A 122,170-nucleotide genomic window follows, 5' to 3' on the forward strand; every position below is an offset into this window, starting at 1 on the left:
CATGTATGGAAGTGAAACGTGGACGATAACTAGTTTGGACAAGAAGAGAATAGAAGCTTTCGAAATGTGGTGCTACAGAAGAATGCTGAAGATTAGATGGGTAGATCATATAACTAATGAGGAGGTACTGAATAGAATTGGGGAGAAGAGGAGCCTGTGGCACACCTTGACTAGAAAAAGGGACCGGTTGGTAGGACATGTTCTGAGACATCGAGGGATCACGAATTTTGTATTGGAGGTCAGCGTTGAGGGTAAAAATCGTAGAGGGAGACCAAGAAATGAATAAACTAAGCAGATTCAGAAGGATGTAGGCTGCAGTAGGTATTGGGAGATGAAGAAGCTTGCACAAGATAGAGTAGCATGCAGAGCTGCATCAAGCCAGTCTCAGGACTGAAGACCACAACAACAACAACCAGAGGTGCAGACGTTGAAGTGATTTAAATGTTGAAGTGTATTAGCAGCATTAAACGTTCATGTAAGGTTCAAAATTTAATGAATAGAGCAATGAGTGGTATTATGCACGTTTCATTTACTATATGTAGTAAAGAGTTACAGTGTTTCGTTATCAGGGTAAACATTTATGTACATCTTGTATTAGCTGCTTGCACATATCTTTCGGTGCAACCAAATGCTGTATAATACTACACCATTTTAATAAAGAAACCCTTACTAAAAATACTAAAATGAAGCAAGATAAAGTGAACAGTACTCCACGAGTCGGCTGAATATGGATCCCGGCATTAGTCAGCTGAACGCGATGTTGGTTTCAATATAAGGTTATCATGACGGTATATATTGTCTATGTTCTAAGGCAGTTTCACTCGTACCAGCATTAATGTATGACATTAGATGTAATAAAGTACATTAACAGCAGATAATCGCATGCCCTTTTACTGATGAGAGATCAGTAAACCTTCATAACATATCCATTTATGAGAGCCACAATTTTGTTGGTACAGAGACTGTCCCGCCGGGCAGTACTTCGCAGTGAAACTGGCAGCAGAGTTAGACGCGGCTGGCCGCTCCCCACGCTGCCCACGTGGCTACGATGGAGCAGACGACGGCCAGCGTCTGGTAGCCTGGTGACGTCACTGACGCGGCGCCGGCTCTGGTCAGCGAATAGTTGAGGAAGTCGCCAAATTTGGACACGTCGGTGTAAACGCCAGGGTAGTCTTGCAGACCGCAGTAGTAGCCAAAGCTGACTATTCCGGCAAGTGAGCCATTACACACGAGTGGCCCACCACTGTCTCCCTGTGGAGAAGAATGAAGTCGTCAGTCAAAACCAAATATGAATAAATTCCATGAAGAAAACTACCGAATCATATTTTACCTCTAATATTGATTATTTATATGACTGTGTGACACTAACTAACCTTAAAATCGCACCGTCACATTAACTGTTATAATAATATTTTAGACGATTTTAAATAAAGCAACATCTAAAGTAACTGAGGAAGATAAAAAAAAATGATTCAAATGGCTCTGAGCACTATGGGACTTAACTTCTGAGGTCATTAGTCCCCTAGAACTTAGAACTACTTAAACTTAACTAACCTAAGGACATCACACACATCCATGCCCGAGGCAAGATTCGAACCTGCGACCGTAGCGGTCGCGCGGTTCCAGACCGTAGTGCCTAGAACCGCTCGGCCACTCCGGCCGGCGAGGAAGATAATCTGCGGCCCTACTTTCCTTAGAAAGATATCCCATAGCCACAAATTCACATAACAGCTGAACATACAGTTTCCACTCTTTGTAAACAATGCAGTGCTAACATAGTTTAATCATTTCTCATAAAAGTTTCTTAAGTGCGAATATTACTGTCAGAATAAAGTTACTTATAGTTTAATTGTTATCTTCTCATGAAGTTTAAATGTCACCCTAAGACAGAGAAGAGCGAGACACCACAAAAGAATTATCCACATAGGACGGAAATAGGTATAGTGATGTACAGGCAAACAAATGATCACATTTTCAGAAAAATTGGATGGTTTATTCAAGAGAAAGAGCTTCACAGATGGGTGAGACAGTATTCCTTAGGTCCATTTCTGGGAATTACGCAAGCAAGTATTTGGCTTGGCATTGGTTGACAGAGTTGTTGGACATCCTCCTGGGGAATATCGTGCCAAATTCTGTTGAACTGGCGCGTTAGAGCATGAAAATCCCAATTTGTTTGGAGGCCCCCGGCCATAATGCTCAAAACGTTCTCAATTAGGTAGAGATCGGGCATCCTTGCTGGCCAACGTAGTGTTTGACAAGCACGAAGAAAAGCAGTGCAAACTCTCGCCGTGTGCGGGCGGGCATTATCTTGCTGAAATGTAGGCCCACGATGGCTTGCTAAGAGATGCAACAAACCGGAGCGTAGCATATCATCAACGTATCGGTATGCTCTAAGGTTGCCACGCATAGCAACCATAGGATCCCAATACGAAAAGAAATGGCAACTCAGACCCAAACTCCATTTTGTCAGGCCGTATGAAGGGGCGACAGACAACTCTCCAGGCACGTCTTCGGCCTGGAATCTCACTGACTAGAGTAGGATTATTTTCGGTGATGAGTCCCGCTTCGAACTGAAATCTGATGACCAGATGACCAGCGAGGACATGTCTGGAGACGCCCCGGACAGCGGTGGGATACTAACCTCACTGTCGTCCACGATACGTCTCGTCAGTCAGGAGTAATGGTCTGGGGTGCCATTCCTTTTCCTAGCACAACCTCTTTGGTTGTCATCCGCGACACCCTTACAGTACAGCAGTACGTCAGCGATATTCTACGCCCCGTTATGTTGCACTTCATGGGAAGCCACCCTGAGCTTACATTTCAGCTAGATAATCCTGGCCCCCTCTCCCCCCGCACACGGCGAAAGTTTCTACTTCTTGTCTTTGTGCATGCCAAACCATACCTTGACCAGCAACGTCGCCGGATCTAGCTGCAATTGAGAAAGTTAGCAGCTTTATAGGCAGGCCTTTCCAATCATCTCGGGATTTTGACGATATAATTCGCCAATTGTACAGAATTTGGCATGATATCCCTGAAGAGGACATGCAACAACTCTATCAATCAATGCCAAGCCGAATAACTGCTTGCATTAGGGCCAGAGGTGGACTAACGCTCTATTGAGTTGGTCTATTTGTAAAGCTTGTAAGTAGGCTGTTTAGGTTCTTATATTGGTAACGCCGCCGCCACGTAGCGCTCTCTGTATGAAAATCACTGGCTGTGCTGTGTCCAGTCTGTGGCTAGTTTGCATTGTTGTCTGCCATTGTACTGTTGGGCAGCTGGATGTGAACAGCGCGTAGCGTTGCGCAGTTGGAGGTGAGCCGCCAGCAGTGGTGGATGTGGGGAGAGAGATGGTGGAGTTTTGAAATTTGTTAGACTGTATGTCATGAACTGCTATATATATTATGACTATTAAGGTAAATACATTGTTTGTTCTCTATTAAAATCTTTCATTTGCTAACTATGCCTATCAGTAGTTAGTGCCTTCTGTAGTTTGAATCTTTTATTTAGCTGGAGTAGTGGCGCTCGCTGTATTGCAGTAGTTCGAGTAATGAAGATTTTTGTGAGGTAAGTGATTTGTGAAAGATATAGTTTAATGTTAGTCAGGGCCATTCTTTTGTAGGGATTTTTGAAAGTCAGACTGCATTGCGCTAAAAATATTGTGTGTCAGTTTAAGCACAGTCGTGTACAATTTTTCAAAGGGGACATTTCAAGCTCTTTCCCTTGAATTAATCATCCAACTTTTTTCTGAAATTGTAGTCATTTGTCTATCTGTACATGTAAAGCACATCTACTCGTTTTCATCCCATTCGGATAATTTCTTCGTGGTACATCGTCTTTATGGCTTACAGTGTTTACACTGCCGGATAAAATCAGCACACCTAGAAAAATAATGTCGATTTTGATCAGATGATGGCATATGCCACCTGGAGGGTAGTAGATTTACTGATAATGGTATCAACGTCGTCCGCCAACAGGTAGCGCAATGGCAGATCTACCAGAGCGCTATCTGTGTCTGTCCTTCAATAAGGAATGTTCATAAGCAGAAGACTCAGTGTGGTGCAAATGAGTGAAGCAAGTAGCCGATCATGCCATGGAGTCGTACTCGTGCTTCCTACAGGCAACTGAACGAGCTCGAAAAGGGTGAAAATGTTGTATTTCAAGTGCCTGGATGGTCCTTTCGCAGAATCGCCACACAAGTTGGACGTGTTGCGTCAGTTATGTAGAGATGCCGGTGGACACGTGCACATCCTCACAACTGCAGACAGGGTTCTGGACTTCCACGCAGCACAGACGCTCTAATGGCACCAGTGGTAGATCTTACAGCTACCAAAGCACAAGTAAGAGGGTTTGTGCGCCCAGACGATTCAACACGAATCGGCTATTAGCAGTGGGACTGTGGGCATGCACACCTATAGACCATCTTCCGCTCAACTTTCGTTTGTGTGACACCAACTCCTTCTTGTTGTTGTTGTTGTTGTTGTTGTGGTCTTCAGTCCTGAGACTGGTTTGATGCAGCTCTCCATGCTACTCTATCCTGTGCAAGCTTCTTCATCTCCCAGTACCTACTGCAACCTACATCACTCTGTATCTGTTTAGTGTATTCATCTCTTGGTCTCCCCCTACGATTTGTACCCTCCACGCTGCCCTCCAATACCAAATTGGTCATCCCTTGATGCCTCAGAACATGTCCAACCAACCGATCCCTTCTTCTAGTCAAGTTGTGCCACAAGCTCCTCTTCTCCCCAATTCTATTCAATACCTCCTCATTAGTTATGTGATTTACCCATCTAATTTTCAGCATTCTTCTGTAGCACCACATTTCGAAAGCTTCTATTCTCTTCTTGTCCAAACTAGTTATCGTCCACGTTTCACTTCCATACATGGCTACACTCCATACAAATACTTTCAGAAACGACTTCCTGACATTTAAATCTATACTCGATGTTAACAAATTTCTCTTCTTCAGAAACGCTTTCCTTGCCATTGCCAGTCTACATTTTATATCCTCTCTACTTCGACCATCATCAGTTATTTTGCTCCCCAAATAGCAAAACTCCTTTACTACTTTAAGTGTCTCATTTCCTAATCTAATTCCCTCAGCATCACCCGAGTTAACCCGACTACATTCCATTATACTCGTTTTGCTTTTTTTTATTTTCATCTTATATCCTCCTTTCAAGACACTGTCCATTCCGTTCAGCTGCTCTTCCAATTCCTTTGATGTCTCTGACAGAATTGCAATGTCATCACCGAACCTCAAAGTTTTCATTTCTTCTCCGTGGATTTTAATACCTACTCCGAATTTTCCTTTTGTTTCCTTCACTGCCTGCTCAATATACAGATTGAATAACATAGGGGAGAGGCTACAACTCTGTCTCACTCCCTTCTTGTTATTGCGATTTTTTTCCACCAGCGTAGTATTTTCACAGATCTCAGTACATACGAGTGTTGGAACTTAAATAGTGGCAACTATTTATTCACAGCCGATACAAAAGAGTTACATGTTTGCACCTGTTACTGTCCTTCACAAGAAGTCACCAGCGTTGTGTAGAACACGTTGCTAGCGATGTGGAAGGCGTAGTATACCGTTAGCAGAGCCTGTTCTGTTGATGGTGTGAATGGAGCGGTCTACTGCCTGTCGAAACTCCGGGACAGTTCTGAAGCGAATGCATTCCTTCATCTTCGGAATCAAATCAAAGTCACAAGGACTTAAGTCCGGGGAGTATGGTGGACGGAACAGTACTTCCCAGTCCCATCGCCCGAACAGAGCAGCCACAGCTTGCGCTGTCGTGCAAAATGATGTGTGGGTTGCACAGAAAGCATCTCCGCTTCTTTCTGGTCGCAGGTGATACTCCAAAAACGAACAGTAATACTGTGCATTGACGGTCTACCGTGGACGAACGTAATGCTTTAGGATAACACCATGACAGTCGTACACGAGAATCACCATAACTTTCACCATACCATGGGACTCTGACGCACTTTCGACTTTCGCGGCTACCCATAATGACGCCATTCGTTGGATTGGCGTTTCAGTTTTGGCTCGTACGATGTGGCCCATGTGTCATCCAGTGTTACGATACGGCGTAAGAAAGCCTCTCCTTCGCGCTCATAGAGCTCCAAGTGCGTCTGAGTAGCATCGTAATGCATCCATTTCTTCATTTCCGTCAAGTCATGCGGAAACCATAGTGATGCAATTTTTCGAATGCCCAGCTGTTCCTTCAGGATGAGAAGCACAGTCGTATGCTCTAATCCGGTTTAGTGGGCGAGATCACGAATCGTATGCCGTCGATCACTGTCCACTAACGCGGCAACAGCATGCACTTCTTCTTCAGAGGCGCTAGGACGACCTGCCCGATGCATGTCTGCCACAGTTTGCTGACCTTCGTTGAGGGCTTTTATCCAACCACTGTTTTGTACTGCAATGCCGATTCCCCGCACGCCTCTTGAAGACCTTGATGACACTGTTGTGCTGTACGACGTCTGACACATTCAATCTTGATCCAACTCCGTTGTTCCTGTTTCGAAAACATAGTGACACCGTTACGTTAGACCGCTCGCTCACAAGTGACTGTGTTACCTTCGATTGAGCGCACGCCGGCGACGTGGGACGGGCGAGCCCATTTTCTCGGAGGTAAGTTAGGTATGTCAACAACGTGTGCTATCAGCGACGATAGTAGCTTCCATTGCGTAGTGTCTCCACAGCAGTGTTGCCACTATTTAAGTTCCAACCTACGTACATAGAAATAGCTCATAAATAGTCGCTAAATATACACTAAATATAGGAAAAACATTATCTACGAACGTCTGAAAATTGTGAATCACTGCATAGACCTGCACGGCGCAACTGGTGCCGTCAGAGCATGCACAATGTTGGTAGACCCGTTCTTTTGCCGTTCTCGTAAAAGAAAGGTGATGTGTTGTTCCAACAAGATAATGCTCGCCCACACATTGCCCATGATCTCAACGTGCTCTGCAAGACGTGCAGCACTATCTCTGGACTTGTCTCCAATCAATGTGTGGGATATGATTTGGTGAGAAGTGACTCGTGCGACTCCCCAGCCAACAACTCTTATAGAGCTGTGCAAACAGATCTAACAGGTGCGCGTATCGTATCCTAGGACAGTATTCACCATCTGAACGATCTACTGAACGCCAGAGTCAGCACCTGGATTGCCGCTCGTGGCGGCTACAACACGTACTAATATACGTGTTTCAGCATCGGTCGATACCTGCACCTCAGAACCGCTTTTGCTATTCATCTGTAGACGTAAACATTTCATGTACTCCATATACATTGTTGCAGCAATAAATTTTAAGTGAATTGGAAACCGCTAAAAGGGTGTAACATTTTTTTCCCAGCAGTGTATTACCTCCGCAACTTAACTAGACTCTGTTGTGTTGGCAGAAGAGCCAACACCGTGTTACAACTGGAGGCCGAAATGCACGCGTTTTAGCTCACGCAGGCTAGCGTTAGGAGAGAAGGACTATACTGGCTCAAACGGCTCTGAGCACTATGGGACTTAACTTCTAAGGTCATCAGTCCCCTAGAACTTAGAACTACTTAAATCTAACTAACCTAAGGACATCACACACATCCACGCCCGAGGCAGGATTCGAACCTGCGACCGTAGCGGCCACGCGGTTCCAGACTGCAGCGCCTAGAACCGCACGGCCACCCGGCCGGCAAGGACTATACTGACGCGAGGTCTGGAACATGACAAGGAATGAGAATTCAGAAAGCGGACGTAATTAGTTTGATACTTAACTTTAATCCATTAATGATGAACGTCGCTCTTGACGGTACATGATTCACAATATTATCTGTTCAGGATACATAGTAACTGAATATGGCGCCTTTCTAGGTCGTAGCAAATGGCGTAGCTGAAGGCTATGTTAAACTGTCGTCTCTGCAAATGAGAGCGTATGCAGGCAGTGAACCATCGCTAGCAAAGTCGGCTGTACAACTGGGGCGAGTGCTAGGGAGTCTCTCTAGACTAGACCTGCCGTGTGGCGGCGCTCGGTCTGCAATCCTGATAGTGGCGACACGCGGGTCCGACGTATACTAACGGACTGCGGCCGATTTAAAGGCTACCACCTAGCAAGTGTGGTGTCTGGTGGTGACACCACAGGCTCAAACCGTAAACTGCTTTCCAGATAATGTAATGATTGTCTTTGTTGACATAGTTATGAAGTTTTTAATAGGGACACTCAAACAAATTTTAGGAATCTGGGCAGAAATATGTTACAGGTAGCATGATTTGGATCAATGATAAACTCTATGCATCCGTAAATGAAACTATATTGGTAAAGCACCACGCAAAAGATAGTGGCCGACGTCACTTACAATACTAAAGGAAAAAATAAATTACTTTGAGATGATTTTCGAAACGCTGCATCGCCATCGGCAAGTATTATATGCCTCAGCGTTTAATGCATCACACATGGCTCTTCTCGTAATTAACTAAAACCACGAAGCACTGTCTCGGCATTCCAATTCTTTACCAGCAGTGGCAACAGTCATTCGAGACAACAGTAAGTTTCAGCCTCGAATTCAAACCGACATGCATTCACTATAATGGCTAACTGCACATCGTCGTCCGTTGGCACGCTCTCAACGCCACTTCCGCCTTCTCCATTGGCGTGCTTTTGCCTCCTTAACACAGAGAGGCTTTCCTCCAGTTTTTCAAAAAATGATTCAAATGGCTCTGAGCACTATGGGACTTAATATCTGAGGTCATCAGTCCCCTAAAACTTAGAACTGCTTAAAGCTAACTAACCTAAGGACATCACACACATCTATGCCCGAGGCAGGCTTCAAACCTGCGACCGTAGCGGCCGCGCGGTTCCAGACTGAAGCGCCTAGAACCGCTCGGCCACACCGGCCGGCTCCAGTTTTTCTTATTATAAGTTACAATTATATCGATGCTATACACGGATCAGTAACAATATACGCTGACGGAAAAAACAACGCAACATCAAGAAATAATTAATGCAGCGTAATGATCTTTCAGGAATATATTTGTCTAGGTAAAATATTCAAATGATTGACACTGCGAGATCAAAGGTTAATGCAAATTTGAAATGGTGGTACATTAATAATCAGTGTAATCGACAGCATGTTGAATGCAAAGACGCAAAGGAGCATGCATTGTGTTGTACAGGTGCCGGATGTCAGTTTGTGGGATGGAATGCCATGCCCGTTGGCAATTGGTTGGTCAATGCAAGGACGCTTAATGCTGGTTCTGTATGATGGATGATGCTAAAGTTTTCGTCTGATGATGTCCCTTATGTGCTCGATTGGATCCGGTGATTGAGCAGGCCAAGGCAATATATCGACACTCTGAAGAGCGTATTGGGTTCCAACAGCGGTATGTGGGCGTACGTTATCCTGTTGGAAAACACCCCCTGGAATGCTGTTCATGAATGGCAGCACAATGTGTTTGGATCATCAAATTGACGTACAGATTTGCAGTCAAGGTGCGTTAGATAACCACGAGAGTCTCCTGCTGTCATACAAAATCGCACCCCACACCATAACGCCAGTTGCAGGTCCAATGTGCCTAGCACTTCAGAGAAGTTGGTAGCAGGCCCTCAACTGTCCCCGTTCTTATCAACACATGGCCATTACTGGCACCGAGGCAGAACCAGCTTTCATCAGAAAACACAACAAACCCCCATCCTGCCCCCAATGTGCTCTCGCTTAGCACCACTGAAGTCATAAATGGCAGTGGTTTGGAGTCAGTGGAATACACGCTGCACGGCATCTAGCTCAGAGCTGTGCATCAAGTAACCGATTTGTAACCGTTCGTTTGTCACTGTGATGCCAACTGCGGCTCAAATTGCTGACGCAGATGCAGTGCGCTGCGGCAGAGTCATAAGCTAAACTAGATGGTCTTCCCTCTCGACAGTACCACGTTGACATCCGGAACCCGTTCTTCCCTTGATCACCGCCGCCAGCAATCATATACAGTGGCTACATTCTTGCAAAGCCTTTCTGCAGTATTGCAGAAGGAACACCCAGCTTCTCGTAGCCTTATTACACGACCTCGTTCAAACTCAATGACATACTGACAATGGCGTCTTTGTCGCCTTAAAGGCATTCTTGACTAACATCAACTAACCACGTCCAATCTCAAAGGTAAATAACGCTCACGACCCTAACAGCGCGTATTTAAACCCAACATGATTTGCATCCTCTTAATGATGCTACTAGCGGCACTCTTATGCGATTGGCGCGAAATTTGCGTAGACATCTTTCAGATGTAGAAACACGCCTTTCAACTTTTGTTTTTGTCGCACACTTACTTCTTGATGTTGCGACTTTTTCCCGCCAGTGTAGTGTTTTCATAGATTACGTTATATATATAGAAATGATTCGTAAATAGTCACTAAATGTGCACGAAATGTAGGAAAAAAACATTATCTATGAACGTCTGTAAATTATGAATGACGAAAACGTCGATGTTACAGAGTGGCAGCACGCATGCTGGGGGGTGGAATATAGTATGCAAAAACTGTTTGAAATGTATTTCATATAGGTATAGTGGACAGCAATTCCAGGTAATAGTGCAGGAGTAGTGGTAAGTACAGCTAGTTTTTTTACTGGATGCTGTCGTAATTAACAGTAGTAATCACTGTGGTATGGTAAACAGTAACATATTAGCTGTAGTAGTACATGTAGTTTCATTAGATGCCTATGCACAGAAAACAATACTAACTTTAGATAGTAGTAATGTGAAAGAGAGAGCTTAAATTGTACGTAACGGGTAAGAACTGAAGAAACAAATTATTAAATAATAAATAATCTATGGGTATTTCTGTGAGAGGTGTGCTGAAGATGAAATACATTGCGTCATCATCTACTCGAAGAAATCCATTACGCAAATGGGACACATGTCGTGATTACTATGAGAACTTAACACGTGTGAAGGAACTATTATCTAAATAAGGACAGTAGACTCACCTGGCAGGAGTCTTGGTTGTTCACTCCTCCAGCACACAGCATTCCATCCAGTACGAGCAGCTTCGTTCTGCAAATCGCTGTGTCCGTCACATTCACCGTCAGGTACTTCAGCTCATTTGAAGTTTGCCCATGCTGTAGAAATAAGATATCAAGCTTATAGCTGCACACTATAGCACACCGTACAGGAATAACACTGAGACTGTACAATTCATCGGCCTTTTCCAAGCGTAAGTCGTGCAAGAAGCGATCCACAGACCAATATGATGTTTGAAGCTTACTGGAAGATGAAAACAGTGTTCCGGGCCGGGACTCGAACCCGAAACTTTTGAATTTTTTTGCGAAAATCCTGTACCGGCAGAGCTAAACTACTGGCCATTCAAAATTGCTACACCATGAAGATGATGTGCTACACACGCGAAATTTAACCAACAGGAAGAAGTTTCTAACCGATTTCTCATACACAAACAGCAGTTGACCGGCGTTGCCTGGTGAAACGTTGTTGTGATGCTGCGTGTAAGGAGGAGAAATGCGTACCATCACGTTTCCGACTTTGATAAAGGTCAGATTGTAGCCTATCACGATTGCAGTTCATCGTATTGCGACATTGCTGCTCGCGTTGGTCGAGATCCAATGACTGTTAGCAGAATATGGAATCGGTGGATTCAGGAGGGTAATACGGAACGCCGTACTGGATCTCAACGGCCTCGTATCACTAGCAGTCGAGATGACAGGCATCTTATCAACAAGGCTGTAGCGGATCGTGCAGCCACTTCTCGATCCCTGAGTCAACAGATGGGGACGTCTGCGAGACAACAACCATCTGCACGAACAGTTCGACGACGTTTGCAGCAGCATGGACTATCAGCTCGGAGACCATGGCTGCAGTTACCCTTGACGCTGCATCACAGAGAGGAGCGCCTGCGATGGTGTACTCAACGATGAACCTGGGTGCACGAATACCACAACGTAATTTTTTCGGATGAATCCAGGTTCTGTTTACAGCACCATGATGGTCGCATCCGTGTTTGGCGAAATCGTGGTGAACGCACATTGGAAGCGTGTATTCGTCATCGCCATACTGGCGTATCACCCGGCGTGATGGTATAGGGTTTCATTGGTTACACGTCTCGGTCGCCTCTTGTTCGCATTGACGGCACTTTGAACAGTGGACGTTACATTTCAGATGTGCTACGACCCGTGATTCTACCCTTCATTCGATCTCTGCGAAACCCTACATTTCAGCAGGATAATGCACGACCGCATATTGCAGTCCTGTACGGGCCTTTCTGGATACAGAAAATGTTCTACTGCTGCCCTGGCCAGCACATTCTCCAGATCTCTCACCAATTGAAGACGTCAGGTCAATGGTGGCCGAGCATCTGGCTCGTCACAATACTCCAGTCACTATTCCTGATGAACTGTGGTATCGTGTTGAAACTGGATGGGCAGCTGTACCTGTACACGCCATCCAAGCTCTGTTTGACTCAATGCCCAGGCGTATCAAGGCCGTTATTACGGCCAGAGGTGGTTTTTCTGGGTACTGATTTGTCAGGATCTATGCACCCAAATTGCGTGAAAATGTAGTCACTTGTCAGTTCTAGTATAGTATATTTGTCCAATGAATACCTGTTTATCATCTGCATTTCTTCTTGATGTAGCAATTTTAATGGCCAGTAGTGTAGTTCTAAGTCTAGTGGACTGATGACCTCAGATGTTAAGTCCCATAGTGCTCAGAGCCATTTGAACTAACACCCTGCAGTTGGCAGCATTTCCGCCTGAGCGACTCGTAAACACATGAGTGTCTCTCCAGTCGGAACGTCCTCTTCCGTACGCCACCTGTCCGTCACTTCACATTCTTCAGATAACTTGTCGAAGAGGGCACATGACCTTTGACACAATCGCTGTCGATTGCAATACCGCCGACCATAGAAGCAGTACCTTGCGCGACTTGTAGTCCTGGGCATTCATGGAAGTGTCGAGTATGGAGTGTGTCAAGATTGGAACTTTGTACGAGCGCTGATAACTGTGCAATTGAGCGCCCCACAAACCAAATATCATCATCATCATCATCATCATCATCATCATCACCCTTGTAGTCCTGAAAGTAAAGCTGTGGGAGCGAGTCGTAAATCGTTCCTATATACACTACTGGCCATTAAAATTGCGACACCAAGAAGAAATGCAGATGATAAACGGGTATTCATTGGACAAATATATTATACTAAAACTGACATGTGATTACATTTTCACGCAATTTGGGTGCATAGATCCTGAAAAATCAGTACCCAGAACAACCACCTCTGGCCGTAATAACGGCCTTGATACACCTGGGCATTGAGTCAAACAGAGCTTGGAAGGCGTGTACAGGTACAGCTGCCCACGAGCTTCAACACGATACCACAGGACCTGCAACATGAGGTCGTGCATTATCCTGCTGAAATGTAGCGTTCTGCATGCATCGAATGAAGGGTAGAGCCACGGGTCGTAACACATCTGAAGATACACAAGGATTACAGTAGTTCATCCGAGATGATGTTCCGTATATTGCGATGCCTGTCTGGTTCAATATTATTGAACTTCTTGTTTCCTATTTGTGGCACAAAGTAAGATTGTGGTCTACGATTTTTACTGTCGTGGCTAACATACAGCTTACCAAGTAAACACGGCTTGCGTTAAGTCTGAGATTTACTCTAGATATTGGACTTTATTATGATTTTTTTGAACTATTGCGCCTCACCTTAAAACATTTTGTCATCTGTCTGGATGTCCTTGAAAAGTTACTGTCACGGAGTAAGCGCTACTGTTAGTTCTGGTATGTGTATGACCTAACGCCGTTAACCTGTATCTAAAATATGCATGTTTTAGGAAACATAATGCATTATGTTCAAAGGTATATTGTGAACCTGGGTTGTATTGTAATGAAAGAGGACGTCAATAGCTCCACTGATAGTTAAGAAATGTTTGGCATATGAGAAATGTATGACGTAAAGGGTGCTGCGACTTCGATAGATCGAATTATCTTCCACCCAGGCTGTCATTTTTTGTAACCTTGTTGTTGTTCTACTGAAAGGTTCTGTTTTTTTTATTGACATGATTAAACAGTCTTTACCTAATGTTTTTCCTTTTTTCTGTTATATTTTTGCACTGAGGAGATAAAAGTCTTGTGATAGCGATATGAACGTATGTTACGGAGGTAGTACCGCGTACGCCGCGTACGTAAAGTATAAAAGGACACTGCACTGGCGGAGCTGTTGTTTGTACTTGGATGATTCATGTGAAAGGAGTTCCGACGTGATTATGGTCGCACGATGGGAACCAACAGACACTGAACCCGGAATGGTATTGGAGCTAGCCGCATGGGACATTCCATTCGTAAATCGTTAGGGAATTCAATATTCCGAGAATCACAGTTGCATGAGTGTGCCAAGAATACCAGATTTCAGGCATTACTTCTCATCAAGGGCAACGGAGTGGCCGACGGCCTTCACTTGACGACCGAGAGCATCGGCGTTTGCGTAGGGTTGTCAGTGCTAACAGACAAGCAACACTGCGTGAATAACCATACAAATCAATGCGGGACGTACGATGAACGTATCCCTTAGGACAGTACGACGAACATGAGTGCCTTTGCTGACAGGAAAACAGCTGCAGCGCCTCTCTAACGTTAGTGACCATTTCGGTTTGAGTCTACACGACAGGAAAACTGTCACCTGGTCATATGAGTCCCGATTTCAGTCGGTAAGAGCTGATCGTAGGGTTCGTGTGTGGTGCAGACCCAACGATGCTACAGACCCAAGTTGTCAACAAGGCACTGTGCAAGCTGGTGGTAGCTCCACAATAACGTGTACTGTGTTTACATGGGATGGACTGCGTCTTCTGTCCCAATTGGACCAGCCATTGACCTGAAATGGATACGTTCGGCTAATTGGAGAACATTTGTAGCCATTCGTGGAGTTACCAAACAACATTGGAATTTTTATGGATAACAATGCGCCATGACGCCACGCCACATCTGTTTTCGATTGGTTTGAAAAACATTTTGGACAAATTGAGCGATTGATTTGGCCGACCACATCACCCGATGTGAATCCCATCAAACGTTTATGGGACGTTGTTGAGAGGTCAGTTCGTGCATAAAATCCTGTACTGGCAACACTTTCACAATTATGGACGCCTATAGAGGCAGCATGGCTCAATATTTCTGCAAGGGACTTCCAGCGACTTGTTCAGTCGTGGAGAGATGTCTACAGACGTTAAAGTAACCTCTGGCGTGCCACAGGGGAGTGTTATGGGACCATTGCTTTTCACAATATATATAAATGACCTAGTAGATAGTGTCGGAAGTTCCATGCGGCTTTTCGCGGATGATGCTGTAGTATACAGAGAAGTTGCAGCATTAGAAAATTGTAGCGAAATGCAGGAAGATCTGCAGCGGATAGGCACTTGGTGCAGGGAGTGGCAACTGACCCTTAACATAGACAAATGTAATGTATTGCGAATACATAGAAAGAAGGATCCTTTATTGTATGATTATATGATAGCGGAACAAACACTGGTAGCAGTTACTTCTGTAAAATATCTGGGAGTATGCGTGCGGAACGATTTGAAGTGGAATGATCATATAAAATTAATTGTTGGTAAGGCGGGTACCAGGTTGAGATTCATTGGGAGAGTCCTTAGAAAATGTAGTCCATCAACAAAGGAGGTGGCTTACAAAACACTCGTTCGACCTATACTTGAGTATTGCTCATCAGTGTTGGATCCGTACCAGATCGGGTTGACGGAAGAGATAGAGAAGATCCAAAGAAGAGCGGCGCGTTTCGTCACAGGGTTATTTGGTAACCGTGATAGCGTTACGGAGATGTTTAACAAACTCCAGTGGCAGACTCTGCAAGAGAGGCGCTCTGCATCGCGGTGTAGCTTGCTCGCCAGGTTTCGAGAGGGTGCGTTTCTGGATGAGGTATCGAATATATTGCTTCCCCCTATTTATACCTCCCGAGGAGATCACGAATGTAAAATTAGAGAGATTAGAGCGCGCACAGAGGCTTTCAGACAGTCGTTCTTCCCGCGAACCATACGCGACTGGAACAGGAAAGGGAGGTAATGACAGTGGCACGTAAAGTGCCCTCCGCCACACACCCTTGGGTGGCTTGCGGAGTATAAATGTAGATGTAGACACATCGAGTTGCTGCATTATGCCGGGCAAACGGAGGTCAGACACAAGATATCCCACGACTTTTGTCACCTCAGTGTATGCTTCTTGTTGTAGAACTTGTGTCTGCTGTATTTACACTAGGGGAAACTGTTTTAAAGTTGTTGAGACGTTGTGGAAATTTTTCTGAATTTTTGCAAGGTATTCACTGTTAAAGATATTGGGCAATATCTGTGAACTGCAGTGTTACATTGATGTTAAAAACTTCTTGAACTGATATTTTGTGAGTAACGATTTTCTATTCTGTAGAGCATATAAACGTTTGTTAATTTGGAGGGTTATTTATTCTTGTAATGAATAAACTATTTTGTATATATGTTGAATAAAATTGATGATGTAAGGGAGCCTCTGATTGCACTTATACTCCTATCTACCAGCTCAGTAAGATACAGTGATTTGAATAGGGTACATAGACTAATTAAGGGCACCGTATACAGGAGAACTTCTGTGAAGTTGGAAGGTAGGAGATATGGTAACGGTGGAAGTAAAGCTGTGAGTGCGTAGGCATGCCTGGATAGCTCAGGCAGATGTTCCGGATTCAAGGCCTGGTCAAGCACACAATTTTTATCGCCTCTCAAAAGAGGGTACACTCCGCTGCAGGCTGAAAATTCATTCTGGAAGATGACACTTGACTTACGTCATTGCCCAACTTAAACCCAATGTTGAATTTTATTGATAGTATCACCACATCTGTGTTAGACCGAGAACTTTCTAATTTCCTTTGTTTCGCATATATAAAGTCATATATTCAAAGTCATGTGGATGAAGTTGCGTAACAATAAGAAAATATCTGAAAGTATTATGTAGAAAAAAACTGCATATAATATATAACATTCACCCTCTTCAATGATATACTGTCGTATGTTAGGCATGGTTAATAACTTTGTTTGCGTACACAGCATGTCAATGACTGACCGGTTTCCTTTTTAGTTGCTATAAGCGATGGTTTAATACCTCTACGTTGCAAACATCAGTCTCGTTGCAATTCAAGCACCATCGCAAACCAGACGAGCTTAAAGTTGCACAGAGTACAGACAAGGGAACATGTATTTGATCTTCACTCCTGGAACCACAGGTTGACTAAGTGAGTGATATGCAGTATGTCTCTAATCGGGCACGACCATACATTAAGGCTTCACCTATAGAACCTAAGAAGACAACCGATCAGTCCTAAACCCGGTTCCGATGTAGGTAAGACGCAGCAGAGCTTGCCTCGTAGAGCATAAAGGTAGTGACTATATCAGTTGTCACAGAGCTCACAGTCCAGGCACATACCACAACTTCAGCTTCGCCACCTGAGGACGACGGCTCGGACCGGGACACCAGGCTGTTCGAATTACAGGCAGCAAGGGAACATTAGACCATGGCTCACCGAACGTGTTAATGACACCAGTCACTTGTAAAAAAATATCGAGTATGAAAATGTGATAGTCACCTCAGCTAGGTACCGGAAAAAAACCTATCGCTTATTATTCCAATTGGTGAAATTTCTGACTTTACGTTGGCATTCTTCTCAGCCGAAAAATTTGTAAATGACGGTTTCATGTTGTTTCGAGACAAACTGTAGTCTGCTCGTACCAGGCAACGTTTGAATGGCTGCTGTCGTTTTTAATGGAATGAATGCTGCATCACTAGGTTTTGTTATTCTTTCTCTGAGAGAGTGATGGGTGATGTCGATATCATGAGGTTACGTCGTGTGATACGAAGAGGACAACCAACTATTTCTCAACTTACAAGCTCGGATGTATTTGTATAACATATCTGATGATATTTTATCCATTGAAATATACTGAGAAATCCCTTACGGATCAACCAAATCTCGACCCTAACAATTTTGTAACAGCGGGTAGGGCTGTAAGGGGACAACATCAATTGCCTTAAAAGTAATTTCAGAATTACCTCAAGGAAATATTATAAGGCATTTAACATATCACATATGCTGCCGAGCTGTTCAGCCGCCTAATGTTATTGGAACCATTGAGTTGTGCACTGAGATGACAAGAGTCATCGGACAGCGATATACTGATGGCGGTAGGTATGGAGCACACAAAGTATAAAAGGGCAATGCATTGGCGGAACTGTCATTTGATTTCAGATGATTCGTATGAAAGGATTTCCGACGTTATTGTGGCCGCGCGACGAGAATTAACAGACTTTGAATGCGGAATGTTATTTGGAACTAGACGTGTGGGACATTCCATTTAAGAAATCGGTAGGGAAACCGACATTCCGGGATCCACAGTGTCAAGAGTGCGTCGAGAATACCACATTACCTCTCACCACGGACAAGCGGTGGCCGACAGCCTTCACTTAACGACCGAGCGCAGTGGCGTTCGCGTAGCTTTGTCAGTGCTAACAGACAAGCAACACTATGTTACATAACCGCAGAAATCAATGTGGGACGTTTGACTACTGTATCCGTTAGCACAGTGCGGCGAAATTTGGCTTTAATGGGCTATGACAGCAGAATACAGACGCGGGTGCGATTGTTAACACCACGACATCTCCTGCAGCGCCTTTCCTTGGGCTTGTGAACATGTCGGTTGGATCCTAGACGACTGGAAAACTGTGGCTTGGTCAAATGAGTCCCGATTCCAGTTGGTAAGACTAGTGGTAATGTTCGAGTGCGGCGCATACCCAACGAACCATGGTCCCAAGTTTTCAACAGGGCACTGTGCAAGCTGGTGGTCAGCTCTGTAATGGCGTGCGCCGTGTTTGGATGGAATTGACTGGGTCCTCTGGTCCAACTGAACCAATCATGAACTGAAAATAGTAATGTTCGGCTTTTTGGAGACCTTCTGCAGCCGTTCGTGGACTTCATTTCTCCAAACAACGATGGCATTTTATAGATAACAATGTGCCGTGTAACCGGGCTAAAATAGTTCGCAATTGGTTTGTTGAATATTCTGAATCATTCGGGGGAATGATTTTGCCACCCATCGAACATATATGGGACATAATCGGGATGTCAGTTAGTGCACAAAATCCTGCACCGGCAATAGCTTCGCACGGATGGCTATAGAGAGAGCATGGGTCGGGGGGCTTCTAAGGACTTGAGTCCACGACACATCGATTTTCTGCACTGCACTGGGCAAAAGGAGGTCCGACACGGTATTAGGAAGTATCGCATGACTTTTGTCTCCTCATTGTATGATTTAACTCCACTGAGGGGCCGAAGAGAGGCTGGGCCAGCTTCAGTAACTACGTGGCTACCGGTAGCAGACAGTCGGTCTTTTGTTGTCAAATACGGAAGGGGTGATGTGACCGTTGGCTTGAATAATAGCACGTGAAAGAAAGTCAGCACTCCCCTAAAGAAGGCACCTGTCGTAATATAGCAAACTGGAACTATTGAGAAATACGTTAAAATTAAAACAATAATTCACAATTTCGACGTACAACAAAATCAATCACATCTGAGTAATAACGACACAGAGTTTCATGTATTGCGTATCACAAGAATTGTTGACGTTATATCGTAGCGGTAAATAAATACTCTTATAAAAACGTTGTAAATTAATAACAGTTGAATGATTTATTTTATATGGACATAAAAAATATAAATTAATAGCGGTGGACACTAGCTATAATCACTAAAAGCCACACCTCTGTTTGTATTTTATTTATTGAACTATCACTCGTCTTTTATATTTTTAATTGTGTAAATGTGCACAGATCATCATAGTCTCGACACTTGCGTGGAACATGACATACCTTATACATTTCCCGTGATAATTATACATCATATGTATAACTAATTATGTGACTGCTAGTTTATATAACTGGGCTATATAAAAAAGACTCTTATTACCTGAAAGTAGCTATTTAAATGTAACTTTTCGTCCTACCATCCAACTGAAAACAAAAAGACGCTTCTGCTGAACAGGCTGCCTTTAATTTTTTTCCCATATTTTAACAACAATTTCTTCGTCATTTATTATAGGCACATGTGCGCAAATTTCATGTTTTATTGTATTGTGCATAAACTGCCTCACTCAAGACAATCTGCATAAACTGCTTCACTTAGGACAATGCGTATCGTCTGAAGGGGGACCAGAAGAGAAGGACTTTTCGTTCCACTAATATGTTGTAATTTTAACTACAATAAATTGCAATAGGGACCTGTGATTACGTAGGCTTTCCCGGCGTAATAAGTCTTGAAAGTCTCTTCGGGTTTGCTGCCGGATCCTAAAATCGACTCGATATTTCGGCGATCTAACTGGTCGCCATCTTCAGGTAAATGCTGCTTCTGCTGATGAGTCCCGCTGAGAACTGACGCCAGGTTGCAATCGACGTCCTTTATAGGTCACCGTTCAGTACACGGCGTATGCGCCACCCATCACGGTTGCTGCCCTCCAAGACAGGGAGGTGGCGCCGCCCACCCAAGAACTTGAGCATTTGATGGCTGTTTTTAAGGAAAATGGATACTCCGAGAAGCAGATTCGTCGGGCTATGGAGTTTGGACCATCTCCGGAGGTGTATGAAGAGGAACATAGATCGGTGGCCTTTCTTCCTTATGCTGGAGGCTTATCGTTTAAGATTGGACGCATTTTGAGGAATTTTAACATTAAGAGTGTGTTCCGTCCACCTTCTAAGATTAGGGCTCTGCTCGGCTCTGTGAAGGATTATTTGGGACTTAGGAAACCCGGGGTGTACAAAATTCCGTGTCAATGTGGGAAAGCTTACGTTGGCCGTTCTATTCGCACAGTGCATGACAGGTGTGTGGAACATCGCCGTCATACGAGGCTACAACAGCCGGAAAAATCGGCGGTAGCAGAACACTGCCTAAATGAGGGACACAAAATGAAATTTGAGGAAACTGTTGTTATTGCCAACATTTCCGGTTTTTGGAACAGTGTCTATAAAGAGGCGATTGAAATTAGGTTGGCTGATAATTTAATCAACAGAGACAATGGGTTTCCTCTTAGCAAAACGTGGAATCCTGTATTATCTCGCATCAAAACTGAACGTTCTTCGGTGCGGCCTTGATTGCGATATATCGTTGCCAGCAGTGTTTCACTAAGGGCGGCGCCACCTCCCTGTTTTGGAAGGCAGAAGCCGTGATGGGCGGCGCATGCGCCGTGTACTGAACGGTGGCCTATATAGGTCGTCGATTTGCAACCTGGCGTCAGTTCTCAGCGGGACTCATCAGCAGAAGCAGCATTTTCCTGAAGATGGCGACCAGTTGGATCGCCGAAATATCGAGTCAAGTTGATTTTAGGATCCGGCAGCAAACCCGAAGAGACTTTCAATAATAGGGACCTGTTCTCTATATTTTGATACATATGTTGTAATTGTAACGTATGCATTTTAAATGGTGGTCCATTTCCTACATTTGTTGTCCATAAAAAGGCTATATTAAATAGGCCACCTTTATTTTTACCGTGATTTAATAATTTCTTCATCATTTATTGTAAGTGCATGTGGACAAATTTCCTGTTTTATTAAATTCTGCATAAACTGTTAGGCTTAGGAGAATGTGTATGGTCTGAAGGAGGGCTGTAATAGAATGACCTTTTGTTGGATGTATATGTTATAACTGTAACATGTCTGTATTATAAATGCTGGCCCATTTTCTATATTTTGTGAGTGTTGTTAATTCTGACAGGGAAACTGAAGGCTTATAAGTGCAAGAACAGAAAGAAAGCCGATAGTCTGCATGCCGACTTGCTACGCTGTCCAGTGCAGCTATATGCGCTTACTGGTGCGCATAGAGAACGGTGCTTAGCCTGATAGTCAAGGTGCAGAAGTGCCATTATGGATAGAACATCACATGCACTCCATTGGTTCTGTACTCTTTCCAACACGGTTTTACAGAAATAACTCATCAAAAAAAAAAGATTTTTTGTTAATATAGCTTTATATGTCAACTTCATGGTGAAGTGTCCATCATCACGCTAACAGTCATACTTAGTGTGATATTCTCATTTCAGTAAGACGGGGCGCGAAATTCGAGAAAGTTTGCAATAAAATATATGGGCCGCTATGAGTTTGCGTTTGGTGAATATTACACCATATGTTGCTGGTAAGGAAATTTCACTAAGTCTGCAATCTCGAGAAAATAGTATTTATGTAGCGTGTTCGCTCAGAAGCGCACGCACACGAGAATGAAATATTCATAACATACCTCAGATCTTCTAAATTGTTCGAGATATCGAAACGAGAATTTGGTAAATAATAGCACACAATGAGGGGGGTATTTTTCCGTATGCCTACCATAAGGAACTTTCTTATCTACGTCGATATAATCGAAGCTACAGTTTTTATTTAATTTTTTTTCAATCCAGTTCTGCAATTTTTTAGAAAAATTCCTTGACTGCTACTGAAAAGAGAGTTTTCTAGTATAAAAATAAAAGTGAAATTTCTTATCTTTCGTTCCAGCAAGCTGACATAATGAGGTTTTCCTCTGGACGCTTATTGCTTTTATAATGAGACATTGTTTCCTGTAACAGTAGCTATTGCAAGGTGAGTTTGTGCAGTTCATACTGTTTTGGCAGAATTGCAAAATTAAGCCTGTCAACAAGAGAAATGTAGCTGTTCTTTATGACCGATGACGCCTCTTCAAATGAGAAATGTTTAACGGCTCACTCAAAAATAAATTGCGAATTCTAGGAGGAATCCTGTAACCCACCATATTTTTAATAGTGAACGCCTGGAATGGAAAACAACCATATTTTTAATAGTGAACGACTGGAATGGAAACTTACCAAAGGATTTTCTCACTGTTTTTCATCTAAGAAATATGAAGATAATTCGGAGCAAATAGTGTACAATATTTCTTTTCCAATCCACATTCTGTGTGAAGTGGTGAACTTCCACAACACAATTATCTTTCAATGTGTTAAAGATAGATTATATATATTTACAATCTATTTTAACCTTTATGAGTAGTATTAAGCGTTTTTTCAAGCGATTCATAAAGTAATACAGTGCATCTTTAATAATGAACACCTGTAACTTAAAACGTAACCGAAGGATTTTCTTTCTACGCCTCAGTTACGTTTGACATATGAAAAACTACAGCAAATAGCACACGATCTTCCCATTCCCATCCCTGTATAGAGTAAGGGAGTGAATCTTCTTACTATAAATATCTTTTGCTTCATCAGTGATACAGACTTTGACGAATAGTTGGCAAAGTTGTGCAAGTTGTCATTGTGTTCACAGCTTCAGAGATATGAAACGTTTCCATTGGGTCAGTTTTACACTGCGATAAAAATGCGGTATTGTTCAATTAGAAATAACAAATTTGGTTCCTGCGTATCTGTGGACAACAATGTTATAAAACATGATAGTCATTACTTTATGAGCCGCTTGAAAATACGCATTAAGGTTAATATATCTGTGTGTGTGTGTGTGTGTGTGTGTGTGTGTGTGTGTGTTTGTGTTGCAGGCGAAACTCAGGCAATACAGTATACAGTACAGTTGTACTACCAGAAGCCCTCTATGCATATGAAATAACCACAATCGGGGCATTAGGCATCACAGAGACAGAAAAGATAGAACGTAATATCCTTAGAAATTTTTTTGGAGCAGTACACAGAGATGGTATATGGATGAAGAGACCAACCAAAGAACTATATGAACATATAGACAGACTCACAGACATAATCACAAAACGTTGGATAACATTCTTTGGGCACATTCACAGAATGAACAACACCAGACTCACAAAGATGATTTTCGATGTGGTCAACAGCTCAATCAAAATAATAAACTGGTTTCATGAAATAGAAGAAGAGCTAAAACAGGCAGGAGTCAATAAAGAAATGATAGACGAAAGAGACAAATTCAGAAACAAAATTATGAATACGAAATTTGAAGTAAAAGAAAGGAAGAGACCGGGGAAAGTATGGACAGAGGTTCTGGGAAGAGAAAAAGAAGAAGAAAACATTAAAAAGGCGAAAATTGAATAATCATGTAATATTCAAATTCAATCACTGTCTTAAGGGACAAGCACCATTCATATATATGTAAAGCATAGGAAACCATTGGACGGTTTGGACGATAGCAAGTTCGATCCTTCCTACCATCCAGTGTCCAATTTTTGTGTCGCTCTCTAGCTCGGTTTGAGAAAACATAATGAAGAACACGCTTGGCATCTCAGTCTCTGGCAGGATAGTTCAATTTTCACGTGGAGCGACTTGACGGCTAACTTCAATGCTAATGAAATCGGAAACAGCGCAATGTATGGAATTAGTATTTAGCTCTGCAACACCCTTACAGAATTTTTTCTGACCATCCTGTATGGACACAGGGTTGTTCATTAGTACGTCTTGTGCATAAAATCTATAAGTCATGAAAGAAAATGGCACACGGTGGATACAGTATCTCTCCAAGTTTTTAACTCAAATTACAGGTGCTGAATATGAGCACCGTTTGCGACACGGCAGAAGTCAATACGATCAGATGGGCAACTCCTTGCAATTCGGTTATATCATGGAAAGGTAAACAGCAGCAGCCCGCTTTGAAAATCTGTTCGTTTGGTTGCCTATCTGCAGAGGCGAATTTATTTGGTGTGATACCCGTAGCAGACGCCTTGTCTACATCTTGTGCTCTCTTTGTCAAACTATTACGAATCAAACGCCGGACAGATGTTCTGTATCTGGCGCATTGTCAGAATAGGGAATACGTTCTACGTTTTCTCCAGAGACAGCTCTGCCGGGATACAATCAACAGGTGCATCATAGTGGGCGAGTGAAACGGCACAATACTGGAAGCGTACATCAAAGTTGAAACACGCCAGATAATACGATTTCTATGGGCAAAGCGTCTACATTGCTCGCAGATTCACAGCAAAACTCAGCTATATATGAACTAAATGCAGTGTGGCGTCTAGTCATGCAGTAATGGTGCTAACAATTTGACCAAGACGACACAGACGTGGGTGATGATGATCGGGAAGAAAAGCCATCGACATCGACCACAGACGACTACATCTAGGCACCTGAGGAAAATATTCGCAAGAATCGCAGAGTGGCTATCGTGGACATTCCTGAGCAGACTAGCATCTCGAGAGGCAGCGCTCATTCCATTGCCCCATGTCGTTTGCAGTATCGGAAATAGTCTACAAGCTTGGTTCAGCGATCACTGTTGCAAGTACTCGAAGGTGCAAGGTCTACCGTGTCTCTGGACTTAAGTTGTCAGCCCCCGTTAGCTGAGTGGTCAGCGTGGCGGAATGCCACGCCAAGGAGAACGGGTTCGATTCCCGGCTGGGGCAGGAGATTTTCTCCGCTCAGGGACTGGGTGTTGTATTGTCCTCATCATCATTTCATCCCCAACTCCGACACGCACGTCGCCCAATGTGGCGTCGAATGCAATAAGTACTTGCCGTCGGCGGCCGAACTTCCACCAATGAGGGACTCCCGGCCCACAATGCCGTACGCTTATTTCCATTGGACTTAAGTTAGGGTTACCACATGGACGGAAATAACTTCATAAGGCACATCACAATGGTTGCTGTGATATACGACCATTATTTTACTTCTGCGCCAAACAGAGCGTCTATGAAATGGAGATACATCTTAAAACGCAAAGTTGCGCCATGAGCAGGGAGGTTCAGGGCCACATTTTTCGTCATCTGTGAAGGAGATGTATACACAGAGTTTATACCAAAAGGCATAACCATTAAAGCAGATACGTAATGTGCAAAACTGCCATCACTGCGCCACGCTATAAAAAACAAGAGGCGTGGAAAACCAAGCAAAAGCTTTTTTTTCTTCATGACAATGCAACACCATGCACTGAAGCGGCATGGAGAAATGCATCAAACCAATCTTTGGACTGAAGACTGAAGTGTTGGCAGAAGAGCCAACACTGTGTTGCTAGAGGAGGCCGAAATGCACGCGTTTATTTACACGCTGACTGGCGTGAGGTCTGGAACAGTTAAGGGAATTAATAGTAGCAAATAAAGTACGTAGTTGATATAATACTTAACTTTAATCCACAATTGGTGTACATCGCTCCTGACGGTACATGTTATAATCTCAATATCAAATGCTATGGCGCCTTGCTAGGTTGTAGCAAATGACGTAGCTGAAGGCTATGCTAACTATACTCTCGGCAAATGAGGGCGTAGTTGTCAGTGATCCATCTCTGGCTAAGTCGGCTGTACAGCTGGGGCGAGTGCTAGGACGTCTCTCTAGACCTGCCGTGTGGCGGCGCTCGGTCTGCTATCACTGACAGTGGCGACACGCGGGTCCGACGTATACTAGCGGACCGCGGCCGATTTAAAAGCTACCACCTAGCAAGTGTGGTGTCTGGCTGTGACACCACAAAGACCACAACAGCACAACAATGAAGTGGCAATAGTCACGGGACACCTCCCAATATGGTGTCGGAACTCCTTTTGTCCGGCGTGGTAAAGCATCTCCACATACCATAGACTCAACAAGTTGATGGAAGTCCCTTGCAGAAATATTTAGCCATACTGTCTCTACAGTAATTGCGAAAGTATTGCCAGTGTAGCATTTTGTGCAAGAACTGACCTCTCGATTACGTCTCATAAATATTTGATTGGATTCATGTCGGGTAATCTACGAGGCCAAATCAGTCCAGCCGAATTGTCCAAGACGTTCATCAAACCAATTGCGAACTATTGTGGCCCGGTTAAACAGCGCACTGTCATCCGTAGAAGTACCTTCGTTGTCTGGGAACATCAGGTCCATTAATGGCTGAAAATCGTCTCCAAATAGCCGAACATAACCATTTCCAGTCAATGATCGGCTCAGTTGGACCAGAGGACCCAGCCTGCTCCATGTAAACACAGTAAACACCATTATGGAGCCACCAGCACCTTGCCTTATTGACAACTTGGTTCCGTGGCTTCGTGGAGTCTGTGGCAAACTCTAACCCTACGATTAGCTCTTACCAACTGAAATAGGGACTCACCCGACCAGGCCACGTCCAACCGACACGGTCACAAGCCGAAGAGAGGCGCTGTAGGCGATGTCGTGCTATTAGCAAAGGTACTCGCGTCGGTCGTCTGCTGCCATAACGCATTAACGCCAAATTTCGCCAGACTGTCTTGACGAATAGGTTCGTCATACGTCCCACACTGATTTCCGTTGTTATTCCACGCAGTGTTGCTTGTCTGTAGGCAGTGCCAACTCTACGAAAAAGCCGTTGGTCTCGGTCGTCCGTGGTGAAACGCAATGCCCGAAATTTGGTATTCTCTACAAACTCTTCATACTTTGGATCCCGGTCTATTGAATTCCCTAACGATTTCCAAAATAGGGTGTCCCATGCGTCTAGACCCAGCTACCATTCCGAGTTCACAGTCTGTTAATTTCCGTCGTGCTGCCATAATCACGTCGGACACATTTCCACATGAACCACCTGAGTACAAATGACAGCTTCAGCGATGCACCCTTTCATAGCTCGTGTACGCGATATTATCACTATCTTTATAAGTGCATAATCCTATTCCACGAATTTTGTCACACCAGTGTATATGTACTCTCACCTCAGTGTCATACATTTGTGTCACCTGGAAGTGAAGTGAGCACGTTCTATAGAAGTTACATGGTCTGCAACAGTAGTGTGGAACTTACTTTTTGAAGTCGCCTTCTATACGTATTAGCAGAGATTCAGTTAAGTTTAGTAAAATAAAAATAAAAACATTGCTCTTCCACTTAATCTGCCCTCTAGCACCTATATAAATAATAGTTAAGTTACAGACAGTTTAATATTAATATTAAGCACTTTCTTAAAGTACTTCATATTCATTTAGGAATCAACAAGTTTTGCATACAACACAGTACACATAGCATACGCATCCAAGAAAATAAAAACGACAGTCGGTAAAACCACAGTGAACTCACCAAGGTAGTGACACCCCATCCGCTCACGTTGCACGGCGTATTCGTCGTAGGAGTACTGTTCGAGAATCCGATGGGCTGCACGTTACGACCCCAGGTTAGTTTCTTCTTAGTCTGCAAATCCATCACATAATTCAATCACTAACTAGAAAACCAGCGAAGAAAAACAAGATTTCATACTTGTTGCCATTCTACACTGCAGATAAATTAAAAGGCATTAGGAAACACAAGTACAGTGACGGAACAAATCATGACGCCAAAAAATAATTAATGTAGGATAATAAAATTTCTGGAATACATTTGTCTATGTAACGTATATAAATGATTAACACTGCAATGTCACAAGTTAATGTAAGCGTGAGATAAGCTATTGCAAACGTGAACGGCCAGAATGTTGAAACCAAGCATACAAACGTGGCAGCATTTTGTTTTACAAGTGCCGGATACAAATTTGTGCGATAGAGTTCCGTGACTATTGACTTGGTCGATTAATGCAGGGACAGTCGGTGCTGTTTGTGGATGACGCTGGAGTTATCGTCCGATGATGTGCTCGACTGGATACAGATCTGGTGATCCAGCAGCCCAGGGTAACATGTTGACACTTGTAGAGCATGTTGGGTTACAACAGCGGTATGTGGGCAAGAGTCACCCTGTTGGAAAATAGCAATGGAATGCTCTTCATAAAAAGCAGAACAACGCGGAATCAACAGACTGACGCACAGTTTTCCAGTCAGGGTGCCTTGAATAACCACGAGAGAGCTCCTGCTGTCATACGAAATCGCATCCCAGACCATAACTCCAGGTGTACGTCCAGGTTGGTTGCAGGCCCTCAACGTGATACCTTCTAACCAAAACATGACCATCACTGGCACCAGCTTTCATCACAAAACACAACAGACCTCCACTCTGCCCTCCAATGAGCTCTCGCTTCACGCAACTTGTAATTAGGCTGTTTAAGTTTTTATGTTGGTGACGCCACGCAGCGCTCTGTAGCGTTGGGCAGTTGGAGGTGAGTCGCCAGCAGTGGTGGATGTGGGGAGAGAGATGCCAGAGATCTGAGATGTTAATATGAGCGGACGATCTGGACGTGTGTCTGTCAGAAAAAGGAAATTTGTTAAACTGGATGTCATAAATTTATATAGGGTGGTCCATTGATAGTAATCGGGCCAAATATCTCACGAAATAAGCATCAAACGAAAAAACTACAAAGAACGAAACTCATCTAGCTTGAAGGCGGAAACCAGATAGCGCTATGGTTGGTCCGCTAGATGGCGCTGCCATAGGTCAAACGGATACCAACTGCGTTTTTTTAAATAGGAACCCGCATTTTTATTACATATTCGTGTAGTAGGTAAAGAAATATGAATGTTAGTTGGACCACTTTCTTCGCTTTGTGATAGATGGCGCTGTAATAGTCACAAACATATGGCTCACAATTTTAGAACAGTTGGTAACAAGTAGGTTTTTTAAATTAAAATACAGAACGTCTGCCACTTGGCACAAGATAAATTACGGGACGATGACAGATTTTTTGCACCCGTTCTATTTAGCGACGAAGCATCATTCATCAACAGCGGTAACGTAAACCGGCATAATATGCGCTATTGGGCAACGGAAAATCCACGATGGCTGCGACAAGTGGAATATCAGCGACATTATGGTGCGGCATTATGGGAGGAAGGATTATTGGCCCTCATTTTATCGATGGCAGTCTAAATGGTGCAATGTATGCTGATTTCCTGCGTAATATTGTACCGATGTTACTACAAAATGTTTCACTGCGTGACAGAATCGCGATGTACTTCCAACATGATGGGTTTCCGGCACATAGCTCGCGGGCGGTTGAAGCGGTATTGAATAGCATATTTCATGACAGGTGGATTGGTCGTCGAAGCACCATACCATGGCCCGCACGTTCACCGGATCTGACGTACCAGAATTTCTTTCTGTGGGGAAAGTTGAAGGATATTTGCTATCGTGATCCATCGACAACGCCTGACAACATTCGTCAGCGCATTGTCAATGCATGTGCGAACATTACGGAAGGCGAACTACTCGCTGTTGAGAGGAATGTCGTTATACGTATTGCCAAATGCATTGAGGTTGACGGATATCATTTTGAGCATTTATTGCATTAATGTGGTATTTACAGGTAATCAGGCTGTAACAGCATGCGTTCTCAGAAATGATAAGTTCACAAAGGTACATGCATCACATTGGAACAACCGAAATAAAATGTTCAAAGGTACCTACGTTCTGTATTTTGATTTAAAGACCTACCTGTTACCAACTGTTCGTCTAAAATTGTGAGCCATATGTTTGTGACTATTACAGAGGCATCTATCACAAAGCGAAAAAAGTGGTCCAACTGAAATATTCATATTTCTTTACGTACTACACGAATATGTAGTAAAAATGTGGGTTACTATTTTAAAAAACGCTGTGGATATCCGTTTGACCTATGGCAGCGCCATCTAGCGGGCCACCCATAGCGCCATCTGGTTTCGCCCTTCAAGGCTAGAGAAGTTTCGTTCTTTGTAGTTTTTTCGTTTGACGCTTATTTCATGAGATATTTGTCCCGGTGACGATCGTTGGACACGAAAATACTACAAAGAACGAAACTTGTCTAGCTTGAAGGGGGACACCAGATAGCGCTATGGTTGGCCCGCTAGATGGCGCTGCCATAGGTCAAACGGATATCAACTGCGTTTTTTTAAATAGGAAACCCCATTTTTATTACATATTCGTGTAGTACGTAAAGAAATATGAATGTTTTAGTTGGACCACTTTCTTCGCTTTGTGATAGATGGCGCTGTAATAGTCACAAACATATGGCTCACAATTTTAGAAGAACAGTTGGTAACAAGTAGGTTTTTTAAATTAAAATACAGAACGGAGGTACGTTTATATATATATTATAACTTTTGAACATTTTTAAGGTAAATACATTGTTTGTTCTCTATCAAAGTAGGGCATAGGTTATTGTTAGTCAGGGCTATTCTTTCGTATGGATTATTGAAAGTGAGATTGCGTTGCGCTAAAATATTGTGTATCAGTTTATAAATGTTGAGAATAAGTAAAGAGAAAACAGTCTCAGTACGTTCAGTTTCACTCTGGAGTTTGAAAATCAAGTAACGTAGAAGTTTTACCAACACAGTTATTCTCTACATTGAAAGGGGACGTTTCAAACTGAAGTCGCAGATAGCGGTGACTTGGGGTCAGTGGATTTATGTGATTGCCGTGAAATTTGATTTCAAGTGTAGAAACATATCTACCAGCTTTCATTTATGGCGCACATCTCTTTCTTGGTGTTGCGACTTTTTCCCGTCACTGTTGATAGTACCCATAAACAAGAATCCAACTGCCCGCATCTCGTGGTCGTGCGGTAGCGTTCTCGCTTCCCACGCCCGGGTTCCCGGGTTCGATTCCCAGCGGGGTCAGGGATTTTCTCTGCCTCGTGATGGCTGGGTATTGTGTGATGTCCTTATGTTAGTTAGGTTTAAGTAGTTCTAAGTTCTAGGGGATTTATGACCACAGCAGTTGAGTCCCATAGTGCTCAGAGCCAAGAATCCAACAGATGCGATGTATTCATGTAAATAATGACAGAAACGAAACTTCTACAAGAGGTAACAAAATCACACTATTCGTCTCTGAAAAAATTTACTGAAACAAATTTAATCTGCATGTATGAGACTGGTCAAAGTGAAACCTTTTACTTTTATACGAAATAAATTTAAGATAGTGTTACCAAAATGGTGGAAGAAATCTAATACTGTTCATCCGATTTTGCTCAAAATCGAGATCTGAATATTCCAGGGCAGCAGATGGCTAATTCATGAGGATAAAAAACACCACATGCAGTTTCATATAATATATCGAAGGAAATTTAAACATTTTTGTGAATTCAATAAGAACAATTTTGATTTTCAATTATACGAGAGCCCCATCCCAAGCCTGCCCCTCACTGCCCTGCAGGTTTGTGGGGTGCTCTTCACGGTCTGAAGAGCGTTCACTTAATAGAAAACGTATTTCGTGTCTCCGGACAGCTTACGAAATATACTGACGGAAAAAGTCTGAACATCAATAAAGAGTTGTGCGACATAAACAAAAGTCCGTAGGCGTGTTGCTACATCTGGAAGACGATGTCATTTCAAATTTCACACCAGTCGCGTGCGAGTGGCGCTAGTAGCGGCAGTATGAGGATGCAAATCAAAAACTTTAAATACGCATCGAAACGATTTTTAGCTATAGTTACCTTTGACGATGAACGTGGTGAGTCAAGAATGGTTTTGCGGCCATGAAGACGCCATTATCAAAACGTCACTGAGTTTGTACGAGGTCGTGTAATAGTACTACGAGATGATGGATGGCCATTTTGCTATATCGCAGAAATACTTGGCAGTAATTTAGCCACTTTACATGATTGCTGACAGTGGTGGTCACGAGAGTGTACGGTCGCAAGAACACCACACTCTGGACGGCCACGTTCCACTGAAGAGAGGGAAGACCGTCTGTGTGGCATATGGCTCTGGCACATCGCACTGCATATGCAGTAGCAACTTGACCAACAGTTGGCTCCACAGTAATAGAACGAACTGTTCAAATCGGTTACTTCAAAGACAGCTGAGACAGACTCCCTGTATTGGATTGAAGAGTTCCTAGATAACAGGACGCAGCATGTTATTCTCAATGGAAAGAAGTCTTCCGAAGTAAGAGTGATTTCAGGTGTACCGCAGGGGAGTGTCATAGGACCGTTGCTATTGACAATATACATAAATGACCTGGTGGATGACATCGGAAGTTCACTGAGGCTTTTTGCAGATGATGCTGTGGTGTATCGAGAGGTTGTAACAATGGAAAATTGTACTGAAATGCAGGAGGATCTGCAGCGAATTGACGCATGGTGCAGGGAATGGCAATTGAATCTCAATGTAGACAAGTGTAATGTGCTGCGAATACACAGAAAGATAGATCCTTTATCATTTAGCTACAAAATAGCAGGTCAGCAACTGGAAGCAATTAATACCATAAATTAGCTGGGAGTACGCATTAGGACTGATTTAAAATGGAATGATCATATAATGTTGATTGTCGGTAAAGCAGATGCCAGACTGAGATTCATTGGAAGAATCCTAAGGAAATGCAATCCGAAAACAAAGGAAGTAGGTTACAGTACGCTTGTTCGCCCACTGCTTGACTACTGCTCAGCAGTGTGGGATCCGTACCAGATAGGGTTGATACAAGACATAGAGAAGATCCAACGGAGAGCAGCGCGCTTCGTTACAGGATCATTTAGTAATCGCGAAAGCGTTACGGAGATGATAGATAATCTCCAGTGGAAGACTCTGCAGGAGAGACGCTCAGTAGCTCGGTACGGGCTTTTGTCAAAGTTTCGAGAACATACCTTCACCGAAGAGTCAAGCAGTATATTGCTCCCTCCTACGTATATCTCGCGAAGAGACCATGAGTATAAAATCAGAGAGATAAGAGCCCACACAGAGGCATACCGACAATCCTTCTTTCCACGAACAATACGAGACTGGAATAGAAGGGAGAACCGATAGAGGTACTGAAGGTACCCTCCGCCACACACCGTCAGGTGGCTTGCGGAGTATGGATGTAGATGTAGATGTATCATGCATACCACCGACCGAAAACCTCCGCCGTTTGCGACTTCAGTGGTGTCAAGCGACAGCTCATTGGAGGGCACGGTGAAGGTCTGCTGTGTTTTCTAATCAAAGCTGGTTCTGCGTCTGTGCCAGTGATGACCGTGAATTGATTAGAATAAGGCCAGTTGAGGAACTGCAACCGATCTGCCTCCCTGCTAGACACGCAGGACCTCTGGGGTTCGATTTCATATGACAGCAGGAGCACTCTCGCGGTTATCCCACGTGGTCTGAAGCCAAAATTGTGCGTTAGTCTGGTGATTTAACCTGTTGTGCTCCCATTCATGAACGCATTCCAGGGGTATTTCCAACAGGATAACACTCCTCCACATACGGCTGTTGTAACCCATCATGCCCTACAGAGTGTGAGCATGCTGCCTTGGCCTGCTCGATTACCAGATCTGTCTCCTGTCGTGCACATATGTGACACCGGCGGACGACAACTCCAGCGTCTTCCACAAACAGCACTGACCGTCCCTGTATTGACAGACCAAGTCCAACAGTCATGAAATTCCATCCCACAAACTAACATCCGGCCCGGCCCTGTACAACACAATGCGTGCACGTCTGCATGCTTGCATTCAGCATGTTGGTGGTTTCACTGGTTATTGACATACCAGCTTATCTTGCGCTTGCATTCACCTATGATCTTGCGATATTAATCACTTAAATATGTGTTCTTGTTGTTGTCTTCAGTCCTGAGACTGGTTTGATGCAGCTCTCCATGCTACTCTATCCCGTACAAGCTTCTTCATCTCCCAGTACCTACTGCAACCTACATCCTTCTGAATCTACGATTTTTACCCTCCACGCTGCCCTCCAATGCTAAATTTGTGATCCCTCGATGCCTCAGAACATGTCCTACCAACCGATCCCTTCTTCTGGTCAAGTTGTGCCACAAACTTCTCTTCTCCCCAATCCTATTCAATACTTCCTCATTAGTTATGTGATCTACCCATCTAATCTTCAGCATTCTTCTGTAGCACCACATTTCAAAAGCTTCTATTCTCTTCTTGTCCAAACTATTTACCGTCCATGTTTCACTTCCATACATGGCTACACTCCATACAAATACTTTCAGAAATGACTTCCTGACACTTAAATCTATACTCGATGTTAACAAATTTCTCTTCTTCAGAAACGCTTTCCTTGCCATTGCCAGTCTACATTTTATATCCTCTCTACTTCGACCATCATCAGTTATTTTGCTCCCCAAATAGCAAACCTCCTTGACTACTTTAAGTGTCTCATTTCCTAGTCTAATACCCTCAGCATCACCCGACTTAATTCGACTACATTCCATTATCCTCGTTTTGCTTTTGTTGATGTTCATCTTATATCCTCCCTTCAAGACAGCATCCATTCCGTTCAACTGCTCTTCCAAGTCCTTTGCTGTCTCTGACAGAACTACAATGTCATCGGCGAACCTCAAAGTTTTTATTTCTTCTCCATGGATTTTAATACCTACTCCAAATTTTTCTTTTGTTTCCTTTACTGCTTGCTCAATATACAGATTGAATAACATTGGGGAGAGGCTACAACCCTGTCTCACTCCCTTCCCAACCGCTGCTTCCCTCTCATGCCCCTCGACTCTTATAACTGCCATCTGGTTTCTGTACAAATTGTAAAAAGCCTTTCGCTCCCTGTATTTTACCCCTGCCACCTTTAGAATTTGAAAGAGAGTATTCCAGTCAACATTGTCAAAAGCTTTCTCTAAGTCTACAAATGCTAGAAACGTAGGTTTGCTTTTCCTTAATCTTTCTTCTAAGATAAGTCTTAAGGTCAGTATTGCCTCACGTGTTCCAGTATTTCTACGGAATCCAAACTGATCTTCCCCGAGGTCGGCTTCTACTAGTTTTTCCATTCGTCTGTAAAGAATTCGTGTTAGTATTTTGTAGCTGTGACTTATTAAACTGATTGTTCGGTAATTTTCACATCTGTCAAAACCTGCTTTCTTTGGGATTGGAATTATTACATTCTTCTTGAAGTCTGAGGGTATTTCGCCCGTTTCATACATCTTGCTCACCAGATGGTAGAGTTTTGTCAGGACTGGCTCTCCCAAGGCCGTCAGTAGTTCTACTGGAATGTTGTCTACTCCGGGGGCCATGTTTCGACTCAGGTCTTTCAGTGGTCTGTCAAACTCTTCACGCAGTATCGTATCTCCCATTTCATCTTCATCTACATCCTCTTCCATTTCCATAATATTGTCCTCAAGTACATCGCCCTTGTATAGACCCTCTATATACTCCTGCCACCTTTCTGCCTTCCCTTCTCTGCTTAGAACTGGGTTTCCATCTGAGCTCTTGATGTTCATACAAGTGGTTCTCTTATCTCCAAAGGTCTCTTTAATTTTCCTGTAGGCAGCATCTATCTTACCCCTAGTGAGATAAGCCTCTACATCCTTACATTTGTCCTCTAGCCATCCCTGCTTAGCCATTCTGCACTTCCTGTCGATCTCATTTTTGAGACGTTTGTATTCCTTTTTGCCTGCTTGATTTACTGCATTTTTATATTTTCTCCTTTCATCAATTAAATTCAATATTTCTTCTGTTACCCAAGGATTTCTACTAGCCCTCGTCTTTTTACCTACTTGATCCTCTGCTGCCTTCACTACTTCATCCCTCAAAGCTACCCATTCTTCTTCTACTGTATTTCTTTCCCCCATTCCTGTCAATTGTTCCCTTATGCTCTCCCTGAAACTCTCTACAACCTCTGGTTCTTTCAGTTTATCCAGGTCCCATCTCCGTAAATTCCCACCTTTTTGCAGTTTCTTCAGTTTTAATCTACAGGTCATAACCAATAGATTGTGGTCAGAGTCCACATCTGCCCCTGGAAATGTCTTACAATTTAAAACCTGGTTCCTAAATCTCTGTCTTACCATTGTATAATCTATCTGATACCTTTTAGTATCTCTAGGGTTCTTCCATGTATACAACCTTCTATCATGATTCTTAAACCAAGTGTTAGCTATGATTAAGTTGTGCTCTGTGCAAAATTCTACCAGGCGGCTTCCTCTTTCATTTCTTTCCCCCAATCCATATTCACCTACTACGTTTCCTTCTCTCCCTTTTCCTACACTCGAATTCCAGTCACCCATGACTATTAAATTTTCGTCTCCCTTCACTATCTGAATAATTTCTTTTATTTCATCATACATTTCTTCAATTTCTTCGTCATCTGCAGAGCTAGTTGGCATATAAACTTGTACTACTGTAGTAGGTGTGGGCTTCGTATCTATCTTGGCCACAATAATGCGTTCACTATGCTGTTTGTAGTAGCTTACCCGCATTCCTATTTTCCTATTCATTATTAAACCTACTCCTGCATTACCCCTATTTGACTTTGTGTTTATAACCCTGTAGTCACCTGACCAGAAGTCTTGTTCCTCCTGCCACCGAACTTCACTAATTCCCACTATATCTAACTTTAACCTATCCATTTCCCTTTTTAAATTTTCTAACCTACCTGCCCGATTAAGGGATCTGACATTCCACGCTCCGATCCGTAGAACGCCAGTTTTCTTTCTCCTGATAACGACTTCCTCTTGAGTAGTCCCCGCCCGGAGATCCGAATGGGGGACTATTTTACCTCCGGAATATTTTACCCAAGAAGACGCCATCATCATTTAATCATACAGTAAAGCTGCATGCCCTCGGGAAAAATTACGGCCGTAGTTTCCCCTTGCTTTCAGCCGTTCGCAGTACCAGCACAGCATGGCCGTTTTGGTTAATGTTACAAGGCCAGATCAGTCAATCATCCAGACTGTTGCCCCTGCAACTACTGAAAAGGCTGCTGCCCCTCTTCAGGAACCACACGTTTGTCTGGCCTCTCAACAGATACCCCTCCGTTGTGGTTGTACCTACGGTACGGCTATCTGTATCGCTGAGGCACGCAAGCCTCCCCACCAACGGCAAGGTCCATGGTTCATTGGGGGGGGGGGGGGGCACTTAAATATCTCACAAGACAAATGTATTCCCGAAATTTTATTATTCTACATTAAATACTTCTTGGTGTAGTGATTTTTTTTTCCGTCTGTGTATTTTCGGTGGTCACGTTATGGAGAGCATGCTGAGCAAATGTGAACTTATTCCGAACTCACACAGGTTTCCTGAATTGTGTTTTTCGTTTAACATACCCACGATCCTCAGTGGATCATTACAACGTGATTTATTCCGCTTGTTTGCGAAGACTGTGCTACACCGAAAGCACCTGCTTTTCAGAGCATATCTGTGCTATAGCTAATATTTGTAATTTTTTGCAATCGAAACGTTTCCATTAGCTCCTGCTATTCACTGTTGACCCTTGCCGCTATTCCTCCATCTTAAAATTGCTTTAAAACCACGACAGTGATGTTAACTGAGTTCTCGTGATATTTGCCACATGCTGTCGGCACTAGAAGAGATGTCAGCACCGACAGCTGTGAAAAAGAGCTGTATTTGTATTTTTAATTTCCTGGCAATGTACACAACATTTACCGTAAAATGTTTATAAAATGAGTCACGGGAGGGTTGTTCCACTTGAAATTTGGTCATTTGTGGTAAGGTCTTAGGGGACGAAACTGTTGAGGTTATCGGACCCTAAGCTTACGAACTACTTAATCTAACTTAAACTAACTTACGCTAAGGGCAACACACACACACACACGCCCGAGGAAGGACTCGAACCTCCAACGGGGGGAGCCGCCCGGACTGTGACAATGACACCCCCTAGACCGCGCGGCTACCCCGCGCGGCTGTTCCAGTTGAACTTCTACTATGTATGATGTTCGAATGTTACAGCTAGATGCAGCATATGATGAAAACTCCTACGATGTTTAGTGAAACGTGTAGTTAACACGGCATCACGTCTCGAGTTAGTCGACTTTGGACGTGGGTTGATTATCGACGTGTGGCTCATAGCGTATTGGTGATTACGCAAGAACTAGGATTTCCCAGGTCAATAGTGTCTATTATGGTTCTTCAACATCGCACTGTCAATGTTTCCATACTCTTAAACAGAATCTTACGACGATCACAGGTGCTTGAAGAACGCGCGTCACCCTGCCTTCCCAGAACTTTCCGGCCTTCGGTATACACTGATGTGACAGAAGTCATGGGACACCATCTAATATCATTTAGGACCTCCTTTTGCCCGGCGTAGTGTAGCAGCTCGACGTGGCATGGACTCAACAAGTCGTTGGAAGTCACTTGCAGAAACAGTGAACCATGCTGCCTCCACAGCGGTCCATACCTGCGAAAGTGTTGCCGGTGCATGATTATGTGCACGAATTCATCTCTCCATTATGTCCTGTAAATGTTCGACTGGTGGCCAAATCACTCGCTCGAATTGTCCACAATCTTCTCCGAACCAATAGCGAACAATTGTCGGTCAGTGACAAGGTGCACCTTCATCCATAAAAATTCCATCGTTGTTTCGGAACATGAAGTCCATGAATCGTTGCTAATAATCTCTAAGTAGCCAAACATAACCATTTCCAGTCAACGATCACTTCAGTTTGACCAGAGGACCCAGTCCATTCCATGTAAACAGATCCCAAACCATTATGGAGCCACTACCAGCGTGCGCAGTCCCTTATTGACAACTTAGGTCATTTGTTCTGTAGGGTCTGCAGCACACTCATACCCCACCATCAGCTCTTACTAAATGAAATCAGGACTCATCTGACCAGGTCATAGTTTTCCAGCCGTCTAGGGTTCAACCGATATGGTCACGAAAAAAATGGCTCTGAGCACTATGGGGCTCAACTTCTGACGTCATTAGTCCCCTAGAATTTAGAACTAGTTAAACCTAACTAACCTAAGGACATCACACACATCCATGCCCGAGGCAGGATTCGAACCTGCGACCGTAGCGGTCTCGCGGTTCCAGACTGAAGCGCCTAGAACCCCACGGCCACTTCGGCCGGCTATGGTCACGAGCCCAGGAGAATCACCGTGGGCGATGTCGTGCTGTTAGAAAAGGCACCCGCGGCGGACGTCACAGCTCATTAACGCCAAATTTCTCCCCATTGTCCTAACGGTTACGATTGTCGTACGTCCCACATTGATTATGCGGTTATTTAACTCATTGTCGGTGTTGCTTGTCTGTTAGTACTGACAACTCTACGCAGTCGCAGCTGCTCTTAGTCGTTAAGTGAGGGCCATCGGCCACTGTGTTGTGCATGGTGACAGGTAATGCCTGAAATCTGGTATCCCCGACATATACTGAATTTCCGAAATGTAATATTGAATTTCCGAAATGGAATGTCCCATATATCTAGCTCCCACAACCGTGCTGCGTGCAATGTCTGATAATTCCCGTCGTGCTGCCAATCATGTCGGAAACCTTTTCGTAAGAATCTCCTGAGAACAAATGACAGCTCCGTCAATGCACTGCCCTTTTATACCTTGCGTATGCGATATCACCGCTGTCTGTATATGTGCAACTCGCTATCCCATGACTTTGTCACCTCAGTGTAGTGGTCTCGAGGTAAGGCTAGTGTGTGGGAGCTGATAGGTCGCATGATCGAATCCCGATCGGACGACGAAATACTTGAGTTTCCCTTTCATGTAGCCTTTACCCCTCAGGGTCGGGGAGATTCGCGATGAACAACAGGCCATTCGGATCCCACGTTAAGCCGTACGTACAGTTCCCTAGCAGAATAACTGAAGGTATGTTCGGGATATGCAGTCGATAAAATTGTGCTGATTGAAACACTAGCACCAGGCAGCTGAGTCGTACAGTATTTTATTAGTTTAGCCATAGGGGGTGATAGGTTCCTCTACAGTGAGTCAGACTGTCCACAGTTTGAATGTGAGGCTTCAGGAACCTATTTCTAACGAGACTGTATGGAGACAAATGCACTGCATAGACTTCACCACTATCGCCTAGGTGAATTCTACCAGCTCTTTGACACAGTTACACGGAACGAGATACTTTTTAACGTTACGTCACAATATACAAGAAATAAACACCAAACTAAGCGACTGCAGCAGCATCGCTGATTGCAGAAGTCAGTGCTATCCAACACGGTACAAACACTATGTGGTCAAAAGAACTATCTGGATACCACTACGTAATGCAGAGTTGACCATAAGATGTCACAGAGTCGGACCTGCCAGTATGAAAAGAAGCAGGAATCTTGTGTCACCAGTAGAAATGCGTTAACTGCAGATTGTGTTGGTTGGGAGAGCACAGTGACTTCGAAGATGGACTACTCATTGGATGCCACTCGAGTAACAAATCCATCCCTTCTAAAACTGCCCAAATCCACTGATGCGCCGCAGAAAGAGCTCCTTGGCGAATGTAAAATTTTTGAAGTCTCTCTCTGGCCAGCACCAAGCCAAGTCAGGGCAGGTTCGTGCGCAATATCTACGTCGGAATGTCAACCACGCAGGAACGCCAATACTGCACAAAGTGTGGCACACAACGGAGGCCATTATTACGCATCCCTCAAGTTAGGTGTCTGGGTCGCCATTTCAGCAGTATCACCTGAATCACAAGGGAGCATACGACATTCTGTCAACCATGGGCAGTTGAGTATCAACGTGTAAATCATATTCAAGACCGACTTTCAGCACACTGCAGTAAGTAATGAGAACGAAAGTTTGGGACACCGCAGAACGCTGAAGAGCTCTGATTGGCCCAGAAAACCAGGCCACGTTTGGTCATCCACATCAGAGAATAATGTCATTGCCTCTGACATACAGCTACTAATACCCAGGCTTGCAAGCCCCTCTTCTGTTCAGTTGCCCAGACCCATTGTGAGCTGAAGTCTCTTCCACCATTGATATGAAGACTTTCAGCCTTGTAGCACCTGCTCACCGGAGGCGAAACCGTTGATGTTTGACACATTGTCGAAATTTTGAAGTCCTGGTGACAAGCGATAGCTGCTGCCGCCCCTTGACTTGCATCTGTGCAGACAACATTCTCCACAGCCGTCATCTGGAAGAGAGCACATCATGTAACTCAACACAACTACCTAGAGCTCCTTGCAGAGCTGCTGAGTGTCCACTAGGGTATTGTATTGTATTGTATGTTAACTGGGGACCTAGAAACGACGGAGAGGCTCTGTCCCCGCCGCAGCCGCAGTGGTCCACAATCACACGACGACTACCGCAGCCCACTTCACCCCTCCGCCGCCCCACACCGAACCCAGGGTTATTGTGCGGTTCGGCCCCCGGTGGACCCCCCAGGGAAGGTTTCACACCAGACGAGTGTAACCCCTATGTTTGCGTGGTAGAGTAATGGTGGTATAGCGTACGTGGAGAACTTGTTTGCGCAGCAATCGCCGACGTAGTGTAACTGAGGCGGAATAAGGGGAACCATCCTGCATTCGCCGAGGCAGATGGAAAACCGCCTAAAAACCATCCACAGACTGGCCGGTTCACCGGACCGTGACACAAATCCGCCGGGCGGATTCGTGCCGGGGACCAGGCGCTCATTCCCGCCCGGAAAGCCGTGTGGCTTTCTAGGGTACTATCTTCTATTTCCAGTAGTACACCCTAGTAATCCTTGTTGTTGTGCTGTCAGGTGTCTTGGCTGAATTGCGATGCGTGCCAACAGTTGGGGTTGGCTATCTTGTGGACACACCTTGTGGAAACATCAGCACATCCCAGTTCCTCATGCCCGCTTCTCCTGTGGAGAAGGTGATTCAGTAGTAAAAGTCAAGACAATAAATTTGTAAATCACCAATATTGTCTCATTAGCGCCTCTGGTGCCCCATGTGTCATCTCTGGTGCCCCATGTGTCATCTCTACTGCACTCTATACTTCACCATCCTGCATCCGAACGGATCATACCTTACATACATTTTGGTGTCAGCAGTGATCACAGTCCGTGCAGACCTCTGGCGTTGCAACACCACATAACACACCCTAACTTCACCTATCATTTCATCACTAAGCAAGGCAGTGAACGACTGTTTTTCTACGTTGTCCTTTTTTTTGTTGTGCCAATGCTGGAGTATAATAGTGTTCATAGCTATGTTAGGCTTACACTTATGAGACTGCTGGAGCCTCCAGTCTTGTCACAACTTAAAGGGAGCTATAGGGAAATGTATCTAACGCCATTGCGGTGTAAATTCTGTAATTTTTCAGGGCATGGGTTGCCACGCACTAAAACAATGCCAGCCACATGTGTCATTTGTACACGGGTTGGGCATTTGGTGCAACACTTTTCTGAATCACGGTGGTCTATGTCACGAAGTAAAGAATAATTTAGTTCATTTTTGTTTTGTATTTTTAAGTGCAGATTTTCCAATTTTTTCTATTCTTCCAACGGCAATTGTGAAATATAAAAATGTCAAACGCACGTGCAGCTACTACAGGTGAGGCTATTGCCACTTTTTTGGAACAGATAACCAGGTAATTCTCTGCAGAAAGAGTGTAATGAGGAATCACATAGGCAAGTGGAAATATTACAAATCATTCAACAGCAGACACAGCCGGGACAAGCGGAAGCAATATAGTGTTGAGTGTACACCCTCCTGCCCGCATCTCGTGGTCGTGCGGTAGCGTTCTCGCTTCCCACGCCCGTGTTCCCGGGTTCGATTCCCGGCGGGGTCAGGGATTTTCTCTGCCTCGTGATGGCTGGGTGTTGTGTGCTGTCCTTAGGTTAGTTAGGTTTAAGTAGTTCTAAGTTCTAGGGGACTGATGACCATAGATGTTAAGTCCCACAGTGCTCAGATCCATTTGAACCATTTTTGTACACCCTCCTTCTGTGGAACCATTAGCAGCCAACTTAATAACGCCTTTTTGCGGGAAAACGACGTCGGATGTAACTGTTATTTACTAACGACGTGGAGACATGTCTACACATACCTAATTTACGGTTAATAGGCGAGGCTAAATCAAACATTATGTATCATGAAACACTCAGTAAGGCACAAACAGCTAACGGCCTGAACAAGCGCTTCAGAAAACAGAAAAGCACGAAATTCTTCAGGGCAAGTCTTAGTTGTTTGGCACAGAAGCCCAGTGAATCTGTGGAGTCCTACCCGACATCTTCCGAAAGACTAATTAATGCACAAACATATGAGATGATGCAGGGTGCAGCGGCTGATTGAGTCGTCCCGTGTGAAGCTGAAAATAGGGCTCTCGGCGTCTTTTTACGGGGCATCCCCACTCGCTTGTCACGCAGAGTCAGAATGGAGAATCCGTCTGATACGTGCGTGGCTATCATAATCGCCGCACAGTTGGAGGGAGCTGCTATTGCTGCTAAAGGGCGTAGCGACAATCGGGTTGTAACACTTACGTCCGGCGTTGGTTGTGCCTCTGTAATGTGACTTCAACGTTTCCTATGAAAATTGTAATATCTGTGTTATATATTTTCTTTGAACTGATACGTATGGAAATAATTGTTCTTATTTTCCCGCAAAGTCAGTGACCAGAATTGATTTGCAAATGTTGTTTTTTATATACTATTTTCCTTCCTGGTGTAAATATATTAAAATGTTAGACAGACGGAAAAGTCGCAGCATCAAAAGGTAATTAATGCAGAGCAATGAAATTTCGGAAACACATTTATCTAGGTAACATATGTAAGTGATTAACATTGCAAGATCACAGGTCAATGTAGGTAACAGATAAGCCATTGCAAATGCGAAATGCTGGTACATTAATAACCAGTGTAACCACTAATATGTTCAATGCAAACATGCAAACGTGCGTGAATTGTGTTGAACGATGGAGTTCCATGCCTGTTGTACTTCATTGGTCAATACAGGGACCGTTAAAGCTGTTTGTGAATGACGCTGGAGTTATCGTTCGATGATGTCCTATGTGCTCCCGACTGGAGACAGATCTGGTGATCGAGCTGGCCAAGGTAACATGTCGACACTGTGTAGAGCAAGTTGGGTTACGACAGCGGTATGTGGACGAGCGTGATCCCGTTGGAAAACAACCTCTGGAATGCTGTGGGGTCAGGGATTTTCTCTGCCTCGTGATGACTGGGTGTTGTGTGATGTCCTTAGGTTAGTTAGGTTTAAGTAGTTCTAAGTTCTAGGGGACTGATGACCATCGATGTTAAGTCCCATAGTGCTCAGAGCCATTTGAATGCTGCTTAAGAAAGGCAGCATAACAGGTCGTATCACCAAATTGACATTCAATTTTGCAGTCAAGAGTGTGTGGGATAACCAAGACCTGTTGTCATACGAAATCGCACCCCAGACCAGGTGTAGGTCCAGTGTGTCTAGCATGCATACGTGGTTGGTTTCAGCTTGCCTCCTTCTAACCAATACATGGTCATCGCTGGTACCAAGACAGAAACAACTTTCGTCAGAAAACGTAACATCTACATCTACATCTATACTCCGCGAGCCACCTTACGGTGTGTGGCGGAGGGTACTTATTGTACCACTATCTGATCCCCCCTTCCCTGTTCCATTCACGAATTGTGCGTGGGAAGAACGACTGCTTGTAAGTCTCCGTATTTGCTCTAATTTCTCGGATCTTTTCGTTGTGATCATTACGCGAGATATATGTGGGCGGTAGTAATATGTTGCCCATCTCTTCCCGGAATGTGCTCTCTCGTAATTTCGATAATAAACCTCTCCGTATTGCGTAACGCCTTTCTTGAAGTGTCCGCCACTGGAGCTTGTTCAGCATCTCCGTAACGCTCTCGCGCTGACTAAATGTCCCCATGACGAATCGCGCTGCTTTTCGCTGGATCATGTCTATCTCTTCTATTAATCCAACCTGGTAAGGGTCCCATACTGATGAGCAATACTCAAGAGTCGGACGAACAAGCGTTTTGTAAGCTACTTCTTTCGTCGATGAGTCACATTTTCTTAGAATTCTTCCTATGAATCTCAACCTGGCGCCTGCTTTTCCCACTATTTGTTTTATGTGATCATTCCACTTCAGATCGCTCCGGATAGTAACTCCTAAGTATTTTACGGTCGTTACCGCTTCCAATGATTTACCACCTATGGCATAATTGTACTGGAATGGATTTCTGCCCCTATGTATGCGCATTATATTACATTTATCTACGTTTAGGGAAAGCTGCCAGCTGTCGCACCATGCATTAATCCTCTGCAGGTCTTCCTGGAGTACGTACGAGTCTTCTGATGTTGCTACTGTCTTGTAGACAACCGTGTCATCTGCAAATAGCCTCACGGAGCTACCGATGTTGTCAACTAAGTCATTTATGTATATTGTAAACAATAAAGGTCCTATCACGCTTCCTTGCGGTACTCCCGAAATTACCTCTACATCTGCAGATTTTGAACCGTTAAGAATGACATGTTGTGTTCTTTCTTCTAGGAAATCCTGAATCCAATCACAAACCTGGTCCGATATTCCGTAAGCTCGTATTTTTTTCACTAAACGTAAGTGCGGAACCGTATCAAATGCCTTCCTGAAGTCCAGGAATACGGCATCAATCTGCTCGCCAGTGTCTACGGCACTGTGAATTTCTTGGGCAAATAGGGCGAGCTGAGTTTCACATGATCTCTGTTTGCGGAATCCATGTTGGTTATGATGAAGGAGATTTGTATTATCTAAGAACGTCATAATACGAGAACACAAAACATGTTCCATTATTCTACAATAGATTGACGTAAGCGAAATAGGCCTATAATTATTCGCATCTGATTTATGACCCTTCTTGAAAATGGGAACGACCTGCGCTTTCTTCCAGTCGCTAGGTACTTTACGTTCTTCCAGCGATCTACGATAAATTGCTGATAGAAAGGGGGCAAGTTCTTTAGCATAATCACTGTAGAATCTTAAGGGTATCTCGTCTGGTCCGGATGCTTTTCCGCTACTAAGTGATAGCAGTTGTTTTTCAATTCCGATATCGTTTATTTCAATATTTTCCATTTTGGCGTCCGTGCGTTGGCTGAAGTCAGGGACCGTGTTACGATTTTCCGCAGTGAAACAGTTTCGGAACACTGAATTCAGTATTTCTGCCTTTCTTCATCCGGCCCTCCAATGATCTGTCGCTTCACACCACTGAAGCTGCAAATGGTCGTGGTTAGGGATGGGTGGAATACACTCTACAGGGCGTCTGGCTCGTATCTGTCCTTGAAGTAACCGATTTGAAACAGTTTCTTGTGTCACTGTAGTGCCAGTTGCTGCTCGAATTGTTGCTGCAGATGCAGTGCGACGCGCCAGAGCTGTAAGCCGAATACGGTGGTCTTCCGTTTCAGTAGTGCCACGTGGCCACCCGGAATTGGTCTTCTTGCGATCGTGGAGTCTCGTGACCACAGCTGACGAAAATCATGTGCGGTGGCTAAATCCCTGCCAAATATTTCTGTAATATCACAGAAGCAACATCTAGCTTTTCGTAGCCCTCTTACACGACCTCGTTCAAAGTCAACAAGGTGTTGATAATGGTGTCTTTGTCACCTTAACGGCTTTCTTGATTAGCATCAAATCACCACGTCCAATTTCAAAGCTAGCTAACGCCAACGTCCGTTACTGCGTTAAGCGGTCGCTTAATATTTTCTGTGAAAGGCTTCATATGATCATCAAAGTGCATACCCAAAGTATTTCAAAAGAATGGGTGTTGAATGGGCTTAATTGGAGGTATTACTTCCAATTTTCATTAAAAGTTTTGCACAATAGTAAAACCTGCATAACAGATCAGTGACAATAAAAACCAAGTATAGGCCATAACAGTTCAAAGGCCTCCACTCTCCACTTACCTTATCTGTGCTGCTCTTTTATTTGCATTTACTTTTTTAATTTCTTATGTGTGTTTATACGTGGATTATTACTGTGTCTTGTTAGAAATGTTAGTGCAAACCCCAGCCACTAGAACAGTTTTCGGCTCCCCCACCTTATGTTAAGAAATAAGTTTAGAAAATTTTACAGTGAAAGATTTCTAAGGTTCAGTAATTATCCTAGAGACATTTGTATTATTAAAATCATAACTGGTAAGAGATTATTAAAACCAGAGCAGATTCACGGCCTGCATGCTTCATTTACGTTCTGTATAATACAATGACTCATGAAACAAATAGTGTTCGTGTTAGATAATATGAAAGTTTGATAACTATTTCCAAATTACTATCATTCAGTAGTGCAGTATTAAAGGCACCGCGTGGCCAATCTATATGTGCTTCTCCATTATACACCGAAGAGTCAAAGAAACTGGTACTCCTGCCTATTACCGTGTAGGCACCTTGCGAGCACGCAGTAGTGCCACGACACGACGTGGCATGGACTCGACTAATGTCTGAAGTAGTGCTGGAGGGAATTGACATCATGAATCCTGCAAAGCTGTCCATAAATCCGTAAGAGTAAGACGGGGTGGAGATCTCTTGCGAACAGCATGTCACAAGGCATCCCAGATATGCTCAATAATGTTCATGTCTGGGCAGTTTGGTGGCCATCGGAAGTGTTTAAACTCAGAAGGGTGTTCCTGAAGCCAGCCTGTGACAACTTTGGACGTGTGGAGTATCGCATTGTCCAGCTGGAATTGAGCAAATCCATCGGGATGCACAATGGACATGATTGGATGCAGGTGATCAGACAGAATGCTTATGTACTTGTCACCTGTCAGAGTCGTATCTAGAGCTATCAGGGGTCCCATATCACTCCAACTGCACAAAATCCACACCATTACACAGCCTCCACCATAACCATACACGTCCATCCACTCGACACAATTTGAAACGAGATTCGTCTAACCAGGCAACATGTTTCCAGCCAGTAACAGTCTAATGTAGGTGCTGACGGGCCCAGGCGAGGCGAAAAGCTATGTGTCATGCAGTCATCAAGGGTACACGAATGGGCCTTCGACTCCGAAAGCCCATATCGATGACGTTCTGTTGAATGGTTCGCACGCTGACATTTGTTGATGACGCAGAATTGAAAGCTGCATCAATTTGCGGAAGGGTTGCACTTCAGTCACGTTGAACGATTCTTTTCAGTCGTCGTTGGTCCCGTTCTTGCAAGATCTTTTTCCAGCCGCAGCGATGTCGGAGATTTGATGTTTTACCGGATTCCCGACATTCACAGTACACTCGTGAAATGGTCGTATTTGAAAATCCCTACTTCATCGCTACCTCGGAGATGCAGTGTCCCATCACTCGTGCCCCGACTGTAACACAACGTTGAAACTCATTTAAATCTTGATAAACTGTCATTGGAGCAGCAGAACAATATCGTAACCAATGTAACAACTACACCAGGCGTTGCCGACCGCAGCGCCGTATTCTGCCTTCTTACATATGTCTGTTTTTGAATACACATGCCTATCCCAGTTTCTTTGGCGCTTCAGTGTAAAGTAGTACTTTGTGATGAACATAATAGTTCACACTTCTACATATACACTACACGTTAGTGTGAAACAGTTTGCTGCTAATCAGATACATTTAAGCATGTATTTGTGTTGCTCATGGCTAGCTACTTTGCTAACACATATTCCGTGAATTGTTGTTTTCGTGTACCGTTTACCAAACAGCTTTCTGTTTCAAACAGAGTTCAAAACAGTTGTTACATTACTTCTATTAACCGTATATTTATTTGGAATAACTTTGCCAAATTAAGCTGGCGACAATATTTTGATTTAGTTTACAAATATAATACCGTTGGTTTGATTTCCACTAGAATAACAGCTGCTCCTCTTCAATAAGCAATCTTTCAGTTAACAAAACATAGTCCGATTATTTACTTTCCATTAACACATAATTTACTTTCCATTAACACATAATCAAGATGAACATCAACAAAAGTAAAACGAGGATAATGGAATGTAGTCAAATTAAGTCGGGTGATGCTGAGGGAATTAGATTAGGAAATGAGAAACTTAAAGTAGTAAAGGAGTTTTGCTATTTAGGGAGTAAAATAACCGATGATGGTCGAAGTAGAGAGGATGTAAAATGTAGACTGGCAATGGCTAGGAAAGCATTTCTCAAGAAGAGGAATTTGTTAACATCGAGTATAGATTTAAGTGTCAGGAAGTCGTTTCTGAAAGTATTTGTATGGAGTGTAGCCATGTATGGAAGTGAAACATGGACGATAACTAGTTTGGACAAGAAGAGAATAGAAGCTTTCGAAATGTGGTGCTACAGAAGAATGCTGAAGATTAGATGGGTAGATCACGTAACTAATGAGGAGGTATTGAATAGGATTGGGGAGAAGAGAAGTTTGTGGCACAACTTGACTAGAAGAAGGGATCGGTTGGTAGGACATGTTTTGAGGCATCAAGGGATCACAAATTTAGCATTGGAGGGCAGTGTGGAGGGTAAAAATCGTAGAGGGAGACCAAGAGATGAATACACTAAGCAGATTCAGAAGGATGTAGGTTGCAGTAGATACTGGGAGATGAAGAAGCTTGCACAGGATAGAGTAGCATGGAGAGCTGCATCAAACCAGTCTCAGGACTGAAGACCACAACAACAAACAACAACACATAATCGCCGTCAGTTTTAATTCCTGTCGAAGGAGTAACAATACAGGGGACTCGCTTTCATAGTGATGACCTATAGTGTTATAGGGGTCTTCGCCTTTGAAATTAAGAGTTACAGATGTGGATGTAAGAGCCATCCGCAGAAGCCGTGTCGTCAGTTGGACTGCGGCTAGTGTGGCATAAAACACAGGAGTACAGGAATAAAAAAACCGGAAGAAGAGCATCTGCAGAAGCTTCCGCTTAGCGCAGGCAGTAATGCATCGCCCGTAGGCAACCATTCCCGTAGGACACAATACTGCACAGACGTGTGCAGAGATAGAGTGCAGATTGTTAGGTGTAGTACACGGCAAGGAAAATAAATGTTTAGGAGACACGGGTCCGCACGTGTCAGTCTTTAGTCTGGACCTCTTAGTTGGGAAGACGGAAGAGACTCAAATCTTCACGTTGATGCGGTAGGTAACAGTGGTATAAAGTCGTTAGTGACCACAATGCTAAAAGTGGTTGTGCGCACACGGCAGTGTTGTCACAAGTTGGCGAATCTTGGACTTGACTACCTAGGCAAACACCACGCTAAAAAGATGTTTTACTGCATCCAAGCCAGGTCGTGAAGGTGTTGCCAACTGAAATGTGAACACACATAGTAGCATAACGTCTTTCAGTCAGCCACACGCAGCATGGTGCCACCACGTAAATCATTCACAAGAACGACCTTCAGCACTCTCACACTGAGGAAAGTTACGAGCTGAAAGCCAGCAACGAAAGACGGGGAAACTACGATGTGGCGAAGAGCGCTGACAGGAACAGAACAGGAAACCAGGCAAATTCGGTGATTCTCACCAGAGGATAATATCATTGTCTCCGAAAGACACCTACAAATGCAAGGACTTCAAAAATGGTTCAAATGGCTCTGAGCACTATGGGACTCAACTTCTCAGGTCATCAGTCCCCTAGAACTTAGAACTACTTAAACCTAACTAGCCTAAGGACATCACACACTTCCATGCCCGAGGCAGGATTCGAACCTGCGACCGCAGCGGTCGCGCGGTTCCAGACGGTAGCGCCTAGAACCGCTCGGCCACTCCGGCCGGCACAAGGACCTCCAAGTCCTTCTTCTGTTCAGTTAAAACCAAACTATACTCCGTCCGAACAGGCCTGGGAAGGCCCACCGACCGCCGTGTCATCCTTAGACCACAGGCAACACTGAATGCGGATACGAATGGGCGTGTGGTCAGCACACCGCTCTCCCGGCCGTATGTCAGTTAACGAGACCGGAGCCGCTCCTTCTCAGTCAAGTAGCTCCTCAGTTTGCCTCACAAGGGCTGAGTGCACCCCGCTTGCCAACAGCGCTCGGCAGACCGGATGGTCACCCATCCAAGTGCTAGCCGAGCCCAACAGCGCTTAACTTCGGTGATCGGACGGAAACCGATGTTATCAATGCGGCAACGCCGTTGGCTGCTTCAACTACAGCTGAGTAGCCGGCAGCGTGGGAGTGCGTCCCGGGAGCCCGCGCAATCTGTTCAGTTGCAGTTAGCCAACTCTGAGAAGGGAGATGTGACAAGCTGCCTACCATCCCCAGATGACCGCCACCTATGTGACAGCAGCCAGTCTGGCCTGCTGGACTTGGCTGCTTTGAGATACCGTCTCCTCCTCCACTGATTTGAAGACCTGGAGCCTCCTACTGCTCGCATTCGGGAGGACGTCGGTTCAATCCCGCGTCCGGCCATCCTGATTTAGGTTTTCCGTGATCTCTCTAAATCGCTCCAGGCAAATGCCGGGATGATTCCTTTGAAAGGGCACGGCCGACTTCCTTCCCCGTCCTTCCCTAATCCGATGAGACCGATGACCTCGCTGTTTGGTCTCTTCCCCCAAAACAACCCAACCCAACCTCCTACCGCCTGCTCGCTTGAGGCCAAACTGACGGTCTGTAGCACGCTGACGAACTAAGCTTCACTCGGCCGGCAGTTTCGTCACTCGCCCTCGCGCGGGCAAGCTCTAGCCAAGAGTGACCCAGCAGATGTAGTCCTGCTATACTGCTGATGCAACACAAGTTACCTACGTCACAATGAAGTGAAATAATCGTACGGCGTTGCTGGCCGGGAGGCCCCATCTGGGGATGTTTGGCCGCCGAGTTGACGCCACACTGGGCGACATTCCTGTCGATGATGATGAAATGATTACGGGAACAACACAACACGCAGACCCCAAGCGGAGAAAATCTCCAACCCAGCCGGGAATCGAACCCGGACCTGCTGCAGGGCAATCGGACGCACTGACAGCTAAGGAGGCGGACTATGTCCGGTTGCAGAGGGAGGTGTAGTAGTGAACAAAGGAAGTCATAGGCGCATCGCGCCTGTACATTCCGCAACACAGCTGAGTGAGCGCCGCATGGCTAAACACACAGAGTCCGCACTCGTATCAGTCTGAGAGGTCGTATGGGTAATCTTTGGAAACCTGCAGGAGTCTAAGAAAAATTAATTCACCCACTGTATCGCGCATCGCAGCTCAGTGAAGACATTGTGGGTCAGACATGGGTCTGCAGTTCTCTACTGCTCTACTGATTACCATGTCGGGAAGTGGGCACTAATAACTAATTTTAATCAGACTATGCGAGAGCTGATCGACAAAGCCTGCCACAGATTTTTTCCTGCGATAGTTTCATATCCGTACCATGAATATCTGAAAAGATTGGGTTTTTATATAAAAATTCCATAGGAGGATACACTCTCGTAGCGGTAGGTTGATTGGTTCAAATGGCTCTGAGCACTATGGGACTCAACTGCTGAGGTCATTAGTCCCCTAGAACTTAGAACTAATTAAACCTAACTAACCTAAGGACATTACAAACATCCATGCCCGAGGCAGGATTCGAACCTGCGACCGTAGCGGTCTTGCGGTTCCAGACTGCAGCGCCTTTAACCGCACGGCCACTTCGGCCGGCTAGGTTGATAGTAATGCCCTATTTTGTAGAGGCACTTTGGACTTCGCTTACCAAACAATGGAGGTAACGTGAGAGGAACAATACCATACAATAAAACTCTGTGTTCATTTAAGCCATACAGACCCTAAAAGTTACGAAAAGCTGCAGCAAGTGTACGGTGAAGACGCACTCCCTCGTGCAATACGAGTAGTGTATAGGTGATTCAAGGACTTCAAAGAAGATCGAATTGTTTGTGTCAAGAAAGAGGTTTCGGCTTCTGCAGTGACTGATGTCAACATCAACACAGCTGCTGTCACTGTCCGTGAGAATCGGCGAATAACATCACGTAACCTCAGTGAAGTACTGAGGATTTTATGATTATGCATGATCATTTCCATACGAGCCATGTTTGTGTCCGTTGAGTGCCATGTCTGTTGACTGCTGAACAACACGCTGTGTGAATGGAAACAAGCCGTGAGGTGCTATCTCTCTTTGCTGATGGAGGGGGTTCATTTTTGGTTCAAATGGTTCAAATGGCTCTGAGCACTATGGGACTTAACATCTTAGGTCATCAGTCCCCCAGAACTTAGAACTACTTAAACCTAACTAACCTAAGGACATCACACACATCCATGCCCGAGGCAGGATTCGAACCTGCGAACGTAGCAGTCCCGCGGTTCCTGACTGCAGCGCCTAGAACCGCACGGCCACCACGGCCGGCTGCATTTTTGGAATCGATTATCACTGGTGATGAGTCATGGTTGCATTATTATGATTCTGAAGCAAAACGAACTGGCGCAGTGTGGAATTCTACAGGCTCTCCAACATCAAAACAGGCGGCAATTGTGCCCTCTGCAGGTAAGTGATGGTGATCACATTTAATTGACTGTCAAAAAAAATAAAAATGTTCAAATGTATGTGAAATTTTATGGGACTTAACTGCTAAGGTCATCAGTCCCTAAGCTGGCACACTACTTAACCTAAATTATCCTAAGAACAAACACACACACCCATGCCCGAGGGAGGACTCGAACCTCCGCCGGGATCAGCCACACAGTCCATGACTGCAGAGCCTAAGACCGCTCGGCTAATTCCACGCGGATTTTGACTGTCATGGAACGATTTGCTAGCATGCATTTCCCCCTCACACTACTGTTACAGCAGCAAACTCCTTGTCAATATTGGCTAAATAGAGGAACCATATTGCACGGCAATGGTCAGAACATTGTCGGAAAGGGTGGCGAACCGGCCGCTGTGACGGAGCGGTTCTAGGCGCTTCAGTCCGAAACCGCGCTGCTGCTACGGTCGCAGGTTCGAATCCTGGCTCGGGCATGGATGTGTGTGATGTCCTTAGGTTAGTTAGGTTTAAGTAATTCTAAGTCTATGGGACTGATGACCTCAGATGTTAAGTTCCATAGCGCTTAGAGCCATTTGAACCATTTGAACAGAGTGGCGACTTCACAATGTGTCGCGTCATGTCGCAAATCAAGTCATGTAGTTCCTGGGTCAGTTCAACAATACCTGTGTACCGCATCCGTCTTACAGCTCCGATCCCACATCTAGTGGTTTTTGGTATCCCCATCACTAAAGACAAAGCTTCAGGGCATTCGATTTAAGAACTTGGAAGCAGTGCTCAACAAAAGTGAGGCGATTCTCAAGGAGACGACGGAGAATGGCCTACAGCATGTGTTTGAAGACTGTCAGAGATGCAATAAAAAGAGCATTCAAGTAGGAGGGGAGGACTCTGAAAAAGAGCATGCAAACATTGAAATGGAGTAATAAACATCTGCGAAAGAAATGAGTCTGAGTTATTGTTGATCAGTCCTCGTACTTACAAATTCCACTCGCTGAAGACTTACTCCGTTTACGAGTGCTAAAAATGTCCTCTCGCCTTTACTGTTAAATTATTTACATTCGTTATTGTAAGCAATTTTTCAACACCTCACCCGTCTATCCCCTACGTGACAACCATCTGGATGCTATCATTGTCATTGTATCCCCGTGAGAGCGCTTAGGTAATCTATGCACACGTAGTGAAAATATTAGTAATCTGGCCTGTAGAACAACGTTTGAAAGTATGTATTTTCCTGAAGAGCGTTTGAAAATCTAGATCATATTCTAAGCAAAGAAGGCGTACTCCATGTCAAATAATACTGACAATTTCATGTTCAGAAAACTATAAAGAACTTCAGTCCATCTAAGAGTAGATAAAATATTATCATCTCCACCTCATCCAATTGCCCAGTGCTTAAATGGGCTTTTAAACTGATGCACTTTAGCTGCTGACAACTTTGCCAATGGAATTCCGTTGATTCTAAAATGGATGTCTACACTGTTTATGTCTAATGGCTAGTCCTAGTTTGCTGCAGTTTAATACATAACGTGTTTTTGCAAAAAGTTGCTGGCGAGATAGTCGAAAAATTGACAATGATGTGACATAATAACTTTCATGATAGATGAAAACGTACATATGACTGTGATCAGACTAGGACGCATAAACTTACCCTGAGAACAGCGATATCGTTCTGGTTTGTTGTGCGGTTGTATCTGGAGTGGACAAAGACTGCGGACAGCTTCACTCTGGAGCCGGACGAGATGTGCACGCTGCCCACTGACACCCTCAGATATTTGGCGGGTATTCTGCAACATCACACGTCCACACGATGCACCATTAGTTACACTCATATCTGCGTATATAACTTGCAAAGTTATTTTTATGCAGTTTGAATAAAATTTGCTGTAATTACCATGCAGCCAGCACCATAGTAACCTGACGAAAACACAGAAGAAGTATTCTTCAAAACTCCCTATGAAAAACTAGGTACACAAGTCTCAAGATGTGGCACCGATAAGAGCCACAGAGCCGGAAGAAAAATGCCAGATACGAAAAACACCGGGCGTACCATAATATAATGAAAATCTTTTGGGGCAAAGGAGAAATTAGCATAATCAAGAGTGACCATGTACGTGAGGACCTTACATCTGACAGGATGAAAGTATAAACAGTGCAATCTCTCAGTTCTGGTTGTAGAATGTGTGGAGCAGGGATGTCGGGATAATCTTAAAGAGAGCAATGGAAAAGCATTCATTGAGTAACAATACGGAACTTAGAAGCCATTAATTTATTGCCAAATATACCGAAATGACAAAATTCGTGGGATACCTCTTAATATCGTGTCGGACATCCTTCAACCGGCGCAGTACAGCACCTCAACGTGGTACGGACTGAACAAGTCATTGGAAGTCCACTGCAGAAATATTGAACCATACCACCTCTAAAGCCGTCCATAATTGTGAATCTGTTTCCAGCGCAGGATTTTGTGCACGAACTGACTTCTCTATTATGTCCCATAAATATTCGATGGGATTCATGTAGGACGATCTGTGTGGCCAAATCATTCACTCGAACTGTCCAAAATGTTCTTGAAACCAATCACGAACAACTGTCCCCTTAGTGACGTGGCCCATTATCATCCATAAAAATTCCACCGTTGCTTGGGAACATGAAATCCATGAATGGCTCCAAATGGTCTCCAATTAGCCGAACATAATCATTTCCAGTCAATGATCTGTTTATCCATGTAAACAAAGCTCACACCATTATGGAGTTATCACCAAATTGCACAATGCCTTCTTGACAACCTGCGTCCATGGCTTCGAGGGGTTTGCACCACTCTCGAACCCTACCATCAGCTCTTACGAAATGAGATCAGAACTCATCTGACCAGGCCACTGTTTTTCAGTCGTCGAGGACCCAACCAATACAGTCAAGAGCAGAGCGTCGCTGCAGATGATGTGCCGTTAGTAAAGGCTGCCACAGCCCATTAACGCCAAATTTCGCCACATTGTCCGAAGGGATACGTTCGTCGTACGTCCCTCATTCATTTCTGCGGTTATTTCACGCAGTGTTGCCTTAGCGCTGACAACTCTACGCAAACCCCGCTGCTCTCTGTCGTTAAGTGAAGGCCTTCGGCCACAGCGTTCCCCGTGGGGAGAGGTAATGCCTGAAATTTGGTATTCGCAGCACACTCTTGACACTGTGGACTCGGAATATTAAATTCCTTAACGATTTCGGAAACATACTGTCCCATGTGTCTAACTCCAACTACTATTCCACGTTCATAGTCTGCAAATCCCCGTGGTGCGGCCATAATCAAGTAAGACACATTTCCACATGAGTCACCTGAGTACAAATGACAACTCCGCCAATTCGCTATCGTTTCATATCATGTGTACGCGATACTACCACCATCTGTATACGTTCGTATAGCTGTCCCACGACCTTTGTCATTTCAGTGTACTCATTTTATTCATTAGTGGCATAATCTCAGGCATATGCTTTCTCAGTTGCTCTTACTGTTTCCTTTATTATTATTATCTTCAGTATAATCACCCCTATATTACCATTGTCTCGCATCATCACACATTGCTCATCTTGTCGCTTAGTTTTACCAACCTCACGCAACTTAAACTTTCACGCTCTGTGCCAGACAAGTATACCTGATCTTGAACTTTCACGCTCTGTGCCACTTCCTCTGGTTTCTAGGCTATCATTACTAAAAAGTAACATGATAAAGCAAAATACCTATTTTAAGGGGTCTGAAGCGTTTTAAACCATTCCCTTAATCACATTTACAGCATTCCACAATGCTGGAAGATAGGTAAAAAATCATATCGTTTTTTACCCAGTAAATTGCTACTATTGGCCACGCACTGAATGACGCATCATAGGGAAGATGTCAAAGCGAGAAGATGGTTAAACTACTGTGGGACTAATGCACTGGCAGTCTAATTAAACAATAACTGTATTCTGCATGGAGGTATTCCTCTATCAGTTCTGTTTCTTTGACATTTCAATAATAATTCACTTCGTTGATATGCACAAGATACGACAGCACGCCTTGCTTCTTTCCTCATTGCACGCGTTTATGGGCAAGCAAACAACACACACGTAAGTTTTTTTTGCAAACGTGTACACTAAAAAAGTTGTGCATACGAGCTGAAAGCTGAAAATCTAACGAACAAGATGCAGTAACGAAACCAGTAAGCAAACAAGCATCGGTTTCGGAGTTCCAGTTTCATTTGCAATCTGTACAAATAGAGTAAAAATGAAATTCAATGGATTACGAAAGCATGCTTTTCACATCACTTCCTTCTATTTCTGGTTATCCGTAATATAGCAGCAAAAATCAAGTTACGTTAACGAGGCCAAATGTGTCGGATTACTAGAGCAAAGACGCTCTCAAGAACAGAAACACGTTCGAAATTGCCTTCCTTACAACATGTTTCCCATGTAAGCACTGTAATTTTAGTACTTAAAACAGCTGTTGCGAACACACGACAGAAATAACGAACAAGAAGCAGTCGTAAACAGCAGTCTGCTAAAGTTTTGGGCTCCTTAAAATGGCGGAAGGTATCACCCACTCTGGCTTTAAATCAACGTGCAGCGTTAAGTCTGTAGTGCCAACTTCCTTCTTTTTTTTACCTCCATGCTTCTTATATTTCTTTGAGTTTTATCTCTGGCCTATGTGTGTTTTGTTCTGCATATGGCTGTCCCTTTTCGTATTCTATCATGTCAATACGGTTTTCAAGATAGTATTTATGTTTAAAAAATGTGTGTTCATTTAGAATTTCGGGGGTCTAGTGAAGCAAGGGGGGGGGGGTCCAGTGAAGCAGGGGATTCAACGCGTGGGCTTTGACCAATGACGTCAGAATTGGCCAGAGATCATTTATTACACTGATGAAAGAGCTAACAAGAATGTTCAGAAACGAAGGAAAACGAGAGACGAAAAATATAGTTGACATATATAAAGGCCAGTAGTATTTTCAGATTAACGATATCGCGTGTTTCTCTGGACAATGAAGGGGGAAAAATGTATGGAAAATATTGGTAGCATAGAATACATCACGTCACATACATATGAGTTGTATCTCGAACCTCATTCGAACTGTATTGCTTAAGTGCAGTACGGGATACAAGTTTGGTGTACATTTCATCGTTTTCACTAGCATTAGTGTCCTGTTGTTCAGCTGAACTATGTATCCCGTGCTTCACTAAACCCTAAATGAAGCACGGGATACAAATTTTACATGTGTTGTTTATTTCGCCTCCGCTAGGGTAGAAAGGGGCAATGCCGACACCTTAAGACATTTTTAATTTTTTAATTTTTACAGATTTAGTTACGTTTTTTATTGAGGTACCTAAAGTTTAATTGGGGATTTCTGCTTTCATTAAAAATATAGTTTTGTAAAACTAATTACATTTATGAAGTGAAAAACGCGTATATAGCAATGTCTACTGGATGTCGGTATTTCCCCAGACGCCGGGGCAATTTCGATACCACTTTTGTGTAATGCCGACATCAGTGAGAAATAATAACATGAATGTGTATCAATAAAATGTATATTGTTACAAAGTTATATATTCTACTTGTAATAGTATGTCATGACTATAGATAAACAAATATGACAAATAAGTCTGAAAAGGAAACAAATCATTTTAAGAAGTAGAGCAAAAGTCACAAATGTAGTTTTCAGGAGAATCATATCCGCTACAGTCTGCATGTGCCCATTTCCCACAAAATACACACCAATACCACAGTTCAGTTTTAATGTCATATTCCCCACAGACTAAACACATTTCACTGTCTTTGGAAAATAAATTCATTCCGTCGTCCATTTCATCGTCGTTGCATAACGTTGACTCATCTATTTCTTCTTCTGAAGATGTTTCTTCAAAAGAAATCTGTTTGCTGCACTTTTTCATCTTTTTTTGCCTTTGGATGTGGCCTTCCATGTGGTAGCGCTTGATTTTATTTTGGGTTTACCCTCGACTTGACCTAACTTCTTCAAAAGCTTAAGTTTAAGGTTTGGAACAATCTTTGGGTCATCAATTACCTTTTCTAATCTACGTTTAGATTTCATATCTTTAATGACTCTTTTCTTCTGTGCTTCCTCCAATACAGTTTTCATGGGTGTGGACGTCACAATAATGGAATGTTGCTTCCTGTCAACTTTTTGTTTTACACCATCGTGGGGTTGTTGTTGCTGTTGTTGCTTAGGCGATAAAGCTTCTAAGGCTTCTCTGAAGTGAACTGTATCCTGCGAGGTTTTTGGAGAAGGTTTTGTTCCAGGATCCGACCTCGAGGAGCAAGCTACTGTATTAGCGTAAGGTCCAGAGAAATTCAAGTTGGTGGTTCTCCAGGAACGCTGTGAATTTTCAGCCCTTGCCTGATTTGTGTTTGCAGGCTCCTCAGTGACTGCATTATTCCCATCGTGAACACCATCGCCATTCGTTGGTTCATCAACATTTTCTGGGTCAATGATGACCGGAGTTTGGAGTTTGTTCTCAGAGATAAAATCCAAATCACTGAACTTTTCTGGTTTGTCCGGGAAGATCCCTGCTGCACCAAATCCTGATACACCCTCCTCCATGGTTGCGACATTCATGTAAGCTTCATTGAAGATCAAAGCAATATCATAAACTGATATCTTCTCGAAGCGATTAGCTGTCACACTGAATGTTGAATGCCTTCTTGAGAGGACTGTAAAAAGCCAAATCTAAAGGCTGCAATTTGCGTGATGTATGTGGTGGTATAGAAACCACGTGAATATAATTAGCTCTACAAAACTCGTAGCTATCTAGAGAGATGTGACTTCCATGGTTGTCCATAATGAATAACACAGGGTCTTACTTGGTTGGTTTGGCGTTCTCTTTGAAGTGCTTAAGCCAATCATTGAAAAGATCTTCGTTTGACCATCCGTTATGTGAACATCTATATATGGCCCCAGCTGGCCCTCCTTTTTCCAACTGAGGAGACATCCGCTTCCAGGGATAGATGAACATGGGTGGGATGTAAATTCCAGAAGCACTTATAGCGCAGACCACCGTAATATTCCTCCATCGTTCCCAACTCGTTGCAGAGCCTACCTGATGCTGACTGTTAGGGGCTAAAACCTTTCCTGCCTTTTGAACTGTTGATATCCCAGTTTCATCCATATTGAATACTCTTGTTGTCTTAAATTGATGTTTTTGATATACTTTATCCAAGTCTGAAAGGAATAAATCAACTTCAGATTTATTAAAAGCCAGAATTCGGTTATGGCTTGCTGCAGAAGGCTGCCTAAGGCTTAAGGTTGGGTTCCTTTTGCGGAAACCGGCCATCTTAGTCCTCACCTGCCATTTTTGTTCCTTTGTTTAAGGTGTGCTTAAAATTTAAGTTTTCTGCAAGGCCATATGCAAGTCGACGTAAGTCTGTTAATGTGATACCATAGAACTGGTTTGACAATGGCTTTATATGATCAGTTAGAATAGCTTCCTGTTCGGTTGTAAGATAGGATTTTCTTCCTAACGCTGGTTTGGCTACTGATTTTGCTTTTAAGCGATCATGTAGCGTAATTCTGGGAATTCCTTATTCCGCGGCGACGCTCTTTACTGATCTACCACTTTCAACTAGCTCAAATGCCCTTTTAAGAGTTTGTTCATCCCATTTACCCTTCTCAGTCGTCCGTTTTCTCGATCTCACCATCTGGAATACAATAAAAACAAACTTTTAGGCATTAACAATCCCCTATAAAATATTAGGACAGATGGGGAAATGCCGACACCCTGTCGATATTGCCCCATAGGGGGATGTTGGCAATACCCCGGAGGGACAAGATGGCGGATACCTAACCCTACATACTACTAAACACTTTGAAATGTTACAACTACAATACCAAAATGTTTGTGAAAATATGTAATATCTAGCTGTATATGTTGTATTTTAGTGACGCAGATGATTGGAATATTACCTTAACTAGTTCAGAAGTCCTTCTTTACATCGAAAACTACAAAATTTTACAATAAAATACCGCAAGACTACTGGCACGCGTAGGAGACAGAAACACACTGAGCGTTAGTTGTGGTGTCGTCCACAAGGGCGCAGCACTAGGTAGCATCGCTCCGCTATCAAAACCTATCGTGTCAGTATTGCACCAGGTGTCGGCATTGCCCCGGTCTACCCTATCACTATCAGTCTGTTCTTATGTAGGTATTAGTACTACCGATGCAGAACGAGATACGTACATAATATTTGTATCCCATACTTCCATTGACCTCTATATATGTACCCTGCTAACGAACATGTGGAAATGGACGTACGTTAAATTTGCAACCTGTACCTCAGTTGAACTACGCGAAGAGGCAATAAGACGACACATACACAATTTTTATCCCGTACTTCACCATGGGGTACAGTTTTGTTTCCGCCTTCGATGCTAATAGCATCCTATTCTTTTCTTGAGCTATATAGCTATCCACAACATTTGTATCCTGCTCTCCAGTTGACATATATTGGTAAATCTCATCAATGTTACATATGTCGTTCTTTTCGGATACGTAGTGTCAGTGTAAAGATCAACTGAAGGACGGGATTTCAGTTGTGTAGGCCGTTTCGCCTTCAATATTGCTAGTACAGATTCGAAAAAATCATGCTGATACTAGTGCTGTGAAACGAAAGAAGAACTACAGCTGCGAAATTTCTATTACGTACTGGACTGCAAAAAAACATACGTATTGGTGTAATGCAACAATGAAATACGTCAATGGTCCAAAAAATATGCGGGTGGTCTCATTCAGTGCAGAATTTTATGCCCTACAATTTTTAATTCTACTATGTTTTCGATATTGTGAGTCATTTACGAGATATAATCACAAAACCGAAAAAATACCCTTTTTCGTGTACATTTTTGTCCCCCACCACTTTTCCACAACTCCGATGAGGAGGAAAACCAAGGATAGTCATATTGGCCCACAAATGAAGCCATTAAAACACTAAAACCTTCTGTAGCAATTATTTCCGATTTGTCTAATTTTTAGATTTAACCCTACTGGACTGTAATATTTCTCCTTTGTATTAGTCTGATGATCCTACGGTGTTGCCTTTCCTCACATGCCTTATCTGTTCCAACATCTATTTCACAGAGAAGAAGCTCTGCATTGTGATCAAAAGGAGAGTGGCCACAGTTGAGAAAAACTCGCGCGACAGTAATGTGGCAGTGAGTTGAGTGTGCGTTGTAACGTGCTCTACACAGATAGTATATACCATTCTAAAAACAGTGTAACTGTAAATGAGCTGAAGAAGTTCGAGCGAGATAAATATATTAAATCGTCTCATGGTGTCAGTGCACTGATATTTCCGAAGTAATATCAGTCCGATTATCTACACTCCTGGAAATGGAAAAAAGAACACATTGACACCGGTGTGTCAGACCCACCATACTTGCTCCGGACACTGCGAGAGGGCTGTACAACCAATGATCACACGCACGGCACAGCGGACACACCAGGAACCGCGGTGTTGGCCGTCGAATGGCGCTAGCCGCGCAGCATTTGTGCACCGCCGCCGTCAGTGTCAGCCAGTTTGCCGTGGCATACGGAGCTCCATCGCAGTCTTTAACACTGGTAGCATGCCGCGACAGCGTGGACGTGAACCGTATGTGCAGTTGACGGACTTTGAGCGAGGGCGTATAGTGGGCATGCGGGAGGCCGGGTGGACGTACCGCCGAATTGCTCAACACGTGGGGCGTGAGGTCTCCACAGTACATCGATGTTGTCGCCAGTGGTCGGCGGAGGGTGCACGTGCCCGTCGACCTGGGACCGGACCGCAGCGACGCACGGATGCACGCCAAGACCGTAGGATCCTACGCAGTGCCGTAGGGGACCGCACCGCCACTTCCCAGCAAATTAGGGACACTGTTGCTCCTGGGGTATCGGCGAGGACCATTCGCAACCGTCTCCATGAAGCTGGGCTACGGTCCCGCACACCGTTAGGCCGTCTTCCGCTCACGCCCCAACATCGTGCAGCCCGTCTCCAGTGGTGTCGCGACAGGCGTGAATGGAGGGACGAATGGAGACGTGTCGTCTTCAGCGATGAGAGTCGCTTCTGCCTTGGTGCCAATGATGGTCGTATGCGTGTTTGACGCCGTGCAGGTGAGCGCCACAATCAGGACTGCATACGACCGAGGCACACAGGGCCAACACCCGGCATCATGGTGTGGGGAGCGATCTCCTACACTGGCCGTACACCACTGGTGATCGTCGAGGGGACACTGAATAGTGCACGGTACATCCAAACCGTCATCGAACCCATCGTTCTACCATTCCTAGACCGGCAAGGGAACTTGCTGTTCCAACAGGACATTGCACGTCCGCATGTATCCCGTGCCACCCAACGTGCTCTAGAAGGTGTAAGTCAACTAACCTGGCCAGCAAGATCTCCGGATCTGTCCCCCATTGAGAATGTTTGGGACTGGATGAAGCGTCGTCTCACGCGGTCTGCACGTCCAGCACGAACGCTGGTCCAACTGAGGCGCCAGGTGGAAATGGTATGGCAAGCCGTTCCACAGGACTACATCCAGCATCTCTACGATCGTCTGCATGGGAGAATAGCAGCCTGCATTGCTGCGAAAGGTGGATATACACTGTACTAGTGCCGACATTGTGCATGCTCTGTTGCCTGTGTCTATGTGCCTGTGGTTCTGTCAGTGTGATCATGTGATGTATCTGACCCCAGGAATGTGTCAATAAAGTTTCCCCTTCCTGGGACAATGAATTCACGGTGTTCTTATTTCAATTTCCAGGAGTGTATTTCTGTTTACAGTGTATCAGTAGTCGCTGTAACAATAATTTATTAATGCTGCTACTGTGTATGCAACTTCTTAAATTCATTTTTTCGTCGCAATACACGTATGAGTATCTATGGGGCGGAAGTAAGTGAAATGAAGCTATTTCTTCTCAACTGCCTATAGTGCAGAGCCCATTATCGCAGTTTCCATATTTTTCGAAGATTTGTGCTATTATTATCTTTCTGAAATATAATCTTTGCAGTTGTAGTTACTGTGTTGCCTGAGATCTGCAAATACAAAGATATGTTCTCCCCAGCGTTCCATCTACATGCAAAAGCTCATTGTCTTTAATTGCAGTCGCTGACAGAGGAGGAAAGTTCTGTTTGATATTTTTATGTTGTATTAAATGATTTATTAATGTCTTACCATCGTTTCTACGAACAGACATCAGTCATGCAAGCAGATATCTAGGCTAATTGACTAATGCAGCAAGAAATCGATAAAGCGAAAGCACGTTTCGTGGAATAACAAAGATGACGTACTGTTCTTCAGGGAAATTATAGGTATAAATATATATCTTTTCTTCTGTCACTTTTAAGCCACAGAAAACATTTCCTATAGTCTGAAGCCTTAAGGTAACTAACTCATGAACACCTGGAAAAATAGAAACAACTTTCTTAAAGTTTACATGCCTCTAACTAAAAAACGTGAACTCTTCTTTGGATGAAAAATTATAATATGAATGGTTCTTGCTGAACATTTTAATATACAATTAATCACATTAGTTTACAAGTTGACTTTATTGCAGTTTTATTTGTGAAGGTTCATACTTTGAACCTATGCACTGACCAGCTATCTCAGTTAGAAGCTAAAAACTTCATTACACATTAACATTTCTTTCTAAAGTGCAGACTACTGTCATACTATTTCAGCCACCTGTTTTTATTCTAGAAATATTTACAACCGAGAATTTAAATTAAGGTTAGTTTTTTATAACCAATGTGCGTGTATTTTCCTGCATGTTGATAGTACATTAGCGTTTGTAGTGTATTTTCCTCCAAATAGTATCCTGAAATATCCGAAAAAAAATTTCAGGCCCCTAGCTCAAATAGATTTTTTGTGCATTAAGTTAACTTGTCAGAAAATATAATACTCGGGAACTTCAATTTTATTATTTCATCTGTGACTCACCTCTCTTGTTCCTAATACACTCCTGTTACATGATCTGCTTGGTTTACATGTTCCTCATCTCCTCTTCTTTCTCCTTGTTATTCTGGCGTCTTTGGATGCCTCAAGGACCCACTTTCCAGCTTCGCTTACCCTCACGAAATCAACAGTGATGGTCTCATATCGAATCCAGCATATATTCCTAGCAACTCTAGAACTTTACACATGCCAACTGCCTCAAACTAAAACAAATTACAGGCATAGTAACTATCGTGAAGGACAAAATAGCAGAAACTGCAACTACATAAAAGTTTATAAGGGAAACAAAACTCGAAAAGCAGACACATGAAGGAAATATAAGAGAATCACAAAGCGTATCTTCTGATATGGCTGTCAATTTGACTAACAGTTGCATAGGAGTCAATCGCAATACTGACGTGTGAAAGCAGCGGAATTGTTGGTGTGGACATACGTCGAGAAGTCTTTAAGTTGATTTTTCAACAACATCCTAGCGTCCAATTCAGTTCTTTTAACCACCATTTTGTTAAAAGAAACCCTAAATATCGATTTAACGTGAAAAAAAAGAAAAACGATTTTTTAGAGCAGATTCACTGGTAAGTTAACTTAAAGCCAATTGATTTCGAATCTATACAAAAGTATTGAAGAAAGCTTGTAATCAAATACTCGTACTCCATAAAATAATTCTGTAACGAGATGTTTTGGTATTTTTAGTTGGTACAAGGCAAAGAATATGATTGTCAGGCGGGATGTAATAACATTCTCAGCTTTCCCACATATTTGCATGGCACTATGCAAGCTTGCTACTCTCTTTTAGAATCTGGACTTTAGAAAAAATGGCAAGGTAGTGTTAATTAGAACACAGTGAGAAGTTGTGGTCTAAATGACAATAGATTTATTCATCCTTAACATCAGAAGACACCAAAAATGTCTAAAGAAACGTCACACAAACATTTTTATTTGACAAACGCTTTCACTAACATGGGGTCTATGGTGGACAAAGTAATCATCTGGGGATCGACACACGACACTAACCGGAACACTAATCGCTTTATCTGGCTTCATACACATGAATCCGGGTTATGGCACAGAAACTATGATACCATCAAGCATCTGTACTCTATTTTCCAAAAAAGAAAAATATGGTTCGAAAGAACAGGGTGCTGAGAAACATATATTGGAGCTCTACACCATAGCGTCAAATACTTTACCCTCCTGCTGGTCAGGGCTGCACACCACGATGCGTTCGGCGACTGATATCATGGACGGCCGCAATCTGTTATTAATGGCGCGCGCCCGAAAAATGCAAGTACATGGTCTCAGGTTAGGTTAATTCGGAATGCAGGTACTTTCCTATAAGCCTCTGAAACACTGGTTGATCCCAGTGTGCAGGTGGATCCATTTGCTGCTCTTCCAAACCAATTTGACTCTGTCCCACAACTATGCGCGATGGAATATGTCAAATGTTTAGATGGTCGACTCAAGACAAATAAGTACACCCACACATCAGTCGTTGTGTGCATGATGCTAGAAGCAGTACCTCTGACGGTTCAGAAAGAGACTGGCACAGGCTCTAAGTGGCACACTAGCAAAGGACACAAGTCTCACCGTTTAGGTAGAGACCTGCAGTTCTTTACTAGTGGAGCGCCAGTACACGAATTATATTCTCTTTCTGTACGCTTTCCTCCTCAGCTCGGCAGCAAAAGCCTATTTACATCTTAGGCTTCCCCCACTTTAGCACAAGCCAATCACAAGCTGGAGCACAGCATTCGAAGGTCAGTGAGCGCCCCTTGCTCTGCACCGATTTGACCAATCAGAGACTTTAAAGTTAATTGGGAGAAAAGGGAAAAGATTCAGCTTTGTGGCCTCTTTCCCACGATTTTACGCGTGTCTTTTGCTAACAACATGACCAGGATGGAACCACACCCCTCTATAAACAGCTTGTTATCTCCCCCGTTGCGTCCATTTCGAAGTTTCCAAAGAACGGTCGTAAACTCGCTAAAAGCCTCGTGCTTCCACAAATAAGTTTCGTAGCAGAGTCTGGACATCTGGGCGCCAGTGACCTGTCCCACGGAAATTCGCAGAACGCTCACAGTTAGCTCATCGGCTTCCTGCCTGACAAGGACCCATCCTCTGCTTTATTGTCGGTCTACAATACGCTGGCCATTGCAGCGGCGACTTCTCGGCGCTAGTCAGTTTACCTGGACGTCGCTGCCTGCCAACCGACGCCAACCAACGTGTCTGCACAATGAGACCGCGGAACTCAGCCGTCCGCAAATGTTTCCACCCAGGTTCTGCAGAAAAAACGCGCCCACAGTCCCCATGCTTTTACTGCAGTCGTTTAAATCGGCACCCTATTCCTTTGAACGCAGGTAAAGCTTACCATTATTCCTTCCCTAGAGCACGCAAGCAAGAGCATTAACTACTGCGCACTATTTCATCATGATGTATGAAGTCAAATCGCAATAAAGATCATATTCCCTAAGAACATGAAGCGGCATAACACTCAGTCAGAAGTGAGAGTGCTCTGCAATCTCTCAACTATACCTTAGATGTTGCAACTGATGAGAACAAACATTTCCCACCACTATTGTCTTATCGGCTGTGGGTTTTTATACCTAGTTTCTTACATCATTATGTAATGTACAGGGTGGTTATAGTTACATTTTCGCTACTTGAGAGTGACCTCATGAAAGACGAGTGATCGCAGGACAGCGAAACTTTGTGGGAACATTTGCAAGAATGTGCAGAGGACAAATAACAATAAACCATTGAAAGAAACATGTCTTAATTTCCATATGAGCTGGTAACATTTGGTAACTGTGTACCATGTTTACGTTTCAGGTTACAAAAGTTGTTCAATGTGATGATCATCTGCATCCACGGCAGTATGGGACCGCACTAGAGGTACCATTTCACAGTTGAAACTTCCTGGCAGATTAAAACTGTGTGCCGGACCGAGACTCGAACTCGGGGCCTTTGCCTTTCGCAGGCAAGTGCTCTACCAACTTCTTTTTTTTTTTTTTTAACTAACCTAAGGACAGCATACAACACCCAGTCATCACGAGGCAGAGAAAATCCCTGACCCCTACCAACTGAGCTACTCAAGAACGACTCACGCCCCGTCCACACAGCTTTACTTCTGCCAGTATCTCGTCTCCTACCTTCCAAACTTCACAGAAGCTCTCCTGTGAATGAAACCTGTCTTAATTTCCACATAAGATGGTAACATTTGGTAACTGTGTACCATCTTTACGTTTCAGGTTAAAAAGTTGCTCAGAGTCTGGAAGGTAGGAGACGAGATACTGGCAGAAGTAAAACTGTGAGGATGGGGCATGAGTCGTGCTTGGGTAGCTCAGTTGGTAAAGCACCTGCCCGAGAAAGACAAAGGTCCCGAGTTCGAGTCTCAGCCCGTCATACAGTTTTAATCTGCCAGGAAGTTTCATATCAGCACACACTCCGCTGCAGAGTGAAAATCTTATTCATTTCACAGTTGTTCACAGCACTTTTCGAACGGTGGACCATGGAATGTTCACCTGCCATGACACAGATCGTGCACTGCTTGAAGATCGCTCATTGCGTCCAGCAGTCTCAGCGATGGCAACAGTAACTTATTCAACAATTTGGGGTGCAGCTGGCTATCGGCTTCTCCCAGCAGCAATACACATAGCGGGAGTTAATTCGAACTTCCGAATCATTTTCCTGAACTCCCGTGCGGAAAAAGAACCTCGCCGTATTCATTTAATGTGTCAGCGCTGGCCAAGAGTAGCTGCTCCATGGAAAACAGATTTACGAGTAAAGTGTTGCTCATATTGTCCAGACCCATGTTGGCTGTGTCCAGCTCTAATACATATCCATGCTTGTGTTTCCACCCAACGTCACCGTACCAGTACTGGCGCCCAACGAGAGGTCATGAGTTAATGACACTAACACTACCAGCAACGCAAATACTGCGGCGCACAGCATGAAAATCATTCCCAAAAAATTAGATACCTTTATGGTAACTAGTTTTCCGCCTGCTTGCATTACTAACAAGCACATATTGACGTGCCTCCATGGTAGAGATGTGCGGTGGCAGTCGATTCTGAAATGGCGGGATGATTCTGATGGCAGGTGGTATAGCTTTTAATATTCTATATAGTGTTTTTAGAAACAGAATCGGGTGTAGCTCAATAAACTGTAGAAACGATGAACAAAAAACACTGCATTTTAGATGTCCTTTGTCTGCAAAAGGAAGCCGATTAGCCACATACGCATTAAAAGATATGAATATTGGGCAAGAGAATCTTTAGCTGTTTGATTAGGCAAACTCGCAAGTGTTCCATATCTCTCCGCTTAAGAACGAGTAATTCTGTGACGTGTTGTGTCCATTTGTGAACACAAACTTTGAGTTTACAGTCGGTGCGGCATCCGCAGCCGTCCATTGATCTCAGCTGCCTTTTGAGAATATAACAATGTAATTAATTGATTGCAATTGTTCTTCTGCAATTGTACTCCGCGTAATAACCTGACATTATTCATTGTATGTTTGCGTATATTTAGCCGCAAAAGCTAATCTTTACAGTTCTCCGTGCGTTAACACTTGGTGTGAATATACTAAGGCACATCATAATTACGTGTAATATATGTTGAACCTTCTCATGATCCAACATTTTCGTCTGCTGACATTGTATTGTGTGGAAATATTTTCAGACGCAATGAAAACGTAAGAATCAATTTAATGTATGCTTTTAAGTAAAATAAATGCAGTTTACATGCTCTGAATTCCACAGCTTTTTCCTTCGTTGTTTGTGGAGGTTAAAAAAAACTGGTCACACATTCAGTCCCCGAAATTGTTCGCCTTTTATGACTAAGTTTTTGCTTACGCTGCCTTTGTGCTTTTGCCATTTCATAAAAGGCGCAAAATTTCGAAAAGTGAATGTGCAACCAGGTTTTATCTATGTTCAGCCTCCGCTAAGAACGAGGCAAAAAGCATTGGTTTTTCAGTAGGCGTAAACAATCAGTATCAACACTTAAGAAATTTTACGACAATTTCATAAAGAAATACTGTTTTAAATCTATAAATACGAAATGTTGAAACTTAATGCAAAGGTATCATATTTCCAGAATGCCCACAGATCATTTATATATAAAGGCGATGGGCGTCTCGTGAAAAATCATCTTTAATAGTAGTGAGCTTAAGGAGGAAAAACTAACAATAATGGATAACATGTAACAATTGCTACGCAAGATGGGCACACTAGCAAATATATAATTAAAAACCAACGGATTGTTCAGATAGTAATGCGTAGCATGGGCATATGACATTATAAAAATTCAGGAGTAACATAAATGTGTATAGCTCATAACTGTAATTGACACAAAAGTCTAGATACAAAATACATTTAATGTACTTCACGTACAAAAGTCTAGAGGTTGCCCTTATCCACAAGAAATACAAATGGTTGAAGAGATGACTACGCTAAGCAGATTCAGAAGGATGTAGGCTGCAGTAGGTACTGGGAGATGAAGAAGCTTGCACAGGATAGAGTAGCTTGGAGAGTTGCATCAAACCAGTCTCAGGACTGAAGACCATAACAACAACAACAAATATCTAGTTCTAAAGATGAATCTTCACCATTATGGATGCATTTATAATAAGGATGTTTAACACGGAGCCAAGATTTTATAAATTTTTCAACTGTATTTTCATTTATTTCACTGGAACTTTCTTGTGGTAGACTACATTACTAAGTCGAACTTTATTATTCAAATTATTATTGTGTGTTTGTCTTAGTGTTAAATATTCTGTCAGTTAGATAGTATTAATTTAATTACTTTGTAGCTTCTTCCATTCTTTGCTCAATGAGACTGAGTGTTTTAACATGTTCTTTCGACATCTAAAATGGCCTGTCGAGCACTGACATTGCTGACTGTTAGTGGTCGTTAGGAGACGTAAAGGCCAAATCTGTTAAAAATGTTCTGGGATATAAATTATTTGGAAGAATTTTTGGTACCTAGCTTTTTTGTATTCTCAAAATTAATTCGTGAAAATGTGGATCTTACTATGTAGATGAGGAGACGATATCCGGCTGTTGCGATTCTGCAGTTTGGTCTACTTAAACCTAAAGCCTGTGTTAGACATGTCTTAAGTTCCGAATTTGTAAATACATCATACAGTGTAAATGATCAGGGTCATTATGTACCACATTAGTGTAGCTATGTTTATCAAAAGGGATTATTTCATCACCACTGGATTATGTACCGCCTCAGACTGCTGCCTATGAAAAGACAGCTTCAAAAAGAAAGTTATAAACTTAATTACGCACAATACACACTCAGATTAACCACGAGTGGCAGGAGGAACTGGCTATAGTTTTCTTGAAAAAACTATTCCAGCATTTACCATACGTGGTTTCAGAAATTAATAGTCAACCTAATTAATGAATGCTGCAAGGAATCATATACTGTTGTGCACAAATGCAGATCTTGCATTCACAGCACTATTGAATACCTTACTTGATTTGAAGCTCTAGTTTTCCTTCCTTGGCATTCTGCCGAATGCACCAATATGTAACTCTGTTCCATACATGTACGCTATGCTCTGTACCTCACAACCGTAGCAATGTCGCTCGAAAAGTAATTGAATACTTCAAAATATTTTGAATCCCGTCTTTTACAGACAGAAATTCTGTAAGGCTATTTACGTAATTGTAATATTTGTGTTAACATGCAACATTACGCGTAAGCTACAGATTTGTGCACAAATCTATAAGATAAGTAGTGGTATATGGGAGGAGTGTTTGGGATTTATTCACTCACACGTCTCCGTTGCTGTAGAGGACACAGTGGGCTGCCGTGACGAGATTGTTAGCGTCCGCGATGGTGGCGCCGCAGAACGGCCGACTGCTGCTGCTCATCCACAGTCCAGCCTGCAACAGGAGTGCATTTGACAGTGTAAATCACAACGTTCTCCTAGAAATACTGTAGGTTTAAATATTTAATGGCTTAGACAACGAATGACTCGTGTTTTATTTATGGGAAAACAATGAAGACGAGGAGGTTTCTCTGACCGGAAATGTAAAGCTGCTTCATTTGTTATGTAAACGGCAGATTTGATTCTTTTGCAGATGACACAATTATTACAATCAATACTGAGAGAAATAGAATTAAAGAGCAACTTGCAAATGCAGTATTTAAATAAATTACTGAAGGATGTTCATGCACTCACTTAGAAAGAAAGTTACAGCACCATGGATGAATTTGAGTCATTGCTAGAAATTCATAAATGTGAACGAATATTCATATTTTCGCTATTCAGATTGAAGAGAACTTGAATTGAAAAAAAATTTTAGAGCTTCTCAGAAAAGTCTCATTAGCTACATTTGCACTTCATGTTATGACAGAACGTGAAGGGAATGAATTAGGAAGGTACCAAACTTCGCTTATTTTCAGTTTGTTACTACTGCGAAATTATATTCTAGGTATTGTATGTTAACCGGGGACCTAGAAACGACGGAGATGCTCCGTTCCCGCCGCAGCCGCAGTGGTCCACAACCCCACGACGACTACCGCAGTCCACTTCACCCCTCCGCCGCCCCACACCGAACCCCGGGTTATTGTGCGGTTCGGCCCCCAGTGGACCCCCCAGGGAACGTCTCACACCAGACGAGTGTAACCCCTATGTTTGAGTGGTAGAGTAATGGTGGTGTACGCGTACGTGGAGAACTTGTTTGCGCAGCAATCGCCGACATCGTGTAACTGAGGCGGAATAAGGGGAACCAGCCCACATTCGCCGAGGCAGATGGAAAACCACCTAAAAACGATCCACAGACTAGCCAGTTCACCGGACCTCGACACAAATCCGCCGGGCGGATTCGTGTCGGGGACCAGGCGCACCTTCCTGCCTGGAAAGCCGTGCGTTAGACCGCACGGCAATCGGGCGGGCATATTCTAGGTAACTCACCTATAAGATAATGTTTTCAGTGAATAAAAATAATGCTCAGTGCTCATTTATAGCCATTTTGTAAACAACTAGTTAAAGACTCTGGTACTTGAACAACAGCAGAGAACACATGCACATTGTGTGACATAACTGTTTAGTCACATGTCACTAAACAACGATAAATAAATTTATTGCTGTTGCATAGTACTAAATTTTCTGGTTGAAGGAACAGGGCCTGTGAAATCTTGAGTTTGAGCCCATAAAATTTCCCTTTTGCTGTTAAGTGTTGAGAGAGGCCAGCTGCAGGCTTTACGCGTTGGGCGGTGAAGTTGCGGACATTCGAGAGGTTTTTCCTTAATTCCCCAAAGGACTATTTAGCTGCATGAGGTCGCTTCAGGTAACGGTAATCCCAGACTGGTGACCGCAAAGGGTCTTTCTCTGTGCGAACTACGAGAGGTCCCTGGGAGAGGGGTTAGTCAGAAATGTCCACAGACTGAAGCGTATGCAGGTAATGAGCCACCTCCATTTCTCCGTACAAAGCGTGGGAAACAAGCTAAATTTTGCACCCAGACAAATTTTCAGCCAGTCAAGGTAAGAGCTCGTCCAGAGCCAGCCGCTAGTCAGTTTACGAGGTACAACAAGCGCTTGTTGAAAAAATTCTGTAGGATTCCCCTGAATTTTGGAGAAATTCTCGGTTGTCACAGTGGCAAAATTCATGAATCCTCTCCTCCAACCGGTGGCGTTTAGTAGCGGGGTGGAACGTAGACAGAAAACGACACTCGGTGTTTGAACCACGGGGCGGCGATTCGTCGTAGATATATCAAGAGGTGTCCGGCCCCATCCTGGCGCTTGTTTCGCTGCTTTTTCTGTAAGAATCGCGTGTACGTTTGTGGTGCTTTTGCTCTATGCAGCGCCGAATTTAAGTGTTTATTCCACAACGTGAGTTTCCTCTTTGTAGTAATTCTTTTATGTAGGTAGCATTCACGTGATTTCTGCATTTATAAAATATTATTTTATCCGTTTTTGTTGGAGAACACTGCAACTCTTTTCGTATATTACACTGTAGGAAATTCTTCAAGCAACCACAAGTTTTCTTGAAATGATTTTATTACACCATTACTAGTTTCAGGCCTGAGCCCATCCTCAGAAGGTAGTGCTGACTTCTTGCAAGTTTTACATTTTTGACCTAAAATATAACAAATATCCGCATCCAGTGACACCTGTGGGCTGAGGATGACACGGCGGGTCGGTAGGTACCGGACGGAGTTTAGTTTTTAAATATAACAAAACTTTTGTCCCACATAGTTTACAAAAGATTTTACATATCCCCACCTAAAATTTAACACAGTTTTTATAATTACATACAGAGGAGTCCAGAAAAATGTCGACCTCTTTGATAGTTAATATCTTTGGAACAAAATGGCATATCGTTGTAATTTTGCGCATTAGCGTAGTCCATTGTTTTCTCAACAGATCTTGGCGCGCGTTTTCCAGCAGATGACAGCGCAGCAATGAATGAAGTACGATTGTTGTTTGAGAAAAGCAAGGCCGTATTGTGGTGGTACTGGAAGTACGAAAATATGATGGAGGTACAACGGCAGTGGTGTAATGTGTACAAAACTCAGCCACCAATACGTACAACAACTTGTCGTATTTGAGATAAATTTGAAGCCGACGGTATTCTTGAGGATGTGCATTAGGAAAAAGGTCTGTCCGACCAAAAACACAAGTGCAGCTTCCAGCCCTGCCGAGTGCAACGTTTTACTAGGTCACCTCAAAAACCTGTGAAGCAGGGCGCGCGTGAGATTTCCAAGATTGCTGCCCGCTGTGAACGAGGACGACGCGGTTTGAAGGATGGATAGAGTACTGCGAGTGGTCTGTAGGCATTCTTCGCGAGGATAAACGTTTTGCAGGGATGGTTATCTGGTCTGACGAGGCGCAATTCAAACTGAACGCTACTTTAAACCGACATAACTGCGTGTCCTCGGCTCCTGAAAATCCTCACGTTCACTTGGACAAACATGTTAATCTGCCGGGTGTTAATGTGTGGTGTGGTCTGTCATCGCGCAATTATTGGCTCATTCTTCTTTGAAGTTGCCGTAACTGGTGAGATGTATCTTCATATCCTGTAAACACCGATTTTACTTGCCATGTGAGAGGTGTTTAGAAATCAAACATTTTAACTACAACAAGATGGCGCTCCTTCTCACAACCACAGGAATGTCAGTGCCTACGTGGGTGAAAATCTAACTGGACCAATGGTAGGTCGAAGAGGAGATATTGAGTATCCACCACGATCTTCTGACTTAATACGTACCATGAAAAATGAAATTCATCAACAGAAGCCAGCTATACTGGACAATCTACGAGAAACTATCGAGGCGTCTTGTGCGGCTGTCACATTGGCAACACTGACAACCGTAGTTCGGTCAACGGTTCAGCGGACATCAACGTTGTTTTGCTACTAATGGGGGTAACTTTGAACACATTCATGTGTTTCCCCCCATCATGCAAGAAATGTACCGTCATGTCACTTTGTTCCATTAATATTGACTATAAAAGAGTGTACACATTTTTCAGGATCCCTCTGTAGGACGCAACACAAATGTAAAACGCAAGAAGTCAACGCTACCAACTGACGAGGGGCTCAGGCCCGAAAATAATAATGGTGTAATAAAGCCATTTCAAGAAAACTTGTGGTTGGTTGCATTATTTCCTTCAGTGTATTTTACAAAGTGATATCAGAACTAATACGAAATTTATCACACTATTGACTAACGTAAATTATTTTTTGTAACTCGACGCCCATTAATTTTTATCCTTGCTAAAGAGAACTCAGCTGTAGTTTACCTTTATCTGAGAAGCATTTTGAAGGCAAATAAATTAATTTTTAAGGACATCGTCATTATTTTTAGCCTACAACTGTCTGATGAAGTGACCTATAATCTTAATAAATATCGCCAGTCAGTTCTATATGACTGAACTGTAGTCTCGCTGTGACGGTGCTCCGGTGTAAAACAGGTGCCATCACGAGGAGCATCTTTCATTTACCAGGAAAATTAATTGATGCAGTCCCCGATTTGTTTATTTTTGTACGAGCGTAATCCCAAAAGTAAGGTCTCCTATTTTTATATAAGTATATACCTGTTTATTTCTACAATGGTTTACATCAGCTTACAGCTTGAACATTTAGCTACTATTCGACATAATCACCATTTCTGTCGATGCATTTTTGTAGACACTGTGGTAGTTTTTGTATGCCCATGTCACACCAGCTCTCCACCATCCTGTTCAGAAAGTTATTAACCTCTTCTGTCACCTCGTCGTCGGAGCTGAATCGCTTTCCGGCCAAATGTTCTTTTAACCTAGGGAACAGGCGATAGTCACTGGGCGCCAAGTCAGGACCATAGAGTGGGTGGGTGATTATGTTCCACTGAAATTGTTGCAGGAGAGCAACGGTTTGCCGAGCGATGTATGGGCGAGCGTTGTCGTGGAGAATGTGTACTCCCTTGCTGAACATTCCTCTTCTCCGGTTCTGTATTGCCCGTTTGAGTTTTTTCAGTCTCACAGTACCTGTCAACATTAATTGTAGTCCGGCGACGAGGTGAAAGAAGAGGTTCATAACTTTTTGAACAGCATGGCGGCGAGCTGGTATGACATAGGTACACAAAAACTGCCTCAGCGTCTACAAAAATGCATCGGCAGAAACGGTGATTATGTCGAAAAACAGCTAAATGTTGAAGCTGTAAACTGATGTAAACCATTGTAGAAATAAACAGATCTATGTACTTATAAAAAAAATAGGAGACCTTCTTTATGGGATTACCCTCGTATGTTGGGCAATTAAACTCCATCTGCATTTGCACTGAGCAGCGTGACCGATTATCATTGCCAGTGTCATTCCACCGCGTTGTGGACCTACAAGGACTAATTGCTTATTGACTTAATCGTGAGTTGAGTTAACTAGCGTGGCAGGCAGCTTGCACCGCTACAAACAATACGCAAAAAAACAGCCAATATCACAACTGTTGTGAAATTTGTTGTTTATAATCGATTCTAGTTCAGAAGACATTGTTAAAATCAATTGTTCAATCCTCGCATAAAAAACTATTCTGTTATTATTCACTAAATAGGGAGTGTTATTGTGCTACGGAAATCATTTTTCTCTTACCAAATGATATATAGTACTACGATTCCTGCTCTTACTTCACAGGAGAATACATAATATGTAGTTCTGAAATTCAGACGGACATGAACAACGAAAAGCGAAGACGGGACAAGAAAGATGATATTAAAACTTTTGGCGTAACGAGAGCGCCCAGACGAACTTGCAGGCAAGAGGTGCTACAGTTCTTGATGTCCAAAGTGGCGTTACACACTGGCTTAGCAACGCCAAGGTATTCTGGCGCCCTAACAGGTAGCTGTGAATATACGCCAGCAGTAGCGGATTAATTTCCTAACGAGTTATCTACAGCTGACAGAACATTAAGGGATTATTACAGGCCTGATTGCTGATCACCACTTACGATTGATCTACATGTTCCCCTACTTTGCTTCACGCCATGCCTATGACAATCTCCTTTCGATGCGGCCAGTAGTAAGAACTTGTCTATGGATAACTTGAGCGTGTAAAGCAGGTATTCCCAAAGTGGTCGATATCGACTCCTTGGGGTCGATATCGGTTTCCCAGGGGTCGACATAAACGAAAACTGATTTTGCGGGTCGACGAGGTCTAAAAATCGACCCCTATTAAATTAACACAAGTTCTTATTTAAAACTTTCAAGATAGGTAGGTACTCTATTGTTTATGTTGTGTTACGTGTACTAAGAATAATTAATATTTTTGTAGTAAATAGCATTGTTGTAGTAATGTAAAGTCTCAAGTTCGTACAAGATGAAAAACTCGGCGAGTCTGTGTGGACAAGTTTGTGCAAGATAATGAGTTCGAGCGTACGTCTTTCAGGCGCGTTTTGACTTGCTCTCTATTTGACGCTTACGCAATTTAACACGAACGAATTCATGATCAAGTCCAAACATGTTCCTGATATTTTACTATTTAACGAGCTTGCACTCAGGTTGAAAGTTCATTTGCGTTTTGAAATTCGTTGGAGCTTGAACGATAATAACTCATATAAGTACTCATTTATTTCAAGAGATTACAAAGTTATTACATAGCTAAATTAAGTGAAGTAAAGTGACTGAAAAAGTGGTAAATACAACATACAACATATTTGTAGGTAATTTGGCCATGGGGGTCTGAGGTAACAGTTCATTTTGGAAAAGGGGTCACTTGTCCAAAATAGTTTGGGGATCCCTAGTGTAAAGCATGATTTACACCGGAGCGAACACATACGAACGAGATGCAGTAAACAGTACCCGAGCACGAGCAACAGCATTCAGTCTTGTTCGGTTCGCATTCGGAAGTGTTCGTTAGTGTTCCGCTGCTCAACGGTCTTTCAACGAACGATCAAAGAAACTTCGCGCTTCCTCCGCTTCGGCAGTCGCAGCACAAAGAGCATTCGTCTGCTGTTTCGCGCGAGAACTATTTTTGTTACTGAATGCATGCCACTTGAGCGATTGAGTGGTCAGAAAACAATATAAAGTTGGTAGTAGAAGAATACAGGCATCATAAGTACTTCTGGAACACGAGAGACTCATAGCACAAAATGCCGAAAAAATTAATATGCTTGGTAGGAAATTCCACAATCACTCAAAGATTCCAATGGGTACACGGAAAAGAGGGTACACCGAATACTTGCTTCCAGCCTGCGGAAAGGAGTGAGTGGGCACAAGCAAAGGTATTTCTTTTTATTAAAAAGGATCAGCACAAAGAATTGTCTTGAAGTGAACAACTACGAATACGTATCTATAAATGTGTCTATAAATGAAATTACATGAAAGACCCGATCAGTCTCGCACATTAGACTCAAGACAGATGTAACTTCATTGCACATATATCACTGTAATTTTAAGAACTTTTGACTTAATGTCCGAATAAATAAAACTCGATTTGATCTTCGCACGATCTGGCTATCTCTTCCCCCCCCCCCCCCCCCCCCCGTCCCCGCCCCATGAGATATACTGGTACGGCAGATTTTATCGGGCAGCATGCAGCATGTATATTTTATATTATTTTAGCAGGGCTGCATTTACGCATAGGCCAAGTTGGCCCGGATCTAGAGCGTCGAAGAGGGAAAGGATGCCGACGCCACTCACCTGGTAGGGGAAAGCGCCCTCGAGTGCGTTGCTGCCTCCCAGTATCCGCGACCCATCCGTTGTCGAGGATGTCGAATTGACTGGAGTGACGTTGTCACGAGCGGGCAGGCTTTGCAATGTAGTCGCACCATCTGTAAGAGATGTTCCATCAGGCATAATGAGATGAATTTCAGGCTTCATACCTGTCATTAAACCAGAGTAGCCGAAGTTGTTAGGATAAAGCTAGAGCGGAGGTTGACAGTTCGATTTTTATTTTAAGGAGCAAAATACACTGATTCAAAAAAATCACAACACCAAGAAGGAGTTGTGCGACTTAAACGAAGGTTGGCAGAACAAATCGGTAATTTCAAGGACACTTCCGAACCAGACTCCCTATAGCGTGCATTCCACTGATAGCAAGCAACCGCCATTTGCAACTTCAATGGTGCCAAGCCAAAGCTCGTTAGAGGGCAGGGTGGAGGTCTGTTTAGCCGGCCGATGTGGCCGAGCGGCTCTAGGCGCTTCAGTCAAGAAGCGTGCGGCTGCTACGGTCGCAGGTTCGAATCGTGCCTAGGGCATGGATGTGTGTGATGTCCTTAGGTTAGTTAGGTTTAAGTAGTTCTAAGTCTAGGGGACTGATAACCTCAGCTGTTAAGTCCCATAGTGCTTAGAGCCATTTTTTGGAGGTCTGTTCTGTTTTCTAATGAAGTTGGTTCTGCCTCAGTGCCAGTGATGGTCGTGTGTTGGGTAGGACGGCAGTTGAAGGCCAGCAACCAGCTGTCTGCGTGCTAGACACATTGGACCTACACCTGGAGTTATGGTTCAAATGGTTCAAATGGCTCTGAGCACTATTGGACTTAACTTCTGAGGTCATCAGTCCCCTAGAACTTAGAACCACTTAAACCTAACTAACCTAAGGACATCACACACACATCCAAGCCCGAGGCAGGATTCAAACCTGCGATCGTAGCAGTCGCACGGTTCCGGACTGAAGCGCCTAGAACCGCTCGGCCACCGGGGCCGACTACAGAGTCGACACATGTTGCCTTGGTCTGCTCGATCACCAGATCCGTCTCCAGTCGAGCACATGTGGGACATCATCGGACAACTCCAGAGTCATCCACAACCAGTATTTACCGCCGCTGTATTGACCTACCAAGTGTAATAGGCATGGAACTCCAACCCACAAACTAACAATCGGCACCTGTACAACACAATGCATGCACATCTGCAGGCTTGCATTCAACATTCTGGCGGTTTCACCGGTTATTAATGTACCAGCATTTCACACTTGCAATGGCTATTATCGCGCTTATATTAATCTATGATCTTGCAATGTTAATCACTTACATATATTACCTTGACGAAGGCATTCCCGACATTTCGTTTCTCTACATTAATTATGTTTTGGTGCTGCGATTTTTTCTGTCACTGTATTAGTCATCCCCTTAAAAGAGTGGACTAGATGCTTTGGAACAGAGTTAGTGGTGTAGAACAGTTACCAGGCGGTCACCTGACAGTCCACTACTGACGTAAATAATGAAAATGAAGTTTTGCGTCTGTGACAGTCAGCTATATGAAATCAGCGCAGTAAGAAAGGTCGACATGAAGATGTACAGAATGGCAGAAAAGAGCCATCGTGTCTGGACTCACCCACGACCATACTGTGAATGAATTTGTTCGATTTGTTGGGGGTATCAATATGGACTGTCCTAAGTGTTGTTACAGCACAGGATAGTAAGGGGTAAAAATTAGAAAAATTTGGCTTACGTTGCCACAGGCAAATTCAAGTCATATCGGATATAGAAGCAGAAACAGGAAGCAAGCCACTACGTCGCAAATAGATCATGTCGACAATAATGTCTCCTGTGTAAGCATAGGCATTTAGGAGAAAAAATTGCGACAGAAAACCAAAAGAAGCTAGACAAGAATACTTGTTAGTTCGTAAGGCATGCTGCGAGAAAATATATCTCTTTCACGAGAGTACATAGCGCGGGACCGAGACAGCAGTTAACAACGTGTGAAGTGAATAAAGCAGAATATGGCGGACACGTTCAGTTATAAATATCTTCAACATTTCGCGGCCCTGTCAGCAACTGTATAAATATTAATTTTAATTTTAATAATGAACAGCCTCAGTTGCACCGTTTACCTAGAATTTACCTAGGTTTCAGTCGGGATAACCCAACCTTCTTCAGAATAGCAGTATCTACCGTTTGTCCATAGTGAACATGATCAAGCTAAAACTACAAATCCATAAATTATCGTCAAATTGTAAAACTTTCGTGGCACTGCCTCGGCCCCGACTTCGCGACCGCGATGCGACAGCCACTAGTGCTGTACAGAAACTGACTGAAGCATCATGAGGCCCGCCTAGGTGGACACAATACCTTGCGCCTGCGCATCAACTGTATGATAGTTACTTGATGAGGCAAGACGTGAAATTAACTCCTGACCTTGAATTTACTAGTAAAGTGAAATAAAAGGTATAGCTGAGGAAAAGGGCGTATATGTTAACCTGTGCAGAACGTACTTAGATCGACTGTGTTAACATTTATGAAGTATTCATTGGTCATGATATGAGGAAGACATCATGTGCTTACAAGGTATAGCCTATCTAGGTAAATTTTTTTGTGCTTAAGCATGAAGTTTAATCACCTAAAAAGAACTTAGGAGTGGGTCCACACACAGTTTTTACAGTATATGTGTGGATCATCTCCATGAAGACAAATTGAGTATCCCATTGCCGCCACATTATCCCCTACTATAGTGTTTTCTGCAACTCATAACCATAACTTCGCCAAGAAGCTCAATCAGGCACGTGCACTAGTTTTTGACTTCATTCTAGACCATTTCAGGTCAAATATACTGATCTTGAATAATGACCATCAAATTTATATGGCCCGTATTGCCGGATGTTACAGATTAGATATAGACTTGTTCATAAGTTCAATCATGACCATTTGTGTGCTAAGTCAATAGGATGTTCATGTGTGGTAACCATAGCTAAGCAAGTGCTTAACAATTACGTCTTAAAAAATTTCTAGACCTAGTCGTAATAATGACGATGTTGGCTTTATATTATCCTTCCCACTCCTAAGTTACTTTTAGGTGATTAAACTTCATGCTTAAGCACAAAAAAAATTTACCTAGATAGGCCATACCTTGTAAGCACATGATGTCTTCCTCATATCATGACCAACGAATACTTCATAAATGTTAACACAGTCGATCTAAGTACGTTCTGCACAGGTTAACATATACATCATTTTCCTCAGCTATATCTTTTATTTCACTTTACTAGTAAATTCAAGGTCAGGAGTTAAGTTCACGTCTTGCCCCAACAAGTACTATCATACAGTTTATGCGCAGGTGCAAGGTATTCTGTCCACCTAGGCGGGCCTCGTGACGGTACAGTCAGTTTCTGTACAGCACTAGTGGCTGTCGCATCGCGGTCGCGAAATGGGGGCCGAGGCAGTGCCAGGTAAGTTTTACAATTTGACGATAATTTATGGATTTGTAGTTTTAGCTTGACCATGTCCACTATGGACAAACGGTAGATACCGTTATTCTGAAGAAGGTTGGGTTATCCCGACTGAAACCTAGGTAAATTCTAGGTAAACGGTGCAACTGAGGCTGTTCATTATTAAAATTAAAATTAACGTTCAGTTATTACGAACACAACCTTGCGTCATAGCCTCAAGCTAGCTCACTTTGAATACTCCAGCTCTCCAGCTCCTGTCATGAACTGATCATAGGGATCGATGGCATTCACAATAATGGCACTCGATTCCATAATTACGATACTGTAGTCAGTCTATGTCCTAGATGCTAGACCAAAGTCTGTGAACTAGCCAAAGATGTATGCAAAATGATGGCCTTCACCTGATGAATTACTTGCTGCTCGCCGCCTACCTTCTGCTGAAGGACAAACTGACTGGCTACCGATAACTTCACATCGCAGATTGTTGCCAATACCAGACTTTAATGCAGCAGCCAGCAACAGAGCCTTTTGGGGTGTACGTTCCTGTTCAACACGCAGACTCTTTTGGGTGCTGAAAACTACCAGGGGCAGGAAGGAGATCAAGACGACTGGCAACAACAGGTACATCGCTGAAGGGTCATCGAGCGTCATTGCAGGATTCGAAGTGGAACCGAGTACACTCCAACAGCCAACCCAAAACGGCCTTGTCTGCTCGCCGGCAGTCCGTGCCAGACCGATGGTCGCTGACATCCTCTCCTGTGCGCGCAACCGCTGCACTGACTCGGCGGACGTAGCTAGAATCCAACACGCAGCTGAATGAGCAACAGCCGACCTGGTGCGGAATAACGATAACTTGTAAACAATCTGCATAAATATTGAACCCTAATAAAGTCTTACTAGCGTCGAAGACGCTTCATAGGTGCCCGACAACTATCCTGACTTCACACAGAGGTTTCTCCGACCAGCCCTCTGTATTGTCTACACGTAATGCTATACCACCCACAGCCATGCAACCAGGTGTAAGAACAGTACTTGTGAAAGGATCCCAACCAACAGGAACAGGAAATGAGTGTCACCCTTTCTCACTGCCATTCCTCAAGGGGGCACATAAGTCTGCAAGTCTTCAATAGACCAAACAACAGCGAAATCTGAAAGTAGGTGACTGAAGCCATGTTGTGTGTCTCTTTGTTCAAATGATGCAGTGCGTCGAGTGCACAGACGGCGCAATGAAACGTTTGACGCAGTGTGTGGAGGGTGAAGTGCAGTCCAGAGGCGTTTCTGTTATTTTTAGGTTTTTATTTATTTATGTTCATGGTTTGGACCCGCCCATTCAGGTCACCATTAACATGGATCAGGATATTCAATGGAAAATTCTTGGTGACGTAGTGGTTGGTTTGATGAACACCCATGCCTCTTATCATACCTCAACTCGTCTGCTAAATTACTTGATCTTAATCCCTTGGAAAATGTCTGGGACTATAGCAATCAACATCTCTACAATTTAGCAGCTCTGCGAGATCTAAAAGTAAACAAATGGGTTTAAGTAAATATGAAATATTTGAAGAAGCTTGTAGATTCTCTTCCTTGCCACACACAGTCCGTTACGTGGAGTACAGTTGGTTTTACGCAGTATTAGCGTGATGTCACCTGGAGGGCTTACTAACTTTTTGTCCTGTATACTTAATTCAAGAATCAGATTTGTAGGGAGTGTTGGTGACCTACAATTTCTTATAATCATACCGTGTATTAGTATCCTTTGCTACATTTCACACCCCTCAACCGTTCCACATTCAGTTTCCAATGTCCCATGGAGTGAGGGCATGGGATTCGGTTGATAGTGATTTATCCATCGAATAGTTTGCTAGTATACTCTCTGTCTTCTTCCACCAAAAACACAAACACATCATCCTGCAGACACTTATTTAAAGAGCTAGAGATCTTCACTGTAGCCTCACAATATATATGTTCACTTATAAAATTTGTTATTAACAATCCGACCGAATTCAAAAGTAAGGTTAAATCTAACTTTGGCTCAGAAGGGGGTAAATTATGCTGACACAAAAGTCTTTGGTCACTTACCCAACAGCATCAAAAGTCTGACAGATAGCTATATAGCATTTAAAAGGAAATTAAAAGAATTTCTTAATGGCAACTCCTTCTACTCATTAGATGAAATTTTGGATATAGTAAGTGGGTAATTTCCCCAACCCCCACCAAAAAGAAATTAAAAATATTAAGTGTCATGTAATATTTTGTGTAATGTAATATCTTGTATATACACCTTTTATTAGCCTGACACGTTCCACATCATTACGAAGTGTCATATTCATGATCTATGGACTAAGTACTAATCTAATCTCTACATTACACCCCAGGTAGCACTCTTCGCAAAACACGTAGTTAAGTCATAATATCCACATATTCCAAAGAACACATATGTATGTGCAAAGAAAGAAATTCAGTAACAGAGAAACCACTCTTGCAGCAACCTATTGAGTGTGACTTACTATTGTGTTGTTGGAATAGACACCATTGTCCAGCATACATACAAACATACATATACAAAATTTTAATTTTTTCTTTGGGTCAGTGTCATGAAAGAGATTAAATTTGGTTCAGTCTTTCACTCATGACTAAGATTTTTTGGAAGATTACCCTTGGTTAAATTGAGATGAACAATTATAATTAACAGCCAGAGTACGCAACAGTAGCTCAACTGTGTTTAAACTATGTAACATCAAGACCAGAAGGGATGTTGTAAAGATCGAGGGAAGAGCCCTAATCGTTATTGTTGCAGTCATCACCCCAAAGACTGGTGTAAGTGAAGATCTCCTCGTAAGTCTACCAATTGCAATCGTCTTCATCTCTGCATAACTGCAGGGTGATCCATAGGTGTGGAACCACCCCTTCAAAACAAAAAAGATGGAAAAATAAATATTTTAAGTTAAGTAGTTTGAAGTGGGAGAGGTGGAGAAACTGTTAGGCTCTCTTATCAGTATGGTGTGCATTTTGGAAACCACCATCTTCGGTGTAACTCACGTGACATATCAGAAAAATAAAGAACTACACAACAGAAACAATGGTGTCTTTTATTGGAGTACAACTTTATTCATTCTGGATTTATGCCCCATTTTGCATAGTCAAGGCAAACGCTGGTGATTACTCAAAAAAGGCGATGGGGTGTGCTTGGCGTGTTGTCCAGCACATTTCAAGGTTATTACTTTTTGCTTCATAGACTTTAACTAACACATGTACCAAAATGCATACACGAACATCAACAATCAGCTCCCTGATATATCCAAGGTTTCTGATCCTCACCACATACACAACTACCTTCGCATGTCGCCACATTGATTTAAATTCGATGAATGTAGCAAGCCCTCCGCAAGACCTCTACTACCTATTTATCACCACGAAACTATGAATTTCGACGCGCCAACTACCGTCTATGTATCCATCCAGGGAGGGCTAACGTCTGCCGGGTCTCAGTGATTCTGTTTATTTGCCTCTCCGTTCTCAGAGAAATTAGTTCATTATGCTAACATTAAGTCATTCGGGTAATGGCAACTTGCGTCTGGTTACACCAGTTTCTTGTTAGTTGCTCTGGAGGCACTCCGGACTAACATGGTTTACTGAATTATGCCAGAACAGCATTGACGTTTCTTCATTCATAGCCTTTTTCGATCATCCAGCCATGGAGTTTCGCAAGAAATTGCATCACCGCACTGTGTCTGATGAGTGGTGTGTCTGGATAGCATTGATTGAAAACGTCTGCGATAATACTCCTCATATCCAGAACGGTCTTAATGCGTTCTGCTTGTGATAAAGCCACCAGGTTTCATGTCACCTGTAGGAAAGAAACATTGGTCATTGATTAAAAATGAATAAAGCTGTGTTTAATTTAAGGACGCTGTCGTTTTGTTCATGTAATTCTCTATCACCTGAATGTGTCACACGATACCCTTTCCATTTGAAATTTGCGAGTAACATCCGAGATGGTGGCTATCAAAATGGTCGCCATGTTGGCATCACAGATTCACAGGTTTCCTCCTTCTCTCGTCTCATACTACTTGACTTCAAATTTCTGTTTATGCACCTGCTTTTGTTTTAAAAGTGTGTTCCACACATACGGACCACACTGTACTGTAATTTACATTCATTTGGACTTGGTTAGTGTAATCAAGCTGTGGTTTTTCTCTAAAAACTTTTGGCATCACAGTTCTCCCTTTAATTACCAAATTAATCATTCCATGATGCCTCAGGATATGTCACATCAAACCACCAATTCTTTTAGTCATGTTATGCCATTTAAGCTGTTTTCCCTCCAACTCATTTCAGTCCGTTATTCGATCTACCTATCTAATTTTCAGCATGCTTCTGTAGCTTCACATTTCATCTTCCATTATCTTTTTGTTTGTATTATTTATCGTCCACTAACCAACGCGAGACTGAATGCCCCTTGGTGCCGTTGCAGCTACGTGACGTGGTAAGGAAGGTATATGAGTGGGACAGACACGAATGGGGGAGCATTCTAGCGACATACGGCCCGCAAATAGGTAAATCCACAGATGTAAGAGGAGTTTGTTATGGCTCGGTGCTGGCAACCAGCATCTCGGAAACGGCTAAACTGGGTGGTTGTTCGTATTCTACAGCCATGAGTACTATGGAAAGTGGTTAGGGACGGTGGAACCGCTACTAGGCGACGAAGTGTTGGATTTTCAGGCCCCATGACAGATCGTGGAGGTTGGAGACTTGTGCACTGTGTAAGGCACAGCGGTCTACGTCAGACCTGATGACAGAGTACAATGCTGGTGCAGCCACAAGTGGATTGGAGCAAACTGTCCAGTGCATATTGTTGATCCCTACATTTTCTCAGACTGATTCAACGACATCGCCAATTATGATTGCAGTGGCCACAGGATACCCGAGATTGGACCATGGATCAATGGAAATATGTGCTCTGGTCAGATGAATCGCGTTTCTTGCTTCACCGGTTCGATGGTTACGATCGGATATGCCATCATCCGGGCAAACAGCTGCTCGAAGCAAGTACTGCACCGAGGATGCATGGCGACAGGGCCAATATTATACTATGGACGACATGAATCTAGGATTCCGTGGGTCCCGTGTAGTGATCGAAGCCACCCAGACAACTGTGGACTACTTGAACATTATTGTGGATCTCCTGTGTCCCTTCATGCTTGACGTTTTTCCCGGCAGCTAGTAAATCTTCCAGCAGGATAACTGCCCATGAAACACAAGACCAGAACCCTTTTGCAGTGATTTGAGGAGCATCATAGTGAATTCATGTTGAAGTCCTGACCAACAAATTAGTCTTATCTGAACCTGATAGCACACCTGTAGGTCACTATCAGGTGCCAGGTCCGACCCCGACAAACCATCGGTCCATAATTTATGGAAACTGCATTGATCTGCACATAGACATTTGGTGTTGCATACATACAAAGACCTAGCAAGGACTTGTTGAATTCATGCTACACAAAATTGCTTCTGTATTGTTTCCCGGATGTGGATCAACACGCTATTAAGCATATGGTCATAACATTAGTTCATCAGTATATATTCGATATAGCTACATTTTCCTTCTTCAAAACTGTTTTCCCTGCTATTGCCATTCCACAGTTTATATTCTCTTTGCTTCGTCTGTCAGTTATTTTCTTCTCCAAGTAGTGTAACTCATCTGCCAATTGTAGAGGGTCTGTTCATAATGTAATCCCCTCAGCATCACCTGACACACACGAACCCATAACATTATTATGACCATGCCTGTGTTCGACGTCATTGTACAGTAACCACTCACAGACTGCAGGTAGCAGCAATAGCAGTGAAGGGTATATAAAAGGTGTCGGGGGACGCAAAAAACAGTGCATTCGTTGTCATAATGCAGAAACGGGGTGATTTATGTGGTGTACAAAACGGTATGATCATTGGCTTTCATGCCAAAGGTGGAAGCATTTCCAAAAAGGCTAAGTCTGTAAACTCTTTTCCTACGCCATAGATAAAGTATGCAATACATGGCAAAATGGCGCTATTGAAAACTGACGCGAAGGCTACTGGTGTGCGCCATGGGCCATAGATGATGGGCGTGAATGACTGCTGCGAAGATGTGCACAGATGAAAAGATATGCAACTGTTGACCAACTGACCTCCCAGATCAATCAAGTGGCTACCAATAGTGTCTCCTAGCCTTTGGTCTAAGATAAAATGCAAGATTAATGTTGCATTTCTTCTGAACTCAAACTGATCTTCAACTAGGTTGGCTTCCATATTCTTAAGAAACACAAAGTGAACAAACCAGCTGCACAAGTAAAAATCATATCAATCATTAATTTCCAGCTGTATGAAACGCAAGTTCACTAGAAAAAGACATTCATGCATTGGCACAAGAACTGAGAAACGCACAACACGCTGGTTTGATAACGTGACGTTTTGTACGCGAATGCATGTCACAGCATGACGATTACTACTGATACTTCTAGTCCACATTCAACTCGCCTTTTCCGTATGCATAATCGGAAGATGGATTTTACTAACAATCAAAAAAGCAAGGCGTCTTATTTCAGTTGTAAATATGAAATGTAATCAAAAGCGTTTTGTACAAAAATTTATTTTGTAATTCTAACAAATTACATAATGACCACTTCCTCCATTCCTGACAATATCAGGTTTTAGTAAAATAATTCGTTAAAATATTAAAAGTGTAGACCAATGGATGTGTAAAGCTGTAAATGTCATAAAATAGTAAATCATAAACCTGTGAATAAAAGACTAAAAGTGAATTAGTGGCTTAAAATATTAAAAGTGTGAAACACTGAAAGCACAAAACCATAAAAGTCTCAAATTAAAATTCTAAAAAGTGAAGCTGTATAAAAACTCTCATTAAAAGATTAAAAATACGGAACATTGAACCTACAGATTGCAAAAGACATAAGAAAAGCAAAATTATAAAACTGGCGTTATCTCGAATACTAAGAATTGAATCAAGTGTCATTAAACATTAAATATATAAAATATCGAAAGTATAGAACTATGAAAAGGATAAAACAATAAATTATAAAAGTGAAATTATGTGCAGAATCTTATGTTACGGAGAACAGGGTGTGACAGGTAAGGTTAACTGCAATTGCTTCTGCTTGGTGGCGTTTCATGGCACATAATTATACTTTTAATAATTTTCCTTAAGATCCACTCTTGTTAAACTCATGACATCCTCACCACTCCCTTCCCCCTGCATCCTTTCCACTCTTCTAATCTCCCTCACTCCATTTTTCCCCTCCCCTTCTTCCCCTTCCCACTTCTGTACCTTCATCACATACCAATTTCAAACATTGGTCGCAGTTGCAAAATGCAGTGCTCTGATATGAGGTTTTGATACAGACAAAACAAGTTGCTGATACAGCGACAACGACACAGGTAAATCTACATTTATGTACAGTCCTTTGCTACTTGTAAAATAATAGAAATTACGTATTTAGTTTTACCTTTTTTATATCTGTAGATGATCCAGAGTGTTCATCACATGTAACATATTTAAAAATGTGCGTCTGAGACTGAATAATTCAAAAGTGACTGAAATTGAGGTAGCTGAAAGTAAATTGGGGTGGGAATTCCATCTGAATAAATTTTGTACATTATTATATTGAGATAATCTTTAATCTTGGTATTTCTGATTGTATCAGGGCTCATTTCTGAAAGATTTTGAAAGAAATGGTGAATATGGTTTAAAAATTCTGAAGGTACTTCTTTAAAAAATGAGGAAATTCTAAAGTTAGTCAGAATCTCTGCAGGATTTGCAATATTGCTCAGTGTAATCTTTCCTTGGGCAGACAGTGGAGTCTTTAAGACTCTGAAAAGTCTCTTGAATTACTTAAACTTCGCCTTTTCAATAAATGAAGAAATTCGAAAGTTTGTGAGAAGTAAGCCAGAGTCCTCATTTCATATCTACTAATTTAGATAATGGTGACAAAACCTACATTCGAATACAAATCTTTCTAAGTACATATATGTCATTATTGCTGAGCTAATGTCTACAACCTTATAGGGAAACCTAGGCTCTTGTTCAGAGTTCTTTGTTATCCGCTTCTGGTCATTTATATTCGCCAAATAGCTCCTACCTGTTTGACTGTACATGCTATTTAACATTGAACAACAGCCACTCAAAAATTTTCTGTCCAAATACAGGTGTGTCCCAAGGACTTTATCTCCAACACAAATCTGACATTCCAGAACATCCTCCTCCACTGTGCCCTGATGATAACGCCCTATGTATAGTCCATCCAACCTTTCATTTATCTTATCATCCCCTCCAGTCGATCTCAACAGCTTCACCTCCATTTTTCATCTAGGGCCACTGTCTATCAATCTATCAATAACTGAGGTTATAATTATATCTGAAAACAGTTCATGCCATGCTTGCCTGTGACTTCTACCTAATAATCCACAACCATCCAATCAATTTGAAGAATACTCTGATACGTAGAATCTACACATGACCAGACACTCATCTGAAATTCCCATCTACTGGTCTTCCAAAGGAAACCCCACAGTAGAGTTAAATTACTAGCTGGCCAAATACCTCGACCATCGTCCATACATACGAGACCCTATTCCACCCATTCTCACGTACATAAATGTACTGTGGACCTCCTCTCTTCTTGAGTTACCTCTCGTTTAAGATCCTGCCTCCCTCACCCTAAAGATACAAACCTCCTCAAACATCTGTAACACCTTTGTCCATTTTCTTTCACTAGACTAACTAATAACGTTCCGCTATGAGATCATCCCTGAAATCTACCCATCCTGTTAACTGTAACTTGCCTCATCTGTCTCATCCTAAATGAAAGATAGCTTCTCATTCTTCTTGCCTAACTGAAATTCTACTCATCTTCAGTTCCCTCATCACAACTATGATTTCCTTCACTGATGTACATCTCAAATATATTTTCATACTCAAATATAGTTTCATATGCGTGTTGTCCAACACCATACTCATCCAAATTCAATACCTATAGTTACAAGGAGGCTCATATCACTGTGCCTTCAGAGCAGAAGAACTCACATCACAATCATTACCCCACGATATCACCACTGTCTTCTTTTACTAAAATTTTATTTTTATATTATTTTTATTTCTGTAATCCCAACAGTGAATAGCAGCTATAGGGTGACAATTACTGAACTATATGAAATAAAATCGTCATAATTTCTGAATGGTTAGCATTAGAACGTTCAAACTGCACGGTTGGCCGTGGGGCACGATGGGAATTAGTACGCGCATGGTGTGGCTTAGCCCTCTTTCATTTGGATGGATTCGTCAGTTAGCAAATTTGGCGCATTTGAGGGACTGACAGCATCGATATTCCGACACTTCAGTGGGTCATGCGGATTTGTCTGCACCACATCATCGCCAATGATGGCAGGCACATTGAAAATGTCATGATCTGAATCCAAATACCTTTAGTGACGATTACATGTTGAATAAAGTGCGTGCAAGCCGTAGTTTGTAACTAATTTACGTTTTTTTCATATAGTTCAATAATTGCCACCCTCTACCTGGTCAGTACTAGCATGTCCCCTATTGTGAAATGTAAATAATAAATAAAGAGACAATGAAAACTTTTTTCGCCTTGTTTTCAAAACCAAAACAGACAGGAATTTGAATGTCTATGGCCACCACGGCTAAACGTGTTTACATGAACCTGACATGTATTTTGTGATGGAGCCGTCAAATTGTGGCATGCTGCCTGCCTATTGCTTCAGAAGCGTCCCTGAAGCGGTGCTGCAGTAGAAACTGTTTTAATTTATCACCGGCGTCCTCTCCCGTTAGCAATTTCATTTCTGAGAGAAATCCATTACAGCCAGATAAACCAGAGGATCGCGCCGGATCATCTCTGTAATATCGTTCCTTCCAGATACGCCGGTTGCGTAGTTTTCCACAACAAACTCAAGAAAAAGTTTACCAGTGACCAGACAAAGTTCTAAATCTGAAGACCAGCTCCTAAATCCTTATTGGAAAACGCCCTGGGAAGCTAAGAAACTGATTCCACCACACAGTGGAAGATTCATCTTGGTGACTTCGATTTTCCTACAACCTTGTTGTTTTAACATGGGATTCACATTTCAATATGTACCTTGTTCTTCATCAAAATGAAGATAGACCTTTCTCAGACACCTCAAAGATTAAAGGCTAGATTGATAAATTACAATATGTCTATAGAATATCTCTTTTTCCTTACACCAGAAAGCTCTCAGGGATAAATTAAACTAAGTAAGGTCAATTATTTCACTCCCAAGGGTTCAGATACGGAGTGGATGTAATAGTAGTATGAATTCTTTTTCATTCTTTTCGTCACGAATATTCAATAAAATTATTTTTTACAATACAATAGCAACACTGTAGCAATAAATCTTCAAAAGCGAAGTACCTTATATATAACCACTATCGCTCTGCGCTGGTTCATTTGTAAACTTCTGAATTGTAAAAACAGTTGAAATAGACAGAATTTTCCACACTTTTCTCCTTCATTTATCCTTTCACTAACAGCTACATAAAGTGATTTTCGTAGTTCAGTTACTTCATTGAAAACCCTCATAACACGTTTGCCATTTGTCAAGTCGATGAGGTCAGAATGATCTCCATGTGAAAATGAGCCTAGGCTTTGGAAATTAGAAAGTTAGTTCACCCTAAAGTAAGAATGATTTTGTTCCTAGTAGATAAGATGTCTTTGTTTCGTCCATAGTTCGTAATACAGCCTAAATGCGAACTCCACCGACCAAATTGCAGGAGCTGTTCAAGGACATTTGTGTATTTTGGTGTTAAGGAGACATGGTCTCTTGGTGGCCCCATACAGAATAGTAACGAAATTATGATTTATTTACTTTGTTACCGCCGTTACCTTTGTTTCTGAGTAAGTACCTTCACCACAGTGAATAAGCCTATAGTATACAATCACGAAAACGAACTACACAAACCATAGAATAATGCAACAACCCTTACAATCAGGTAGTTGCCAATGTTTTGCAGTTCGTGTTAGCTGTCGCTGCGAGATCAAAGCAGCATTTCCATACTGCTGAGTGTCATTGTTAACGTACAACGAACAATTAAAAAACAATCGTGGTACTGACGATCTACGACTTTTTTTTCGATGTGGTTGGAGTTCATCCTGCATATATCTGCTAAACACCGTGTTCATATCGCACGAAAAATACTCCGTCTAATCGAAGTATCTCTTCACCTTTATGACGACTTGAACTCTGACAGGGGCACTTTTATTCAGCTGTCTGAATCTTTGTGATGGAATGACAGCCCATGAGACTATGGGCAGGACAGTGCATCTCGGGAATGTTATTATCTGCAGACCTCAGCCTCGCAGAGCTGCTTCATGACAGCGTGCATTGTCATGCCTACACAATCAACCTGTTCCTCTACTGTATGCATTACACAAACCTGTAAAATGTGTTCATGTCCTTCCACATCTAGCATTTTCTTAACCGTACTAAGGGGACCACACACCAAGCACTGAAAACATAGCTGAACGGTAAGATCCCCCCCCCCCCTTCGCACTTCACTATTGGCATTACACGTGGTGGCAGGTAACATTTTCCATTCATTCGCCAAACGCATGCTCTTCCATCGGATTGGCACAATACACAGTATAGCATGAGCCATCACGCCAAATCTCTACTTTCCAGCTATCCACTGTCCAGTGGCGTCACTCTTCACATCAGCATAAGCGCCGCTTAGCACAGACTGCAGAAATGTGAGGCTTATGAGGAGCTGCTCGACCACTGTAGCCTCTCCCCCCTTTTAACGCACTGCGCACAGTTATTGTGCTAACCGGACTGCTGATAGCACTTTGAAACTCTCGAGTGATTCCTTCCGCTGATTTCATGCGATTTTTTACGACCATCATCCTCAACGCTCTACGGTTCCTGTCCGTCAACACATGAGGTCTACCTGGTCTTGGTTTAGGTGTGGTTGTTCCTTCACGTTTCCACTTCACAATCACAGCACCAGCAGTCGTCTTGGGCAGCTTTAGAAGGTTTGAAATGTCCCTGACGGATGTTTTAGTCAGGTGACATCGAATGACTAGTCCATTTTGTAAGTCACTGACATCTCCTTACCAACAAACTTAGCTGTCACTGTTTCTCTGCTTACAACACAAATACTCACCGCTTCCTCTTATACTGGCAGGTCGACCTCTAGTGTCATTTAGCGATCGATTTCCCATTACGTGTGGGAGTCACATACTTTTGATCTGATGGTGTAGTTACTTCCAGAGGATACTCGACCAGACACTATGGAAAGGACTGTCAAGCACAGTACGACGCCCAGAGACGGTATTTTGCTACATTCCATCTTCTTGTGAACACTTCAGTTGTTTTGCTATCTGACTGCCTGCAGGTTGGTCGTAAGTGCAAATGGTTCAAATGGCTCTGAGCACTATGCGACTCAACTTCTGAGGTCATCAGTCGCCTAGAACTCAGAACTAATTAAACCTAACTAACCTAAGGACATCACATACATCCATGCCCGAGGCAGGATTCGAACCTGCGACCGTAGCGGTCACGCGGTTCCAGACTGAAGCGCATTTAACTGCACGGTCACACCGGCCGGCTTCGTAAGTGCAGTAGTAGCAAATTCGTCCTTGGAGGCGAGCAAAGGCTAAGCAGAAAATCGATAACACTGAATTCGTGAAGACTCAGATAATACATGCGTGTGGTTTGTTAACAAGCTGTAATGGGTGTTCGACGGAAACGTTTTAGACACATCACCTCTCAGAACAGTCCGCGCCAACAGCTGAGTGGTCAGCGGGACGGATTGCCATCCTACGGGCCCGGCTTCGATTCCCGGCTGGATCGGGGATTTTCTCCGCTCAGGGACTGGGTGTTGTGATGTCTTCATCATCATTTCATCCCCATCCGGCGCGAAGGTAGCCCAATGTGACGTCGAATGTAATACCAAGGGGCCTCCCGGCAAATGACGCCAAACGCTCATTTCCATTTACCTCTCAGAACAGGTGCTGAAAAGTTTTATCGAGTGGCATAAAGGGTGTCAATGAAACCACCCCTTCCCCTGAGGCGTTGATTAGCACACATTTCGCGGTCGGAAACTACAGTTCGCAGTGTGTTGAGCAACAGGGTCACGTTCTTAACAATCTGACGGTTCAGTCCTTCTCTAACGACATTGAACGTGACCACATCCCTTTGAAGCGCAGTGCGACTGCAGTTATTGCTCTTGTCTACATTCTGGGACCACTATGGACCATTCAAAACCTTTTGACGATATTTGAACTCGATCGAAAGCAGCAAAGCGTGTTTATGCGTTTTCAGCCCTCCCACTTCGCGGTCTCGTATGTCGTGCTCACAGATGGGTGCATCATTGACAAATGCATGAATAAAACGGCAAATGTTCCCTCTAAGACTTCAGAGTTCGGCAACACCCCCGGCGTCACCCATTCGCCTTTTGTGGAGCACTTTAAAAATGTACCTATGCAGAGACAATCGGCGACAAAGTTACAGACATACAACCCCTTTGATACCCCTCCGATTCCGTATGGATACTAGCAGGCCCAAGACCAGCAGCGTAGCCTGCCTAGGACTCTCGTCACGGGTTATCTTTGTACAGGTACATTTTTAAGTTGCTCAACAAAGACAGGTAGGTGTCACTCAGGGTGTTGTCAAACTGGGATCTTTGCCGTTTTATTCACTCTGTAACGGTACCACCGGTAGCGTTAAACGGCAATCGATGCTAACGTTGTAGCTCTGCGAGGAATTTTCGAGAAATTGTGACCGTTAGATAACCTAATGGAATCATAACAATCAAACTGGGATTCGTTTCCGAAACACTCCAGCAAAGTATAACCAACAGTAAAGTGTGGGGCGGTAAGATGCTTTCTCCCAGCACAATAGTGAGTTGTAACATTACATATTAAAACCAGTCGCCAGCCTAATTAGGCATTTTTGTGTCAAGCAAAATGATAAAGCAGAAGGAAGTGCTAAGGCTAACGTAACCTTCCTTGATACACACACTAAACTCTTTCCTTATATCTGTTCATATTACAACACAGTAACCTAACCTTGCAGGTAAATGTGCTACTAACAAACATATGGCCAATGAGATAGTAAACAGTAAAATATGCCTCCCAACAACACGTACCTTAGATGCACTAGGTGTAACTATTTATAAAACTAATCACCGACACACATGAAACTAGTAGCGCTACTAAACAGGGAAAAGCTTGAAATGATTCTGAATTTAAATCAGGGGGTCTGCTAAAGTACATAATCGATAACTTCACTGCTTAGTACAGGGTTCCATGCCTGTGCATTAACCAACTTGCATTAGATTAGATAACACAGTAAATAGTTATTTCTTAAACTCAGTTTGACGCAACTAACCAAAATGCAAATCAAATTACACTGGCTCTGAAAGAGCCTTTGCATTGCTTCATTAACCAACTATTCTAGTACATAAGGGCCCTTAAACTTTCATCGTTTGAAGAACCATGCTCATTAACAAAACTACACCGGTTTGGATGAAAAATGGTAAGTATTCTTATCATTAATTATTAATTAAGTAAAGCACAACATACTATAACTCTTTAAATAACAAATGTACTTTGATAAGCAGTCTTTTGACCTATTCAAAAGTATAAATGGTTGTGCAAATGACAACATAATATTAAATTCAATTCAATCACTTTTTCATAATAAATTAGGATATTCAGAATTAAATTCACTACGACAGGATTTCTATCCAGATTTGTGATTCTGGATAATCACGGGTGTAAGGTAAAGAGTTTTTAGAAACACTACAATTATTATTATAAAATCAACTAAGTTTCACAAATACCTGGTTCATTTACAGAGCGCCAAATATAAACAATTTAGTGGAAGGCTGGAGGTACTGGTGACGTAAGTTGCGGTGGCTGTTAACCCGGCGGCGATGCAGTCATAGCAAAACTGCTGGCCTCGCCCTCTTACATATCTTCTTGGCGTCGGAATTTTATTTATAGGGCCAAAAACCATGCTATGATAATGGTATCACCAAATGCAGCTTTCGAGACCCATAAATACTGGCTTTAAGCTCTTCTGGCTTCAGAATTCCATGAACATGAGCCACAATAATCCTCTACTGCTAGCGAGGTGTTAACCATGCACTGCTCAGCCCAGACTCCTTACTCGTCACAATGGACGAGTTGCCACTTGCGGGCCAACCACACCTTTTCCACTCCGGCGGGCTACTTCCGTAGCTGAGGGGCTTGCCCACATCTTTTGCATTCAACCCTACGTTCCCTAACTTTGGACCAAGTCGTTTACAGTACATTATACAACAATTATTTCAGTAATTCCTCAATTTCGCCAGGCGTATTTCGTGACGAAATAAATCTCGGGTGAACAGCCTGATGTGAGTGTACAAAGGACACAATATTTCGGGGATCGACCTTGTTTCCATCATCAGGTGTGCTCATGTACTCAATCAGCACATCTGATGATGGCAACAAGGTCGATTGCCGAAATATTGTGTCCTTTGTACACTCACACCAGGCTGTTCACCCAATATTTATTTCGTCAATTGCTTCAGTACTTATTTAAATTCACAAGCATAATTTAAACAACATCGTTCAAAAGTTTCACATAACTGAAACATGTATACATAGTCAAAGAATTTCCATGGTAGATACAACATTATATATAAGCAATACTACAAATTGACATAGAAATATCAATACTGATATAAAATAGGTCAAAAATACGTGTTGCAACACTTGTGTCAATGTTACACCTTCTCGTGATCATACCAAAAAATGGCTCTGAGCACAATGCGACTCAACTTCTGAGGTCATCAGTCGCCTAGAACTTAGAACTAATTAAACCTAACTAACCTAAGGACATCACACACATCCATGCCCGAGGCAGGATTCAAACCTGCGACCGTAGAGGTCGCTCGGCTCCAGACTGTAGCGCCTAGAACCGCACGGCCACTCCGGCCGTGATTATACCACAGGTTGGTGCCAAACAGGAGGGCTGTAAAAGCATAAACAACCTTCATTACTGCGAATTATGTTCAAATTTCGTCGAATGGTTCTGAACGGCCATAGGTAATTCCATCCTGAACACCAGAGCAAAAATTGCGGCCGCGCTACACTCCAAAGGGGTGTGGTCACGTTCATTGGAGTTGCAGACACACGGCGTCCGTAAAGAACGGGTGTCAGCAGTCTCAAAGGTGGTCAAGAACATCGTCCTGTTGCTCATCACAAAGCGAACTGTCGTTTTCGAGGGCAAAGTGTGTGAGAATCAATGCCTCAAGGGAAGAGTGGTTTCATTGGCGGCCTTTATGCCACCCCTGAGGTCTTTTCGTGTCGATACCAATCAATGGTGTGTCTGAAATGTTTTCCTCAGCTACCTGTAAGAAAACAACGTGATTTCACCGACGGGCTTCGCTGTTCTAACCTCAAGCTCACTAGCGTCAGAGGAAGGAGTGAAATGCTATGAGAGGGTTCGGCGACCTTCGTATCGTATGAGACGTCCACGGTGGCGTTGCGCAGAATTGTGGTGAAACTTGGTGCCAATGTGACATCATTTACCCACCTTACGCCTAACAGGAGATTCTGAACTCTGGCTTTTTTTTCGCATATGTCGATACCAACTACACTACTGGCCATTAAAATTGCTACACCACGAAGATGATGTGCTACAGACGCGAAATTTAACCGACAGGCATTCACTCAAGGCTGGCGCCGGTGGCGACACCTACAACGTGCTGAGGTGACGAACGCTTCCAACCGATTTCTCATACACAAACAGCAGTTAACCGTCGTTGCCTGGTGAAACGTTGAAATGCGTACCATCACGTTTCACACTTTGATAAAGGTCAGATTGTAGCCTATCGCGATTGCGGTTTATTGTATCGCGACAATGCTGCTTGCGTTGGTCGAGATCCAATGACTGTTAGCAGAATATGGAATCGGTGGGTTCAGGAGGGTAATACGGAACGCCGTGCTGAATCCCAACGGCCTCGTATCACTAGCAGTCGAGATGACAGGCATCTTATCCGCATGGCTGTAACGGATCGTGCAGCCACGTCTCGATCCCTGAGTCAACAGATGGGGACGTTTGCAAGACAACAACCACCTGCACGAACAATTCGACGACGTTTGCAGCAGCATGGACTATCAGCTCGGAGACCATGACTGCGGTTACGCTTGACGCTGCATCACAGACAGGAGCGCCTGCGATGGTGTACTCAACGACGAACCTGGGTGCACGAATGGCTAAACGTCATTTTTTCGGATGAATCCACGTTCTGCTTACAGCATCATGATGGTCGCATCCGTGTTTGGCGACATCGCGGTGAACGTACATTTGAAGCGTGTATTCGTCTTCGCCATACTGGCGTATCACCCGGAGTGATGGTATGCTGTGCTGTAATTCTCTTTTCTCCCCAGTTGTATTCAGTAGAATCCGCGCAATATACGGTGATCGATTCGCAGAGACCATTTTCGTCCAAAGCGCTGAGCGAGTCAGTTCGTTTGTTCGGAAAGGGAGGCCGCCATCTTTGCTAGCTTTCGGTCGGTCGACGACACACTGCGATGACAGAATTGGGCACTCGGCCTACGATCTTTCTGAAACGATTTAACAGAAACTATTCGGTAACGAAATTTTATTTTTGCGTTATACGTTTTGCGTTATGTCATCGTTTCGTCAATAGGCATAGTTGTAGTGGTATTTTCACTTCAGTAAGACACTGAACGAAAGTCGAAATAATCTGCAATTGGATATAGCTGTCACTATGATTTGGCGTTTGATGCATATTACACAATATGTTGCTGCTAATGAAGTTTAGCTAAGATATTGAACTTCTCTTTAGACTTGAGAGGAGGTCTCTGTCTGTCACCAGTCTCGAGAAAATTAATCTGATGTAGCATTCTAAGTTCGAATCCTTCGTGCTAGCGATAAAGCCAGAATAGAATATCCATAACATTCCTCATATTTCATGAACGATTTGAGGTATGAAAATGAGATTCTGCCAGATGATATCACGCAAAGAGGACAGTATTTTGCCACATGGTTGAAACAGAAACCTTCATTATCTATCGTGTTATTCGAATAAACTACAGATTTTTTCCGATTACAGAAAGTAATTTTTAAGGGCTATCAATAGCTGATGAAATGAGACATGCTGTGGGTTTGGGAACAACATAAGCGAAGAGATAACACGTTTATTTTTGCACCGAGTCATTACTTTCCCTCAGTTTCTCACTTAATAAAATTGATAAATCACTGTTCGGTGCAGACTATGCAGGATACGATCGCCGATGTGTAGTAACCATTTTCATTTAATGCTCTGGAAGAGTCCATTCGTTGTGATTCTCTCGCAGTTGCGTCTGCACAACACGTTAGTTAGGCGACGTTGTCTAGACTACGCTGTGTTTTGGCAGAAGAAGCAAATTTTAACATGGCAACAAGGAAATAGAGGTTTTAATCCAAATTCGCGACTTGTGACGTTTCTCTGAAAGTTTCAAATAGTTAACAAGCCAGGCGAAAATACACTCCTGGAAATGGAAAAAAGAACACATTGACACCGGTGTGTCAGACCCACCATACTTGCTCCGGACACTGCGAGAGGGCTGTACAAGCAATGATCACACGCACGGCACAGCGGACACACCAGGAACCGCGGTGTTGGCCGTCGAATGGCGCTAGCTGCGCAGCATTTGTGCACCGCCGCCGTCAGTGTCAGCCAGTTTGCCGTGGCATACGGAGCTCCATCGCAGTCTTTAACACTGGTAGCATGCCGCGACAGCGTGGACGTGAACCGTATGTGCAGTTGACGGACTTTGAGTGAGGGCGTATAGTGGGCATGCGGGAGGCCGGGTGGACGTAACGCCGAATTGCTCAACACGTGGGGCGTGAGGTCTCCACAGTAGATCGATGTTGTCGCCAGTGGTCGGCGGAAGGTGCACGTGCCCGTCGACCTGGGACCGGACCGCAGCGACGCACGGATGCACGCCAAGACCGTAGGATCCTACGCAGTGCCGTAGGGGACCGCACCGCCACTTCCCAGCAAATTATGGACACTGTTGCTCCTGGGGTATCGGCGAGGACCATTCGCAACCGTCTCCATGAAGCTGGGCTACTGTCCCGCACACCGTTAGGCCGTCTTCCGCTCACGCCCCAACATCGTGCAGCCCGCCTCCAGTGGTGTCGCGACAGGCGTGAATGGAGGGACGAATGGAGACGTGTCATCTTCAGCGATGAGAGTCGCTTCTGCCTTGGTGCCAATGATGGTCGTATGCGTGTTTGGCGCCGTGCAGGTGAGCGCCACAATCAGGACTGCATACGACCGAGGCACACAGGGCCAACACCCGGCATCATGGTGTGGGGAGCGATCTCCTACACTGGCTGTACACCACTGGTGATCGTCGAGGGGACACTGAATAGTGCACGGTACATCCAAACCGTCATCGAACCCATCGTTCTACCATTCCTAGACCGGCAAGGGAACCTGCTGTTCCAACAGGACAATGCACGTTCGCATGTATCCCGTGCCACCCAACGTGCTCTAGAAGGTGTAAGTCAACTACCCTGGCCAGCAAGATCTCCGGATCTGTCCCCCATTGAGCATGTTTGGGATTGGATGAAGCGTCGTCTCACGCGGTCTGCACGTCCAGCACGAACGCTGGTCCAACTGAGGCGCCAGGTGGAAATGGCATGGCAAGCCGTTCCACAGGACTACATCCAGCATCTCTACGATCGTCTCCATGGGAGAATAGCAGCCTGCATTGCTGCGAAAGGTGGATATACACTGTACTAGTGCCGACATTGTGCATGCTCTGTTGCCTGTGTCTATGTGCCTGTGGTTCTGTCAGTGTGATCATGTGATGTATCTGACCCCAGGAATGTGTCAATAAAGTTTCCCCTTCCTGGGACAATGAATTCACGGTGTTCTTATTTCAATTTCCAGGAGTGTAAATCTCCGTTCTGTTACCTGCTACGTTATTCTGCACGCATTCTACCTCTACATTAGTCAGTAGATGTACCCATCTAGTCTTCAGCATTCGGATCGCCACATTTCAGAAATTTCTATTCTCTTCTTGTCTAAACTGTTCATTGTCCATGTTTCACTTCGACAGAAGACTATACTACAGGTATGAACTTTTGGAAAAGATTTGCTGATAAATTTATCCTCTTCAGAAACCCCTTTCTTGTTATTGCCAGTCCCTACTTAATATCGTCTCTCCTTCAGACCTAATAAGCTATTTTGCTACCTAAATAGAAAACCTCATCTATCAGTTTTAGGCTCTCAGTTCTAGATATGACCACCTCAGCATACTCTGATTTTATTCGACCACATTCCATTACCCCAGGTTTAGTTTGCTTGTTTTAATCATATAACCTCTTTACAAGACGCTATCAATTTCGCTCAAATTATCTTGCAAGTCCCTTACCGTCCCTCACAGAATTACTATGACATCAGCGAATCTCTTCTGAATTTTAATTTCCTTCCCAAATTTCTCCTTTGTTTCATTTACTGCTTTCTCAGTGTTCTCTCTATATAACATAGGTGATAAGCTTCAGCTCTTCCCAAAAGCAGCTTTTATTTCATGTTCATCGATTCTTAAAGCTACAGTTTTGTTTCTGTACATTTTGTAAATAACTTTTAACTCCCTCTATTTCCCCCTGTTACCTTCAGAATTTCAAGTAGTGCAATCAAGTTAATGTTGTCAAAAGCTTCCTCTAAATCTACAAATGGTATAAATGTAGGTTTCTCTGTGTTCAGTTCATCTTTTAAGATTAGTCGTAGAGTCAGCATTACGTAGTGTGTTCCACAATTTCTCTGGAAACTAAACTGACATTCCTGCGAGGTCGGATACCGCCAATTTTTCTATTCTTCTGCAGACATTTGTATCACTGTTTTTCAGTCACGAGTTATGAAACTGATGGTTCGGTATATTCACACCTGTGAGCACCAGTCGTCTTTGGAGCTATACTTATTACTTCCTTCTTGAAGTCTGGGGGTATTTCGCCGACTCACATATTTGATATTTGTGAGAAATGAAAAAAAGTACACTGTTTATTATTTCAAAAGTAATCGCCAAACCTTTTAATACAGTTATCCCGCCATGAGATGACACAGTTAATGCCTTCGTGGAAAAATGTTTGAAGCTGTTTACGGAACCACGATTGTACTCAGATGTGCACCTCTTCGTTCGAAAGAAATTCACGGCCACGCATAGCTTTCTTCAGCGCTCCAAAAATATGTAAGTCAAGTGAGCAGAGATTGGGACTGCATGGAGAATATGTTAGGGCTTTCCAGAGAAACTTCTGCAGCATAGTGTATACAGCGTTGGCAACATACGGGCTAGCGTTATCATTCTTTTGCAGGATTTGGGAAAAATGCATTGTTATGCTAATCACTTTTAAAATAATAAACTTACTTACTTACTATTTTCCCTCTATCTCCTTTTTCTTTGACTACCCCTTATATCTTGCATACTATGTGGAATATTTTTATCATGATATGTTTTAAGGCTCTCCGTGATTCTGAGGAAATGTCGTCTACACCTGTTGTCTCGCTTCGACCTCAGTCTTTTAGTGGTCTGTCAAATTCGGAGGCTCTCGATTCTCATCTCATCTTCATCTCCTTCCCTCTTCCCTTTCGATAAAACTGTATTCGCTGTCATTTTCTTTCAATAGGTTTTGTAACCATTCCCACCACGTTTCAATCTTCCTTTGCTTACTGCTGGCTGTTGATCTTCGTACGAGATTTTCTGTTATATCTAATGGATTAATTAATTTTCCTGTACGTGACATATGTCGTCATGCATGCTTCTATGGCTTTTCATTTCTCCTGTAACTGTTCCTGCTTATCTGCTTTGCACTTTTTGTAAACATCGCTTTTTAGACATCTGAATTCGCTCTTTCCTACTTCATTTGCTGAATTTCTATATTATCTTCTTTCATATGTTAAAATCAGTACCTCATGTGTCATGTAAGGGTTTTTACTAGACCTTGTCTTTTTGTTTATTTGAATCTCTGCTGCCTTTACTGTTTCATACCTCGAAGACATCAATTCCGTCTTCTACAGTATTTTTCCCCCTGTTTCAACCAACGGTGCCTAATAGTCACTATGAAATCGCCACAAACAGTGGTTCTTGCAATTTATTCAGGTCCTATCTTCTCAGTTTACTGCGTTTCTGCAATTTCTTCAGTTTTAATCTACAGTCCGTAATCAGTAATTATGGGCAGTCTCCACATGTGCCCGAGGAAACGTTTCGCAGGTTGAAATATGGTTTAGAAGCCTCTGTCTTATCCTCCGAGGTCTTCAAGTCTCTTTCACGTCTACAGCCTTCTTTAATTTTCCTTAAACCATCGATTGTTAACAACGATTAAACTGTGTTCTGTGCAAAACTCTGTCTGCCGGTTTCTCCTTACAACCATCGCTGCTTAACTGTAGGATTATTTTAGTGCTGTGGATGTGAACAATTTCGTACTACCAGTGCGAGATGATATAAAACCTCTTTGTCACTTGGCTTGTTTCTACAATAGGCAGCTCTTAATCTTCACTACCCATAAAAATAATTTAAGTTACATGGTATTTCTCCTGAGTATGATGGCATGAGTACTGAAACGCAAAGCAGTTTAATGTATTAGTCATTGGTGTCCGAAACTTTATCACTTAGGACTGTTGAAAAGCGCTTTATCTCCTATCGGTGAGTCAGAAAGCTTCAGAATCCCAAGATACTTCGTTATCGAATGACATTTTGTGGCTTTACTGCACGACTTTTACAGCACTTTGACAGCAGTGGTAATGTTCCTTGCACGTAGAGCCTCGCGGCCTTCACACTAACGCCTGTTTTAGCAATACGTTCATCATGCGTATTCTCGTGCACTTCTAAAAACTATGGAAATTAAAGTTTGTCATCTTCATATCGAGCTGAGTCATAAAAAATTGTATTATACGGAAATTTCACATGTTATCCTACATCGGGGCAGATCTTTTCAAGGATTTTGATTCATAGACTGTTCTGTAATGGAACATGTAACTTAATAATGTCTTCAAGCTTTCTATGTCATCGTTCAGCCGCGCTGGTTCAGCCGAGCGGTCTACGGCTCTCCAGTCATGGACTGTACGGCTGGTCCCGGCGGAGGTTCGAGTCATCCATCGGGCATGGGTGTGTGTGTTGTCCTTGGGATAATTTAGGTTAAGTAGTGCGTAAGCTTAGGGACTGATGACCTTAGCAGTTAAGTCCCATAAGATTTCGCACACATTTGAACATTTTTTTTTCATCGTTCAAGTGGTTCTTTCGTGCCGGAAACGTTCCCAGCACGTGCAGGGTAATTGCTGTACGAGTTCGAGTGTAAGTAAAGTACAGATATGATGTTCCTTTGATGACATTTTCGATGTATTGAAACTCTGAGTTTAAAGGAGAGATGCTACAGAAAATGTAAATATTTACTTAAAACTTTTTACAGCCACAGTTACCCGTGCATTTGCATGTGCAAAGCAAAAGAGCTGTGTTTTAATAGAAAATTGTAGTAAAAGACCCAGGATTAGTATTTCTGAGAAATAATTTTAAAATTTTTAATGTTCCTCCCCATTAAACATGGACCTTACCGTCGGTGGGCTGGCTAGCGTGTCTCAGCGATACACATAGCCATGTCGAAGGTGCAAACGCAATGGTATACGTTGAGAGGCCAGACAAACACGTGGTTCCTAAAGAGAGGCAGCAGCTTATTCAGTAATTGCAGGGGAAACAGTCTTGATGGTTGACTGATCTGGCCTTGTAATATCAACCAAAATTGTGGTGCTGTGTTTGTACTGCTAGCAGCGGAAAGCAAGGGAGAACTGAAGTCGTAATTCGTCCCGGGGGTATGCAGCTCTATTATATGGTTAAATGATGGAGTCCTCTCGGATAAAATATTCCGGAGGTAAAATAGTCCCCCATTTTGATTTCTGGGCGCGGACTTCTCAGGAAATACCGTCAATGGGAGAAACAAACTAGCTTCCCACTGGTTGGAGAGTGGAATGTTAGATCCCTTAATCGGGCAGGTAAGTTTAGAAAATTTAAAAAGAGAAATGGACAGGTTGAAGTCAGATATAGTGGGCATTAGTGAATCTCGATAGCAGTGGAAATAGGACTTCGGGTCAGGTGATTACGGGCTTAAATATGCAAAAGCAAATATGAGTAACGAGAAATGGGATTAATCAATGCATATTATAAAAGTGCACAGTGTGTGTGCCACTAAAACTCATAAACGGGAGTTATATGGTTTGATAGCCCTTTGTCCTCCATCCATGAAGAAGGTTCCTGTTTTTACCTGAAGGGTGTGTTTTTGAAGATATAAAGGGCTGGGAAGTTTCACCCTCTGGAAATTTCTAGAAGTTTTCAAAGCATCCGCGAGTATTAGAAAATGTTTCAGAGCATTCGAGAGTATTCGAGACCAATCCACAACATTCCAGAATGCTCCATAATGATCCGGGATGTTCTGGAATGTTCGGGAATAGTTTCGAACATTCGGGAAGATTCAGAATGTTCGGGAACATCTCGGAATATCCCAGATCATCGAGGAACATTCCAGAACATTCTCGAAAGTTGTGGAATGTTCTGGAACATTATGGATCATTCGAAGCCTTTTTGGTTGTTCTGGAATTCGCCACTGATGAGGCTTCCATTTGGTAGGGGTATATAAAGCAAGACCCGTCGGGGGAATGAACGTCAGTTTCTTATCTGTGAAAAGGGAGGAACCAAAAACGTAGTGCAGTGAGTGAATGAGAACAAACAGTGAAGTGTAAGTAGTCAAAGTGATGCAGCGGCTGAATATAAGTTGATTTGATTTATATTTTAGACAACGTCCAAACGTAAAAAAGGTTGAGATCTTGCCAGTTCTGAAACAAAACGGCGAAAAGTGTGAAAATTGTGTAAAGAGTACTTAGTGTATTTCTAATAAAAAGTTGATTTAATTTATGTTAGACAATTCCCTAACAAAAGAGATCTTTCCAGTCCTGAAGCAAAATGGCGAAAACAAAAAGAACAACGAAAAAACGCAACAGACGAAGAGCGCGAAGCATGTTTAAGTTCCTAACGAACGGGAATAAGCATCATGAGAATCAGAGAAACCGAAGAATAACGAAATGAACGGACAGGAGAATCAAGAATTGTGACACAATCTTGCAATAACAGACTACGAAGTGAAACTAGCCATGACAATGTCACCCTACGAGACAAGCGGACGAGGACAAGTAAACAGTAGAACCTAACAAATGAAGCATTCCACTACGACACGACTAAAGAATATATTAAATACAAACACATTGTAATCGGAAAAATGGATAACATCTGCCAATTTTGCAACGCGAAAAAATTCAGTAGAGAAACACCAGGATTCTGTTGGACGAATGGAAGAATTCGATTACCGCCACTGAAAGCACCACCACAGGAATTTTTACATTACATGGCCGGGAAAACTCTAGAATCAAAATACTTTCTTCAAAACATAAAAGCGTAGAATGCCTACTTCCAAATGACTTCTTTCGGTGTCACTTCGATCAACACTAACAGAGATTAAATCGATTATGTTTCCCATCCAAGGACAAATCTCTCACACTACCACTACCCAATGAAGACCATAAATTTGTTCAAGAATATTTCATTGGAAATGAAGAAACAAAAATTGATCAACGATGCACATATATCAGTGGATTGTGACGAGAAGTAGTCCGAGACGTGCAGAGGATCTTACACGAATACAATCAACTAATTCACATATTGAAAACAGCACTAGACCCAATGACTATAAAATGATAATAGTTAGAATATGTTTTCAATAATTTTTTTAAACTATTATACTTTAAAGCTTATCCTTTTATTCCAACTACCACACAATGTCACGTCATCTCCCAGAGCGAAGCCGGGTACCCAAGCTAGTAATGAATAAGAAAATAAGAATTCACAGTGAACGTATTATCGCAGCCTAGATAAACACGAAGCCCACACCTATCACAGTGGTACAAGTTAATGTGCCAACTAGCTCTGCAGATGATGATGAGACTGAGGAAATTTATGATGAGATAATAGAAATTATTCAGACAGTTAATGGAGGCCAAAATTTAATTGTGATGAAAGTCTGGAATTCGATAGTAGGAAAAGAACGAGAAGGAAATACAATAGGCAAATATGGGCTGGGAGAAAGGAATGAAAGAGGAAGCAGCCTGGCAGAATTATGCGCAGAGCATAATTTAATCATCGGTAACACTTGGTTTAAGAATCGTGAAAGAAGGTTGTATGCATGGAAGAGATCTGGAGAGACCAGAAGATTTCAGGTAAGACAAAGATTTCGCAACCAGAACTTAAATCGTAAGATATTTCCATGGACAGGTGTGGACTCTGCCCAAAATTTGTTGGTTATGAACAGTAGATTAAAACTGAAGGAACTGTAAGAGGGTAGGAAAGTAAGGAGCTGGGTCTTGGGTAAGTTGAAAGAATAAGAGAGTTTCAGAGGCAGAATTAGTCAACAGGTGAGTAGAACATGAGAAAGAAATACAGTAGAAGGAGAGTGGGTAGCTTTAAGAGATGAAGAAGTGAATGCAGCAGAGGAATCCTTGGATAATACAGGACATACTGAATTTAACTGATGAAAGGTGAAAATATAAAAATGTAGTAAAGGCGAAAGGGAATACAAACGTCTAAAAAATAAGACAGACAGCAAGTGGATAATGGTAAAGCAGGAATGATTTGAGGACAAATTTAAGGATTTAGACTAGGGGAAAGATAGATACCGCCTACAGAAAAATTAATTAGGTCTTTGGAGAAAAGAGAAGCAGCTGTGTGAGTATCGAGAGCTCAGATGGAAGACCTGTCCTAAGCAAAGAAGGGAAAGCTGAAAGGTGGAATGAGTACATAGGCCTATACAAGAGAGATGATCTTGAAGACAACATTATTAAAATGGAAGAGGACGTAGATGAAGATGAGATGGGAGATACAGTGTGATACTGTGAGAAGAAATTGACACAACACTGAAAGACCTAAGTTGAAACAAGGCTCCAGGAGTAGATAACATTCCGTTAGAACTACTGATAGCCTTGGGAGACCCAGCCACGACAGAACTATTCCACCTGATGTGCAAGCTGTATGAGTCAGGTGGAAAACCCTCAGACCTCAAGACGAACGCAATAATTCCAGGTACAAAAAAGGCGGTTGCTGACAGATATGAAAATTACCAAACTGTTGGTTTAATAAGCCATGGTTGCAAAGTACTAACACGAATTCTTTACAGACAAATGGAAAAACTGGTAGAAGCAGACCTCATGGAAGATCAGTTCGGATTCCGGTGAAATGTAGGAATACGCGAGGCAATAATGATTCTACGACTTATCTTAAAAGATAGGTTAACAAAAGGCAAACATACATTCATAGCATTTGAGGACTTAGAGAGAGTTTTCGGCAATGTTGACTGAAATACTCTCTTTGAAATTCTGGAGGTAGCATAGGTAAAAACAGGGAGTGAAAAGCTATTAACAACTTGTCAAGAAACCATATCGCAGTTAGAAGAGTCAAGGGCACGAAAGGATAGAAGTCATTGAGAAAGGAGTGAGACTGGGTTGTAGCTTATTCCCAATGTTATTCAATCTGTACAGTGAGCAAACAGTAAAGGAAACTACAGAAATATTTGGAGTAGGAATTGAAGTTCAGGCAGAAAGTATGGGAAAGAGAGGCTAGCAAAGCTTATAGATGACAGCGTAGTGGGTGGTAGTGGGATCATTAATGTAAAAATTCCTGTAATAGTTGGTGTCAGAGCGGCACCTATTTTAGATTGAAGTCAGCTGATAGGTATACCTGCTTAAAAGAAGCCCCTCAAACTAAGGGATCACCTTCAGAGGACGTCATGTTTCCAAGTAGAGAAGGAATTAACATATTTCATCAAAATATAAGAGGTATTAGAGATAAAGTTAGTGAACTTCAAAATGGTTCAAATGGCTCTGAGCACTATGGGACTTAACATCTGAGATCATCAGTCCCCTAGAACTTAGAACTACTTAAACCTAACTAGCCTAAGGACATCACACACATCCATGCCCGAGGCAGGATTCGAACCTGCGACCGTAGCGGTCACGCGGTTACAGACTGAAGCTCCTAGAATCGCTCGGTTAGTGAACTGCTTAGAGATGTTGACTGCAATTATTGATATATCGAAGCACCACTTAAATAATTTCACAAGTCAGAGACTTCCTTTACCAGGATACGAGTTAGCTGACTGTTTTTCAGGGAGTTCATTGCGGAGTGGGGGAGTGGCTACGTATGTAACAAACAGTATTCCATTTGAGTCCATAGATGTATCACGGGGCTGCACTGAACATATATTTAAATGTTGTGCAGGGTCAGTTGAATTTAGTAAAACTAAACTTCTAATTATTGTTTATAGGTCCCCTAACCCTGACTTCAGAGCATTTCTGCTCAAGCTAGAGAGGGTTCTTGATTCACTTCATAGTAAGTACCAGAAATTAGTAACATGTAGTGACTTCAATATTAATTTTGTATATGATGGTGCAATAAAAAGGATGTTGGTAGATCTCCTAAATTCATATTATCTGATGTAGATCGTGTTTTTTCCAACTACGGTGCAGGGTGACAGTAGCACAGCCATAGACAACATTTTTATTCATTCTTCATTACTACATGTGCATTCTGTTAGTAAAAGGGTGAATGGCTTTCACACCATAATGCACAAATTTTAACACTAAAAGGCTTTTGTGTCCAAACAAATGTCACATACAATCACAAACTATGAAGGAAAGTTAATCCAACGGCAATAGAGAGTATTTTAAACCTTGTCAAGGAACAAGAGTTGCAGGATGTTTATAGAGCCAATAACATAGATGACAAATATAATGCTTTCATTAACACATTTAGATTGCTCTTTGAGAGTTGCTTTCCATTAGAATGTTCTAAACGGGGTACTAGCAGTAAAATGTAGCCTGGATGGCTGACTAGTGGGATAAGGATATCATCTAGTTCAAAGCGGGAATTATATCAGAATGTTAGAAGTAGTCGCACTCAAGCTACAGTAGCCCATTACAAACAGTATTGTAAAGTGCTTAAAAATATTATTAGGAAGACAGAGAGTATGTGGTACGCAAATAGAATAGCTAATTCACAGGATAAAATTAAAAAACTCCGCTATTGCCGGTCCCAAGTCATGGGGAAGGAGGAGGGAGAGGAGTAACAACCTCGTAAAAAAACCTGGGTCCATCTGGCTCCGATGGTAGCACGCAGTTAGGGCCCCTACCTAGGGTTACAGGCGAAGCCCGGCCAACGGTCTCGAAGGCGGAAGAGGAACGGCAGAGAGAGCGGAAGAGCCACTGAAACATATCGGGTAGCTGCGGTACTCCATGTTAGGGGCGGCTACCAAAGGCGTCTGTGTTCCCATGTAAGGGGCAGCCTGAACACATCTTCTGGGGCTAACAACTTCAGTTGTATGACTGGACGGACATGAGCCGTCCCATCAAAAACTTTTTAGCTCATGGAATGGATTGCACTATGGAATCGAGATTACCCCGGGGTGACAATCCCCCGTTGACCAAGGTCGACGCAAGCAGGCATTCGGATTCTGGGGGATCTGCCAAAAAGTGCATAAGGGAATAGTCGGAGCTCCCAAGAACCTCAAAGAAGATTAAAACTAAAAAGTCTTTCAGAATTGGAACCATAAATGTACAGACAATGATTAAGTCTGGTAAACTTAAACAGGTAATAGATGAGATGAAAGAGAGAAGCATTGGAATATTAGCGATGCAAGAAACAAGATACACTGACGAAGACACAGTGGAGTCAGAAGGCTTCATAATACTGAAGGGGAAACCAGGAGTTAAAGTGGGAAAGGAAAGACATGCACCTAGATGCTTTTGTACAGGGTTCATAGTAGACAAGAGATACGAGGATGGCATAACTGAAACGAAGAGCAGGTCAGAAAGGGTATCAACACTGACTTTTCAAGCAGGGAACAAAAAGTATACAATAATAAATGGACATGCACCTACAAATGACAAGAACAGGAAAGATAAGAAAGTTGCTGATAGTTTCTGGGAAGAGCTAGATGATTCACTGAGAAACATACCATATAGACATGTAAAGATACTAGTAGGAGATTATAATGCACAGATTGGAAGAGGGAAGCAACATAAAGGAGTAGTGGGCGAGTACCCTGCACACCAGCGGACAAACAAAAATGGAGAAAGGCTAATTGAACTGTGTCGAGAACACAAAATGAGATTGATGACAACACACTTCAGGGCCAAACCGTGTAAGAAAAAGACATGGGCAAACCCATGCACCCGCCTTGGGGAATTCCAAATTGACCACATAGCAATCAGCTGGACAAATGCTAAAGAGATCATGAACACAAAGGTTAAGAAGAACACAAGAATAGAATCGGATCACTATCTTACAGAAGTTCCGTGCCTTTGGATTCCAAACAGGGACAGCCTGCCACAGACGAACAGAAGAACAGAAAACATAAAGGTAGACAGAGACAAATTAAGACACAATCGACCCACATATGAGGAAGGAATTGAATCATTCAATGAATGGGACGACATGAAGCGAAATATGGCAAAACAGGTTGAACTATGGGGAACGGAAGAAAAGAAACTGAAGCACTGGTGGTGGAACAAGGAATGTGAGGAAGCGGTAGAGACTCGCAGGAAAGCCTGGAGAGACTGGAGCAGCAAGAAGGACCCAGAAAAATGGGAAGTTTTCTTAGGAGCAAGAAAGGAAGCAGCCCTAACAATAAGATGGAACAGAAGACAGAAGATGAAGCAGGAACTGGGCGAGATTGAGATCAACTTCAGGAAAAACAACAGCAGTCACTTTTTCGGGGAATTCAAAAAGAGTCTAATTGGATACAAGAGTAGAGAACTGTTTATAAGAGATAAGAAAGGGGAGCTGGCTGTCAGTGCGAAGGAGAACTGTCGGATTTTTGCAGAGCACTTTCACGACCTGATGAACTGTCACCCACCTGAAGAAGAGCTGGAACTGGGGACTGACACAGAAGAGAGAGAGCCACGCCCTCCAACCAGGGATGAAGTCGCACATGCCATAAGCGATCTGAAGAATAACAAGGCAACTGGAGAAGATGGTACAGCAGCCGAGATGATAAAGTGGGGAGGCAACAAAGCAATAGACAACATGACCAACATAGTTCACCAGATCTGGAGATCAAAGAAGTTGCCAGAAGGATGGAAGAATGCAATTGTAGTACCAATACACAAGAAGGGGGACAAGAGAGATGCAAACAACTACAGAGGAAAATCGCTACTAGAGGTCGGATACAAGGTGCTGTCAAAACTATTGCTCAAGAGAGTAGAAGAACATTTAGAAAGCACAGTTGGCGACTACCAAGCGGGATTCAGGAAGAGAAGAGGTTGTGTAGAACAGATATTTATCCTGAAGCAACTGATAGAACATAGGGCCTTAAAAAAGAAAATGACAGTAATAACCTTCGTGGACTTCACAAAGGCATGTGACTCCATCGACAGACTCTTGTTAGGATCCTGAAGAAAGAGGACTTGATGGAACTACACAAGAACTCATAAAATAAATTCTGACAGACACAAAAGCAAGGGTGAGATTCAGAGGAGCACTGTCAGAAGAATTTGAGATCAAGACTAGTGTTAAACAGGGAGATGAATTGTCACCATTGTTGTTCAATATAGCACTGGACGAAGTGATCAGGCAGTGGAGAGCAATAAACGAGGAAATGAGAATACCAAAGACCCATGTGGGGGACAAAAAGGACAACAGGGCTCAAGTGGACTGCCTAGCCTTTGCAGATGACATAGCAATAGTAAGTGAGACGGAAGAAGACGCAAAGACACAACTCGACAACTTAAGTAAGGTAGCCAGAAAGGTGGGACTGAGGGTCGCCTATAACAAGACAAAGACATTAAACACCACTGCAGACTGAGAAACACCGGAAGGCACTGTGAAAATGGTGGACAAATTTAAATACCTGGGAGAATTTATAACAGGAAGGAACAGGAGCAAGGAGGGAATAACAGAGAGGATGAAGAAGATGAGGTCAGCCTTCTTCATGGCGAGAGAGGTATACAATAAAAAGAATATATCCACAGAGGTAAAGATAAGCCACTACAAGGCAACAGTGAGGAATGCAGTATTATATGCTGCTGAGACGATGACACTAGGAAGAAATGGGGCAGAGCAACTAGAGAAAGAAGAGAGGAAAATACTGAGAAAAATACTAGGTCCCAAAAGAGGCGGAGAGAGATGGATGCGAAGACCTAGGGAAGAATTGTACCGGAACATGAGAACAATATCCGGGGAAATCAGACTCAAAAGGGCAAGGTTTGCTGGGCATGTAGTTAGGATTAGTATGGACAGAATGTTGAAGAGAGTGTGGGAAACAACAGGGAGGACAAGGGGAAAGACAGGAACCAAGTGGATTGTTGAACTTCGGAAGGACTGGTTGGAATTGGGGATCAAGGTCGAAGGAAAGGAAAATTGGAGGAACAAATATACACCGACAAATATGCCGGAGATCAATGACAGAGAAGAATACAGGAAAAGATTAGAATGTCACCAGTGGAGCCGCCAGGAGAAATGGAAACTGAAGATCTCGGAAGAAGAGCGGGAGAGGAGAAGAGAAAGAATGAAGAGGTTCTGGGAGAAGAAGAGGAAAATGCAGTCCACGAAGGGGCTACCCGTGGTCCTATAGAGGCCGTAACGCAAGAACAAGAAGAAGAAGGATAAAATTAAAACCATATGGTAAGTGGTGAAGGAAGTGTCTGGTCAGCAGCACAAGGTAGACGATATAAAGTCAGTTCGTAGTAAAAATAATTCTGTTACTGATTAATCAGATATATGTACAGTATTTAGCAATCATTTTCTGGGTATTGCTGGTGAATTAAATAAAAATTTAGTCTCTACAGGGAATCATACAAATCTCTTGGAAAATGCCTTTCGAAGATTGATGCCTGAAATACTCCTCTGTGATACAGACAAGGGGGATTTTGAGTCAATAATTAAATCACTGAAGACTAAGGACTCTCATGGATATCATGGAGTGCCTAGCAGAATATTAAAGTACTGTGCTGCACATGTTAGCCCTGTATTTAGCCATATTTGTAATTTTTCCTGCGGGAATGGTCAGTTTCCTGAACTATTAAAGCACTCAGTAGTAAAGCCACTATATAATAAGGGAGAAAGGGATAATGTAGATCAGTGCTGTTTTTCTGGGGGAACGCTGGGGGATGCGTAACCCTAAACTTTTTCGTCGACAAAGTAATTTTTTTACGATGCTGAGAACGTGGAAGAGGGCCAAAGATTTATTTCACGAACTTCAATTTTTATTTAATTTTTTCGTGTTGCTAATTGCAATAGGAACGAGACCAGTGCCGTTTTTGGTGGGTTAAAGATATGTCACTGACTGTTTCAAGCATTTCGAAGCTGCGGCAACCGTTCTCGACAACTGAATCGCTGGCAGCCAGTTCGACAAGCATGTAGCGCCCTCGTCCGCTAATAGTGGGCGATGGCAGGGCTAAACGGATATGCGAACGTTCAAACGCCGAGCTACCGATAGATGTCTCTACGGTCCGGCTACCATGATGATGTTGATGACGTGATGGCTAAAAGCAGACGGATGGTATCCCATGCTTCAGTTATAAGCAATTTTTGCTGCATTATATCCAATGTCGGAGTAACCTCAAACATCTTTTTAGAAAAAAAGCACTGATGTAGATAACTTTAGACCTATTTATATGCTATCAGTATTTGCTAAAGTTGTTGAAAAGGCTGTTTATGTAAGGATAATTGGTCATTTTATATCACACAATTTGTTGTCAGATGTACAGTTCGGCTTTAAAAGTCGTTTAACAACTGAAAATGCCATATTCTCTTTTCTCTGTGAGGTACTGGATGGGTTAAACAAAAGGTTTCGAACGTTAGGGGTATTTTTTGATTTAACTAAGGCATCTGATTGTGTTGATCACAAAATATTGCACTAGAATTTGAACCATTACAGAATATGGGGAGTAGCTCACAATTGGTTCCCCTCTTACTTTAGCAACAGGCAGCAAAAGGTCACAGTGTTGAGAATGACTGTGATGTGGGGTCTGAGTGGGGTATGGTCAAATGGGGGGGTGCCCCAGAGATCAGTGTTGGGGCCACTCCTATTCCTTATTTATATAAATGATATGCCCTTTAAAGTACTACTAAAATACTAAATAGTATTACGGGTAACTCTAAAATATTTCTGTTTGCTGATGACACTACCTTGGTAGTAAAGGATGTTGTGTGCAACGTTGGTTTGGTTTCAAATAGTGCAGTCATGACATAATTGCATGGCTTGTAGAAAATAAACTAACGCTAAATCACAGTAAGACTCAGTTTTTACAGTTTATAACATACAATTAAACAATATCTGACATTTTAATTTCACAGAATGGGCATACGATTAGTGAGACTGAACAGTTCAGATTTCTAGATGTTCAGATAAATAGTAAACTGTCGTGGAAAGCCCACATTCAGGATCTTGCTCAAAGACTTAATGCTGCCATTTTTACTATTCGAATGTTATCCGAAGTGAGTGAGCGTTCTACACGACAATTAGTCTGCTTTGCTTATTTTCATTCACTTATGTCGTATGGTGTTATATTTTGGGGTAACTCTTCCCATTCTAAAAGGATATTTTTGGCCCAGAAACGGGCGGTTTGGGCAATAAGTGGTGTAGGTTATATATATTCTTTACAGTAATTTCTTGTTAACAATATTAGCGTATCCCCAAGAATAATCAGCTTTCACTCAGTTAATGCTCGGCAGAAATCAAACCTGCATTTGGATTGGACTTCCGTAACTCTTATGCAGAAAGGTGTGCAGTATACTGCTGCACCCATTTTCAATAAGCTACCACAATAATTCAAAAACATTAGCAGTAAGCCACACGCTTTCAAATCGAAACTGAAGAGTTTCCTCATTGGTCACTCCTATTCTGTCGATGAGTTCCTTCAAAAATTAAGCTGATTCTTATGTTGTATTGTTGATTGAGTTTACTTAAACTTATAGCTTGACTTTTTTGGGGGTCATAAACAATTTATATTTATCTGCTGTTACTTTTACATTGTAATTTCATGTACTGACACTTTCCATGACCCTGGAGATTTGTTCTCCAATTTGGTCCTACGGAATTTGATGTGTAAATAAATAAATAAATAAGAAATAAAAACTTTGAGCTATTCCAGTGACATTGTAATTGTGTCAGACAGTAAAAAGGTCGCAAGAGCAGTTGAACGGAATGGACAGTGTATTGAAAGGAATATATTAGATGAACATCAGCAAAAGTGAAACAATGATAATGGTATGTAATCGAATTAAATTAGGTGATGCTGAGGGAAATAGCTTAGGAAAATAGACACAAAATCTAGCGGATGAGTTCTGCTATTTGGGCAGCAAAATAACTGATGAGGGTTGAAGTAGACAGGATATAAAATGTAGACTGGCAATGGCAAGAAAAGGGTTTCAGAAGAAGACAAATTTGTTGACAACGAATATAGACTTAAGAGTTAGGAAGTCTTTTCTGAAGGTAATAGTCTGGAGTGGAGCCATGTATGGAACTGAAACACGGACGATATACAGTTTAAACAAGAAGAGAACAAAAGCTTTAGAAATGTGATGCTACAGAAGAACACTGAAGATTAAGTGGGTAGATCACATAGCTAATGAGGTACTGGCAAGAATAGGAGAAGCGAGAAATTTGTGGCACAACTTGACTGAAAGAGGGCACTGGCAGATAGGATACATTATAAGACATCAAGTGATCACCATTTAAATACTAGAGGGAACTGTGGCGGAGGGGAGAGGGGGGGGAGGAATCGTAGATGGAGACCCAAAGATTAGTACAGTAAGCAGATTCAGACGAATATCGGTTGCAGTAGTTATTTGGAGATGATGAGGCTTGCACAGGATACAGTAGAGTAGAGAGCTGCATCAAATTTTAAGCTGGAGACATCGACGACAACAACAAGAATTATCTTTCTATAAAAAGCGAAAACTGAAATTATTATCATGTAACCAACATAACAATTTTGTTGTAGAGTCCCAAGATGAGTACAGGATTACTGAACTACAATCTTTAACTAATGTTTAAAATTCTTTATTTACAAAGTTTTAAACTCTGCTGAATCAAAATTAAGTATTCTTTCCTAACATGCTATAAATCAGAGTTTAATTAAAGGGTATCACATTTTTTTTAGTTCCAATGAGACAGTTACATGTTTTGAAGAGCTCCTAAAAATTTCATAGTATAAGCTCAAACACATTTCGGTTAAAGGCTTCTAATAATGAAAAAAATGTAAAACTGAGAAAATGCAGTGTAAATATTTAGTTCATATACTGTATTTCAACATGTAATATGATTTTGTATTTTAAAATACTCTAATGTGATACTCTTCATCCTGCAGGTTTCTCTTCTCTTTCCTTCTAATCTGCCTGGTCTACAGTTATAGATAAGGCATTGTTCTGTCAACTTTCTTGAGCCAGTTCTGATCGAGGCGTAAAATGCTTTTGCTTTAAATCAACCTGGATCTCAACCAACTCTCTTCAGCATTTCAGTTCTGCCAGAATTTCTCTCAATGAAATATAAATTACATCATAGACACCTTTTCTAGCGAATTAAATCCACAAAATGTACTTTCTGAACATCTATCCCAAGTGATATTATTTAGGACTTAGTTTGCATACTGTATTTTCCCATGAAAACACTTTCTCAGTAAGTGCTGGTTTGCAAGAAACCTAACTGTAGGATTAATTGAATTCATAACAGGTTCGAAGTAGAGAATATATAAAATGTAGACTGGCAATGGCAAGAAAAGCGTTTTTGACGAAGAGAAATTTGTTAACATCGAGTATAGATTTAAGTGTTAGGAAGTTGTTTCTGAAAGTATTTGTATGGAGTGTAGCCATGTATGGAAGTGAAACATGGACGATAAATAGTTTGCACAGGAAGTGAATAGAAGCTTTCGAAATGTGGTGCTACAGAAGAATGCTGAAGATTAGATGGGTAGATCACATAACTAATGAGGAGGTATTGAACAGAATTGGGGAGAAGAGGAGTTTGTGGCACAACTTGACGAGAAGAAGGGACCGGTTGGTAGGACATGTTCTGAGGCATCAAGGGATCACAAATTTAGCATTGGAAGGCAGCGTGGAGGGTAAAAATCGTAGAGGGAGACCAAGAGATGAATACACTAAGCAGATTCAGAAGGATGTAGGTTGCAGTTGGTACTGGGAGATGATGAGACTTGCACAGGATAGGGTAGCATGGAGAGCTGCATCAAACCAGTCTCAGGACTGAAGACCACAACAACAGCAACAACAACAACAACAGGTTCTGATAGTGAGTGTGTAAATGTGTTTCATTTCTTGAGTTGTACTTCCACCTGTCGTCTTTCTGGCACGGACTATGCGTTGGTGTTTGACTGGCAGATTGTTTGTGAAAATAAATTGCCCACACAGCACGTCTTATTGACTCTAAATTGTTGGTATTTTTCCTAATGGTTCTTCTATTAAACAACTGAAAAGAATCCGTTTCTTTAGAATAAGCCTGCCTTTCCTTCCTAGCTGTTTTACATTCTCAAGGGTTTGACATTTCTTCTCCTTTAGTAAGTGATGAAGCCCAGCACCAAACCTCTTTTGGAAGTGGCCAACACATTCCAACTTTTCTATTGGGGTATTGTATGGTTCATTATATATGGCAGTATTGAAAAAAGAAAAGTCCTCATCATCATTTTCCAAATGTCTGAAAAGCTGAGTGTGGCTGCGAGTGCAGAATTAATGGAATTTCTAATGTGGCTACCAAAATAAAATTGATACACAGTATAGATTAAACTCTGCAGATTAAGAAAAAAATTTGAAAATCGGTTTTTCGAACCCAAATCCATGACATCCCCTCTTAAATACACATAATATCTAAAATTGTAATAGCTTCAGTTATTTGGCAAGTTTTTTTTTGTTTTTTGCAAATAATATGTGAGTTGCTCCGTCTTTTGCAAAATAAAGTACACATAGTGAATGTGGATGTATAAAAACATGCAAACAAGAAAATTTTGTGTGTCGCTACAGTACAGTGTGGTAAAAATCTAACGCAAGTGTATAAAAGAACTCTTGAAATAATGTAGCAACCAAAAAACTGACTATTGGAGTGTTTCAAATAAAAGGAAACTTCAGAAAGCTGCGGAATACAGAATAGCTCCCATTTACTTGTAAATCTGTGGCTGCAGAAGAGACACCTCAAAAACAAAAAGACAATATTTATATATTGTTGCTCCTTCAAATAAGTAACTATCGATGCATTACCACTATTAACAACTAAAGTCATGACGCAATGTCAAATGCAATGACATCTTGTACTTTTATTGTTTTATTATTTACGAGACAATCGCATGAATATTTCACAGTGCCGAGGATCTGACAGAAATGTCGGTAGTTAAAATTCTTCGGCTGTGCGTTTTCATTTCTCAGTAGTCGTGGTTCATAAGTACCATAACTTTCACGATAACAGAAAAGTGTAACACTAAACAATCGTGGTTGATGATAATACAGAGTGAGTCAAAAAGGACTTTACAACTTTGGAATCATATAGAATTTTTTTGAGATATCTTACAGTATCGGCAGACGTGTCATTTTGTAGTAAACTACGTTAAGTTTTTGATTCACATAACGCATCAGTACCTCATTCTACTATCAGAAGCGCCATTGTAGTGCACAGTTAAAATGGCCACTTCCACTAGTGCGGTGTGCGCTCACCTTGTATTTTGGTTTCATGA

At 42.7% G+C, this 122,170-nt stretch overlaps 1 protein-coding gene and 1 pseudogene across 1 annotated transcript; both read right to left on the minus strand.

The window, feature by feature from the left end:
• Positions 1-921: 921 nt before the first annotated feature.
• On the minus strand, positions 922-80,030 carry LOC126176588 (chymotrypsin-1-like). Its single transcript, XM_049923749.1, has 6 exons — positions 79,851-80,030; positions 72,512-72,621; positions 55,423-55,558; positions 27,998-28,108; positions 10,967-11,098; positions 922-1,251 (listed from the first exon to the last, which is right to left on the minus strand). Exons 1-6 carry the CDS (start codon positions 80,028-80,030, stop codon positions 1,006-1,008), a joined length of 915 nt encoding a protein of 304 aa, XP_049779706.1. The 3' UTR covers positions 922-1,005.
• On the minus strand, positions 51,337-51,454 carry LOC126177813 (5S ribosomal RNA; annotated as a pseudogene).
• Positions 80,031-122,170: the final 42,140 nt, after the last annotated feature.

Source organism: Schistocerca cancellata, chromosome 3 (assembly GCF_023864275.1).
Source record: "Schistocerca cancellata isolate TAMUIC-IGC-003103 chromosome 3, iqSchCanc2.1, whole genome shotgun sequence".
Lineage (NCBI taxonomy): Eukaryota > Metazoa > Arthropoda > Insecta > Orthoptera > Acrididae > Schistocerca > Schistocerca cancellata.

What these genes read in the sequence shown, in the direction of transcription:
- LOC126176588 (XM_049923749.1), bottom strand. Translation starts at nt 80,030, where the DNA reads ATGAAGCCTGAAATTCATCTCATTATGCCTGATGGAACATCTCTTACA. An exon ending in AGGGCGCTTTCCCCTACCAG is followed by an intron (nt 72,622 to 79,850) that starts GTGAGTGGCGTC and finishes CTCCTGTTGCAG; the next exon opens with GCTGGACTGTGGATGAGCAG. An exon ending in GATGGGGTGTCACTACCTTG is followed by an intron (nt 11,099 to 27,997) that starts GTGAGTTCACTG and finishes TTATTTCTACAG; the next exon opens with CATGGGCAAACTTCAAATGA.